Source organism: Candoia aspera, chromosome 3, assembly GCF_035149785.1.
Source record: "Candoia aspera isolate rCanAsp1 chromosome 3, rCanAsp1.hap2, whole genome shotgun sequence".
NCBI lineage: Eukaryota > Metazoa > Chordata > Lepidosauria > Squamata > Boidae > Candoia > Candoia aspera.
Window position 1 is genome coordinate 52,103,217 of NC_086155.1, and position 117,517 is coordinate 52,220,733.

Consider the following 117,517-nt stretch of genomic DNA (forward strand, 5'->3'; position numbering starts at 1 on the left):
GAAACCATTTCTCAGAGCAATGGAAAAATCAGACCAATGTGGACCATTCATTTCACATATATTCAAAAATGTATATAATGAACAGTCAGGCTGAAATTAGAGCTTTAGACTGCAACTGTCATAGAATATTTCTTTTTTCATGATGTACGAGTTATCCCAGATCTGGGATAGGAGACTGGAGAAAAGTTGGCATTCCTGACCCAAGATAAGTCTTACCTCATGATAAATAAAGTTTTCTATCAGAATCATGGTTATTACAGTGCTGGATTTGGATGTGCAAGCCATTTGTTTCTTTACTACATTTATGGCCATCAAGCCTGTGCAGACTTCAGAAGTGACATTAAAGCAGCTGGACCTTCTTCAGGCTCCTACAGAAGCCTGAAAAAGGCTGCTGCTGCTTTAAGGAATCCACTTATTAAGCCTGAAAAAAGTCCAGCTGCTCTAATGAGTAGCAGAGCTGTTGTACTTGCACATGGTTCAAAGCATTGTCTTCTGAATCATTTTCAAATCAGCCCTAATGGTCACCATTTCCTAGGAAGTTGGCGTGAAGAATATGGATCTTGGCTCTTGTTCTTTTTTTGCCCACCAGTGAGTTTTGCACACCAATCAAATATATCTGCTTGTTTCAGCTGTCTGATGATTGACAGTTACCTCTGCAATTTTAGGTACCCACACCATAATCACAACGGTTTTGCACCAATTGATTATGTCCACAGCAGGCAAAAATATTTTGGACATGAGATTTTAACACTAGTGGTGGGCAAAAAGAAACAAAAGCCCAGTTCTTTTCCTACCTTTTACTCTCACAATGATCCTGTAAGTAAATAAATAAGGTTGAGCAATGGAGAACACCATGTTCTCTGTGAATGAGGTACAGATGAAATTGGGATCTGAGCCTAACCTCTACCTGACACAGCCAGTTCTGAGTAAAGGATTAAGTATTGAGGAAAGAGGTCCATCCTTTCTGGACACTGCTTGTTCCATCTTCAGCTTTGTTTAGACAGCAATCCCTATTCAGCTAGATCAGGGTTTCTCAACCAAGGTTCTATGGAGCCCTAGGGTTCCAAGAGAGGTCACTTGGGGTTCCCTGGGAGTTCATGATTTATTTTAAAAATTATTTAAAATTCGGGCAACTTCACATTACAGAAGTTTCATTCTTTATTATTAGTTCAAGATCACTGTTAATGCATATATACAGGTCTACACATGAAAAGCATATAATAATTTTGTGGCCTCTATTTGAGCCTGAATGTGCAGGGGTTCCCTGAGGCCTGAAAAATATTTCAAGGGTTCCTCCAGAGTCAAAAAATCGAGAAAGGCTGAGCTAGAGACTGTGGTACACCTTTAACTGAGAACTGATGGCTCGTCTGATGAGCAGACTTGCCCAGCAACTGCATTTCATGGAGAGGGCTCTAGGCAATGGAGAAGTCCCTTTCTTCTCTGGATGTATTCATTGTCAAGGAAGCAATAGAACCTTTGCAGGGAGATGTTCCTTCTATTCAAGAAGGGAGGTGAGAAAGCAATTTTGCACATGAGTAGTGTACCCTGGAAGGCTGCCAGAAGATGATGATGAGAATCTCCTTTTACCTACTGGTGGTGATATCTGGGTCAAGAAGCCCCAGCTGGTGCTGCTGACAAGTTTGAAAGTTAGTGCAGATTGGCAACTCCTTCCATCCCATAGCTGTCCCCAACCTGCTGGACAGGAATCCAAAGCTTCCCATGATACCACCACAAAACACAACTAAGAGTTGCTTTACCCCTTCTTCCCCATGAGATGGGTATAAATTGTGTAGCAAATGGTGCATGCATGCTTCAGTACCTCTGCACTTCTATATGCACTGTGCCAATGAGAATTGTTCAGAAGTGAGAGGCGCTCTTGTGAGTTGGAGCAGCAGTGCAGTGCCTGGAGGCCCACCTGAGTCTGGCATCCTCCTGCCATGTAGTATGTTCAGGCAACGTGCAGCATGGGAGTGATAGCCAGGAAAAGTTTTAATGACGTGTTTTATTTGATGTTTAATGAAGGCATGATTAATCAGCTAATTTAACTGGGAATGGCAAATTTTAATCTGCAAGGTAGAGAGTTTAAAGACACACTGATTGATATTAAGGCTACTTTAATTTGTAATCCATTGTGGTACTATAATAGCAAAATGAAAAATGAATTATAACAAGGCCTTTTCTTTTAACAATGAGAAGCAGCCTTTCTTTATTAAATGGTTACTTTATCTTAACCATTTTTTTCAGCATCCTAAAAGGTTTGTATGGCATCAAGATTCATTTAAATTTAATTGATTAGTTAAAGGCAGGGAATTAATGAACAAAAGCTTTTTTGGTTTTAATATTGGTTTTATTATAAACATCACAGTGATTGAGTTGGGATTATTGGGGGTAGTACTATGTCTGAATAATGTGGGGAAAGAGATTATAGTACTTATTATCTGCAAATTCAAAGTATCTCATAGATATCACTGAGGTTTACCTCTAAAAAGTTTCAAATTACATTTGGAATTCATTTACTAAGGAGCTTCCATTGAACACAATAGGACTGATTTTTTATTAAATATGCATGAGGTTGCAATTGTCCTAAAATGGGGATAGGGGAATGATGGATTGTCTTAATTGTCCTAACAGTCAGGAATCACGCTGAGACGAGGAGTAGGTCTCTAGTGTTTATTACTGCTACATAAAACAGAATCCTAACAAACTGAAGAAGCGTGGGAAAACCCAGACAGATAAACCCCGAAAGTTAAGGTGGGTCTGATCTGTGTCTCTTTGAATGGCTGCTTAATTCCTCAGTACTATGCATGCGTTTTCCCCCCTGGATAGAGGCCCCCTCCTGCTCGCCATCAGTACTCATGACATCAATGCTGCATTTGAGTAGAAGCCAGGCTCAGATTTGTTTTTAATGCCAGGTTTCAATTGTGAAACATGTTAAATAATATGATAATATTGTTGAGCTCACGAAAACTGCCTTCTCTTGTCTCAGTCAGACATTTGGATTAGATACAACGGTTTTATAGGTGAGGTGTTATATTCAGATCACCCTGCTCTTCATCTGTGCAAGTACAGTCCTTAATGTCAGTGCATGGCATGCATTTGTTTCTCTTTTCTACAAGTAGTCCTCAATTTAATGATGGTAATTGGGGCCGGAATTTCCATTGCTCAGCGGTGTGGTCATAAAGCACAATGTCAAGTGACCATATTGCTTAGTGACAGCAGTTCCGGCAGTCCCAGTTACGGTCATTAAGCAAATCACTGCGGGCCATTAAACAAGGACCTCATGTGACCGCAACTTCTAACTTCCTGCTGGCTTCTGCATTGACTTTGCTTGTGGGAAGCCGGCAGGAAAAGTTGCAAATTGCAATCATGTGACTGCGGGATGCAGTGATGGTTGGAAATCCAGGCCTGTTGCCAAGTGCCCGGATCACGATCATGTGACCACAAGGGCACTGTGACGGCCAGAACTTCAAGGACCAGTCATAAGTATCACTTGCTCAGCACCACCGTAAGTTTGAACAGTTACTGAATGAATGGTTGTCAACCATTCCTTTCACATTTGGTTTTCCTGCATGATCTCTGCCCAAAGATAAAGGTAAATATTATACTAACTGCCAATGGATAACAAAGCCATTATTATCTACCAGGATTTTAAAGCCAATTTTCCCCAGTAATCCTTGCAAGCAATACTCAGATAGCATCACCTGCAAGCAATCACTTATATCCAGTCTAAGTATTTCAAAATGGCCCTAACATTCATGGTGTCTTGAAGATACACAGAAGTATGCTAGATCTTCAACGATTCAGTAATAGAAGATAACAATGAGTGCGCAGACTCAAATGCCTCTGCTCTCCTTGTTAAACACAAACCCATGATGATGAATCCTTAACGCCCAAATATTGTGACTGCAGATGGCACATGCCACTTTACCAGCAAAGTTGAAGGGCTTTTTCTAGTAAGAGATGGGTTACATTATAACTCTGTGGTTGCTCTGCTATATGGGAAGATAAGCAGGAGGACAAAACCAATACCCTTTGGGGGAAGACATGCTGCTATCCAGGAATGTTCCAGCAGTGCTGGATTGTGCCTTTGAAGGTATGAACAAACCCCCCCCCCCCGCTCTTTTCTCAGCATTTGAAAGGGTCTTTGGTTTTTCTGCCACTGCTTATCATGTTCCTGTTTTACAGCCAGCAAAATAGCCAATTAAAAAAAGTTCTATATACCCATCCCAATTTATGCAATGACAAAAGAAGCCTATTCACATTTGGGATCTTTCTATCCTTTTTCAATAAAGCTGCTGTAAATGTAGAGTCTTAATTACTTGACAACATCTGCTTAGCAGTAAATCAATGCACCCATTTAGTAGATTTAGTCAAAGACTGTGGTCCTGGAGGAACACTTTCAAGACACACTTGCCACAGCCACTTATGGGCAAAGCAGCATTAAAAGTCCTCCTGCTCATCCTGGGTTATCCAGAGGCGTAGCATCTTGGAATAGGAATCAGACCATGAGCTTGAAGTCAGCTTTCCCCATTAGAAATTCCAGATGTTTGTGCTGACAGATTCTTTTCATTACTTTTAATGGAGCCCAATTGAAAACAGGAAAAAAAAAACTCTCTTCCCTCTTTCAACAGACTTTTAAAAGAGATTGGAAGTCAAGCTGTTAAGCAAAAGTGCCCTTGGGTTCAGCATAGAAGTTGTGAGTGGGGTAAATCAGACACCTGTCAAACACATACCTTTGATAACTTTTCTGTTTCACAATGAGGTGCTTTGCAATGAAATGGCATTTAATATTTCATTTCCTGCCTCATTACATACAAGCATGTGGCACTTTCCAAGAACAGATCTAGAGAGATCTCTGCCCCAAGAGGCTTGCAGTTTAAAACAAATGCAGGAAACAACAGAGAAAAAATGAAAATGGAGGCATGGGGAATACTGTGTGATTTAGTCTTAATTAATCATCACCTCTTGTTAATTTTTTGTTTGTTGTTTAACCAGGCAAAGCACCAGATCTCCACATCTCAGTGGTGTAGTAACAAAAAGATACAAATATCATCTCCAAGTGTCACAGATAATTGGAAGTAATAAGAGCAACTAGCAATCCCATTGCCCCTCTGCAAGAATTACAAGGAAATTGGGGCTAAATTTCCTAAAAGAGCACATTCTGAACAAGTGCTTTCATATGAAATCACTTTTTTATCTAACCAAACATTGCTGATGTCAAAAGCTAATCAAATTCAGACACAGTTAGTATTTGGATGGGAGACCATCAGGAAATACCAAGAAAATAATATGTGTCTCTGTAATCATCAAGTCATCTAGTTTGGCAGGAGGAGTATTTCACTTTTTCACTGAAAATGGACTGCAACCTCCTCTTAACAATTTATCCTCAAAATCAAGCTCATTCTCAAGGAGCTTTACTTCTAAGCTTGTGTACTTAAGAATGAGCATTTTTAGCCCAATCATATAAAATACATTCAAATGGAATCCTTTTCTTTGAATTTCCTGCTCTCTTGTTTATCTGCTCTATGTTAGATCAATTCCACTATTATAGCATTATTAACTGAAATTGACAAGACCTCTTGGTATAGGTATGGAACACATTGTCTGTTTATTGCTAATGATTATACATGCAATTGTGTACTCTGTGTGTGATCTGGCCAATGCAGTTGCGGCATTGTGCGCATTGGTGATTGAGCAGGTTTGCATGCGTATAAAAGGCCATATATGTGGTTTGCATTATTCTGATTGTCAGATAAAGAATACCTACCCATCTCCTTAAGAGCTCTTGTCTGTCTGACCAGGACTGAAGGCTTTCATCTGATTGGATGCTGTGAACATTGATCATGGATTGATGAATCCATACTGTCCCACTGAGTAATTACAGGCCATTCCAGAGTGTAACATCATCCATCAATGTCCTGATACAGTAAAGGAAAAAAAAAAGCATTCTTGGAAAAAGCTTTTTTTCCCTTGTCCATGTTTTTTCTCTTTTCTTACCCTGGCCAATCTAAATACATTTACTCTTCAATAGTTTTATCCATGCACTAGAATTTGAGTATACTTCTGAGTCTAACATTTAAAAATAGACAGAATGGTTCATGCAGTGATCCACCTAACTTTGAATTCTGTAGTAAGAATGTAAGATGACCCCTGCTGAGTTAGATCAAAGGCTCATTTAGACCAGGATGTTATTTAATGGGCAACTAAATACTAGTAGGAAGTCTGCAGACCTAGGGCATGAGTGCAATGGGACCTGTATATTCATATTCCCCAATCTCTATGATTTAGAGGTACTTGCTGTTTCTGACAATAAACAGCTGTTGTAACTGAACTCCACTTAATTTGTCCAATCTCTCCCAGTTGATAACCATCATTACATTCTATAGAAGCAAATGATATAGATTAATGATGTGGTATGCAAAGTAGTCCTTCCTTGATTCCTGAATCTTTCACCATTCTACTGGATTTTAGTACTATTAGGTAGTAAAACTGTCTACTACCCACTTTTTTTTACCATATGCCTGATTCTATATTCATTATCGTGTTCCCTAGCATATGGTATTCTGATAACTTCAAAAACTTCAAACCTTGATCATCCTGGCCAACTTTTTATGATCCTTCCCTTCTGTTCTGGCTCTAAATATATTCTTTATGAGGTGGAGACTAGAGTTGCACTGAAGGCCGTATAACGTGACCACACTATAGAGTTCTATAAAAGCATTGCAAAGCTGGGAGTTTAATCCGTTGATCCAGGAGTTCCTAAACTTTTTGCCATCACACCTTCCTTTAGTGTAATCTTAATGGGCACTCCTCCCCTAAAAATCAAAATACCAAAATGAACACAAATGGACAATGAAAACCATAGAATGAAACTTTGGGAAAGGTGGGTTTATTGTAACAATGTAACTAACAGGTTCTTCACACCTCCCCTGGATTCTGTCTGCACCTCCCCAAGGGAGGTACACCTCACAGTTTGGAAAGCCTGATGTTAATCTTTCTCTTGATGCCTTTTCCAGAGCAACTGCTCTTTGGGCCAAGATTTCCACCAGGCTATCCCTCCTGCTCCAGTTCCCTTTCCTCATCTGTCAGTGAGACTCAGATTCCATCAGCATGTCTATGAAATGAGGATTTTTTGTTCCAAAGTGACCGGTTTACTGTACAATAAAATGTGAAAAGTTATTCTACCGGTTGGGTGAGAACTTTTCTGAAATGCACGTGAACCACTATCAATAAGGAATTGAGAACTTCTTCAACTAAGACTTTCCAGTCTGAATTAGTTTTGTTAAGGATTTAACCACTTAATTACTGCTTTTCTGTTTGGGTGTTGCTGTTGTTGTTTTAAATTACTAGTTTCCTTAAGTGCCCTACTGACATAAAGGCAAGATATACATTGTAAAACCAGGCACTGGTTTATTTATTTATTCCATTTGTATGGCTCCACCGCTTGTACAATGTGACTTTGTGCAGCTAATATCAGGTTAAAATAATAAAATATGAGTCTAAAAAACCCAGAAATAAAAACATAGCACGTCCAAGGCCAATCTCATTCTAAGCAATATCCCTAAAATAGGCTTACTTAGCACCCTGGCTCAATGAGTAGCATTTATTTATTTGTATTATTTATTTATTTAACTGATTATACGTCTAACTGAGGTTTATCAATAGTTTACAATCAAAAATAAAATCACAATACAAACCAGTCGTACCCAAAACAATTAGAATAGCACTTAAAAACAGAAAACCAACCATTAAACTCAATAGTTAAAGGCATAGTTTTAAAAACTTGTTTAGAATCTTTTTAATCCTGTGCATGAAATGGAAAATATGTTTTATTTTGAGCTTGGAACAAAACAGTCATACCAGAAGCATTGTATTTAACTGTGCCCCATTGGAACAATTCTCAAAATGTCTCCAATGTTCTGGTCACATGTAACAATGGAACTTGAAACAAGTGTCTTGTGACTTGTTTTTCAGACCAAGGTTACAGGAGTAGATGGAGTGGAAATCCCTACTGGCTACTAACAGCCACTAGATTTGACCAAAGGGATTATTTAAAAAAAAAAAAAAAACTTCAAGAAAATTCCCTGTAGAAAACAATAAGAATACAACTCTGGTGTCATCAATAAAAAAACTGAGTTTAAATTAGCTCCTCTTTCCTGGTTATTTCAGTAGAGAGGTATTTTTAGTTTTTTAAAGCCTGGGGTAATCAGATACAAAAAGTACTCTTTATTTCTATAGTATTTTGTTTTAATATATTTTTTAATTGCAGTAAAGCGCTGTGCTTTAAAAAAAAAAATAGAACAGTATTGCCCTACTGAAAAAATAAATAAATTTGTTGCCAGACTTCAGCCATAAATTTTGGCTTTCCAGATACTCAGGGACTTGCTTACAGCAAATGCTCAGATGGATGGACACAGCTAGAAAAGTTACTTCTTTGTAGTCCAGACAGAAGTCATAACATACACAGAAAATCTGCCTCTTGCAGAACCCACAAATCAAACCCTATCTACCTCCCTACTTTCTTCACAGTGTAAATGCAATTACTTTTCTTCCCACAACTTTGAGTAAACAGATATTTGGCCCTTCTCTTCCTGACCTTGAGTTTGGGGAATATCTGCTCAGTGTTTACATAATGGTTCAGTCTAGCCTGAGAATCACTAGATCTCACCTCATCAGCCCCAGCTCTTACAGAAATAAATAAAAATATGTTACTGCCACATTCTTCAACCAATGAACAAATCTAAATATCTCTAAATGTCATCAGGACAAAACAACAATAATAACAAACCTCAGCAACAATATTTCCAACCCAACGTAGAATCTTTACATTTATTATTTCACTTAGAACTCAATAGCTATAAGGCACAAGAAAGTGCATAGAATACATCCCCCAAAGCTCAACAAAGCATCTCAAAACAATACAGAAGCTTTGTATTTTTAAATGCACCCTGAAACTCAAGAGGCCAGAACAGCATGCACACAATGCACATGAACAGCAAAGCTCAACAAAGCAACACTGCATTAATAATCTTTGCATTTTCACAAGTTCATCATCATGAACAACACTTGTCCATGATGCAAAGTACTACAGGTGTACAGACAAACCTTTGGATAACCTGCTAGAAAAATGAAACACAGCATAAGACACATGCCACCTACCCACATAAACCCTGATTTCCCCATATTAAGACTGTTTTTAAAAAATAGCCAAAACTTACCAGGAAGATAGCCAGTCATGCAGCTGCAAGCAGCCTTCTATGCTTAACAGCTTCTCTCCTTTTACTGAGTCCTACATCCCTCCATCCGGTCTAAACCTATACAGTAGCAGCAGGAACAAAGCAGGTTTTGTTCCTATATTGATGAGGCTGGAAAAGGTTTGGAAGAAAGCAGCCAATCCCAAGTCACAAGATAACAGCCCAGCGACAGTGTGTGGAAGAGATCTAACAAATGAAATAACATTGCTTAAAACAGCCAGATTTGGTTCCTGAATTGAAATACATAGCATGTTTCATTCTGACCTTGGAAAAAACCCTCTCAAACATGCATTTTTTGCTTCAGGCTTGAAACACTTGAGATTGTCATTTCAAGGGCAGGGATGTTTTGAAAGGAAAACATTTTGCCTACCCCTTTGTTTTTAAAAAAAACAAATCAAGAGGTTAGATCCTCCACAATGTTCTCTTAGAAGGCTGAAAGGAAGGGTTTCCTTTGAGCATTCTCTGGCCTTCACAAATAAAAGAGGCTCCAGAGTTTGTGAGTGCTGCAGAACATGAAGAGGAAGCTATTCTGGCTTTTGCAAGTGACAAAGGAAAGAGACATGGGGAGCCTTGGCAGACTCAGTACTGCAAAGTTCTTTGAGGTGAATCCACCTTGTTTGCACAGGTTTCCAGTCCCTCCACAGTGGCCAGCCAGCAGCCAAGACGACGCATGGGGTAATATCAGTATCTGCCTCCCATTGCTCATCCATGGCAACATCCCCTTTCTGAATAGAGTTGGTCCCAGTAAGACTTTCCCTCCATGGGTTTTTAAGTCTATCTTTCCATGTGTTTTTCTAATCATTCAACATGACAGTTGCTGTTCCAAATGCAGTCTTGAGGTTGGACTGGCTTTCAGCTGTGCCTTGAGGTAGGCTTTGAATCCAGCAAAGTAATCACATTGTCAGAGTTTGCAGCAGGAGTAGATTGGTGTGTCTGGAAACAATTCAGAAAGTACAACTCTTAGGGGAGACCTCAGCTTGTTTTCTCTCTCGCCATTGCCACTGCATTTGGAGGAAAGATCTTTGGGAATATCCTACAAATATCTGGCAGAGGATGGCTGCTACTTGAATAAGAAAATGTTTGCCTTTTTTTATGCTACTCTTCCTCCTGGTCTACAAAAGAGCCCTAAGCTATCCTCAGTTTTAAAAAATCCTAAAGTAATCAACAGTGAAATAAGCTGTACAAAGCAAGACAACAAAAAACAGCAAAACAGTGTTCATTTAAAATATCTGAAGATGTTCTGTGGGAGATGTAGAAAGAAGAGCACCTTCCCACTGACACCTTTCCTCCACTGAACCTTTTGAAATTATGAAAGAAGAAACAGTTCCTTTTTAAGAGCTTGTGCTATGACCCGTGCTGGAAGTATAGAAAAGCCTAAGAAAAGAGTGACCAAATCCATCAGCAACACTTGATCTCTTGGGCATGCCTACAATAATTATCCACGTGGCATTATTCTGACTGCAATCCGTAATTATTACATGCTTCCATGATCAGGCAGATGTGTGTGAGCCATGCCTGCTTCCTGTCCTATCCCCACCCATCATCATCCCTGGGGCATTCCAGCCAAACTGCCCACATTTCCGTTCCATCTGCACCAAGCCAAGTGCACTGGCTCTGGAGTGGAGTGACCCCCAGCTCCTGGCAGGAGTCCTGCAAATTAATTGCACAGCCTTAATTAAAATTAAGTAATTTTTCATTTGTGGCTGAGCCGGTCCTTCCTGATGATTTATTAGAGCAAGCCACGGGTAAATTAGTCACACTCTGACGGTCGTTTCTGTGTGATGGATGGGGTGGAATGAAGTGAGCACAGCAAAGGAGGGATGCAGGCCACCAGGACATTGCATGGCTGGCCTTTCCCCTTCCAGCAGGCATCTCTTTCTCTCCTACCTCTTGGCTAATATTTGGATGGATCCTGCTTCTAAGGTTGTCTTCTACCACTCTCTACCTCCGAGCAAAAGAACTAAAATCCTGAGGGATTGATACTCTGCTACTATGGTTGTTGCATCCACTTTGGGTACTACTAAGGAAGGGGTTATTTCAGCTCTTAAGGAAGAGACAGTTGTGGGCTGCTCTTCTTTTAGGATAAAAATTACACACACACAGACACACACCCTATTTCTCAACAAAGGTGATAAAACACACCAGTCTGGCTTTTTAAAATAATTTGTAGATAGTTAAATACTTTTTAAATGCTCTTTGACTACAGTATGTTTCATGTGCTGGGTTATTTTTCCTTTGCATTAATTATACACCACCTGGATGACACCTCCCAAAAGCCAAGAAATGCATACCTTTAATAAATAATCAATTTTGTGGCATCAGACAGACCTGTACTAGCAGCATTCAAGTCCTGGCTTGATAACACAACTGATCTGGACAAGATCTAAATTTACTGTTTGCAACCAATTTACAGCAACAGATCTAAAATAATTCACGTATAGATCTTGTACTCTAGTACACATCTAATCTCTACTGGTTTCAGTATTACTCAGGACCAAACTAGATTGATAAGTTATGTGCTATCACATCACTGTCAATTGTTTGTTGTTGTTTATTTGTTTAGTCGCTTCCGACTCTTTGTGACTTCATGGACCAGCCCACGCCAGAGCTTCCTGTCAGTCGTCAACACCCCCAGCTCCCCCAGGGACGAGTCCATCACCTCTAGAATATCATCCATCCATCTTGCCCTTGGTCAGCCCCTCTGCCTTTTGCCCTCCACTCTCCCTAGCATCAGCATCTTCTCCAGGGTGTCCTGTCTTCTCATTATGTGGCCAAAGTATTTCAGTTTTGCCTTTAATATCATTCCCGCAAGTGAGCAGTCTGGCTTTCCTGAAGTATGGACTGGTTTGATCTTCTTGCAGTCCAAGGCACTCTCAGAATTTTCCTCCAACACCACAGTTCCAAAGCATCTATCTTCCTTCTCTCAGCCTTCCTTATGGTCCAGCTCTCGCAGCCATAAGTTACTATGGGGAACACATATACAAAATACCTGTATAGGAAGGATAACAATATCGGGGATAGCTTTGATGGTGTGGTCAGTGAGCTAGAGCCAGACATCCTGAAGAGTGAGGTTGAATGGGCCTTAAGAAGCATTGCTAAGAACAAGGCAGCAGGAGACAATGGCATCCCAGCTGAACTGTTCAAAATCTTGCAAGATGATGCTGTCAAGGTAATGCATGCTATATGCCAGCAAATTTGGAAAACACAGGAATGGCCATCAGATTGGAAAAAATCAACTTATATCCCCATACCAAAAAAGGGAAACACTAAAGAATGTTCAAACTATCGAACAGTGGCACTCATTTCACATGCCAGTAAGGTAATGCTCAAGATCCTGCAAGGTAGACTTCAGCAATTCATGGAGCGAGAATTGCCAGATGTACAAGCTGGGTTTAGAAAAGGCAGAGGAACTAGGGACCAAATTGCCAATATCCGCTGGATAATGGAAAAAGCCAGGGAGTGTCAGAAAAACATTTATTTCTGTTTTATTGACTATTCTAAAGCCTTTGACTGTGTGGACCATAACAAATTGTGGCAAGCTCTTAGTGGTATGGGGATACCAAGTCATCTTGTCTGCCTCCTGAAGAATCTGTATAACGACCAAGTAGCAACAGTAAGAACAGACCACGGAACAACGGACTGGTTTAAGATTGGGAAAGGAGTACGGCAGGGCTGTATACTCTCACCCTACCTATTCAACTTGTACGCAGAACACATCCTGCGACGTGCTGTGCTTGAGGAATCCAAGGCTGGAGTTAAAATTGCTGAAAGAAACATTAACAATCTCAGATATGCAGATGATACCACTTAGATGGCTGAAAGCGAAGAGAAACTGAGGAGCCTTATGATGGTGAAAGAAGAAAGTGCAAAAGCTGGCTTGCAGCTATACCTAAAAAAAAAACAGATTATGGCAACCAGCTTGATTGATAACTGGCAAATAGAGGGAGAAAATGTAGAAGCAGTGAAAGACTTTGTATTTCTAGGTATGAAGATTACTGCAGATGCAGACTGCAGTCAGGAAATCAGAAGACGCTTAATCCTTGGGAGAAGAGCAATGACAAATCTCGATAAAATAGTTAAGAGCAGAGACCTCACACTGACAACAAAGGTCCGCCTAGTTAAAGCAATGGTGTTCCCCGTAGTAACATATGGCTGCGAGAGCTGGACCATAAGGAAGGCTGAGAGAAGGAAGATAGATGCTTTGGAACTGTGGTGTTGGAGGAAAATTCTGAGAGTGCTTTGGACTGTGAGAAGATCAAACCAGTCCATCCTCCAGGAAATAAAGCCAGACTGCTCGCTTGAGGGAATGATATTAAAGGCAAAACTGAAATACTTTGGCCACATCATGAGAAGACAGGACACCCTGGAGAAGGTGCTGATGCTAGGGAGAGTGGAAGGCAAAAGGAAGAGGGGCCGACCAAGGGCAAGGTGGATGGATGATGATATTCTAGAGGTGACGGACTCGTCCCTGGGGGAGCTGGGGGTGTTGACCGATAGGAAGCTCTGGCGTGGGCTGGTCCATGAAGTCACGAAGAGTCGGAAGCGACTAAATGAATAAACAACAGCAAAAGGATCATCTGTACTCAACCTGTCACTTTAGGTCTTCCAGTAATGCACTCATTATCACTATAATTGAGACTATCCACCTTGCTGTTGATCATCGTCTTTTTCTCTTCCATCTTTCCCAGCATTATAGACATTTTCAGAGAGCTAGGTCTGTGTATAATGTGTCCAAAATTATTTGAGCCTGGTCACTTTTGCCTCAAGTGAGAACTCTGGATTGATTTGTTCTGTAATCCATTTGTTTTCTTGGCTATCCATGATATTCTCAGAAGTCTCCAATATCAAAGTACAAAATTGTCAATATTCTTTCTACCCTACTTCTTCAAAATCCAGCTTTTGCTTCCATAAAGTGTCACAGATTCTGATCTTGAAGATAGAGACACATCACAGCAGGTGAATGTGTTTTCCAAGGCCTTCACTGCTACCTGATCAAGTGCTAGTCTGCTGTCTACTCCTTGACTGCTGGTTCTTTTACTGTTCATAGTTGATTCTAAAAGGAAGAAGCTATCTACTGCTTCAGTATCTTCATTGTCAATTTTAAATTTGTTTGTTGTTTGTTGCTATACTTGTTATTAGTTCAGTCTTCTTTATATTTAATCTTGTATTTAATCTTGAGCTTGCAGCTCATTTACATTTTCAGCTATCACTGTAGTGTCATCAGAACTGATGTTTCTTCCTCCAATTTTAAAATGATGCTAATTTCTTCCAGTCCAATCTCCCTCAATATATATATTCAGCAAATAAATTGAATGAATAAGGAGAGAGAATGCAGCCTTGACTTACTCCTTTGCCAACCTGGAGTGAATCTGTTTTACCATGTTCCATCCAAATCGTGGATTCCCGTCCTGTATATAAGCTTCACAGCAGGAAAATGAGCACTTCTGGCATTCCCATTTTTCTAAGGGTATTCTATATGATCAACACAATCAAAAGCCTTTCTATAATCAATGAAGAACGTATTAAATTTGGGAGGATATGCTTTGGCTTTCTTAATTATGCAGTTTGTCTGTTTTATATCCATTCAATTGAGTCCCTGCAGTTTTCTTGGCAAGGTTTTTCAGAAGTGGTTTGCCATTGCCTCCTTTCTAGGGTTGAGAGAAAGTGACTGGCCCAAGGTCACTCAGCTGGCTTTGTGCCTAAGTCAGGACTAGAACTCCTGGTCTCTGGTTTCTAGCCTGATGTCTTAACCACTAAACCAAACTGGCTCTCAATTATGCAGCAATAATGTTTCTTATTCTTGGCCTTTTCTAAAACCAGCTCAAACATCTAGCATCTCCCTTTCCATGTGGGGCTCTCATCTGCATTGAATGATGCTAAGCATTATCTTGCTAGCATGTGAAATTTAAGGATATTATACAATAGTTTGATCACTCTGTTAAGTCTACTTTCTTTGGTATTGGTACATGGACTGATTCCTTTTAGTCTGTTGGCCACTGTGTAATTCTCTAGATTTGCTGGCATAATTTTCTTAGAACCTTTACTGATTCTTCTTCTGTTCCTTGCCATATTTCTGTAGATATTCCATCAATTCCTATAGCCTTCCAACCTGGCAGTGAGTGGCGTGCTGATCTAATTTCATCTTCTAGTACTACAGGTTCTTATAAATAGGGTATATCTTCTAAGGTATCTTGAATGTTGACATCTCTGTTGTACAGAACTTCAATATACTCCTTCCAAGTTTGTCTGATATTCTTTGGATCAATTACTATTAGTCTGTTGGCATCCTTTAGAATATCAATTAAAGGTTGGAACCGCCTCCTGAGTGCAGAGATCTTTTGAAAGACTTGCCTTTTTTGTTGCAGATGCTGGGAAAGCCTTTAGCCCAGGAGAGGTCAAAAAAGTCACACACCAAGCATTTCTATAAAAATAATTTATTTACAGAAAGCAAAAACAAAAGCAAAAACATATTTAAAGGACTTAGCTCTCATTGAGAGCTACCTGGCTTGCTACATGCCGGCAGAGAGAAAAAGAAGAAGTGAAGAAGACAAGTCCGGGCAGGATTCTCCCCTCCCCCAGGCTATTTGCATGAAGCACGTGAGAGGAGACAATCTAATACAACCCCTTCACCTGGCCAAAAATGATTTGATACAATAGCAGTCTTAATCTGTTAGTAGGAAAACCTCAACACTCCCCTTTTTACACTACAGATTAAGATGCAAACCAATCTTCTCTGACTTTATATGTCTTTCCATTCATATTACCATTATCTCCCCTTTGGTTTAACAGAAAGCTACCATTCTTCTTCCTGTGTTTTTCCAAACCTAGGTAATTGGTCACAACTCCAAGGCTTTTTTAATATGAAATGGCTTTTTATGCAGGCTTCAAAATCAAGCCTTTGTTTTTCTGTTGATGTGAATAGCAGCAAATCATCAACATAAATGCACAGATACATACAGCCTTGTTTGTCCTTCATATATACACAGGGATCTGCTTTTCCTTTTTCAAAACCAAAATTCTGCAGTTTTTTTTTTTTTCATCTACTTTTTGGTTCCAGGATCTAGCAGCTTGTTTTAACCCATAGATTGATTTCTGCAGTTCACAGACTAGATTCTCCCCTTTTTCATAGCCAGGGGGTTGCTGCATGTATAATCTGTGGTCTAAATCACCATAGAGAAATGCAGTTTGAATGTCATAGTGGTTAACTGACATTCCCTTGAGTGCAGCAACTTTTAACAGTAATCTAATTGATTCACCTTTAGTAACTGGTGCAAAAGTCTTGTCAAAGTCTAAATCTTTCCTTTGAGTGAACCCTTTTGCAACCAACCTTGCTTTATATTTTTGGATTTTGCCATCAGCATCCCTTTTCAGTTTGAAAACCCACCTACAACCCAGACAGCGTTCATTGGGAGGTAGATTTACCAGTTTCCATGTTTTATTTTCTTTCAAGGATGCTAATTCCTGTTGCATGGCAGAATGCCAATTTTGTGCAATCTCAGGTGGTAAAGCATTCACTTGTTCTAAAGACTCAGGTTCTGTGAATATGTGAAAAGCCTTTACTGTTTCAGCCTGAAAACGTGATGGAGGAACGCCTTTATTACTCCTCTGAGATCTGCGAGGTAATACAGGGCTTAAATTTTGACTCCTATCACTTTCCTGAGAAGCATCTATCTCATCAGACAGATCTTCAGTTTGCTTTTCTGGTTTATTGTCCTCATCAGGCAAAAGATCACCATCAGCAAGTCCTTGCTGTTCTCTTGTGGTGGTCAGTTCAACTGGAGAGCTAGAATTTAATCTCCCCCAGTTTTGTTCAGCAAAAGAAGCGCTTTTGCTAATTATTAATTTCTCTCCCATTATGAACCTGTAGCTCCTCTGGCTTTGTTCATAGCCAACAAAGATGGCTTTCTTTGTTGTGGGGCCTCCTTTCCTTCTCTGCTGTTTTGGAATGTGAACCCATGCAGTGCTACCAAACACTCTAAGATGGCTTACCTTTGGTTTCACACCATAAAACAAATGGAATGGAGTGTCCTGAATCATAGAGTTATACAACCTGTTCTGTACATAACAAGCAGTCGATAAAGCTTCTCCCCAGAACTTAAAACATAACCGTGAATCTTTTAACATGCATTCCATCGCATTTTGCAAGGTTCTGCCCTTTCTTTCAGCAACACCATTTTGCTGAGGGGTGTACGGGTTAGAAAGAATTTGTTCTATCCCCTTTTCCACTAGGAACCTTCTGAATTTGTGAGAAAGGTATGCTCCTCCTCTATCACATTGGAGTGCAGATACAGGCCTAGGGAATTTTCCATTTGCCCATGTCACAAAACCTTTAAATTTCTCAAATGCCTCATCTTTATGTTTTAAGATGTAGATAAATGTGTATCTTGAGAAATCATCAATGATGGTCATTGCATACCTTGCTTGTCCAAGACTTGGAGCAAAAGGACCAATAATATCAGAGTGTACAATTTCCAAAGGTCTAGTTGTAACTCTGTCACTGTGCTTACTCACAGGAGCTTTCAGTGTTTTGCATTCTTTGCAAACTACACAATCTAAGTATTTATCACAGGGTTTTATCTTTAGGTCAGCACACAGCTGTGGCATTTGTGCTATATACTTGATATTAGCATGACCAAATCTCCTGTGCATCAGGTGTACACATTGGTCATGATATGGTGTGTTGCCAACTGTAGCCTTGCAGCTTGGCTTCCTTGCATTTTGCACAATGTACAAGGAGTCTTTTAACATACCAGTAGCACACAATTTCCCATTTTTACGTATCTCACAACCATTTTTCTTAAATGTTATGATATACCCTGTTGCAGCCAATTGTGCCACAGATAAAAGGTTTGATTGTAAATTTGGCACATACAACACACCTTTTACAGTTTCTCCTAAGCAGGATAAATACAAGTCACCTTGTCCCATAATTTTGGTGACAGACCCATCAGCCAAAGATACACTTTGTCTTTCAGTTTTAGACAGTGACACAAAAGAGCTTTTACAATTACATAAATGACAACTGGCCCCAGAATCTAACACCCATACATCAGAATTACCCTTCTCAGCAACCTGTGCAATTTGGGTTGTCTGAAGAGCCTTCTTCTGTGTTGCCCTTGTGTTCTTCTGCTCTGTCTTTCTACTCTTGGGTCTCATGGCACAGTCTCTTTGCAAATGTCCAGCTGAACCACAAGTGAAGCATCGCTGGCTTGCTAGCGCTGTGGCCTCAGGTTCCTTTCCCTTCTTTTCCCTCATTTTCTGGTCTTGCAGCTTTCCAGAAGAGATGGGGGGGGATCTTTCCTCTCTCTTCTCCCATTCAGCGAGTAAGCGCTGTGTAACATACGATGGGGTGAGGTCTGCTTCAGGCATAGCCTCCAGGGTACAAATCAGCGTGTCCCATGTTGCATTTAGTGAGGACAGGAGGATATAGGATTTTGTGAGAGGTGTAAATTCCATTCCTCTCTCCTGCAACTCAACAAACAGCTGCTGAATATAATGCAGGTGCTCAGGAAGGCTTTCTCCTTCTGCAAGGTAGGCTCTGTACAGCTTTTTCGTCAGAGTAACTTTACTCCCTGCTGTTGCCTTTACATATAAGTCTCTCAAAGCGTCCCAAAGTTGCTTTGCAGACTGCATGCCTCGCACGTGGACTAGCTGATTGTCCTCAACTCCCAAGATAATGGTGGCTCTAGCCCGCTCATCCTGTCTCAGCCATTCAGCATTGGGATTTTGGGGGGTTTGCTCACCAATTGGCAGCCAAAGATTCTCTCTGCGAAGATACATTTCCATCTTCAGGGCCCAATTCAAATAGTTGGTCTCTGATAGGCGCTCCAGAGGCATCGCTGAGGGCTGGGAGGTAGCCATGGCTTCTTCCTTCTTTTGCAAGTCACCTCAGCTAGCTTCTAAGTCCTGCAGACCGGCAGTTGCTGGAAAATCTCCAGGTGGCTCCAAAGAAAATCTTCACAGGTCTTTGCTACCTGCCTTTAAATTGTGCATGAGGTGTGGAGCTGACCTCTCTTTTCTCTCTGGGTTTTACTGCGTTGGTTTACTGGGCCCATAACCTGTTGCAGATGCTGGGAAAGCCTTTAGCCCAGGAGAGGTCAAAAAAGTCACACACCAAGCATTTCTATAAAAATAATTTATTTACAGAAAGCAAAAACAAAAGCAAAAACATATTTAAAGGACTTAGCTCTCATTGAGAGCTACCTGGCTTGCTACATGCCGGCAGAGAGAAAAAGAAGAAGTGAAGAAGACAAGTCCGGGCAGGATTCTCCCCTCCCCCAGGCTATTTGCATGAAGCACGTGAGAGGAGACAATCTAATACAACCCCTTCACCTGGCCAAAAATGATTTGATACAATAGCAGTCTTAATCTGTTAGTAGGAAAACCTCAACATTTTTTTCTGTCTGTTTCCATTTTCAGTGTCTTTACAGATGTTGTAATACTGATTCTTGTCTCTGAAATTCTTTGTTAAGTTCCTTCCTGGTACTTTTTTCTTTCTTGTTTCTGGCTTCTCTTCTCCTCTTGGCAATTTCTACTCTTTGTTCTGACATCCAGCAACTTTCTTCTGTTTCTTGGTCTTTGGCAGTCTCTTTTTGCATTCATCCTTAACAAATCCTTCTTTGATTTCATTCCACAGTTCCTCTGGCTCCCTATCAATGAGGTTCAGAACATCAGTGTGATTTCTGATTTTCTCTTTGAAAATGGCAGATATATGCTAAAGATCATATCATGGAAACTGGTTAGCTTTGTTGTTTCACTTTAGCTTGATTTGGAACTTGCACATGAGCAGTTTGTGAACTATTCCATTGTCAGCCTCTGGCCACATCTTTGCTTTATAACTGAGCTCTTCCACCTCCTTGTGCCAATAATATATTGAATTTGATTTCTGTGTCCTCCATCTGGTGATGTCCATATATATAGGCATTGTTCTGGTTGTTTGAAGAGTGTTAGCAATGAAGAAATGATTGGATTGGCAGACACTGGTAAGTGGTTCTCCCACTTCATTTCTCTTTCCTAGAGCATACAGTCCAACTATGTTTCCTCCTTACTACTTCCAATTTTGGCATTTCAGTCTCCGGCCACACACAGCATGTCTTCCTTACATGTTCTGTCACCTTCTGATTGAACTTGACCATAAAACCTGTTAATCTCTTCTTCTTTTCTATCAATGGATGGGACATTAACTTAGATACAATCATATTAAAGGGTTGTCTGCAAAGCCTAATTAATATTATTTGGTCACTGACTGCATTGTATACAAGTACTGTCTTCGCTATTTCCTTTCTGACTGTAAAAGCAATACCATTCCTTCTTTGGGTTTTTGTGTCCCAACTAGTAAATAGTATGACCTTCTGACTGAAAGGATCAAATTCCAACCCATTTCAATTCACTGATACCTAAGATGTTAATGTGTAGTCGATTCATCTAATCTTTCACTGTGTCAAGCTTTCCCATATTTATGCTTTTTCCATTCCATGTTCCCAGTGTAATTCTGTCTTTGCAGCTTCAGATCTGTCTTTTCCTACATGACAACAACAGCAATTAGACATCCTAAATGCTGTAAATCCCAGGCACCTCGTAAGCACCATGATTCTAAATATTTGTTTGCATTTAATGTATGAGGCCCTTTTCAAAACAACGCATAAAACAATAGCCTTGTGAGCTGAAAACATATTGGATTCGCCACTGGGATGGAGGAACAATTTAACCCTCTCTGCCACAGGCGAGGTCTTCAGGCAAATTCCTGCTCTGAAATCTTCTGCTACCTTAGGATGATATTTTAGTTAAGGTCATTTCTGGACAGGAACAACTTAGCCACAGTAATTTATGCATTGTAATCTTACAGCTTGATTATGTAATGCATACTAGATAATGCTGATTTTATACATGATCCAGATCAATATAATCCAGATCAATATAACAGTAGCTATTGCAAAATGTATCTGCTAGGAAGCTGTGTGGTCAGCCTAGCCACAGCTTTGTTACAGTTCTGTACCAGCTGCTAGATAAGATTCTGTATTAACTAATAAGACCCTAAAGCAGGTAATGCCTCGCCCATAGAGACTACCTGACTCCTGCAAACTTTGAAAAAGGATCTCCTGTTTGTGTCACCTTCTTGGATATTCACTGGGCTTCGTTACTGGGGCATCCAGGATGTGGAATACTTTCCGCACATAAAGGAAGCAGGTAACCACCTTCTTTCTCTTTAGGTGCATACCAAAAGTGTTTTTATTTACCCAGGTGGATGACATTTCCTTATAGTCCTGCCTGACTCACGGCCAACTGATTTGTTTGTTTTGTATGTTTTAATATATTTTAAGATTTAAATCTTAAAGCCAGACTGCTCACTTCGGGGAATGATATTAAAGGCAAAACTGAAGTACTTTGGCCACATCATGAGAAGACAGGACAGCCTGGAGAAGATGCTGATGCTAGGGAGAGTGGAGGGCAAAAGGAAGAGGGGCCGACCAAGGGCAAGATGGATGGATGATATTCTAGAGGTGATGGATTCGTCCCTGGGGGAACTGGGAGTGTTGATGACCGACAGGAAGCTCTGGCGTGGGCTGGTCCATGAAGTCACAAAGAGTCGGAAGCGACTGAACGAATAAACAACAACAAGATTTAAATATGTTTTATTTTAAATTATGTAATAATTACTTTAATATTGTGCACTGTCTGGTGCTGCAGTGGATGAAAGGCAGTGTAGAAAGGTTTCAAACAAGTAAGCTGGGGGGAAATATGCCAGAGGTATCAATGGGCAATTTTTTCAAAATATGTATACCACTCCGGGGAATGAAATTTTCTCAGCCTCACATCAGTGGATGAAAATGGTGTATTTTCACTCTGTGGTTGCTATAAGCCCTAGCCCACCACAGATGCAACCACCATTAAAAGACTATTTAGCAACACGTCTGGTTAGGCCTCCACTTCCCCCAGGCATTTATGCCCCAGCAGGAGTGATAGCAATGTCACCACTGGCAGAATGGTCCACTCTGCATAGCACAGAGCTTTGCATTTTAGCATGAGATCCTGTGTCTGCATCCCACACTTCTGCCTTTGTGCTCATGCAGTGAATGTATAGTGTGGGAAGAGCCTGAGCAGATGCACTGCCAGGGCATTTTAATTTTTTAAAAGAAAAAAAAAGTTAATCAGCCTGCAGAATAAATGTAAAAACCGATCTGGGCTAGAGGTAACCTGTACCACACTAACAGAGACAGACAACATGAACAGTGCAAAGAAGGCTTGTGATTAGTAATGAGTGGGAAGTAGAGTGGCTGGCTTTACAGTCCTCTGTCTGAAAGGCTATCAAAAGATACTTCCTATTTTGAGTTATTTTCTTCCAAGAGCTGACCAATCCTTGTCTGTTTGAGGGTGGAGCTCTAAAACGAGGGAGGGAGGGGCCTGAAAGCTGCCCATTGAACATAGCATTTGCTGGCCCTAATGGCATGAAGTACAGTAGGCGTGCAGGCCACGTTCATGGATTAGTGGAGTTCCCCAACTTTATTTCCCTCCACACCCCACCAAGTGTCATCAGCCAGCCAGAAAACACCCACCAATCACTTTCTTTAACTGGGATGGGTCTGGGGAAGAGGAAGAGGTGAGTTTTGACACATGGCTTGGAGTCAAAACTCTCTTTGAGTTTGCACAAGTGTTTTGCTTGGATGGATTCCAAGAGAGTCTGACCATTGGCTGATTTCAAAGGGTTTAGTGCTATTCCAGAAGAACATTAAACCCATGTTCAAAAGCAGCCCAAACAACAGCTCACAAACATGGAGAGGACAGTGCTGTGATGCAACAGACATAGAGGGAATTTTCTCAGTCTTTCTCTTAACTGTGCAGCCTCCCTCAAACTGCTGTCAGGCCGATCCAGGTCTCTGCTGTGGGAATTGGCTCAGGGATCTATGAGTACAAAGAGGAAATCCAGTTCAGAAGAATCAGACTCTTACTGCCCAAACCGGAATGGTCCTGGAGGACAGCCCCCAGGGTATGCTGCACCAACCTAAAGTAGCCCACAGGAGCTGGGTCAGTTCCCTAACATAGGAGTGATCTGACTGTATCAGCAACAGAATGGCTAGTGAAGCATGCCAGATTGTATTGGGTAAGAAGGACAATACTACTTTAAGACTGGAACAGCTAAGGATGACTTACGATTGCCTGAGTATGGACTGGGGACCCGATGAGGGCAACCCCATGAGGCCATAGCACAAAAAAAGAGGCTTCCGGGATATGCCTTTGTCAAGTTTAGGTACAAGTTAGGAAAAACTCCCAGTTTCCCACACCAAGAGCAAGAAGTAGTGTATTTCTACCGAAATCATAGCCATGACTCCAAAATGTGCATCTACACATGTAAATAAACATGTGCAAATTGTTGAGCCATTTTCTCCCCTTTGGCTTGAACACTTCTGGATTTTTGCAATGAGGAATTGTTTACCATCATGGGAAAGCAGCCTTTTTAGCTTAAGCTGGGTTTGAGAAGATATGCTGATTTTGCAGACTTTAGATAATGTAAAGAGTTTACATATAAAGGCAGACTTTTATTGTATTGCAGCAATGAACATTGCTCCCAGAATTCCTGGGCAGCGTAAGAATTCTAGGATTTGTTACTTCATCACATCTGAAGGTCATCAGGTTGAAGGAAGAGTTCAGTAGTACAAATCCTCTGGTTTTCACCTTTCTCCATACCAATCAAGTCTAAACTATACAATCTGTTCCAAACGGTGGCCAAGAAAGAGGGAATGCAGTGTTTTCTGGCTTCTGCAATCCCTTCTTTGCATTATTAAAAATTAATTATTAAAAGTAAATGGTATATTTATGTCATGGCCAATCCTAAACCCAATGAAATAATGAGCTTCGTTCATTGTGGGAAGTGTCACAGAATTTCATTTGTTGTTTCAGAAGGTTGCAGGATCACAGTGTTGAAGAACTCTGCTTTAAAGAATAAGAAACCATTCCTATTCCTAAAAGTTATTACAATCACTGTCCAAGGATGCTCTTTAAGAGGAAAGCTGTGTGGGTGTTCATGTATGGAGACAGAATATCCTCATTTAGATGCTGGGGGATTGAAGCTGCTGGCCCAAGCTCGCTTTCCCAAACGTGCTGCCTACTCTGCACATTGTGCTGCCTGGTACCATCCCCTCCATCTCCCCCCCACCATTTTGATTACAATTCTGCCACTGTAAGCAATGCTGATGAGAGCACAGCACTGTCAGTTGTGAAATATGGCATTAGACAGCTTAATGGCACAGAACTCCTGCAGCACTACTGTTTGAGAAACCCCATTAGCTGACTGATAGAAATGTAAGATTATAAAATAACTATTTATTTTGAGCCTAGTGACACAATTGCAGAGGCAGAGATAGTAGGGGGAAAGGTTGCCCCTTTGAGAAGCAGCACTGGGCAGGCAAAAAGATGGGCCACAGTGAAACTTTCCTCTCTCGGGACACCATTGTGCCTGCTAATGCTGCCTCTAAAACTCACAAGATTTCAGCAGGTGCTGTACTCCGCAGGCATTGCAAAGTGGGGTCAAACACATATATTCTGTAAAATTGCTACTTCCTGGGCCACAGGTTGTGGCTATTCCTCTTAATTCGGGGCTGAGAAACCTCTTGGTGACTGAAGACTTGAACTGACTTTAAATGGGATAAGACCCATGGTTGGTGAATGGGGTGTGCTTGCATGCTTACATTATTTCCCTTTTTTCTGTCTTGGGAGCATACGCTGAAGGTTTTCCTTTTCTCTTAATTGTGTTAATCCTACTCTAGATCTTTCTATCACAGTTCTATTATGTTTCCCACCTAAAAACAAGGGGATTTTCAGCAAACATAGCACCAAAACCCATCCCTGAGATGGAAGCAAGCCATGTGTGTACTTCCTTAGGAATGAGGAATTAATCCTTAGTCCAATGGTAACACTACTAGCTTTCGTCACCAGTCATCAGTCCATCTGCAATGAGCTCATTTCATATTCTGCTCTCTTGTTTTGTCACAGGCAGATGAACTTAAGTTCAGCCCATCCCAACAGACCATGGCTGAGAATCATATTGAGGAATTCCCTATGATTGATGTCCAACAGAGACCTTAAGGTAAAAAGAGCCAGAAGAATCTATGGCTAGTAAATCAATGTTGTATGACAAAGGAGTGGAAGCAGCCTGCTCAGACAGGTGCTACAGGGATAGTAATGAGTGATGTGCAGTCACTGGAGAATGAGAGTAATTATCTGTGTTTTACTGTTCACACATTGCTGCTGGGTTAAAGCCAGGGCATGGATGGCTGTCTTCTGTGAAGTTAATCAGCTGCATGTGGCCCTTATTCCTCCAGCTTGCATAAACTGACACACACTAGCTCAGTCTTCACATTCTGGTGTGGTTTTGGGGTGGTGGAGAGTGTATTCCAAATATAACTTTTCTAAAGGGGCAAAAGGCCACAGTAGCTGAGTATAATTATATGAAAAGAAATGTGCCTTTCTGGATTTTCTGAATGTTTGCAAATCTTTGCTAGTTAATGTTATTGGCTCTTCAAGTGTGTGCATGAATGCAGGCTTGTCCATGTGCCCTTTGATTACCAGGGGCTCATAGGGGAAGCTAAGGAAATAGGACAGAGTCAGATTTAGGCAAGAGAAGTCCAGTCTGAATAGAGCAGGCAAGTCTAGGTGGACAGTTAAGTAGAACCCACTCAAGGGCATCAAGCATAGTATGCTAAATTAAGGTGAAAACCCACTAAAGAACAATCAGGACCAGGGATAGCTCCAAGACCATGCCCAGCATCTAGGAAAAGACTGCTGAAACCATATACAGAAAGCTACCATTTGAATGAAGCAAGCTTCCCCAGGGAGAAGCCAGTTGGATCCCTAAAGGGCCTTCACCTAATTTCAGATTTCTGTGCAACTGGAGAGAGATGATAGCTACCATAAGTTCATTTTAAAAATCAGAAGATAATGGCAAGCCTGAATCATCTAAGCTAGAGGGACTTGAATATGTGACTATCCTTTCCCCAAGGAAAAAATCTCAGCAATATTGTTGTCAAAGTCTTCTGCTACATGATGAAAGGTCTAAAAGCCCGGAGTCATGGCAGTGTGTATGTGAAAGACAGATGTGAATCATTTGACCAGACATGGCTTCTCTTTGAAACTCAAAGTAGCACTCAAATAGGAATCAGATATGGGCATCACAGATCATATGGCTAGAGGTATAATTGTGGCCCTCGGAATAATAAGATATGGGGCAAAGAAAAATCTTAAAATTGCCAAGGATGACAAACACTGATCTAAGGTGACTGCCTGTTTAAAGTAAGACAAATACTGTCCTGTTATCTTGCTACACATCACTGGAATGAACTTTTCACATACATGGTTGGTTGGTGGATCACAGTTGATTCACTTCTGCTTCGCCTCATGTCACATAGGCTCTGCTCATTACGGTTCATGTGGTTTAACAGATACTAGCAGGAGGGACATGCAAGTATTGTGGGTTCCTTGTGGAAGGTTGTAGGCAAGAATAATACACAGACAGATTGCAGTGATTGTTTCTTCAACCATATCTATACCAGAAGTGAGTACAGAAAAATTATTCTAGGGTAACAAGAAGATGTCAAGAAGGAAAATTAATAAGAAAGGAGAATTTTCCCATATAAATGTAATATAAATATTAATGGGGGGCACTATCTGGGTAGAGCACTGCTTCATATCCTTCAGAGTCACCCAGAGTTTTGTTTTACAGCTGTAAATGGCACAATAATGGCTTAGTTCCATTTACAAGTTGTACTGCAAACTCCTCCAGTGTTAAAAAGACAGCCAGTTTGGTGTAGTGGTTAAAGCACCAGGCTAGAAACTGGAAGACCATGAGTTCTAGTCCTGCCTTAGGCATGAAGCCAGCTGGGTGACCCTGGGCCAGTCACTCTCTCTCAGCCCTAGGAAGGAGGCAATGGCAAACCACTTCTGGAAAACCTTGCCAAGAAAATTGCAGGGACTTGTCCAGGCAGTTTCTGAGAATTGGACATGACTGAACGGATTAAAAAAGAAATCCCAGTGAAATCTTGCCATACTAGCTGGCTCCTTTTGAAGTGCTCTTAGAGCTTTTACTATAGGGTAGGGTAGTCATTCTCTTTTGGTGTAAAACAAAAACTACATTTCCTGAATGGAGCCAATAATGTATCATGAACACACCCACTTCTGTAAATTCAGGGTACTTCCCACAAAGAAATAGATTCATTAATTACTTGCCACAAATCAAAGGGAAATGAAACCCATGCTTTATGAAGTAGATCTCAGTTCTATTTGAATCAAACCACAGAAGGAAGAAGTTGCAGGAAAAACAAATCACAGAAGGACAAGACATCTTTGCTTCCCCAAACTAATTTCCACCATCATCTGGTGGTTGGTCCATAGCTATTTGTGATGCACCTTTTCCATGACAGAAAGCCTGGAGAAAGTGATGAGCGTATCTGAAACATTTGACAGCAGAGGGCAAGTTGTAACAAGTAATTAAAGGGAGATTAAAGTTTTACCTAGGATTTTTCAAACTAATTCTTGCCTTTCTCCAAAGATACCTCCTCTGACACACACAGTGGAGAATATTCTGTTATTCTGTTAGCTCTCCAGGCAGTGACATGAGCTGGATGCTACAAAGATGTTCAAACTGGCCTAGCAAATGCTTAACTTCAGCAACCTGCACAATGGAAGTACTATACTCTATGCTGTTCTGACGGCCACTTAATCAAAGCCACCCATCTAAGAGAAATATCAGTGGTGGTGTCACAAATGGATACAGCTGCCCAAATGAATACAGCCAGTAGAAAAATTAGACTTTTAAAGGTGAATTAAACCACTTTTTAAATTGATATACATCAGACTTATTAGAAGAATCATTGGGGGGGGGGGCTAGCAAAGGCATGATAGAGCGCTTCCTTTTTGAAATATTAAATGTTTGTAACTATTCTGTAGGTCATACTGTATCTTACCAAGTTGGCTCGACTAGTGGAAGTTCAAACATTATACTTGGGCTCAGTTCTGAGTTACAACCTCATCCTGTATTGTTTTCCCATTGACTATAATGCAAATTTGTCAAATGTTTGTATATGGTGGGGAGAGAGAAATTTGCATGCAATTTTTAGGCATGGTAATCTCTTCCAGAGAGAATGATGCCTGCCAAATGTCCAATTGTTGTGAAAGCAGTGTGTGTTAATGTATCTTTTCAGGTTGTTCCATTTTAGTTTTTTTTTTTTTAAAGAAAGTCAATAAATGCCTTTGGGGAGCTTTGGAAAGTGAGGCAAGACAAAATTCCCCTTCAGATCTGAAAAAGAGTTTAATATCAATCTGAGAAAAATCATCCCACTATCTGCACCACCAATGAAGTTTCAGAATAATTAACTGAAGGCTGAGCAATGTATTTGAATATTGACCATTGGATTACCATCACATTCACTTTATAAACATTCTTTTCCCATTTGCTTGACAATATGTGCATAAAAAGTACTGCTGCTTCTGTCTGCCTGTTGAATTCTTCATGCCTACCATGTAGGACAGCCATGTTAGTCTATGATGGCAGAAAATCAGGATTGTTCTACGTCAGCCAACATCTTCATGGCTGACCTAGAACAATGCTTTCTCAACTCTTACACCTGAAAGCTCTCCTGTACTTGAGATTCATTGATGACATTTTCATCATCTGGACCCATGGGAATGAATCTCTCATCAAATTGTGTCATGACTTCAACAACTTTCATCCCACAATCATCCTCAGCCTAGACCTATAGAACAAGTCTACTTCCTTAAAGCTGTGGTAAAACTACACAGTGAGTGGACACATAAACACCATGTTATATATATAGGGAACCTACAGATTGCCATGCATACCTATATCCTTCAGCTTCCACCATAATGCACCACTAACTCTATCACCTATAGTCAGGCTCTGTGCTACAAACACATTTGTTCTGACAAATGTGACAGAGATGCTAAACTGAATGAATAAATTCATTCAGGATACTCACCCAGTAAGATCAATAGACAAATCAATAGAGTCAGTTCGATTGTCAGGGCAGACCCTGACAGACCCTGACAAACCATGTCAGACCACAAAAACAGAACACCAGAACACCACTGATTGTCACTCACAGCTCAAATCACTCAAACAGCCCATACTGAACAATGACCCTGCACTTTCTCAGGCACTGGGTAGCAGGCTTATACCTGCATAGACAACAACCCAACCTGGAGCAAATTCTCACAAGCAACAAGAGACAACAGGACAAGTCTTTCAGCCTTCCAGGACACTCTTCTGCAGATCTGATAATGACTATTTTGGAAAAATGAGACTTTAACAGCACCATTGAGCAAGAGATTGCTGAACTCACATGCATAAAAAAGTTTCAGGTTATTTCAAAAGGTTTCAACAAACAAAATGGGGTTTTAGCATATTAGCACATGTTAATTGAGAAGGTACTTACAATCTGTCTCACCTGTAACCCGCATTTGCACAACCAACCTGTCTCCCCCTCCCTTCCCCCCATCTCATCCCAATATAAATCCTACATCGTTCTAACCACTCTATGCATTTGATGAACTGAGCTGCAGTTGATGAAAGTTATGTCTTTTAATAAAATCTGTTAGTTGGAAAAGGTGCCACTAAACTCCTGATTTATTATGCCCACCTAGGGCAGTATCTATTCTAAAGTCTTGCCACACAACCCCTGACATTTGTCCAGGACTTCACAAGCAATGAGTAACAGATTAACACAGTTTTAAGTTGTGGCAAGGCTGAATTAATCTAGAGGAATTCATACTCACTCCAAAATCTCTAATTTCAGTTCTTTAAAAAAAAAAAAAAAATCTTGTCCTCAAAATGAGTTTGAATGTATTAGGCAAGATTGAGTAAAACCTCACCAGAATAAGAGGGTTCTAAACAGCATTTCCCTTGGAAGGGTGCAGGGATTGAATATATTCCCCCAGGTGGTATTATTCCCCCATCATCAGCTATAGAAAAATACTTTTTTTTTTCAGAATAAGAACTATATGCAAAGTGATCTTCTGAGTGCTGAATTTGGAACATGCTGATGTCAGGTTTTGATTCTGCAAGTGGTAAACCAAAGCAATTGTTCAGAGTCCTTGAAATGCACATGGAGAAAAACTTCAGTAGCACTGTGTGTAGCAAAATTACTCATCTTTCCTTCATGTAAAATAAAAAATTTCCTCTGGAGGAGAATTTAACATGTACAATTATATGCTGAAGGCAGCTTGCAAACAGTCCAATCATCCATTTCATGCCACTTGGACTGTGATAGCTGATCACTTAGTGTCTCATGACATTCTGGCGTTGGCCATGAGAGTGAATGGTTTTAGCTCTGCTCTGTTTATACTGTTATTATTCCATCAATAAGAACTGAGGAACTATGCCTACAGAGATGATTTGCTGGGCTGGAAGACAGAGAAGGCAATTTAACACTGGAATTAATCAAACTCCACACAGGAGAAACTCCTTAAGACAGAGCATTACTTCCTTCTCTTCCAAAAGGTGAAATGTAAAAGCAATATGTCTTTCCCACTCCAAGTCCTTTCATCAATGAAAGCAGATCGATCCTTGCAAGAGGAAGACCTCACCCCCACTCCCACTTAAATCTATTAGGAGGAACAGGAATTTAATTACAGGGTACTTTATCAGGAGTTTGAGTTGTGGCATATGAAACACAACAGAAGAGCCATCAAGTGAGATGTCCAGAAATCTCTTGGGTTCTTACTCTAAAGAGAGAAGCTGGGAAGACACAGAAGGAAGAGGGTGAAGAGAGGAAAGTGGCTTTTCCAGAGTTGGGAGCAGGAGTCAGTCACCATACGACACAGCTACCTAGAATGGCATGAATAGCACAGCCTGATCAGATGTGTGCATGTAGTTAAGTACTGTGAAACAAATATTAGAGACTCAAAGGGATGTGTGAAGTCTTCATCATGTACAGGCAGGGCAGATTTTTCCTGGGGATGCTCCAGCCCAGAATTTCTTACAGTGGGAGAAAATTTGTCTAGGTAGCAGTCAACCCTTCAAGGTAGTCCAGACAAGAAACATGCCCAAATGAACTAATCCTACTTTATTGTAAGGTTACAGTAACAGAATCTTGCAAGACTGAAAGCATTTCTCACCTCCTTTAATTTTACTTTCCAGAAAACTAGGGAGGGTCCCTTCTGAGATGCTTCCCATGCCCCTTTTCCTTCTGTGGACTGAGATACCTTTTATATGATGGTTGTCTAGATTGCTGCTCTTTCTCCTGTCTCCCAAGGTCATTCCCACATACCATTACAGTAGCTTACAGGACTTTCAGCTCTGTACTTCAGTGTGTTAGCTTTCTTTTTATGGTGCCCTTGGACCAAGAGTTTTTCAAATGCCAGGTCACTTAAACTAAAACTAAAAGGAGAAAAAAAGCTGCACTGAATTAAATGGTAGGACATTGCCAGTTGGCCTGATCTGCAAATCATTGCCTCTCTATCTTCCATTCATTTTAATACAATTTATTTTCCATGTCATTTCTGAGGTGGGCCTTATCTATATTGTATGTTTTGTTACAAAGCAACTGAGCTGACTTAAACTGGAGTGTTTTATTTTTTAAATCATTTTTTTGGCCCTTCAGTGCATAAATGTGCACAGTGACCACATGAGTTTCTGCATCTGGGTTGCTTAAGTCCATTCAGTCAATGATGATGATGAATTAAACTTGTATGATGCCTGGCTCTCAGTGACTCTGGGCAGCTTGCAATAATCAATCAAAGAAATTTCAATCAAATCAATAAAACATAAAAAAATAAATATAAAAGATGGCAATCACGACAGACCAGATGGAATGAAGCGAGGGGTCTCACTCTCCCTCACCAAAGGCTTGGGTGAAGAGCCAGGTCTTCATGGCTCTTCTAAACAACAGCTGGGTGGGGGGCATCCAGATCTTGGAAGAACCTCATTCCAGAGGGCAGGCGCTGCTACAGAGAAGGTGCGCTTCCAGGGTCCCAAGAAATTACATTGTTTAATGGAAGGAACCCAACGTGTGCCAACCCTGCGGGATCAAATCGGCCAGGCAGATGCTATGGGAGACAGGCAGTCCCTCAAGTTACCACACCTTATGCCATAAATATGCCAGTCAATAGAAAGCATGTGCTGCCACTGTGCAAGATTTAAAGATGACTTGAGCCTCTCTTGTGAAATGGGTGCCCCCTGAGATGATTGTTCCTGAAAAGAAAGGACAAAAAAAGACCACACAGATGATGTTGCAACTGTGCAATTTAGCCAAGATAAACTATTACATTTGCATTACAGAAAAGAGAAGTAGTTTTAACCTCAAAGCCTAAGGCTTTGGAGGTGGGGGTCATGTATATGTTATGACTGTCATATTCTACAAATACAAACATATGGAGTTCTCCTCCCAGAAAGGCATCTGGACATGTCTGGCACCATTTTGCACAGCCAGGTCTACATATCTTCTAACTGTTGTGCCAGCAAGCCAGATGGTCTGAAAAGAGCACTGCTAGGGGCATGCTACATTAATGCTGCAGTGTCTGCATTATTTTTCATATTCTTTCAATTACTATTTGAGGTACTTCTTGATGATAGAGCTCTCAACAGCCAATACGTAGCGGCCGCCTCCTGTATGTCTGTTCTCATTTCTAACTCTGAACAAGAGTGCCCTCTTGAGGGTAGATACATGACATCAAGCAATCATCTTTAGCAAGGAGGAAAATGTTTCTGATAGCCAAATGAGTAGACCATGGGGTACGGGAGTTTCTTTCCTAATTAGGCTTGTTCAGCTGTAGTTGTTTTAACTGTTAGTCAGATATTTTCTCTCTGTATTGTGGTAACACCCCCCCCCCATCTTGTAGCTTTGGGATTCTACGAGGTTATTCAACAGACTGAAAGAAAGGATTGTTATGAAGATATACCCATTGTTATGAGGACCTCCTGTTCCATAAACTGTACAGCTCAGCCTTTTCCAGGTCAGTACCATCTGAATATATTGGATTATAACTTCTCAGACGGCAACTTAACACATTTGGAGGGACTTAGTCTAAAGAAGGCTGCTACTGTTTTTCAAAATACGCACACTCTCATTCTTCCTTTGAGCACTTGTACAGGAAAAGAGGTTGAATCAGAGCTGACTTGCATAGTATTGCCAAAGCTTATACACTCTAACCCCAGAGATAGCACAAAATACTTTTTAAAAGTTTGTTGTGTGCTTTTGAAACTAAGAGAAGGTAGAAAGGTGCAGTTAGATATGAATGAAACTGGCCTGATGGAGTGGAGCTGATGAATAAGTGCATGGAACTGAAGGTGTAGGTATACAAAAGGACTAAAATGCAAATCAGAAAGCACAAACTGGTGCCTTCTAAATTGTAGGTGTGCCTATAAGTTAAATCCCACATACTGTATATTTCTATGGAAGGTGATTTCTTTTTAATGGATTACAGTGGGAGCTTCCCAAGTGAAGTAGGACTTGTAGTCAGACCAATTAATTTCCAAAAAGTTCATGCTGGCTAGGTTCTAATGTTGACAATACACTGGAGTTGCAATGCGCACTGTGTCACACAGACTGTCAATAAGAAGGTTGTTACAACTCATACCATTAGTAGTATAAATCTGGACTTCACCCTCATCTCCCCTCACAGATCAGCAGACATTGCACAATCTGATTCCATGACAGCTATGGGACAGTTTCTGTTGCATTCTTATTATTGGGTAGAATTGGCCCCAGGCTAAATAGTGACCTGCAGGAGGAATATTTTCAGCAGTATATCATCTGCAGTGCAAGGATTTTTTTAAAAATAAATTTGTTATAATGCTTCTACCGTAGTGTTTGTAGTGCTTATTACTCCATATAGTGTTACCTCATACTCCAGTGATTTTTATCAAGAATTAAGAGCATCATATTGGAAAATGAAAGGGATGTGTCAAAACTCATTTGTGAATCTACTTTGGATTTCCATTTCCCAGTTACTTTAGAGAGTCACCAAATGAAGGAATTGGCTTTTCAATATATTGTTATTAATTCAAAAGTTAACATTTCATATCAAAAGCAAATCAAACAGCCTATGGAATTTATATGATTAATTTCTAACCAGATTTCAAACCAATGCAGTTCTAAACTTAGCACAGAAACCAGTTCATAGACACTCCAGATACTTATTATTTGTGGTTCTTCCCAGCCTTATCCATACAACAGAAACTCAGGCCCCTGTGCCTCTTTGAAAGATCATCATACCATCAGTACAGACAACATTTAAAAGATAAGAGATCCTTGTTCCTTTTTCATTACTGTCATGGTATATTGTAGATGTCATGATGGAATCTGGTGATGTCACAAACCATGCCATGAGCCATCTAACGTTTCCTATTTAAGGACCTGTTGAAGGCCAGGGCCCAGGCTGAATCTGGATCCCTGGGAATTCAAGAAGAGGAAATGAAGTATTTAGAGCTGGTAACAACAAGAAACATGGTATCTGCTGCTACAGGAGCTGGGGCTATTTTCCTGGTGGCCAAGACCATCATGGAAGGGATCAAGAGTCCTCGTCATAATCCAGAGCCTCTTCCCTTAGCCAGTGAGTAATATGGGTAGATTCAGGGAGATGTCAATGTATTTTGCTGTTTCAGAAGTGGTTGTGGCCATGCAAAAAGTTATTCATCTATATAGCAGGTTCTGTGAAGCCTTGGTTTAACTGTCAGCTACCAACAAACAACATAGAGGGAACAGTTCTGTGGCTATGCTTCAAATAAGTAATATCTAACTTTGCCGAGCCACATGATTTGTTCATTGCTGCATGGTGCCATGTGGTATGAATCAGACATAAAATGGATTTTTGGATTATTTACCAAAGCTTTGCTCAGTTCAGACCTTCCCCTTAGCTATACTGAAGCTGATGGTTCACTGTCTTAATCACTTATATCAATCTTTCTCAACCTGATTCCCTCCAGATGTATTTAACTATAACCTACCATCCCCAGATAGCTGATGATCAACGGCCATGCTCTCTGGAGTTGCAGTCCAATCCATCTGAATTTTGCCAGATTGGACAGAGAATGTTAATATATATGACCTCTAAAGTGAGCAGTGTGGTTTCTTTTGTAGCACTGATTCTTATACTCTCTGAGGTAACACATTACATTAGGCTATGGTCTAGTTCCTCATAGTTCGTTGACTAAGCCACATTGGTTCAGATCATACATAAAGCAAAGTTATAAATCATGGGTTAGAAACCACTCTGCTTCATGATAAGTAAACATAGCTAATTGTGGTTAATTTAATAAACTGTGATTAAGGCAATCATACTTTAGCATGTTGTGCGAACCCAGCATTGGTTTTATCTTAGTTCTGCCCACCACTCTGAAGGAATCCGCTTCATTCTGCTGCTTATATAGTCCAACATGTTGGGAGGACACCGGGTTGGGGAAAGCTGGTCAAAACATATCACCAATTTTAATGAGTCCCATCTATATGCCATTGGACTCCACTTAAGATTCCTGATCACTTCTTGTTTTTGTCTTCCTGCTACTCTCCTCCCCTTTTCACTCTTAGGACTTGCCTTAGCTCACCAGGGTAAACCTGTGGACGACTCTGGAGAACTCAGGGGACTTTTGCTCTCTCTCAATCCAAAGCTAGATGCTTACTCCAAGAATATGATACTCCATGGAATCACCCGCTGTGTTTATCTACTGGACTCAGAGGTGAGAGTCCAGAATAGCAAAGTGTACAATACGATGGTGGAAGAGCGAGCCAAAGGCAATCAGGTATAAATAAACCAGTCAGGTTTAATTCAAGGAGCCAGGTTCAGGATGAAACTACACCAAATGGTGGCAGACATGCATCTTTAAATATAAATAACTTCCCCAGTTTCAGAACCCTGTTTGTGGGGATTAGACTGCAAAAGAGGAAGGATGACTAGGGGAAGGATTCATCTCTATACATTACAACACAAGCACTAAACCATTTTATTTCTTAAGGATTGTGTCATTTGGCCAACAGTCCTGCATTCAAACCAGCTGGTGCAAAGTGTGATGCAAGTCCCTCAGAGGAATTTTGATTGTTTTAGAAGGTTTATGGTGACACTGCAGTAACTTAAGTGAAACTGGTCAGGTCAGATCCTGAATGGGTGACTGCATGGGAACCCTATTTATACTACCTTGAGTTCCATGGGAGAAAAGGAATGCTTGCTCCCGCATTTAGATATTAACTGTTTTTAAATAATGCAATACATAAATTCGTGAAATCTTGACCCTTAAGGTAGAAGCTAGAGTTAACTGAGGGCTACCAGATCTGGGCTGTAGAGATCTGAGCAACCACTAGATGGCAGCAGGGACCACTGCTTTCACCCATCCGATGGTTGTCCCAATCCTGCAGCCCAGGTCTGGTAGCCCTCACTAATTCTCCCTTTTCTGTGAGAATGCTGCCTTCTCCTACAGTCTTGCTTCTTCTGAAATGGAGTCTACTATTGTGTTGCACATCTTTAACTCAGTTTCTAAGTTAACCATTTTTCCAAATTCGGATAATATGCTGAATCATAAACTAAACAAAAGGGCTGCATTTGCATACCTGTCTCAGCCACAAAAAAATTAACAAAGGTTAAAGTTAGCTAAGTGTGACATTTAGTTTAGCGAATTTAGCAAATTTGGAAAGCACAAGAATGGCCATCAGCTTGGAAAAAATCAACTTATATCCCCATACCAAAAAAGGGAAACACTAAAGAATGTTCAAACTATCGAACAGTGGCACTCATTTCGCATGCCAGTAAGGTAATGCTCAAGATCCTGCAAGGTAGACTTCAGCAGTTCATGGAGCGAGAATTGCCAGATGTACAGGCTGGGTTTAGAAAAGGCAGAGGAACTAGGGACCAAATTGCCAATATCTGCTGGATAATGGAAAAAGCCAAAGTTTCAGAAAAACCTCTATTTCTGTTTTACTGACTATTCTACAGCCTTTGATTGTGTGGACCATAACAAATTGTGGCAAGTTCTCAGTGGTATGGGGATACCAAGTCATCTTGTCTGCCTCCTGAGGAATCTGTGTAATGACCAAGTAGCAACAGTAAGAACAGACCACGGAACGGACTGGTTTAAGATTGGGAAAGGAGTACGGCAGGGCTGTATACTCTCACCCTACCTATTCAACTTGTACGCAGAACACATCATGCAACATGCTGGGCTTGAGGAATCCAAGGCTGGAGTTAAAATTGCTGGAAGAAACATTAACAATCTCAGATATGCAGATGATACCACTTTGATGGCTGAAAGCGAAGAGGAACTGAGGAGCCTTATGATCAAGGTGAAAGAAGAAAGTGCAAAAGCTGGGTTGCAGTTAAACCTCAAAAAAAAACAACAACCCAAGATTATGAAACCAGCTTGATTGATAACTGGCAAATAGAGGGAGAAAACGTAGAGGCAGTGAAAGACTTTGTATTTCTAGTTGCAAAGATTACTGCAGATGCTGACTACAGTCAGGAAATCAGGAGATGTTTAATCTTTGGGAGAAGAGCAATGACAAATCTCGATAAAATAGTTAAGAGCAGAGACATCACAATGACAACAAAGGTCCGCATAGTTAAAGCAATGGTATTCCCCATAGCAATATATGGCTGCGAGAGCTGGACCAGAAGGAAGGCTGAGAGAGGGAAAATAGATGCTTTGGAACTGTGGTGTTGGAGGAAAATTCTGAGAGTGCCTTGGACTGCAAGAAGATCAAACCAGTCCATACTCCAGGAAATAAAGCCACACTGCTCACTTGAGGGAATGATATTAAAGGGAAAACTGAAATACTTTGGCCACATCATGAGAAGACAGGACACCCTGGAGAAGATGCTGATGCTAGGGAAAGTGGAAGGCAAAAGGAAGAGGGGCCGACCAAGGACAAGATGGATAGATGATATTCTAGAAGTGATGGACTCGTCCCTGGGGGAGCTGGGGGTGTTGACGACCGACAGGAAGCTCTGGTGTGGGCTGGTCCATGAAGTCACGAAGAGTCGGAAGCGACTGAACGAATAAACCACAAAGTGTGACATATTGTGCTAATAGAGTTGGCAGGTTTTTAACTGACATGGTTAAGCATGATTAAGCCAAACACAGCAATGTGAACACACATTATTTATTGTTTGCAGCACCAACAGTATAGAATTCCCTATCTCAAGAAATTTCACTGTTATCATACTATCATAATTAAAAATAAGTTTAAGTTGGGAAGCTTCAGACATATCTTCATTAATTTGGTTGGCTCGTCCTTTTCTTACTTACAGGTTTCTGTTTTTTTATAAATCCATCTACTTGATGGAATTTTTTAAAAAAAATCTTACAATAGCTGCTCTGATATGTTTGAGTTTGGAAACCAGAATGGCCAAGAATAAGATAGGGAATAAGAAATAAAGAATTGGTTATTACTTATCCTTTAAAATCAAAGGGTTCATTATTTGAATGTGAAAGGTTAGGAAGTATTAAATGGAAGTGAAGATCTTTTCATATGCTTTCCTTCAATTTAGCCACATGTGCATTCACATACACACTAATTTTGTGATTTTCCAGGCATCTGCATGTTCTTATGAGGATATTAAGCTTGTGGCCTCATTCCTGGATGATTCAGACATGGGTATCAAGATTCAGACACTGCATGCTCTCAAGGCTTTTGCTGGCATCTGGAAGTTTAGAATCAGAATTCAGGTGATCACTTGTGCAGTACTGTATTTCTGTACCAGACACACACATACATCAGGATCAATTCACATGTGCATGACTGTCATTTGATATTACCATCATTGTCATCTGTAAGCTTGCAGCTAAACCTGTGGATTTTCTCCAAAGATAAGCCTGTCCTATGCTAAATGGGGAAGAACTGTGAATGCTGTGGCCCTGGAATTTGATGCATGACTGTGCTTTCAAAATAGTCACTTAAACTATTTATCAATTCATCTGTAGGAACTGCAGGAAGCAGCACTATTTGAGTGTTGTTATCTGAGAGTACCTGTAAGAACCATCCATGAAGAGAAAGAATGCCTTTCCTGCTTCAGTGGTGTAAAGCATAGTCATTTGTCATGGGCATAACAGCAAAAGCATAAAATTAGGAGACACATGATAGTTATGAAAGAAACCAAGGATGTATTTGAAAGCACTGTTTATCCTCCCTCACATGTCTGTTCCCTACCTGTAATGTGATAGCTAACCATAATTAGAGTCTCTGCTTGGTTTGGAAGATTTCCACTTGCTGTTCAGCCCCAGGTTAGATGTGTGCTTCTGCACTATATAATAGGAGAGTGTACAGTTTGCAATGAATTTATTTTAAAGGCATTAAAAATCAAGACAGAGCATTTAGCATAGGAATGGGATGTGTACATTTTTTTTTGCTAAATATGTCTCATAGAAGACTGACTAGAGACCTCAAACACTTCCAAACTAACTAAACTGGCAACAAATGGATTATGTATGGGAAGTTTTGCTCCCCCCACCCCAGCTACTAAATTACATTTTGAACTCCCAGAAAAATGCAGTTGTTTTCCCACAACAAAAGCTCTGTATTGTAGAGGGACATACAAGATATCCTTAGGAAACTGAAAATTGATCAGTGTTCATAATATACTTGAAACACAAATAAAATGTTCACGGACCAATGACTTAACAACAAATAAATTGCTGTTGTGGGGGAGGGGAGGTTGTTTATCTTCCAGAAGAAACTGTCCAGATTTTCAAAGGTGATGTTAGTTGCTGCATAAAGAATAAATGATAGAAAGTTGCATGATTTAATCTGCATAATCAGTAGTTGGGCTTACAGCGAAGTACTCCTCTATCAGAAATTAGTCCCACATGTTAATCCCTCTTCAAGTGAGAAACTTATTTGTCCATTCAGGAGGAAACCTCCCCTTTCAATCAGAGGAATTGATTTCATCTATACAAACCTCACAATTTGCAACTAACAAACCCTTTATTAATTGAGCGCACAAGTACAACTAGAAAAATATTGTAACATCAATAAACCATACTGAAAATGGTGCCCTAAATCTCCTTGGAATCTCGTCCTCTTTCAAATGGATGGGACCGTTAGACTCATCACCTGGTGACAGAAGATTTATTCATGATAAATCCAACTATGATCCCTGGTCACCACAGCAATGGCACCAACAGAATAGATCCACCATAGCTTTATTTCTTGGGACAGGTCCTTAGATGTTTTACAGAACCTTCTGCAAGACTGTGCCACAAAGGAAGTTTGAATGGTAATCTAGTAATGTCTGACAAATACAGATGAGCTAACCCATGTGACTCTTCTACAAATTCCATCAGGACAGCCTTGTTCCCAGTTCTGCCGAAGTAACTGCTCCTTTAACAGAATGAGCCATGATCCTTATAGGGATGTGTCATTACTTGAATGTGCCAGGGTAATGCACTTGCTTATCCACTGGCTAATGATGGAAGGAGAGTCCCACTTTTGTTGACCACCTGCTTTATAGGTGACAATTTTGTTTTCCAAAACCCTAGTGTACATTTGTGTCCTGCAAACATCAAACCTAGGGGCATCTAGAAAGCCTTTGTTGACTGCTCAAGGTGCACTGTGGTTTACCCTGCCCAGCTATTGTCTTTGCAGCTTCCCTCAAGAATTGGAAGCCCTGTAACTTCCTAACTCCCTGAGTATCTTCTGAGTCTGCCGGTTTGTACAGTAAGTTGTTTACTAATGCCATTTGGCTGCGTTTTACACTGTCTGGCTCTGCTTCCTTTCTGGCTCAATGGAGGCACTATTATTGCACATAAGTTGAGAGAGAAATGCTGCTGTTCTTGTCCCTTCAAGGAGCTTCTTGGGTTCTCCAAAGAAGTCAGGCCTTTCCTTTCATCTCCCACCTATGAGGAAGAACAGATGACTTTGTAAGAGGAGTTGCTACTTCCCTCCTGTGGGACATCTCTTCTTCCCTTCTTTTTGTAAACTCATCTTCAGAGGCTGGAGTTGGCAGGATAATACCACAAGGCAAAACCAAGACTGAAAAAAGGTGTTTCCTTCCAAAAGGACAGGAAAGAAGTTCCTTTTCTTGGCTTGCTTCTCACCTGAAATTAAGCCATTCCTGTGTGTCTCTCTGGTGCTCAAGAATGGTTCTATTTATATTTTACCTAACACTCATTTGCAGTACTTGGGGAAGGACTGGAATAGTAAATAACAACAAAGGGATGAAACTATTCCAAGAATGAGATTTACTATAGGACTACTAAGATCCATCAAAATCAACTACCCAAAGTACATTTACACTTTTTCTGGTTTTGGAAAAGAATATCCATTTTTAAAAACTTTAGTTAGCATTGCTAACACTTGAAATAAAATATTACTGTTTTAGTAATTAAACAAAATCTGAAAAAACTGAAAGCACCAGTTCTTATACAAATGGTGTTTGCAATGACATGTAATAGGAATACATAACCTGAGGCTCACTATCACTGCATGCAGCACCCCAAGAGCTCTAAATGTTAGTACCAAATTGTAATTATTAATGTGATCAAAGGGGGAAATTATTAAATGCATGACTTGAGGGTAATCATATTAATTATATTTAATTTAAAGTAAAATGTAAGTGAAAGGAATCCAGTTTTTGTTCTGACCCCACTCACTACTTTTTGAATGCAGCCTCTGGCCAAGCACTTAAAGGCTACCTGTAGTACACCTCTGAAATAAAGGATTTCTGGCCTGATTTGCAAATATAAATGCTTTCTTTTGTGCAGGAGTTTATGCCCAAGATTCTTGAAATGATCACTGAGTTATGGGATACTGATGTACATGTTGCTGGACTGAGATTACTGAATGGATTGCCGTGGCCGAGTCACATGTATGCACTCCTGAAAAAGCTCTTGCCCACATTGATGGACATTCTGCAGACGGGGACCACTTTGGCCCAGGTACAATGGTTCATGGACTGTCCAACATTGCTCTAAACCCAAACTCCTAAATATCATCAGCTTTTTGAGGGCATTATGAAGAAACCATAGTATACCTAAGGACCCTACCTGTATTGATTATATGGTCTCAAAGTATTTTTTTTTCAGGTGCAGATTCTAAAATTCCTTAGCACATTAGCCCAGAAGGAAGATCTGTTATTTGATGTCATGAATTGTCAGGTAAGGATTTCCTCTCTACTCCCACAGGAATGACTGCGTGAGAAAGTAGCAAAATACTTGACAGCAAGAGTAGATTTTGAGGACTTCTTTAATCAAACAGACATAAGCAACTGTATAAGCCTTCCCTAACCTGTATCTTCCAAACATGTTGGGAGTACAATTCCCAGAATTCCTAGACTATCTGGAAATTCTGGGAGTTGCATCCCAGCACTGAGTATGTCAAGTTGCAAAAATCAAAATGCATCCCTGTCATGAGATAATCTCTTGTAGAAGTATCTGAAGTCCGTTATCCTCAAAAGAAGCTGAAATCAATTAGCCAGGAGGACAAGAAACAGTCTCTTAGCCAATGACTATCTTTTTCTTTAAGGCTCACATTGCATTGCATTTCCTTTTTTAAGGTGCATCCAGAATTCCTCAACCTATACCAACCTTCCCAGCTTGGGAGCCTGCTCTTTGAGCTGCTAGTGCTTGTGGAACGACTCTGTGAGGGTCGCCTGACTCCCCACTACCAATCTGGGCACTGGCAATACAATGAGTCGTCCCTTCATGAGGTCCTTTTTGGAGACAATTCCCGGCTAGCTGATTGTCTTCTCTCCCTCATCATTCATCCCGAGGAAGAAGTGCAGATTCAAGCCTGCAGAGTTATCTTGAAACTGCAATTAAATGAGGAGGGGGAAATTGCTGGCACCCAGAACACTGATTCCTCTTTAAGCAAATTCTTCGGTGAAACCAACACTGGTGGCCCCAATGCTGAGTCTATGTATTAGATCCTTGCAGAATTTAACACGGAATTAAATTATCTTAAGCAGAAACATGGAAAGAAAATAATTATTTTGAAAAGATACAACTTTTTCAGGTTGGAAAGTTTATGTAGGAGAAAATCAGGTTGGTATTCCATCCAACAGGCCAAACAATCTCAGAGGGCTTGTGCCAGTATAAGTGGGGAATCTCTTCCTCATTAGTAATACTCCAGAACAGAGCAACAGTGACAGCATGACCTCCAGCATAGAAGCACAATCAGTATATACCAATCACAGACATGTCTTCCTATGCCTGAGAGTCACAGCAAAAGTAAGTATGCTCATGGCAATGAGAAGATGCAAACAACGGATTTCCCTGTCCTACCATTTATACAACATATAACCCACCCGCTAGGATGATGTCCCAGTGCTTTTCAATGCATGAGTTAATGCGGCATAGATTGAGTCAAATGGAGACGGATATGCCGACAAGCGGACCCTGCCATAGCACGGGAATAACGCTAGGAAGAAGAAGAAGATAGGAGCAATTAAAAGTCTTCACACTTTTATCACTTCACACATCATTTCATCCCTGCCCATACATACTTCCCTTGGGCTGAAAAACAGAAATGGAAGAACAAGCAGCATAATACAAGTCCTGAAAACTCCCGTAGTTGGAAGATTGCATACAGAATACACAGGTGAAAACACGAACATCCTGCTTAAAGGCCTGCCCTCTTATAATCACCCAAACTAGTGAGGACAGAAAGTAGAAGGATTATCAGTCCTAAAACAAGGTATTAACAAGACACGTAGCACTCCTCCCTAATAGAATTCCATCCCGAGACTGGCCAAAGTGGACTGGGGGAAGAGATCTTACGTGTTAACTTCTGATAACAAAATAAAATCTTCATGGGGCACAGGATCTTTGATGTTGACCTCTTCAGCAATCAGTATGTACTGAGTGTACCAATTTGGCATACAACTGCCTTCTCTGTGCCTGAACTATCAATGATGATTCTATTTTTGGCCATTTCACCAGCAAAGTTGCATTGGTATGCTGATATTCTAGTGTGGAAGTGCATCAGCTTTGTTTGTGCTCTTCCATACGCCATGCTTTTCTGGAAAGTGTATCTGGAACACTGGAATGCACTTCGAAATGGCTTGTAGTGTCTTGTGTTTTCATGAGCAGCTATTCAGAAATCTTCTAAATACTTTGACAAATCATTTCATTTCAGAGTCCAAATCAAGCAAGGAACTTCCCCAGCTAAAACAGTCAAATCAGATATTTTACATCAGAACATTTATTTCTCAGAGAGAAAATATAGTTTCAGACAGTCAGATTATAGTAGGGAAAATTAGCATTTTTTTTACAAGCATAGAATTTATTACCTCTTATTCCATCTGATATAAACAGTTCTAGAAAGCAAATAAACTCACTTTCTACAATAAATAGAGCCATCTGTGCTTTACAGCAGACTGACAAGTCACGTTTAGGTCCCATATCAACAGCAGGATATTAGCCAATTCAGATCCTTAAATTGTAATTTTTTTAAAAAATGGAAGAAAGTAAAATGCAAGATCTTAAACAGTTAAACATAAATCACAAGTCCACAGCCAGGCTACAATCTGGGAAAATGTATGTTTCTTTAAATTATATTGTATGCATACAAAAGACCCAGCAACACAACTGAGGACTTAAGGAAAGATTAACAATTGGCCTGAATAATTTAGAACAGTAGTTTACAATTATGTACAAAAGTTCCTTCTGTAACCACACTCTTGAGACATTATTAACTGTTTTTTAAAAAAGATTCCTATTCACGTTCTGTATGTTACAGATATTTCCCATATAGTGCGGTTTTATGTTCCAATATATAAGATGTGGTTCCTGAAAAAAAGACCACTTAGAAATGGCAGTGATTTTCCCACAATAACATTTGTTCCACAATCTTTTAATAAGAAAATAACAATAATAAAGTTAAAAAGGAAAAAAAAACACAATGGTTTTCAAATTACAATCTTGCTCTGTACCTTTGGTTTGAAATTCTTAAAAAGAAAACAAATCTTGATAAAATCAAATGTTAAATATGAAATGCGCTGTCAACTTGCAGACTTCAGCTCTTCCTGTTTTTCTAGCGTATGCAAGTTTAAAAAGTAAGTTTCTCCAAGGAGTTGTGCTCTATTTTTAACAGATCCCAATAATGGAAGCTCAGAGAACATGAGAACATTATACTTTCCTTCTGAAACATGAAAGCAAACGCTGAAGTATTTATGGGACAGCCAAGAGTGACTGTAAGGGATTCTGGTGAATAGGATGACAAACGTACCAATTTAATTCTCATTTTCAGGGTAAAGAGGAATCATGATTCTACATGATCGCCCTAGTCCAGAGCTGCATACTTCAATACATATGGCACTCTGTATAAGCAGATACTCACTACGGAAAGCTGGGAAAAGCTGTAAATGTGCAATGAGATGCTTAATGGCCCAAATCCAAATAGGGTGGTGCATATAAGGAAGGGATTTTTATGCATATTCCCTTGTAAATAAACAAGAGACTGCTTCCATCTCTAGTTCTACAGAATGGACAGGATGCCATGGTTTTCTGAGGAAGAGAAGTGAAAAACAAGACAAGGCTTCAGCCACATTGTTCGTGAATTAGGGCAATGGGGCCAAATGTTTCTGAAACCATAAGGGTTGCTTTTTCCTCATTTCACATTAAATCTTCATATCTAGCAACAACATTCTAGCAGCATAGGCATTTGTAAAATAACATTTAAAATACTATTTTACCAGTTTTCAGAAGTGTACGAACCTGAAATTGAAAGGTAAAAATCACAGAAAATATCTCCCAAGTGGTTTCTTCATATTTAAAGCTCTGTGAAATGTGACCACGAGAGAAAATCAGGAAAGGGCCATCACCCCAAAATATTCTTTCTTTTTTATTGTAATTTCTAACATAAAAACATATACAAATTTAGACAGAGATTTCTACACAGGGTTGCAAATATAATTGCATGGGGGAGGGGGACCAGTGTTTTTCAAAAATAACTTGAAAATATATGGTGGATATTATTGAACATTTGGCACGTGAGAGTCATCAAAAGGACCCTCAATTCATAACAGAAGTGATAAGCTCCACAACTTCTTCAGGACGAGCTGAAGGTTAAAAACCCAAGAGGCTGGCAGGGCTTCCTGTCCAACCAGAGAATCATCTAAGATTCTGCCAAGGCTACAGCATCATAGTGCAGCTGTCCCTGACATTTTCTCACTAGTCAAGCTACTACATCACTTCTTTCCCTGCCAGGTCCTTTGGGAGACATGTTCAGAAAGAAACTAGGCAGACTTTTTGGCACATATCAAGTATGTAACACGAACTTTTCCTATTGTTGGAAATACTGTGTCTCTACTAAGAATGCAAAGATGGCAATTACACCTTCCTCTAGGCAGGAGAATCCCATATTCTTCAGGGCATAGTCGATCCACTTTGCCTATAGATGCGGACATTATTTCCTACAGGATGGGTAGAGCAGATTTCCTACAGGTAATTTGGTGTAACAAAAGGATGCTCTCCCCGAACTCGGCTCATATGAATCATTGCACGGTCATATGCAACCTGGACAGACTTGCGGATACTGGTTTTCCGTCCTTCCATCATCTTGAGTTTATCCACAGTGTCATCTACTCCAAGAGGAAGAACTTTTTCTCGTGGAAGCCACTGCCTGCAGTACAGAGAGAGAGAGAGAGAGAGAGAGAGAGAGACGTTATTATGGAGAGAATGAGGAAATGTACTTCCAACTACCATGAGCATTACAAATTGTACAAATTGACCCATTCTATTAATTTTAATTCTTCAAGATTCACTAATGCCTGATAAATAGTGTTAGTACATGTATACCTTCTAGCAAAAAGAAGCTATGTAATGGCTCTGCTTAGTGCACTTACAAACAGAAGACATGTTTATTAATCACTACAAGAACAAAGAATTCTTGGCCTGCTACTCTGTTACACAGTCTGAAACTTCCCCCAATCATCAGCATGCTTAAGAGCTTGTTACGTTAATTAAAATAAATACTTGATACTCTAGTCTAAACAAAAGAAGCTATTCCCCTTTATTTGCTTATTTTACTTACCATGTCCTCTTGTTGTCAAAGAAAAGGACAAGGAAAAGTTTTTCTCCAGTCTCAGCTTGCTTCTGCTCACCTAATTTTAGCACTTCCAGAGGGGGGACAGGGATTGGGACTCCATTGTGAAGGAGGCCCTCTTGTGGCATCTCAGGATCAATGATCTAAAAGCAGAGAGCAAAACACAGTGGAGACTTATTAGAAGTCACAGAATTTCAGCTCAAAGATACAGCCCTTTGGTGTGAAGTCTGAAGATGCTTGAAACAAGAAGCTTCAATGGTAACACAGGCATTTTGTTTCAGCAGCTAAGAGAATCTTAAATGTCTTCACAAATTAGACCAGCCTTTAGTTATTGCCTAAAGGGATGAAATGTATTTCTTAAAGGACATACTTCAAAAGCCTTGGTGCCACCATGAAAAGCAGGCTAAACCTGATAACCTCTCTGTTGTATCTCAAAACATAAACTGGATTTCTTTCTTTTTGGTTGAAACATTTTGCTGCTTGTCCAAGCAGCTTCTTCAGTCTGGGCAAAGGTTGGTAAGGGGACCCCATATATATCTTCCAGGGTGACTGGATTGTCCCTACACCTGAATGGCTTGTTAATTGTGCCATGGAGGTGTAGATTGTCATTGGGATGTCTTACTCCTAAATCCCTTGTTCATTCCCAAGTGGATCGTTAAGAGTGGCCTTCCTGGTAAACTTGTGAAATGGTCTTAATCTTCCTGGGGACTGATGAAAGGACAGCATGAAAAATGGGGGACAAGTTGTGTCTGAGGCCTCCGCCTCTATTGAGGGAAGGATTTTCCACTTTGGCATGAATGGATTCCTTAGCCCCTCTCTCAAACCACCTATCTTCTCTGTCCAAAATGTAAACATTGTTGTCCTCAAAGGAGTGTCCTTTTTCTTTTAGATGAAGGTAAATTGCTGATTCTGGTCCTGTGGTGTTGCTCCTCCTGTGTTGGGCTCTTATGTAAAGGCAGTTTGGTTTCTCCAATGTAGAGCTCAGAGCACTCCTCACTGCACTGGATTGCATATACTACACTGCTCATCTTATGTTTCGGTGTTGGATTTTCAGGGTGTACAAGTCTCTGTCTCAGTGTGTTGGTGGGTTTGAAAAATACAGGTATGTGGTGTTTTCCAAATATCTGTTTTTATCCTTTCCAACACACCAGCCATGTAAGGAATGACCAGGTTCTTCCGTTGACTCTGGGTCTCAGCCCTGTCTGCCATTGTTTTGGGATTAGGGGTAGACTTAGATTTAATGAAGGCCCAATTTGGATACCCACAGGCCTTCAGAGCTGTCCTCAGGTGCTGGTTTTCTTTCTTTTTGGCATCCATGGAGGTGGGGATGGTTTGACACAGACCAATACCTGATGTTTGACTCTCACCATCCACTGCAGCACAAACTAGGAGTCATCAGCACATTACTTCACAGGGCAGAAACTATCCCCACCTCCATGGATGCCAAAAAGAAAGAAATCCAGTTGCCACGACTCAACCTATGGACAATTCCACCTGGATGACTGAGACTCTTCATCAACTCAAACCATAAAGGTGTTTACTGAAACTGTTGTATAAAATGTAATTCTCACGCATACACACACACACAAGAAGCCCTTATATATATAATTTTGTTGTAGCTGTTTGCTTTATTTTTTCATTTTCTTGTTGGGTTTTCTTTTTCTATCCCTTCTTTTCCTTTCCTCTGGTTAAATAAAGGCAAAATAAAATAATAATTTAAAAATGAACATTTTTAAGAAAAAGATTTTAAATAGTCAGTTCATATGGAACAAGACAGACTTTTATATACCTTGAATCTAGTATCTAAGATTTCTGAGGTTAAATCAAGGATTTTAATGGGAACTCACTCAAAAGTATTAGCATTTATTAAGTATTAGTATTAAGACATGGAATGAAGTTAAAAAAGACATGTTAAGATGGGAGAAACTACAATCATCATTACTGGGGAGAATTCCTGTGATACAAATGAATGTCTTACTTAGAATAATGTTTTTGTTTCAGACAATACCTGTTTTGACAATTGATGCATCATTTAAACAGTGGCAAAAGGATGTATCTAAGTTTGTGTGGCAGGGGAAAAAAACCACGTTAAATATAAAGCGTTACAAGATGCAAAGGAAAGAGGATTGGGTTAACCTGAAATTGTATTTTGCAGCTTGCTGTCTGGTTTGAATGAAAGAGTGGGTGCTGCTGAGAAACAGAAGGCTTTTGGAGTTAGAAGGACATGACCTGAGACTCGGGTGGCACAGTTATTTGTAGTACGATAAAGTCAAGGTTAATGTGGATTTTAAAAATCATTATGTTAGACATGCCATATTGAGAATATGGGATAAAGACAAACCCAGGTTGTGTCCCAAAACACCTCTGTCGCTCTCAGCACAAGAAGTATTTTATAGATGAGAAATAATAGGCAAACACAAATGGCTAACTTATCATGAGATATAATTTTGTCATGGGGAATACAAAATAAAATCAAGAGAACAACTGGTGGCAGAAGGATATAGTTGCCAATGGTTTTCTTATTTACAGTTATCAGAGAAATTTAAAGGAGACAAAAGAGTTTATGGTATTGAACGTTGTAAGACTGACTTTGAAATAGAATTGTGTACAAATGATGAACATGTAATTGCTAAAAAGTATAAACATTTATTGACATTTGAAACAGAAGAACAAGTGAAAGAATGTATGATAAAGTGGACTAAAATTTTTGGTTACAGGTAGTCCTTGACTTATGACCACAATTGGGACTGGAATTTCTGTCACTAAGAGATGCAGTCATACAGCATGTCACATGACTGTGTCGCTTAGCAATGGCAATCCCGGCAATCCCCATTCCCATTGTTAAGAGAATCCTACCAGTTGTTAGCTAAGGACTCACCCCAATCCAAGCCATTCTGGGTGTGGTCCCTCCCAGCCCTGAACCTCAGTAAGGTAAGGGACTGCCTCCAACTCCCCCCACTCGCCTATTCTTGGTGCGCCACAGCTCTGGAGCTGCAGAGTCTAAGTCGCAGCTGCCCCTGGAAGCCTCAGACACCTCAGCCCAGTCCCAGCTGCAGTTGCCATCCTGCACTCCAAGGCCCTTGTGGCTCTGTGCTCCACCTCCCCAGCTGACCTTCGCCATCTTCTTGCTCCCACTGCAGATGAGATGTGACTACCCTGGCCCTTCTCAAGGCAGCTGCTGGCCATGTGAAGCCATCTTCTCTAGGTCTCGTGAGGAAACCACTGTGCAACCTGGGGAAGAAAGCCTTGTGCGGCCAGCGGCTGCCTCGTGAAGGGCCAGGCTGGGCACACCTCGTCAGCAGTGGGAGCAAGAAGATGGCGGTCAGCTGGGAAGGTGGAGCACATGGCAGCAGGAGGTCAAAAAGGCATAGATGGAGGAGATAGGTGGGTAGGTGAGTTGACATGCCCTTGCAGTCATAAGTGCAGATGGGCTGCCAAGCACCCGAATTCGATCGTTGGGGTGCTACAATGGCTGTAACTTTGGGGACCAGTCATAAGTCCCTTCATTCAGTGCCGCCATAACTTTGAACAGTCACTTAACAAATGGTTGTCAGTTGAGGGCTACCTGTATAATATACAGATTGAACAATGGGAAAATATGTGGTTGAAAGAATTGAAATTTACGTTGTGTTATAATCTTAAAGAGAAATTTTATAAAATGATGTACCATTGGTATATGACACCAGAGAAATTGTCTAGAACATATAAAGGCACTTTAAATTTATGTTGGAAATGTGAACAACAAGAAGGGACATTTTATCATGTTTGGTGTATGTGTAAAAAAGCTAGAAAATTTTGGATTCAAATACATACACTGATTCAGAGAATTTTAAAGATTAATAAACAATTGAGACCAGAAGTCTTCCTCTTTGGACTGATGGACAAACAGAAAAAAGTCATGGAACTCTGTTTTTGTATATGATGATAGCAGCAAGATCACTATATGCACAAAGATGGAAAGATTTGGCAATACCTACAATGGAATATCTACAATACCTACAATGGAGGAATGGTTGGTGAAGATGATAGAACTTGCTAAAATGGCCAAAGTGAGTTTTTTTATCAAAGGAAAGGCCGTATCTACATTTATTGCTTACTGGAAACCCCTTATGGACTGTTTGCATAAAAGTCAGAAGAAAAATGAACTTATGATTTATGGTTTCGATGATTAGACAGGATAGATTATAGAAAGAAGAGAGTCATGATATAACTTTAGAGAATTTATAAATTTATAATTGTACTCATAACTACTGTAAAGAAGATCGGAAGCCACGTCTTTGTATTTTATTTTATTTTCTATTTTTCATTTTCATTTTCTTTTTTCTTGCACTTTTAGCTTTTTCTTTTATTTCTTTTTCTTTTTCCTTCCTTACTTTATATTAGCTTGTATTAATTTTTACCTTCGTCTTTAAAACTTTTAATAAAATTATTTTTTAAAAATCTAAAGTATTAGCACTATATGTTCCTAGTATTTCTTCTCAGTCAGCAGTTACACTGTAGATATTATATAATGTTACATCATCATCTATTGTCAGACTCCCCGATCAAATGTATGTTTATCAGACTCGCATCCATCTTCATGAAACCCATGTCAGCAGACTGCGAGTCACCAGCAGGGAGGGGGACTTTGACTGGAATGTGAATTATTTTGTTTGGGTTAGATACCTCTGCCCAAGGTTAATGGTCAGCATACTGTTCAAGCTATCTGCTGGTATGGGGAGGTGCATGCCTTTGAGGGCAGTAATGGGGGGAATTAGAAGTTTGTGTCATGAGCACTGATGGTGAGCAGGAGGGGGGCCCTATCCAAGGAGGAAAACGCATGTGTAGTAGTGAGGAGTTGAGCAGCCATTCAAAGAGACACAGAACAGACCCGCCTTGACTTTTGGGGTTTATCTGTATGGGGTTTCTCACGCTTCTTCAGTTTGTTAGGATTTTCTGTCTAATGTAGCAGTAATAAAACACTAGAGACTTATTCCTCGTCTCAGCATGGTTCCTGACTGTTAGGACAGTTTGTGTGATTTTGAACTGCAGAATTGCCCGGGAAATGCCATTAGCAACTTTTACCTTGTATCAAACACTTCGCTTCATTAAACAGTTAAATGAGCAAAAGTGTCATGTTCATCGTTCCAATGGTTTGAATACATCGTAACGTTTCACATGTCACTCTCCTGTTCCGTGTCTGTCATTTGCGGGGAGGGGAATTTCAGCCGTGCCAGGCTGTAATCTCCTTGCTGTTCTGCAGGAATGTATGTTTGGGTTATGACATGTCTTCAAGGTTACTTTCCCAGGCCGATGTGTGACGGTTGCCAACACCTGGGAGGGGGTGGTTGCTATGGTGGGGCGAGGGGCGGGATTGGGTTTGAAGCAAGGGTTTTAAGTTTGTATTTGGCGCGCTTTTGCTCATTCTCAGCTTTCTCTGTATTTGCATACTATTCCTTTAATAAATCAGTTATCTTTAAGCCCGAGCTTGTGAGACTGAGTATTTGGGTTTAGGCAATCGTTACATAAAGCTGAGAATCATAATGAAATTTTCCGCTAGCCCCCATCCAAGCCTTTGGTGAAGGGGAGAGCTAGCGATGACTTTAGCAATGGATGGACGAATCGGGGCCCAACAGCGCTCCAGCGGGGACGGCGTGGCGGAAGCTCGGTCGGGGCTAGCTCATGCCACCTGGAGACCCCAATACCCCACGTTTCCGGAGGTGGAATTCGCTGATCGGCGGGTCAGGCCGCAACGGGCAGAGTCGCGGGGGAGCGACCTCAGCGCGGTGGCCGGTAGCGATGTTCCGGAGTCGGGGATGGGTTTGGAGGTGGAGAGCGGTGCCCCGGTGTGGTCCCCGGAGTGGCTGGCATCCTTGATGGCCCAGGCTGGGACGCGGCGTGGCTGCATGGTTCCGGCGAAGGAGGGCGGCACGTCGGCATTTTCGTTGGAGTGGTGGGTGTTCCTGCTGACCGAAGCCGAGCTGCGGTGCGAGCGCTCGGAGGCGCAGCGGGACTGGATGAGGAACTTCCTGTGGCTGGAGATGGCGCTGCTCCACGGGATGCAAGCGCGGCAGGAGAGAGCCATCGTTCCTGCCTGTGTCAGCGCCAAGAAGGGTGCGGCCTCGAGGGGCCTGGGCTGCGTGGAGAGCGGCGGCGGTCGGGCGGGATGCAGCGGAGAGGCCGAGGTGAGACAGCCCGCCTTGGGGCCCGAGGAAGAAGGCGACGCATTCATCGCACTGAGGGCGGAGGAGGTGGACCCACCGAGCGAGGCTGGCGATCAGCGAGAAATCCTGGATTTCGGGCGAGATAGGGGTGGGTTTCAGGGCTTTGTTTGCTGGAAGCATGTCCCTCCGGACTGAGTGGAGGGGCGGGGCTCTGTGGTTTGCTTTAGCATTCTCATGCTGTTTAGCCTTTTGCATTTATATGCTGTTTAACCACTGTAACCTGTTCCTTGCGTTTTGTCATGATCGCAATGTTCAATGCTAATATCTGCATCGTGAAAATTTTCATGCCAATGCTTAGATCTTGTGTAGAGATGAATGGGAGCGTTTCACATGTGGATTCTTTGATGCGTGTCTTCCTATGTATAGGTGCTGATGCGTGTCCCACACTGTAAAATCACTTAGCCCGTCTTTATTCTGCCTAGCCGCATGAACTTGCTGCTTAGTTTAGTTTCTTTAAGGGGGGCGATATGTCATGTTCATCGTTCCAATGGTTTGAATACATCGTAACGTTTCACATGTCACTCTCCTGTTCCGTGTCTGTCATTTGCGGGGAGGGGAATTTCAGCCGTGCCAGGCTGTAATCTCCTTGCTGTTCTGCAGGAATGTATGTTTGGGTTATGACATGTCTTCAAGGTTACTTTCCCAGGCCGATGTGTGACGGTTGCCAACACCTGGGAGGGGGTGGTTGCTATGGTGGGGCGAGGGGCGGGATTGGGTTTGAAGCAAGGGTTTTAAGTTTGTATTTGGCGCGCTTTTGCTCATTCTCAGCTTTCTCTGTATTTGCATACTATTCCTTTAATAAATCAGTTATCTTTAAGCCCGAGCTTGTGAGACTGAGTATTTGGGTTTAGGCAATCGTTACAAAAAGTCTCTGGAATGTCATTGAGTGAATCCTCAAGCATTCTGGTCGTTACATAAAGTTGCGAATCCTTCACCTAGAGACTCTACCTGGTGATTTAATACCCAGTTGGGAGTTGAGGAAAATGTCCAAGAAACTGAGGCCGCGGGCCAAGGAGTCCTCACCCTCAGAAGACACTGACAAAACCATCCTCTACGCGAAAGTAGTAGAGGAGGAGCTGATAGAAGATGCTGGGAGTGATGTGGTCGAAGAGAGCGTGGAGGCTGCGATAGGCTATGCCGCTGAGCTGGAGAGTGTGCTCATTACCCTGGATCTGGTCCAAGAACCCCAGACGCCAGAGACAAAGGGGCCATGCCCAGAGTCGGGACTGGTTGCAACAGCCGTCGGAGGGTGAGAAGTGGGGATTCCCCAGCCCATCAAGGCCCAGATGAGGGTCCTGAGTCCCAGCTCCCAGGGGTCCAGGAGTGAGAAGGATGCTACCCCACAAAAGGTTTGGAAACAAGAATGTCTGCTATGGAAGAGACGATGCAGCACATGTCGAAGGCAATCGACTACTTGGTGTCCCAACAAGATGAAGGGTCGGCCACACACTCCAGGAAAACCTCGCCTGACCAAAGCGGGGGGCACCGACCCGCAACACTGCCCAGACTACCCCCCTTGCCACCTAAGGCCCACAGAAATGGAGGGCATTCAGTGACCTGGGATGATCCAGGAGCCAAACCCATAGCTCCAGCCCCCGAGGAGCGTGCCCAATGATCTCCAAGTTAAATTTAACAGAGAACTTCAGCAATTGTCATTCTTCATGACGAATGTGTCAATCTATATGTGGGAGTGTGGGGGCTCCTTCCCGACTGAGTATGCCAAGTTGAGCCAAGTGGGGGCTAAGCTGAGGGCTGCTGCAGCCATGGCCCCCGAACTACATAGTCTGAAGGAATTTATGTGGACCATGAGAGAGAGGTTTGAGGACCCACTAGATAAGCTCAGAGCAAAGACCGTGTTGCAGCAGCTGAGACAAGGGGAGAAACGCGTAGCACAGTATGCCATGGAGTTTAAGGCTCTGGCAGGTAAAATACTAGACTGATCCAAAGCTACTAAAGTGGATTACTTTAAAGGGGGGCTACAACCCAAAATCCTACAATAGGCCCTCTGCCGAGGCGATCCACCCACATTGAGATAGTGGATCTGTTTGGCAGGAGAGGTGGAAAATACTCAGTATCAGTTCCACAGACAGCTGCGAGCCCAAGCTGCCAGCAGAAATACTGTGGCCCCCAGCCAGATGTCCTTGGCCCCGAGGAAATCATTCAGATCCAGGGAGGAAGTTAAGGACAAAGGCTGAAAGAGGGGGAGCTGCTATTAAGTGTGGGAAAGACACCCATCGAGCTTCGGAGTGCCCACGCGGAGGAGTTGGGGCAGTGGAGAAATCTGGCGGAAAACCAGCCAAGTCCCCCCCAAGCGAAGCGCAAAGGCTCAGCAGCAGCTGCGGTGGCACGCAAGGAACCAGTGGCTGAAATCCCTGAGGACTGTGGAAGAGACTCTGAGGAGGAATTCCCACAGCCGGAGGGAAATGAGGCACACCTGTTCTGAATCGCACCAATGAACAGGTGGAGAATCCTGGGCGCAAAACTCCCTCCTCTGAGGAAGAGGATGACGGAGACCCAATGGTGAGTGATGACTGTTCCATTTTACTTATTCAAGTTGAGCTAAAAAACCTAAGAACCCAGCACAAGGCTAATTTAACTGCTATGTTAGATTCTGGATGCACCAAATGCTTAATCCACCCAGCTCTCATTAATACCCTGAATCTTAAAGTGAAGAAACTCAACCTATAGTTTTTACCCAGATGGGTGGAACTGTGGCTCATGGGGGGCCCATAGAGTTCCATATCGAAACTGTTGCCATGTGCATAGAGGGCTGCAAAGAGACTTTGCAATTCATAGTGGCCCCTATAGCCAATTATTAGATTATTCTGGGTCTTCCTTGGTTGAAAAGCAGGAAACCACAAGTGCAATGGAAGACTGGTGGCTTAAAATTCACCGATGGGGCTTATGCTACTGCAGAGCAGGAGGTTAAGCATCCCCCAAGCCAGTTTGCTGGAATTCTAATTAGGCAATTCCAGACACTAGCCACCGAAGCGGAATCTTTGATCCCCAGTCAGTATCGAGATTTTTCTGATGTTTTCGATGAGAGGGAATCAGATCAGTTGCCTCCCTACAGAAAAACTGACTGTGCCATTGAAATTGACCCTAAAGCCAAATTGCCAAAGCTGAAAATGTATGCCATGTCAGAAATGGAAAAGAACGTGTTGAGAGTTCATAGATAAGAAGCTGGCCAGGGGCTCATTGAACCAGCCAACAAACCAATGGCTGCCCCTGTGTTATTCAGAGCAAAAAAAGATGGCACCCTGAGGCTCTGCACCAATTACAGGGGCCTCAACTCCATTACTGTAACCAATCAGTACCCTCTCCCCCTGATGAAGGACATGCTGTCGCCTCTGGCAAAAGGAAGGATTTTCACTAAATTAGACCTGTGAGAGGCTTGTTTTAGCATCTGGATTAGGGAGGGAGATGAATGGAAAACTGCCTTCAACTGCCCCTTGGATTCTTATCAGTACAAAGTTCTCCCCTTTGGATTGGCTGGGGCTTCAGGCGACTTTATGTAGTACATCAATTAAGTTTTACATAACCACCTGTACAAAGGTGTCTTAGTGTATTTGGACAATATCCTAATCCATACCGAAACAGAGGAGGAGCATGTCTGCCTTGTTAGGCAAGTGCTGCAAAAGCTGAGGAATGCCCAGCTGTATGCTAAACTGTCAAAGTGTGAATTCCACAAAACCCAATTGGACTACTTGGGATACCGTATTTCCACCAAGGGAGTGGAAATGGACCTGTATAAAATCCAGGACATCCTAGAGTGGGAACCCCCGCGAACCAGGCACCAACTTCAACGTTTCCTAGGGTTCGCCAATTTCTACCGCCAATATATCCCCCAATTTGCGCAAATTGCCTTGCCACTGACTGATTTATTGAAGACGAGAGGGAAGGGAGAAACGCACAAGGTAACCACACCCAGCGCATGCTTAGACTCCTGAGTGCCAAGCCACTTTTGAAAACCTAAAAGCCCTTTTTACAGCTGAGCCCATTTTAACAAACCCCGATCCAGAACTCCCATTTATCATACAAGCAGATGCGTCTGATCAGGCCATAGGGGCTGTATTAATTCAGAAAGATTTGAACCAGGTCCCTTGACCCTGTGCCTATTTGTCCTGCAAATTCACCGAGGCAGAAAAGCACTGGCACATTTGGGAAAAGGAGGCATTCGCTGTAAAGACAGCGCTCACGAATTGGCAACACCTTCTGGAAGGCACCAAACATCCTTTTGAAGTGTGGACTGATAAAAATCAACAGGCACTGTTCACCCCTAGAAAATTAAATGGCAAACAATTGCTCTAGGCTCAATTTTTCAGTCACTTTAATTTTACCTTAAATTTCTTCCCCGGCAAGAAGAATTTCTTGGCAGATGCCCTTTTGCATCCACCCCAACATAATAGCAAACAAACTGAGGTGGTAGACACTGTTTTCTCTGAAAAACAATTGGGTCTGGCTTGCGTAACACGCAGACAAGCAGCAGCTCCAAAAGTGAAAGTACAATCAGACTTAAAAGAGGAACTGCTCCAGGCACTTGCAAACAATCCCGGGCTACAATGTAACAAAGCCAATTTAACAGAACAAAATGAGGTGTGGTATTGCAATGAGAAACTTTACGTTCCAGAAAATCCGCACCCAAAAATCTTGCAGCAATCCCATGACAGCAAAACCGCTGGTCACTTTGTCTTTACCAAAAGCCTGTATTTAGTGCAGCGTCAATTCTGGTGGCCCACCTTAAGAACTGATGTAAAAAATTATATCCTCACTTGTCCTGTCTGTGCACAAGCTAAATGCAAGGGTGGCAAGCTGCAAGGATTGCTTCAACTGGTGGCTTCCCCAGCTGTCCCATGGAAAGAAATTGCAACGGACTTTAGAGCTGACAGCGCTCACGAACTGGCGACACCTTCTGGAAGGCACCAGAGTTTATAGCAAACACAGTAACCAATATTGTGCACACGAGAGGAGTCTAACTCAGAAAAATAAAAAAATGGTAATTCATCTTGTAAACATTAACTCACAATATGCTAAGTTAACAAGAACCACAGGTTAATTATTAACAATTTAATTTACCATTTATTATTTAAACTCGATAAGTTTTGATCAGAGCAACATTAGCTATGTATCTAATGGAAACTTAAGAATATTCAGCTACATTACTTTTAAATTAAAGAAAAATGTGGACCATGTTCAGTCTTACACAACTAATATTTGCACTAATATCTGTATCAAGCATAGCAAACTGAAGGCTGAAAATTCAAATCTAGCCCAGATAATCTTAAAATCTTTAGAAGTTGTTTGGTGTTTTAAGGTGTACTATTTTGCCTTTTAGTATGAAGTAAACATTAAAATGCTGAGTGAGACTGTTCTCATGCACAGTTCTTCAACAGACTAACTTCTTACTCCCAGAAGGAGGACTGCAGGCTCAGGTACATACCAGGGCTGGGTAAGAAGGATAGCCACGGCATTTTGCCCACACAAGCTCCAGAGGTTCTAGGTCAGCATGTTCCTCAAACGGCATCAGCAAGTTTCTTCCTAAGAAGTTACAGTAACAGCCAATTTAGAATTATGTTGTGCTATGCCAAATTATCAACTTTTTCCTTGGCAGTAATTACAGTTCCACAGGTGAAGATCCAATGTTATGGAAGCATATACTGCATCTGAAGTTAGGTCTAACATGGTAAGTAAAAATAGCTATAATAAAACAAAAATAAATAAAAATAGTATATTAGGTAAAGAAGATAATAACTTATGAATTACCCTACCACTTTCTTCTTGTAAGTTGATAAAAGGAATCTCTAATAATGGATTTGGTATAAAAAAATATATTGAATATTAGGCACAACAATCCTATTATGTTATTACGACAAAACTGATGTATGTTCCTACTATGCCAGCAGAACAACTGCCCTATTTAAACTGTTCTCAGTCTTCTAGAAGGAAAACAACACAAGATACAAATCTACAGCTAGCACTGAAATGACTGATAAAGCAACTGTGTCCTTGCATACATGATCAGTGTTTTTACCCACCAATTTGGAACTACACTGGTGACAATGTTCACATGCTGTCCAAATTATTAATTAATTAATTAATTAATTAAACTTGTATGTCACCCAACTTTCATATAGACAGAACCAATGAACTTATGACAGGATATTATAATCTATTCAAGTTTGGACCAAATTCTGTCAGTCACTGTGGTATTCTCACAACCATTATTTAAGAAGCACAACACAGAGGAAGGGAGAAAAAAAGACAGAAGTTCAGCACTCAGGACAGCTCTCCAACTGAGACAGGAGTTCAAGGACAGTTACAGACACTTGCAGACAGCTGCAGCTGACTCACTCTGTAGGTCCTGCAATCAAGAAGCAGCAGATAAACCTTTACAGAGGGAATCAGGAAATCTATGTTTCACTTTCATAAACATGTCAGGTGCCCAAGAAAGGCAGAACCAAAGACTCAAAATGTAAACACCATATATGAGTTCTTTAATTATTCAGAATTATGATTATTATCAATTTTAATTTATTGGCTGCCCAACTCCAATAGATATTTTGCATACCCTCTATGTCCATGTCATTTTTCAAGTATTCTATGGGGATAATTGATGCAGGCATGCATATCATGGTGGTACTGAATAAGACAGTATTTCTGCTAAAGCCTACAACTTTTCAGCTAGAAGATTTTCAGTGAAGGACAGTTCTCCAGCCAAGATCCATTATGGAAAAGTAAGCATGGGAAACTTCTGTAATGAAAGAAATTCCCCAAAATTGGTTGAAGGCACTTGAAGAAACAAGAACTGTTTCTGCTAAGTCCAGAACGTCCTAATTCTATAGTATGGAAAAGCATTTTGTACTGTGCATAAATTGTATAAATTAAGATTTTAAATGTGTTTACTCAGCATTCCCAAATATATCCTGTTCCCCAAAGGAATTGTATTCCATATTGTATTCTAATAATGAAATGTGGAATAGCAAAACATATGGAGTAAGGAGATTTGGAAGAATGAAAACTACTGGCTGAAGCTATGGCTCTTGAGATCCTTCCTCATGATATCATATGCCCTCTATGAAAAAGTACTGCTTTTTTGCTGGAGCAATGATAGCTTCTCCCTCATCGCCTACTGTCTTTCTGAGCTCACTCACATCTTCATCCTCATGACTAAGGCTGAGAAGGACAAGGAATTAAAAAATGAATCCTAATACCTGTTCAGAGAAATAGATTCTACCACTTGCTAAATTTCGAAGCTAAAGTTGCATTCTGACATCAACAGGTTTAAAGAATAAGCTGACAAACTGATCTTATGACTATTTATTCAGAAGCAAACACTACTGAATATGGTAGTACTTAACTCCACAGAAATATACAAAGAACTGCAGACTTATTCTCCTTTGACACAATCAACATGAAAAATAGCACCTATATCTTAGTAATACTAATTACATGTGCACATTGTATTAAAAATACATAGCCTTCTCACCTGAGTTGCTATATGCCAAATCTTTATTTACACCATCCAGAAAAGGGACTCGTACAAGGGCAGGCTTTCCTCGGCTACGTTTGCGTGGTGGCAGACTACCATGAAAAAAAAAGGAATTATGACAAGAAAGTTAGATGATAAATAATGTTTGGTACTTAGCTTCAATTCAGTTCATGTGATGTCATGAACTAAAGGAAACTAAGGAGCCAAACCACAAAGGAGCATTATTTTCTGGGACTGTCACCACACTAGTGTGAAAGCAGTTTCTCTGGGCCTGATATGCAATTTCAGCATCCTTATCCAGCAGAGCACAAGACCTTTACATGATATGGATGTCTGCAGAGCAACTGAAGCCACACTAAGGAAAACAAGCACAAAATCATTGCTGAATGTTATGTCTTTAAAATGATGAGGGTTATTAGCTGCCTCCAGGAATTGAATCAGATGTATAGGAGGAATGAGGAAGCAAGCTAACTCAAGGAGGCTGCACATTGCTGGGAAAGTTGAAGGAAGGCTGTAACAAAGTAAGAGTTAGCAGAGCTAATGTGGCTCTACAATTTCTAGGGCAAAAGTTTGGTTTTGTCCTAGAAGGATTTAGATGTTTACTGGACAAGGCAGACCAAGACTGTTCTTTTTACTGGAAACTTTTCTAAAAGTTGAATTGGAATTTATTCTTGACCTTACAGCACCCATATATCTTGGAATCATCAGGTATGTTAACTACTAAAATACTGGTGCAAAAGGAAGGAGGAGAGGGAAAACAAATATGCTATAAGGCAGGGGTTCCTAAACTTTTTGTCATCACACCTCCCTTTAGTGTAATCTTAATGTAACACACCTCCCCTAAAAATCCAAACACCAAAATGGACACAAATGAACAATGAAAACAATATAATTAAACTTTGGGAAAAGTGGATTTATTGTAACTCAAAGGTTCTTCACACCTCTCCTGGACTCTGTCTGCACCTCCCCAAGGGAGGTACACCTCACCGTCTGGGAAATCCTGCTATAAGGTAAGAATATACTGCAAATATGAGTATCACAAGCACTACTGTAATGTAAATTGCCCAAAATGTAAGGCAGGAACAATCACCATGAAATCTGCAAAACCTACTACATATATAGCCACAAATACATCCACTACAATACAATGGCTACTGATGAGGATGCAAGTGAAATATAATAAAATTAAGCAAAACACTGAAAAATTAATAGAATTATAATTATTGGGTGTGACCACCCAAAAGGGGTCTTACCTGCAGATATCAAATGAAAGACCACTGCCAAGTCCAGAGCTACATTCTGAGTCAGATCCACTTTCTATATGCTTCCTGAAGCCATTGGTCACAGCTGCTGAGAAGACAGGTGAGAAGACAAAGTCTAGTTACACATAATATTCTTAAATATATATATATACACACACAAACACACACACTACAGCTAATAAGGTTAGATGAGCATGGTCAGTTACATTCAGAATGCATTTAAGATTTAAGGCAACAATTGGCATAACCTTCCAAATGTTTATGCACAGTGACAGCCCAGAGGTTGGTACCTGCTAATGTTTTTTATTCTAGAGATCTGGTTTTGCAGTAAAATGTACTTAATCCAGCTGTTTGGCAGCCTGAGAAAAGTTTAGGAAGAGTGCAGTGTTTCACTGTCACAACATCATTATGCACAAGGAGGCTCAGGTGTATGCAGAGCAGAGCTTATGATGTTGCTTTAGCCTTTCAAACTTGAGCCAGATCCTCCAGAGTCTAGTGAGCCCTGAATCTCACTTATAATGCCACTGCATTGAACCTATAAAGCTTTATGCAGGTAACACAATACATTGTGTTATGTGGAGTCCTTGGTGTTCTCTTTGATTGCTACATTGTGTTAATCCAAATCCAGTAACCGTGGGACAGAAAAGTGAAATACAGATAGTCCTCAACTTAAGACGGCAATTGGGACCAGAATTTCCATCGCTAAGTGATGTGGTCATAAAATGCGACTGTATCACTTAAGGACGGCAATCCCTGAAGTCCCAGTTGTGGTCGTTAACTGAATCCCATGGTCATTAGGTGAGGCGACTTCCTACTGGCTTCCCACAACCAAAGCCAGTGGGGAAGCTGGCAGGATGTTTCAAGTCCCAGGCCGCAGGCTGGTAAGTGGCTGCTGCCAGGTAGGGGAGATAGTGAGGGGGTGGATGGGGGTGTGGGGAAGGATCAGGGAGGGTGCATGAGAGATGAGGTGTGGAGACAGTGCACAAGGGTGTGTGTGTGAGAAGCACTGCACAGGTCAGAAAGGATGTGAGGGGGTTTGTGAGAGGCACTGTGTGGGTTGGGGAGGGTGCGCAAGAGGTGCCACACGAGTCAGGGTATATTGTGGGTCAGGGAGAGCGTGCAGGGGTGAGTGGCCCACATGGTGCAAGAACAGAGGGGCTGAGGGAGGGTGTATGGGTGTGGGAGACTTATCCCAGTGACTTGCAATCTTCCCTGCAGTCTTCCCCTTTGAGTTTCTGGGGAAGCTGGCAGGGAAGGTTGCAAATAGTGACCACGTGACTGCGGAGCGCTTGGCAACCCAGCGGAAGTGCAAACTGGCTGCCAAGCACCCAGATTGTGATCACAAGACCATGGGGGACTGGTCGTAAATCTCCTTTTTCAGCACCGTCGTAACTTCGAACTGTCTCTAACAAATGGTCTCAAGTCAAGGACTACCTGTATATGTAAGAATCCACTTATTAGATTATGCACAACAGACCCTGGGGAAAATGCGAGCAATTTTAACTTCCAGTTCTAATTACAATGCAAAATTTGAGTTTGAAGCCCTATGGAGGTATTTATCAAAGTAATTTTTCTAGAGACAATCTCATTAATAGAATCCTAGATTCCTTTGATACTCTCAGACGGTATTTTTCCAGATAAAGTTAAGAGGATAACACTTGTATTTTTATATGCACATTTTGCTTTTTTCTTTATTTCCCAAAAATAATGAAAGAGCAAATTACTTCCAAATTATCCCTTCACACTAATGGAATTTACTCAAAATACATGTTCATCAGGCTTTCAACTAAAAATGTGTATTTTTTCAGCATAAAAGCTACTTCAAGGTAATTTTATCTTCTTTCTTGTGCATTATTACAGAAACAGAAGAAGCTCAAGTAGAATAAAACTGGTAATTCAATATAGTACTTTTCAGGGATATTCAAATGATTATATTCTGCAAACTTATGCAAGTGCCCTGATCCCAAGGAGAATCCTGCATGTACTCTAATAAAGCTGGAACATTTGTATGCATATGAATATTTACTGCCCTTCTGTAAACATCTCCTAGGGCAAGAAGTGTTAAACATTATAGTGTCTTTAATCATATTTTCTATGTATCAAATGTTATGTTGGGCACAGATAACTGAAAGAGAATGAAACACATAGCATGCAAACCTAATATTATAGGGATTATAGATGATCTCTAACACAATGAGATTACAGACCACTAGTTTTTAGTATGATTATATGAACATATTCAGAAATAAATATAGTCCATATTGAATTGTGTAGTTGGCATTCTACTTCTATATTTATTTTGGTTTTACCTGAATATAACTATCCCATAAAAGTAATACTGTGTGTCAGTAATGTCCCTCATAGTTGACATGATTAATTTTGAAATGCTCTTCATTCCAGCCATTATCCCATGATTCTTCAACTAATAACTCTTTTCCCTATCCTTTTTAAAGTGTTGTTTTAAATTGTGATTATCATCATATCCATTCACACATGAATCCCCTAGATACCTTGTTACTTTTCTTCTGAGAATATTTGTTTCTGTCCTTACTTAATCCCTAGAGATTCTTATGCATTTGTATTATAACAAAGTGCTACTTTTCTCCCCATTGTCATTTTCTTTATGATGATTATTGATTCTAAAGAAACAAATGTATAACTATCTTGTGTATATTCACTAACACTTGGTATAAAAAACAGAGTTGCTTGGGGAATCCCCTTATGTCCCATCATTGTAAATTTTATTCCCATTTTCAGTGTCCTTGGTTGAATAGGGATTATTCTGTAAGAACCAAGCTCAAAAGTGAAGATATGTTTACACCCTTTTCATGTCTTAAAGTTTCTCTTCCTCTATATGCACATTCTTCTAGAACCAAGAATATCACTATTACTATTCTTGGTTCTAGAAGAATGTACATATAGAGGAAGAGAAACTTTAAGACATGAAAAGGGTGTAAACATTTTCACTTCGTGGTCATAGTAAACAGCTAAATGAAACCACTGAATCAGCATTCAGGATGAGAAAAGGTTGGATTCCATGGGTGACAGAGAATGTGAAATAATGGTCAAAGACATAACAACAAACTTGGCCCCCAATTTAAATGTTCCTCTAAGCATACATGAATTACATTAGCCTCAAGAGGGCTCCTTATGGAAATCTTATTATTTAAAAAAACAGGTTCAGATCACCCCCTCAAAAACACAAGGATGAATCCATTCCATTTTGTAAAGTATTACCACTGTCAGTAATACACTATTTGATCTTATTTTCTGCCAATTAGTCTTCATTCTTTTTCTTAACAAATATGTCCTTATATTATGAGAAGAAAAGCAAAAAACTCCCCTTGATTCGCTATATAATTTTCTAAGCAGGGACGAAGAGATAACAAAAAGAATGGAGTCTAAGGGGAAAAAATCTGAACGGAAAGACCTTTCAGCAGAATATTAGAAACTTTTGGTAATCCCTGAGCTGTCACACAAATGCCTCAAATGGGAAAAATAACTGCTGCACTTCTTAGTCAAACTAGAATATGAAACTAGCCTGAGACAGTTTACTATATTTAACAATAGCTGCTATGTAAACTTAGCACATCAAGCTGACTTCATCTGGGCTCAGAAGCTAAGCAGGGTTAGGCTTGCTTAGAAATTTAGACAGGAGTCTGCAGGTGATACCAGAGCTACTGTACATTGGATGGAAAGCTGAATAACACCTCAGAAAAAGCAATGGCAAACCAGTTCCATGCTGTTGACCAGAAAATCACATGGACGTGAAGCATCAGGACTCTATCTAGTGCATACAGACTCCATGCAGAATTGAGGCACACTTCAAGGAATTACATTTAGTTTATAATATACACAATACAGGTACTATACATATGTCCTATAGAAGAGAGGGGTTGAACTGTGGAGTCCTTGGTGCTCTCTGAGCTTGGTGTTTGCTTGCAGACATTTCATTAGCCAACTAGGTAACATCATCAGTGCTAGTGAGGGTGGGGTTTGCTCCCTGTTTATACAGTAGCTTGCCCTGTGTTGGTGGGTGGGTGGTTTTCTCCTTGGTAGTTCCTTGATTAGGGTATTGTTTTCTGCTTGATTCTTTGCTGGTGTTAATCCCTGCTTATCTGGGTGTTGGCTGCTGGAGAGGATTTTTTTTTGTTTCCAACTTAGCTTTTTTATTGTCCCTTTTGAATGGTGTGTAAATGTGGTTTATTTCTATGTGTCTATTGATAGCTGATTGATCTGAATGCCAAAGCTTTCAGGAACTCCCTAGCATTTTTGGATTTAGCTTGGTCTAGGATGCTCAGTTTCCCAGTTGAAACTATGCTTGAGTCTGTCCATGTGCTGTGAAATTAAGAAGTTTTCATTGCGTCTTCTGACTGCTAGTTGGTGTTCATGGATGTGCTCTGCTAGTCTTCTGTCTGTCTGTTCTATATAGAAGCTGTTACAGCCCTTACACTGTATGTTGTAAATGGCTCCTGTTTTTTCTTCTTGGCTCCTGGGTCTTTTGGGTTACTGAAGATGTTGGGAAAGCTTTAGTTGGTTTGTGTGCTACAGTGATGCTGTGTGGTTGTAACAGTCTGTTGGTTGTTTCTGAGATGTTTTTGATGTGTGGTAGTGCTATCCTTTTCATAGCTTGTGTTGGTTGTGCTGTAGTGGGTTGAGGGGTCGGCACTTTTTGATAAAGTTGCGTGGGTATCCATTTTGTTTGGAAGATGTTGTATAGGTGGCCTGTTTCCTTTTTCTGGTGTTCTGGGTTGCTGCAGTGCATTTGTACTCATCTGAATAATGTTCTTATAAGGCTGCTCTGGTAGGAGGTTGCATTGTTACTTTGGTAATCACTTAGTGTGGGTTGTTTTTTGATAGAGTTGCATTTTTAATTTGCCGTTGTTTCCTCTGATGAGGATATCCAGGAAGGGTAGTGTGTTGTTGTTTTCTTCTTCCCTTGTGAATTTTATTCCTTTGAAGATGTTGTTGATTGTGTCACGTGTCTTCTCTAGTTGTTCCTTTTTTATAATGGTGATGTCATGAGTAAGGATGGCGAGCAGGGGGCTCCCATCCAGACTGTCAAGCGCATGCGTAGCACTGAGGAATTGTTCAGCCATTCAAAGAGACACAGATCGGGACCACCTTAACCCTTGGGGGTTATATGTCTGGGTTTTTCCCACGCTTCTTCAGTTTGTTAGGATTCCTGTTAAGTACTAGTAATAAATATTAGAGACCAGTTCCTCGTCTCAGTGTGTTTCCTGGTTGTTAGGACAGGTGTTGTCTACATACTGGATCCATACTTTTGGTTGTATGTGTGGGAATGCTATAGTTTCTAGGCATTACAGTCTCTGCTACGAATCCTGAGTGGTGATCCCATGGGTGTTCCTCTGATTTGTTGGTATATTTGTCCATCAAACTGAAAGTAGGTAGTGAGGCAGAGGTTGACAAAGTCCATGATTCTAGATATTTCAATCTTAGTGTATTTGGCTAGATCGGGTGTGTTGTTTAGTACTGCTGCCATGGATTCTTTTGCTAGTTCCGGATCTATGGGCATAAAGAGTGCTGTGACATTGAATGAAACCATAATTTCATCTTCTATTTTTAGGTCTTTGATCTTCTGGAGGCACTGTAGTGGGGAGTTGATAGAATAGTTGCTCCCCTCTGTGAGATATCAAAGCTTTTTTGTAAGTTCTTTGACTATGTTGTAAGTTGGGGTTCCTGGTAACAATACAATTGGACAAAGAAGTATGTTGGGCTTGTGTATTTTGGGGAGTCCACAGAAGCATGGCAGGACAGGTCCACTGCTTTTCATCTGCCACTGTTCTTCTTTGGTGATTTGACCTTTCTTGGTTAGGTCATTGAGGGTTCTCTTGACCAGGTTGTCCAGTTTCTGTATTGGGTTGGTGTTTACTGGAATGTAGGTTTCTTTGTCCTCCAGTAATCCTTTGGCTTTTTGTGTGTATTGTGTTCTGCCCATGATAACTGTGGTTCGGCCTTTGTATATAAACAGGAAGCAAACCCCACACTCACTCGCACTAATAGTTGGGTAATGAAATGTTTGCAAGCAAACAACCAAGCTCAGAGAGCACCAAGGACTCCATAAGTGTGTCCATGTAGACAACATGGCTTCTTTTGTATAAACACAATATTCTTTCTTCTATCCAGTTAAAATCCCTGAATATAAGATTGCCCTCACCTTTGTTTTGTGCAAAATTCATACAGTAAGGAAGCAAATTAATTTTTTTCAGTGGTGAAAAGACCACATTCTGTTCTGGGGAAATGGTAATTTGAAGTGCTACATTCTGTGGGATTTTTTTCACTGGAATTCATGTTTTGATATTTATGGGATATCTTTGAATATAATATGATAAGCCTCTGGAATAAGACTATACAAATGTATAAAGCATGCATGCAGGCAGGCACATACACACATTCCTGATTATGTGTGAGCAAGTCATTGTTGACTCTTACCAACCACATAGATTTTGTTCATGAGGATCTGTCCCTAACCTCGTCCTTCAACTCTTCCAATGGTGTACTCATTGCTACTATAACTATACCCTCAATAACCATAACACAGAACAGTAACAGTCAGAATGCCTTGGGATACATCTAAATGGGAGATTTCACCTGCTTCTAGTTTCTCAAACTTGCTGTTCCCCAAAAATGCTGAGATTTTAACTCACACAATTCTCATATAGCATGACTCCTGGGCAAGGTTGGAGAAGACTGATCCATGACTTTAAAATTATTTGCTGCTACTTAAGATGTTGCATGTAATAGCCCCTGTCAGTTATATACTATGTAAGAGAACATGTGTCTTTGGTGGTGCAATTTATTAAAATTATTGATATATTTTTGCCCTTTTAGACAAACTTTTCAGGGCAACTTTTGTTATTCATAGGATCATTCTCTGAGGTATTCCTTGGAGCACATAGGTAAAAATACCGGTTTGGTAATGGTTATCCATTTCCAAAGCATTTCCAAAACTGATCATGAAGGAAGAGCCTCTGTTTGTTTCATAAAGTAATCCAAAAAAAATATGGATAATTTGGTTCTCTCTTTTTCAAATATTGAAATAATGTAAAAATTACTCATCTTGAAAGAAAAAATGAGGAATTCTGACAAAGGCAAGTAATTTCCCCTCTCACTATTGGTTTGCTTTTATGAAGCCTCCTTCAGTAATGAGTTAGAGTTGGTTCACAAATCAGTATTCACTATGTGATGACTGCAGGATCAAACGTAAACTGCCATGTGTGAATAAGCCATCAGAGATCACACATCACTGGAAGAACTTTATCTCTTCAATTAAGTTTTTTCAGGGGAGCCAGATCACAAACTCACTTGTGAGTCATCATGTGAGCCCTGAATTCAGAGACACATTCAGAGAAATGCTGGATCCTGCTGTTTAGTGTTTCAGATCTTATAAATAAGTTAAGTTCTAATACTGTTGCATTCTTCCAGGCACCATCAAATTTAGGTTAGGTACATTATTTTGTCCTATTCTAAAAGCAGTGGAGAAGATTCTGGTGTAAGCTTTTCATATCAAGTTTTCACTGAAAAAAAATCTCAGTAGCATCAGGGCTCATTCCATATGAAAGAGTTATAAAAAGTAATATACATAATGCCGTTCCCCCAACCAAAAACCATGAGAAGAGGACTAGGCAATTTAACTGAAGGCCGAAGGGGAAGCATTTTCTTGTGTAAAGATAAAAACACACACACCCTTTCTATCTCAAACTATCAAATATTCTAAACCCTCCTTAAAAACAGCCTAGCAGCAGAATAAATAATAATAATAATAACCCAATCAATTACAAATTAAAAGGCCAGCATATCTTCCAAAACTCAGGCTAATCTTCTGTTTGTGAGCCCATGGCTTCCTCTCATCCTGAATAATATGGTTTTAATTGTTAATTTTATTGTAAACCATCCAGGGTCCCCATTTTGGGGGAGATGGACAGTGATAAAAATTGGAAAAATAAATAAAATAAACAAACACTACAGCCTGGTGTGAAGAGTCCTATGACAGACACTACACAGAACCCAGTTACCAAAGTGACTTGAGGAAATGCTGGACGCTATGGAGATACGGAGATTTCCTGCCAGCCAGCAAGCAGTGCAAGTATTAGATACCCCTACTCTAGAAATCTCTGACTTTCCAAAACATCAGAGGAATGAAAGCTCAGGGGAGTCACCTGTCACTCCTGCCTGCCTGGGGGATTTCTCGCCATCACTCTCGCTGTAGCTCCCACTCTGTGGCCGTTTCCGAGATGGCTGCTCACCCTCTATGCTGGAGGGGGAGAGCTGCCCACTTTGGCTGTGGTCCTCTCCATTCTCAAGGGAACAGTCCAGACCTCTTTGCAGTTTCACCCCGTTCTTGGCTTTTTTAAAAAGGACAGATGTCCGCCTGCCCACTCCACTAAACGGGGGGCTGGCAGAGGTGCCCGTAGCCTGAAGGGCCAATCCATTCAGGCCGTTGTCGCTGAGCAAGCGCTGGAAGGCGTGGCTCTCCCTCTGCAGCGTCTTCTTATCAAAGAGCTCACCCTCGGACTTCAGCCGTTTATGCAGTCTGTTCAAGGACTTGCTTTCACTAATGGGTTTGAGAGTTGGAGGGTCCTGCAGAGAGTCCAGCTCCGATAGGGAGGGTGCAGGTCCTGTGGGCTCCAGGGTAGGGGGAAGTGGGGGCTTGGTGTCATCTGCTAAAGAGAAAAAGAATCTGCTTGAACATTTTAGAAAGTATTCCCCAAAGTAGGATCACAGGTTTCTGCTTTCTTCTATGAATGTAAATACATCAATTAAATAACTACTTTTTGTCTTATGTATGGCATTCCAAGTATGGGGGAATAAGGGAGAGAGAATCTTAGCTAAGTCTTCAGAAGGAACTATTCTGACTCTCACAAGAGCCAGAAAATATGTCTGTCATTTATCCCATGCCGTTATTGAGGATGGAAACCCTATGCAAATTTTCTTAATCCCCCAAACACATTAAATTTAGAAGGATTTACTTCTGAGTAAATACGCTGAAAACACTAAGCTGCATGAAGCTTATTTCCCCATCCTTTACTCATTTTTTCAGATCCTAATACTTTTCAAGCAATTTGATCTCTACATGATTCCCTACATAAGAGTAGGAAATATGGATAGTCTAGAGGTTAAATAAGGAGAATTTCAAATGCAGTTCAAGTCTCCTTAAAGGGATGAAATCCTATTTTGTGTACATTGAAAGCAGCCACTTATGTATTTTTTGTTTCAAAGACAAAACAAAACAAAACTGCTACTGTTCCTTACACAGTCACCAAAACATTCAGAACAATCCAGATCTCAGACTTCTTCCTATTGAGCTTCTCTTGTTCTCTAACAAGATTATGTCTGAACATTTGGTTCAAACTCATAACAGAATGAAATCACACTTGCATTCCATTCCCGTTTAGGTTCTGCTTCCATCCAAGCATTCAGTCTAAGCTAAATTATTCCCTCCATGTCCTAAACCATATGGTCCTCAACACTGATGACGAGGGCAGAAAGGGAACACAACAAATGACGAAACATGCATGATGGTGTCATCACACAAAGACAACATACCTACTTGTGCCAGATACTAGGACACAAATATATAAGGACATTTGCATGATGAAGCCATTGCACACATGTGATTTTAGCATCTTTCCCATGCTGCGATTGACCACACTCATGGAAGAAGAAATTACTCAAGAATTTCCTATCAAAATCAGAGAATGGTGATTGAAAAATACCATACCAAATATTTTATTCCTCCATTTAGTATAATGAGAATATCCCACTTCTAAATGTTATTATAATAAAATCATCTCAAAACACTGCTGGAAGATAGCAACATTCTGTAGTTGCTTCACTAACAGTTAAACAAAATTTAGCTCCCATTTAGCTGACCATAAGTGTATAATTTCTGGGAAAAAATGTGTGGAGGAGACAACTCTTCAAGGTAGACCTCTTCAAAATAGTTCTTCAAAGTATCCCTAAAATAGAAATTAGAGCTGATGAAAGCCATCCCCAGGTTTTTCATCTGCTACCCTATTTTTAAACTGGACTACAGAACAGCTGTTTCACATCTTCTGTTCCTACAATTAGAGTGCTGTTTGAATAACAACTCTCTCTACAGTTATTGCTCCCTTGCAGAGAACTGTAGAAGCCTAAACATCTGATGTGCGATAAAATACTAAAAGTCTACATTTAGAAGAGTACATTCATTTTTATATCCCAGGATTCCAAGGAAAATAAATAAATAAATAAATAAATAAAGCAAGTTATGAAGCAAAAAGTAAAAATGAAGACACATGGAATGAACTCAACTTTTTAATTAAACAAAAAACCTATAAAATACCCTTTTCACTTCCAGGCTTAGTTTTTAGGAAAAGCAAGGAAAGAGGATGTTTCTCTGTCATTTTCTTTTCCAGCATGACATTTACATACCAATTATAATCAGTGGAAAGCAAGTGTTATATCCGAAAAATATTTTGCTACTAGCCATGAACAAAATGGAAGTGGAAATGGCAGTGGGCATAAAATTCTGAGTAGATATGAATAGGGCTATACTGTAAAATCCCTTTTAACATTATATCCTAATTGGGTGTTGTCTTTTTGGGTTTTTTTGTGTTATTTCAGGAGCCCTCAAAAGCAGGCATGCATTTGTCTCTCTCCTTTCACAACAGTCATGAAAAGGGTAGGAAGAGAGGTAGGAACTTATTCTGCAAGTTTGGAATTGGCTGCACTCCTGAACTGGGAAAATGCTGTACTGGAACACAAATGACACAGTGCAAGAAGGAAAGAAGCTATAGGTCAGCAGCATAAGCAGTCACCATCTCCGAGACACAAGTTAGGGAAATAGTGAAACCGCTCCATTGCTTCAGAATGGACACTGGACTGCATGCCTACAAAAAAGGTAGACAAAACTTTGTCATATCATAGCTGGATTGCTGAGGATTTTTTTTCTGAAACCCTGGATGTGAAAATAATTTATAATTAGCTTAGATAAATGCAACTTTTTGCTGAGGAATACTAGAATGAACTGAGAAAGGATACTCTAGTATGTACGAATAGATCAAACCAGTGATAGGTAGATACAAGGCAACTTTTCTAAATTAACGGATGCCTGAATGCTTTTGTTGCAGAAAGAGGACACAAAAATACTCTAACTGAACAGATCAGTTGATAACATATTGTGCAGTTTCAGGGCAAACAAACAACAAAAAATCCACATGAATTGCCTTTTGACCTTTCCCTGTTAAGAGCAGTTGATGGTATCTTTTAACATGCAGACATATATTAAGGCTACAATCAAAACCAATCTGTGAATAAATTATACAAACTCAACAGAAAACTTTGGGTAGATATGAATAGGGTTATATTATAAAATCTCTTAAAATTATATCCTACTTGTTTTTTTTCCCCAAGGGTAAAGAGGAACTAACTACTACCACAAAAAAAGGAAGAATGGGCTGTTGCACAATGCACAGTACTAAGAATTGTCCACAGTTCATGCTGAATTGACTAATGACTATTAGTTGTACTGTATTAATGATATTGAACTTCAGCTAAGCTATTTTCAAGGGAAGGAAAGCAAACAATGTGAACAGCTCTTTTTTGTGTTACTGCCATGACATTCTGTGTAAAACCCTGAACAGCCCACCCCATGCCACAATCAACCCTGCCTGCTTTTCTACATACAGCATTTCCCATTTTCACTCTCTCTCAAAACATAAGAATGATGACTTCACATCTTTTCTTTGAGAGAGAACAATCAAGTTAGTAATACACTGTCAACTGATGTCACTTGAAAAAAAAGTAATCTCTTGTTCAAAAACAGATTAAGAGTCCTGCTAGCTGAAATCACTTATGGCTGGATTTATACATCACTTTAAGCCATGATTCATTTTAATGATGGTTTATTGAACAAGTTATGGTATTCTGACTCATTCAAAAATCCTAAACCATTGTGTACATAAATCACAATGTTTGGGTTTATATATTACACCTAGCCAAAATAAAACCCACTTTGCTTCCCACTGACCATAGGACCAGAGTCCAAGATTCCTTGAATTCACTTATTTACTATTATTTGGAGAATCTGTATATAGTTTACTTTAAAATCTCATGGTATAATATTCACAGTTCATTGTTACAAGTAAGAACAAGTAGCAACAGCCTTCTTAGTCATAGAATAATAGACAGGAAGAGAACATTTAGGCCATCATGCATAACACCCTACTCAGTGCAGGAGTCCAAATTAAAGCATCCTCAACAGCTGTCCTAACAGCCAGGAACCACACTGAGACAAGGAATAGGTCTCTAGTGTTTATTACTGCTACATTAGACAGAAAATCCTAACAAACTGAAGAAGTGTGGGAAAAACCCAGACAGATAAACCCCAAAGGTTAAGGCGGGTCTGATCTGTGTCTCTTTGAATGGCTGCTTAACTCCTCAGTACTACGCATGCATTTTCCCCCCTGGATAGAGGCCCCCTCCTGCTCACCATCAGTACTCATGACAACAGCTGTCTGTTTAACCCAGCCTTTCTCAACCTTTTGACCCTGGAGGAACCCTTGAAATATTTTTCAGCCTCAGGGAACCCCTGCTCATTCAGGCTCAAATATAGGCCACAAGTTACAAAATTATTATATTTGTTTCATGTGTAGGCCTATATAAGTGTATTAACAGTGTTCTTAAACTAAAAATAAAGAATGAGACTTACCTCTTTAATGTGAAGTTGCCCGAATTTGAAATAATTTTTTAAATGAATTGTGATCTCCCAGGGAACCCCTGGTGACCTCTCATGGAACCCTAGGGTTCCACGGAACCCTGGTTGAGGGTTTAACCTATGCCTGCACATACCCAGTGAAAGTCAGCCTACTAGCTCCCTTGTTATCTGGTTCTGCTGTCAAACTGCTTTTAATGTTAGAATGTTTTTTTCTTCTTTTTTTCTCTCTTTTTCTTTTCTTTTCTATTTCTATTGCTTTCTCTTTCTTTCCCTTTTCCCTCTTTTCTCTTTTTCTCTTTTGCCTATCTATAAGTAATGGTATTGTAATGTGCTATTGTTTATATGTAAATCTATGTTCAAATTTTTTATCTAATAAAACTAATAAATTTGCAAGTGAAAAAAAGAACATTTTTTTTCTAATATTCAGTTGGAATTGCCTTCCCATAATTTAAATCCACTACTGTGTGTGATGTTCAGCATTCTGGGACAATAGGAAACTGGCCTTTTTGGGTCCATGATGGTTTCTGAGCTTGCTTTTCTTCTTGCAGATGTTTAATTACCAGGCTAGGTAATATCATCAATGCATGGGGGAGTGAAGTCTTCTTGCTATTTATATACAGTCTCGATTGCGGTATTCTTTCTTCCCCAATTGCTCTTTGAATTGGGTATAGCTCCTTCCTTGATTGTTCCTATTTATCTGGTTCTAGTTCCTGCTTATCTGAGTGTTGGTTAATAGGTGTGTGTTGTGCAATTAATCATATTACAACCTGCACAACCTATAAAAAGGATAGTTCTACCACTCATCAAAAACATTTTAGAAATTACCACCAGGTTTTTATTTATTTATTTATTACTCAAATTTAGCCACCGCCCATCTTTCCCAGAAGAGGGACTCTGGGCGGTACTATAACTTGTTGGCATTACAGTAGCTCCTAAACGAACAATACCTATCCAAAGCATCCTAAGCAAACACAAAGACCCAACAGCCAAAGAAGACAAAACACATCAAGTTACAACATACAATGCAAGGTTGCTGCTACATAGGACAAACTGGCAGTACACAACCATGAAAATCAATTGACAGTCAGAAGACATGAGGAAAATTCTTTAATTTCACTACACACTGACAAGTTCAAACACAATTTCAATTGGGAAACTATAGAGGTTTTAGGCCAAGCCAGATCAGAAAATGCAAGAGAATGCCTAGAAGCTTGGCACTCTGACAGATCAGCCATTAACAGACCACAATAAACTTTTCAAAAAAGGGAACAAAAAAGGTCAAGAAAAGAGGCAAACAGCTCTAAGCACATCCTTCCTCATTGCACACCTATTAACCAACACCCAGATAAGTAGGAACCTGCACCAGATAAACAGGAACAATCAAGGAAGAAACAATACCCCACTCAAACAGCAATCAAAAAAGAACCAACACCCCATTGCTTGGAGTGGACAACCTAACATATATAAATAGCCAGCACACTTCGCTACCCCGTGCACTGATGATTTAACCCAGCCTGGTAATGAAATGTCTGCAAGAAGCAAATGCAAGCTCAGAGAACACCTAGAGCCCAACAACTCAACTCTCAGCTACATATACTCTCCACCAGAAAACAGGTCTCAACCTTCTTTCCTGTGATGTCCTTTCAGATACTTGAAGAGTGCTAGCGTATCTGCCCACAATCTTCTTTTCTCAAGGCTAAACATACTCGGTTACCTCAGTGTCTCCCCTTTATAGCTATTTAGTTCCTCTGAATCTTTTTGAACTGTGGTGCTCAGAACTGGACACAACACCTGAGATGGAATCTGAATAAGGCATAATGACTAAAAGCCAGCTATTACTTCCCTTGCTGTATTTCTATTAATTAACGAAGGCTAAAACTGCATTTCCCTTTTCTGTAGCCCCTCCCTCCCTTCCTTCCCAAAAGAACTAGCTAATACTTCCAGGATAGGCAACAGCATACAGAATGTTCCAGCCTAGTATTTTCTATAGATGCCGCAGAGATTTCAATATAAGTACAGATTCTGGGCTGCAGCCAAACAGATTCAAGTCTGGCAAATCTGATTACCCTCTGCCATTTTCTCCCAAACTCACCAATTTATCATGACATAGAATTTGGACTGTACACTGTGAAAAATATCACGAATACTAAAGACGTCTCTGAGTCAATTTTCAAATAATGTTGGGATGCGTTGTTAAAAGCAACCATTACACTGAGAGTTCGGCTAACAGACTCATGCAGGGTTAATGTGCAGAGATTCCTGGGGGTGTTCTCACTTATCCAACCCATCCCAGCACAGACTCAATCCCTTTCCTTGCTGATCTAGTGAAAACTCGTGAAATCTCTCACCTTTCTCCCTATCTTCATCACCTTGCAGCACTTTTTCCAGACCTTCTTCCCAGGGAGCTGGTTCTCCATTTGGCATGGCTTTATTCTGCTGCTGAGCCAGCTTTTGCCTCACAGAGTTGATTTCCCGTCTCAAGAGTCGAATGCGGCGAGTTCGGGCCCCACTTGACCTCATGGTGCTCACCATGTCCAGCTTTTCCAGTAATTCCTTCAGTTGTACTTCCAGGGAAAGATGAGCTCGGTTCTCAGCGACAAGAATATTGTCAACTGCAATCAGATATATTGTGGTATGAACTGTCAGTCAAGAAAGTTCTCTGCACCTCAGTGATTCAAGCCACACCTATCCACCATTCTTACCAGGCTTTATACCACGTTATGAACTTCATACCACAAGCAGGAAATTCATCACTTAAATCTGGATTAAACTAAACATTCTTATATGGGACATTGTTTCTAAGATGGTTTTCTGAATTGCTATACATTTTTATACACATGTAGTTTTCTTTATTACACTAGAAATATCTCAGAAACTTACCATCCTCCCAAGAAAAACGATAAAAATCTTCTGTCTTTGGCGATTCAGGCAAATGAATCCCCACTTGGGGGTCAAAGCCAATATTCTCAGCTTGCCGCCGTGCATGGCGTAATATTGCCCCTCCAAGGTCTCTGAGTCGGACAGCTGCTCGATGGAAAATTGTGTCTTTAGAATTATACCTCATGCAGTTGGCAAGGATAAGGTTAAAATCTTCTTCAAATTCATCCAGTGTTTGGTATTGGTGGGACTCCAGCTTCTTTCTCATGGTAGAAAAATCCATTGGCTTGGAAATGAATTCCAGGTAATCTGGAACCTAAACATATAAAACCTGTACAATTACAAAAATCATTTACTAGCCAACCAGGGTATACCCATCATAAGCAGTCTGTATGTCCTCTCAATTGGCACTGGGTTTGAACATAAACACAGAGGAATACCACTTAGTTAATTACACTCCCTTCAGCATTTGGCAAACAGAATTATCTTGCTAAGAGGCAATAGCCAGTTTCCATAAAGACAGTGCTCTAGTTGGGACAGTTCAGCAGCTCTTTGCATAAGTAGTTTACTCTCCAGAAATGCTTTATTTTATGAAACAGAAATATGAGATAATCAAGTAACAAAACTTTATTGTTTCCAGTTGTATTATTATATGGTCCAAGAGCTGGCAGGTTTTTTTCAGATACTGGGCACTAAAAAATGCTTTCATTGGATGATAAAAAAGCAAAAACATTGCGTTATTTATCTCTGTAAAAGTGGCAGAAACCTTGCAAGAGCAACACATTTTGTGAAATTTCAGCATTTGCAACCCACAAACATAGAATATTGCAAGGTTATTTTTAATTTGTGGGTCCTGAGGAAGCTTTCTTGGATTGTCCAAATGATATAGTGCTCCCAGGTGCTGCATTGCCAAACCCTGATGTAGCCATTCCTCCACACCAGGGCTTCTCAATCTTGGCAACTTTAAGATGCGTGGACTTCAACTCTCAGAATTCCCCAGCCAGCCATGTTGAAGTCCACACATCTTAAAGTTGCCAAGGTTGAGAACCACTGCTCTAAACAGAGCCTTCAGATCAGTCCTAACCACATATCTAGGTACTTGCCTCACTCAGGTTTACAGGATCTGAAAAGATCTGGGCTGGATCCTTTTCCTGCAGTAGATCCAGTGTTGTGCGCAAAAGCACATTGAAAGGTGTAAGCTGTAACTCCATAGCAGCTTGCTGGACCTTTACCTGAAATCAGAATAACAACTCAGAAAAAATAAATATTTCTTTTTCATATATAATTAATCTACAAGGCTCTCTCACCTATCTTATAACACTGTAAAAATGGACCATAAACTAATTACAATAAGTTATCCAATGTATGAATTTGCCTGCATAGTACATAGGAGCATATTTTCAGAAAGGGAAGTTTCACTCTGCTCAACTTATTTCATACTTCAGAACAAAACAGTGATTAAAGTATAAAACAGCAAACTAAAGCAGATAGTTGGCTGTAAAATGGCATTTTATATAACTGTGAAATCTATAAATATGGCTTTGTTGAAACCCTTAACTTAAATTAAATGGTTAACATATAACTCTGCCTCTCCATCTTTATGCAGATCCTACTGCTGTCCAAGATTAGATAAATGATAACTGGAGAAAGGGCTATATCATGCCCTCTCTAGGGAAGCTCACCTGGAGAGTCTGCTATCCTTGTAGCACCAAACAAAACATTTATATTTCCCCAAACAGTTCAGTAATATGTTATAACTGATTTTAGATTAATGATGTAGTTCTACAGGATTTGCCTGGTTTCCTAGATTTAGTTTCTGGGTTTTATCTTTGTTTTTACAACTTTTGTTATGTTATTAGTTATGTTATTAGATGATACACCACATAGAGCAAAATCTGGAGATACTACCTCTTTGGACAAAGTAAGTGAGTATTGCAAGATACCTAAGCATTTTTTTTAATAACACAATTTCCAACCCATTTCTAGATTTGTCTTTGGTTGCAAACCTATGGACACTTATTGGGGTGTAAGCCACACTGCATAAAGTGATGTTTGATTCTGAATAAATGTGCTTAGGACTAGAAACTAACATAGCAAAAATTAATATATTCTCCTTTCTGGCTCTAATCAACAGTATGAAATACTATTCATCCTTCAATGGCAGTAAAAATCTGTAATGCATAATGCAAGTTTCAAAAGCGACTAATATATAGAAACAGTGCTAAAGCACTATCAAGTCATGCTTCTATTTACCTGTTCACGTTTGAGTTTCTCACGTTTACGAATTAATTCAATGAGCAGCCGTGCTCTTTCTAGATCATGCCGAAGTTTCTGCCAATATTTAAGTTCTTCTTTCACTGCACTAGTCTTCTCATCCTGCTCCTTCTGTGGAAATAACGTTTCATTGCTGCAGATTGTATTGTTACTTCAGATCTCTCAGTTTTCTCTTTCACTCTACGATAATTCACAGTTAGGGTCTACCTAACACAGTATCTAGTTCTTAACTACAAAGATTTAATCCAAGTGAATCTTAAGTCTTGGGGCCAGGTTACTTATGTGACTACCTCTCCCTGGTTGTCTCTACCCGTCTCATCCAGTCTGGTAGGAGGGGCACGCTCTGGGTCCTGTCTGTTACAGAGTGTTGGCCAGCAGGGCCCAAGGGGAGAACCTTTTCTGTTGTGCCACCTGCCCTCTGGAAAATCATCCCTCTGGAGATTAGATCAGCCCTGTCCCCACTGGCCTTTTGTAGAGCTTTGAAGACATGGCTCTGTGCTCGAGCCTGGGGCCTAAGAGGTGGGACAGAACCCATTTCTCAGTTGTGCTGAATGTATGATCATTGCTTTTATAATTTTTCTGGCTGCTGTGCGTTTTATGGTTTTTGTATATGTTTTATCATGTTTAATACTGTTAGCCACCGAGAGTCATATATTTGAGATGGGCGGCCACATACTTTCACTAAATAAATAAATCTGGGTAGACCAAAAAGGTACATGGCATGCTACACTCAGTGGCAGTAAGTTAAGTAGCTGCACTTAAAAAATTAAGGTTGGAAAAAAAAATCATCAGTACTGACAGTATCTACAATAAAATCACCTATGAAGTTCTATAAAGGAAAGGAAGATTTAATGATTAATAGTCACAATCTAAGTATTTAATATCCACAATGAATAAAAACATTGCCCTGTAGGATGAGTTAATCCTATTTCCAGGCTTGAGGAATATTTTCATGAACATGACAAATCTCATCTTGGCTTTGCCTCTTTTCCATATTATGTAATATGAAATATTGATGTCACATATCCATAACCGTTAGTAAAGTTACTGTGCAATGGAAGGATCCACTAAGAGAAGATGTAATAGTTTCATTACTACTATTCATTCAACTTTTCAAAATTAATTTATTCTAGCAATAGCTATTCCAAAAAGGATAATTTTCATCTAATTCTTTCCTGAACAGTTTCCCATACAGTTTATCAAACATTTCTCCCTCATGCTACTCCAGGATGCACTATAATGACGAGACGTTCTTATACCAGTTCTGCATTTCTTTGGGACTGTAAGTGAGAATGTAGCCTCCGTATCAGTGGTACACCATTTCTTGACTGACGCTTCAACAGCCAATAATTGTGCAGCCTCTGCATGAACTGATTCTTTCTCTGGAAGGTGAGTCCACTGCAGATTTTATTCAGCCTAGGGAAAATAATAGCATCAAAAGAGCTTATCCGTTAGTAAATCCAATTTCAGACTTTGCAAATCCATATGAGGCATGGTAACTCCTCTACTTTAGCAATATGGACCACTGCCTAATTCTCTACTCACATGAGTATTAAGTACAAACTATACAGTATCTCAGGTTCATTAGAGGATTTTCAGCTGGAAAATTAATGCCATTAGACACAGTTATACCGATCCAATTAAGCAGCAGTAATAGTAAAATGGGCAATACCCACCCACCAAATGAGCTCAAATGAACAAAATTTACTTCATAGTTTTAATTAACCAAAGCAATTTAGTATTTCAAGAACTTTCCTACAATATGAACTTCAGGAAAACAAGCTCAGCTGTTGGCTGAGGCTATAATCAAGCACGTAGTTAAGTTGCCTCATCCATCCAGAAGTCTGCTTAAAGAAGTCTTTCCTCATTCCCCTCCCACATGGCCACTACCACCAACCACCCTGTAGGAATGATCCCTGGAGAGAGAGAAAGGGAGGGAGGCAGCCAGGCAGGCTAGACTTTTTCCTCCCCCTGCCCCAGGCTATTTGGAAGGGACCCCTAGAAGTTTATTCATTTGCTTGTTTCAAATATTATTTATTTTCATCTGCCTCTTTTTATTTCTTGTAAGCCAGTTTGGAAGGATTGTTTATTCTAAAAGGCAGGATATAAATAATTGAAAAATGTACACAAATTTTGAATATGTTCTGCTGAGATGAAAAGAGAAACCTGGACAGAAATACTAGGCTAGTTCATGGATCTGCACAGAAACGATGGTTGAACAGCTACACCACTCACCGGTAAGAAGGGATCTGTGTAACCATTAGCAAAGGTGCAGAAGCACTGCTTTCCTTTTTCACCTTCTGCTTCAAATTCACTTTGTTTTTATTTTTGGGACTGACCCCCTCCACTGCCTCATTCTTTAAAATGTCCTCCTCTCCTTCATGAACAGTAGTTGCATGTCCTTTTTTCACTGTGCCAGGAGGGGAATGTGCCTCACAGTAAGCAGTTTTGCGCACAGTAAATGTAGTGCCATTGAGACTGGTCTCCCTCATGGGCTCAATCTTCATGAAGAGGCCAGCTCTCTGGGCACAGGTAACATGGAAAGCAGTGTAACAGTTCATTTTGTGACACTGGATAGCTGCTCCCATGCCCTTCTGCTTGCAGATGTAGCAAGTTAGTTTCCAGCGAGCAGGTGGGATATTTTCTATTCCTTCAATGGGTTCCAGAAACACAGTGTTTGCAAAACAGACTTCTGGGATCCAAATGGCACAAACAACATGGGCCCATTGACCATCACTGGTCTGTTTGAATGCTCCACCTTTGTTTGGGCACAAGACACAATCAACAGGGTGGGAAGGGGACTGTAGACAGCAGCGACAAAGCCATTGTCCCTCAGGGATGTAGGGAACTCCATAGCATTCCTGGTGCACAGCCAAGTTGCAAATGTCACAAAATAAAATGACATTGCTGTTATGACATTCATCATCCATGCAAACACAACAAACAGCATCCTCATCTATCATAGTCTGCTGGGCTCCATTGTTACGGCTCTCCAAATATGATTCTTTCTCCAACTGATCCAGTAGCAATTCAAAAGTCTCTGCAGAAATTGACCCATACCCATCATTCTTCCTTTTCTCATTGATCATGTCAAGCCAGGCCAAATCCTCCTCATCCATATCATACTCCACTTCAGCATCAACATCCTCAGGTGGTTTCTCAATATACTGATAGTAAGCTGAAGACAGGGGTGGAGCATCCGGCTGGCTGAAAGAGTCAATCATGCGAAAGCTGGGCTGTGGTAGATGAAAAGATGCCCCAGAAGCATGTTTGGTGCACGTCTCTTTTTTTTTGCCTTTACACTGATTTTTCTTGGATTTTGAAGGAAAAAGTGGCTGTTCACTGTTTTCTTTGTTACTGTTGCATTCTGTGATGTCCTGGGCAGTTAGCTCATCCTCGGTGATGATCTTTAGAGGATCATAAATGCTGATGCGATGGAGTCGGCCATCAATATCAACTTCCACTATTCGTTGAGCCTGGGCATATGTTAGAGTCTCCCGGGTGGGTGAGCATTTCAAACTGTACGGTGAGGGAGAACGTCTTCCTTCTAGAGTCTGCCGGGACCTCCTTCGAGGTTTCCTCATAGCAGCAAGTTAGAAAATCTATAGGATAGTCAAACAGAAAATAGTTTGAACACCAATATATTCAAGCAAGAGTGCGTAGCTTCAGTACATGGAGTCTAACTCACTAGCTGATAAATTGCTTGGAGTGACTTCTAGTTGATGGGACTTAGAAACAACATCTCACTTGTTTACTTGGTTGTAGCTGTTAAAAACTATACTAAAAATGGCTTCTAACAAAAAATAATACATTGAGCTCACAAATCACACTAAATAGCAGTTTAGTTAACCATAACTTATTGAATAAAACACAACTGGCCTGTCCTAACTTAGAGCGAAGAACCACGCTGAAACGGTGTCTTGGTCTCTAGTGTTTATTGAACTACTCTAGTAGATAGAAAATCCTGCCAAACTGAAAGACCATGGGAAACCCACACAGATAAACCCAAAACTCAAGGCGGGTCTGCTCTGAGTTCCTTTGAAGGAAAGTTCAAAGCCTCTAAACTACGCATGCATTTTTCCCCCTGGATAGGGGCCCCCTCCTGCTCACCAGCAGTATTCATGACATGGCCAAATTTTAACAATATATATATTAAGCTATAAACCAAGGGACTCTAATCTTTTTAGACTCCACTTTGTTGTTTGTTTGTTTGTTTAGAAAACCTATATGGCCGCTTATCTTTACGTGATAATCCTAGGTGGCTCACAAATGACATCCAATAAAAACAGAATAAATATGACCAACCAAACCTCACAACACCCTATATCCCAATCACAGTGCCACAATATCCAACCAACTCTACAATTACTCTTTTGTTTGGTGGACTCACTTCTATCCTAGCCCAATGCCTGGGTGAAAAACCAGGTCTTCACAGCCCTACAGGATTTTCACAATGTCACAGGAGCCAAAATTATTAACATATATAAAATAAAGCTGGCTAACATCTCAGGAGATTTCATGCAAGAAATCTTGCAAGATTATCTATATTGTTTAAGTGGTTAGTGAGCCCCACAGTAATGGGATTCACGTAATAGGCTACTTCAAAGCCAAGCAAACCAAATTATGATTTTAACACAATGTGCGATTCAGGCAATAAACAGGTTTTATTTAATAATACTGTATATCATCTCACTTCCTCCAAAAACGGTCTCTCCTGACATTTTTGTAATATTCCTGAAGTTTCTGTAATATTATTTGTAATATCGCAATATTTTTGAAGTGTTTGTAATGCTATTAAATATGAAATTCATTTAAATTGAAACAATTAGTTGAAAGACATTTAACACATTAAGGCTGTCAATCCTTCAAAGCAGATACTATGCCAACTCATTTGCAAATAAATGAGAATGACTAAACTATAGGAGCAGCCTTTACATAATATTCAGAGGGGTGTGGCTACATCTTAGACATCAGAAATAGAGTTTATTTGCTATACTGGAGAGCACAGCTAACTATTTTACCCTAAAGGGCCATTAATACTAATCATCGTTAGATTAAAACATATTTTGATCTTCAAACCATCGTTCCTGAGGCTGGCTTGTTTAAGGTACCCATAGTTATTATAATGATGCTGCCTATTCTGGGTAACAAAAAAAGTTGCAGCTGCAAAGTGGAAAGAAGAATTAATCCCATCTGTGGAGGAATGGATACTTAAATCCCTAAATTTGGCACAAATGGCAAAACTGACAGACCAACTAAACAATAAAAATATGGAAGATTTTCAAAAGGACTGGACACCTTTTTTCAAATATGTGGAATGGACTCAAAAAGTTAATATGAATATATAGTATATAAATAGCAAATTACTTAATTGTTTAATCTCTTATTAGAATTAATGAAGGCAATTTAGAGAATTAAGGAAAAAAAATAACAACACGCTAGGATACTAAGCTGTACCGTCTAGAAAGTTGGAAACCCTAATCTTTCTATCTATCTATTTATTTATTTATTTTTCATCTTATCCCCTCCCCCCTTTTATTTTATACACACACACACACACACACACACACATACATACACACACACACACACCCTTTTTTCTTTCTTTTTCCCTCTCTTCTTCTTTTTTCTTTTTCTTCTCTCTTTTCTTTTTTATATTGTAAGATATTATTGTTTGTATGTAATTCTATGTTTATTAAATAAATTAATAAAGATTTCATGAAAAAAAAGGAACTAGAAAAACCTTTAGAAACTAATTGCCAAGGCAAGTACTAAAACAGCGATGGTGAATACTAATACTAATAATTATTGTTATTGCCCCTTCACGCAAAGTTGGTTCCTGGAGAAGCCGCTTGTAATTTAAGCAAAGGGGTGTGCCTTGGCATGAAGGAATGCCTTTGAGTGAAGGGGCGCGCTAAGCAATTTGCAAGGGGCTTCTCCAGGAACCGGCTTTGCGTTAATGGTCAATAACAATAATTTTAAAAAAATAAATATGTAAATAATTGTTTCTCTTTTGTTCAGGGGGGGACATGCCAGCAGAGTCAAGTTAGGCATTTTCCAAATTTTTGACACGCTGAGCCCAAAAGGTTCACCATCACTGTACTAAAACATGAATACAGACACCTAGGAATTTTCCCCCCAGCTTCTTAAAGGGTTCTGCTTCAACAAATATTATCCTGGATTTTTAAAAAATCAGTTTTGCAACAGGCTATTATTAACAGAGAAACTGAAATATTTTGGCCATAACTTATAACATCTGAACTTAATGAGACGGTCCTCTGAGGGAAAAAGTTTGCCGAACTGTCTATAAAATCTTTATTTTTCATTTTTATAACAACATATAATCACAAGATTGCTTCACTAGACTAAACATAAAATGCTAAGCATAAAAGGAATCCTGAAAGACAAAGAAAGTACCCACTACTACTTGATTGTATCCAGGTACAGTACTGTTATCAAAAATGAGCTTTATGCATATATTAGCAGATATCCTTTTTAGGAACTTTTTTATCCTGCATATAGCAGCAGTGGCACATATACCGTTTGTTTAGGCAGAAAACCAGTATGTGAAACTATGCCTGATAGAGATTTCCTAGAAAATTTTGAACTGCAACATTTTCTGCTGCTTTAAATCAAATGAGATCCAATTTCACATTACTGACTTCTATTTAAATTATCATTTTTACTTCCATTTAATAAAGTAAAAAGCATTCTACTCTATAGCATATAAAGATTTCAGACATTTCTTCTGTAGCTAAAAGTAGCTGAACTGATTCGGAAATATCTGAATATGATGTGATTTCCACAGCAAGCTGCAGAATGACAGCTCAATGTCATAGGGCACCTTTTATCACTTAGATGGATATACCAACAAAGATCTGACCTGGACAGAGACAGCTTAGCTCAAAACAGAGTGAAAAGGTGAAAGGTGAAAGGTCCCCTGTGCAAGCACCGAGTCATGTCTGACCCTTTGGGGGGACACCGCTTTCGTGACAATTTCTTGGCAGACTATGGTGGTTTGCCACTGCCTTCCCCAGTCGTCACCTTCCCCAGCAAGCTGGGTACTCATTTTACCAACCTCGGAATGTTGGAAGGCTGAGTCGACCTGAGCCGGCTACCCGAGAATCCAGCTTCCGCTGGGATCAAACTCGGGTCGTGGGGAGCGTTTTGGTTGCAATACTGCTGCCTACCACCCTGCACCACGAGGCTTGCTAGGTGAGTTGGGCTGAGGGAGAGTGACTGGCCCACAGTCACCCAGCAGGCTTTCATGCCTAAGGCAGGACTAGAACTCTCAGTCTCCTGGTTTCTAGCCTGTTGCCTTAACCTCTAGACCAAACTGGCTCTCCAAAACAGAGTAATTGTTTGCCATTATGTTACCTAACTGCTTTGTGCTCTTCAACAGCTTCCAGTTGTTTCTAGAACCAATTCAAATACCTGGTATTAAAAGTACTACCAAAGTTAGGTGAAATTATCAAAAAGATCCTCTGAGATTCTTAAATTATCTTCAGAATCTCTCTCAGAATGCTTCGACCAAATGAAAACAGGGCAAAATATAATCAGGAGATAGCCTTTCAGTGATAACATCTCAGGAGAATACTCTTCTTAAAGAACTCATCTGCACTTATATTATGATCCCATTAGTGCCAAACAATTACCATTTCTCTCTCTCATCCCTCAGGTTCTTTTGTCCATTAGTTTTTAAACACAATGCTAATGTTTTTTAGATCTTTGCATTTCCTTAGTGCTCTGCTGTTCGTCTTGTTTTTATTCTTGTGAGGAACGTGGGTTCAAATATCCCAGTAGCAAGAAATTATCTCTCTGGAATCAGTTAGATCTCAGTAAAGTATTTCGTTTATTGAAAGATACAGTATCTTCCATCGCCCTCTGCATCTAAAGACTCAAGTAAGTAGGTGACACTTTTGGTCTAGTGGTTAAGGTTCTGGGCTAGAAACCAGGAGTCTGTGAGTTCTAGTCCCACCTTAACCATGAAAGCCGGCTGTATGACCTTGGGCCAGTCACTCTCTCTCAGCCTATCTCGTGCAATGTAAACTAGCCTCCTCATGGTGCACCCTGTGCAACGTGACTTGTCATGGCTAAATAGTCTACACATCTTGCTGCTGGAACTCACAAGGATTTCCCAGCAAGAAAAGCAGCATGAACACCAAACCGCTACGCCATATGATAAAAAAAAACTAGCCACAGCATTCTGGTGTCAACTTGCTGAGTCTGTGAAGTTTCTAATTCTTGCTGGCTCCATGATGTTTCCAGCTCTCACTCACATCAATCAAGTCTCCCCCCCTCTCTCCTTTACAAGCCATGACAGAGGAAAAGGCCCAGAAGGGGGTTTTATGTCTTCTGGGGCCAAACCGCTGACAATTCTGCAGCTTCGTGTGTGTTTTTGTTAGGTTTTATCTGTATTCTTATCAATTTCTATTTTATGAACTATCTAGAAAACTCCAGGTCTTTGATGGTATTTAATGTAATACATTAAAAGGATATCCAGCTTTTGTTTAATAAATAAAATATAGGTTTTTTTCCATTTCTTGGCCAAGAAATATCAAAAAGCTATCATGTAACTCCTTAAATTCACTGATAATATAACCCATCTTTCAGTAGTTCAGGCAACTACACAGATAACTGCTTCAAGAACAGAATGTAAGGCAATCAATATTATTTAACTGCATGTCATGGAACTCAAAGCATTACCACAATTTCAAAATAATCTTATGAAATAGATTTGGATTAGCAATAACAACTTGCTCAAAGTTACATAGTACCTAATTCTCATATTCAAGCCTAATACTTTTGAGTCAATACACAGTAATACTCTACGTAGAGAGAAATAAGGTAATGGCAACCCACCCCAGTATTCTTGCCGTGAAAACTAAATGGATCAGTACAACCAGAGATATGTCGGTATACCATTTGAAGATGAGACCCCCAGGTCGGAAGATGGTCAAAATGCTACTGGGGAGGAACAGAGGATGAGTTCAACTAGCCCCAGAAGTGATGACGCAGCTAGTTCAAAGCCGAAAGGACGGCTAGCAGCTGACGGTGTTGGTGGTGAACGGTGAATTGAATGTTCTAAGGATCAACGCACCATTGGAACCTGGAATGTAAGATCTATGAGCCAGGGCAAATTGGATGTGGTTGTTGGTGAGATGTCAAGATTAAAGATGGACATTTTGGGTGTCAGTGAACTGAAATGGACTGGAATGGGCCACTTCACATCAAATGACCACCAGATCTACTACTGTGGACAAGAGGACCACAGAAGAAATGGAGTAGCCTTCATAATTAATCGTAAAGTGGCTAAAGCAGTGCTTGGATACAATCCAAAAAACGATAGAATGAGCTCAATTCGAATTCAGGGCAAGCCATCTAACATCACAGTGATCCAAATATATGCCCCAACCGCAGATGCTGAAGAAGCTGAAGTAGAGCAGTTCTATGAGGATCTGCAGCACCTACTGGACAACACGCCTAAAAGAGATGTTATTTTCATCACGGGAGACTGGAATGCTAAGGTGGGCAGTCAAATGACACCTGGAATTACAGGTAAGCATGGCCTGGGAGAACAAAACGAAGCAGGACATAGGCTGATAGAATTTTGCCAAGACAACACACTCTGCATAACAAACACTCTCTTCCAACAACCTAAGAGACGGCTTTATACATGAACTTCACCAGATGGACAACACCGAAATCAGATTGACTACATCCTTTGCAGCCAAAGGTGGCGGGCATCTATACAGTCGGTAAAAACAAGACCTGGAGCTGACTGTAGTTCCGATCACGAACTTCTTCTTGCACAATTTAGGATCAGACTAAAGAGATTAGGGAAGATCCACAGATCAGCTAGATATGAGCTCACTAATATTCCTAATGTCATGTTCACCATTCCAATGTTTCCAGTACATTGTAACGTTTTGCTTGTCATTTGGCTGATGCGTGTTTCATCTGGAAGGGGAGGAGGATTCCATCTCGTGGGATTGTTATATGTTAGTAGCTGGATTGGAATGTGTTTGGGTTATCTCGTGTGTTCAAGGTTCCTTTCCCAGGACATCAGCAGAAACGGTTACCAGCACCTGGGGGGGGGGGGGAGTTTGCAACGGCAGGGCAAGGGGAGGGATTATGTTTGAGCCGAGGGTTTTTAGTGTATATTTGGCACGCTTTTGCTCATTCTCAGCTTTCTCTGTATTTGCATACTATTCTTTAATAAATCAGATATCATTAAGTTCCTGCTTGTGAGTCTGAGTCTATTAGAGTAGGCAATCATTACATAAAGCTGAGAATCCAAAAAATTTTCCGTTAGCCCCTTTCCAGATTTATTTTGTGAGGGAGAAGTGCTAGCGATGAGCAAACCACGGAAAGCGAGGAATCAAGCGAGGGGGAACCCGACTCCACAGTGATAAGAACGGAGAAAGTCCCTCCTCGAGAGCTTTCAGAAGTTTGAGAGGGGTCGAGCTCCAGCCTAGGAGAAGAGGAGGTTGGAGGTAAAAGAGCCCCTGAACCGACCGGTGAGTCGCCAGGCGAGCTGATCACCTGGGATGAAACACAGGGATCCCTACCAGGGACGTCCAAAACGTCTTGGAAGCAGCGATACCCGATGTCCCCAACCGTGGTGAGGCAGGAGGGAAAGGAGGATTCCCAAACCCCTGATCGTATAAAACTAGTGGAGGCCAAATTGGAGTCACTAGAATTTATGTTTTGGAAAATGTCCATGGACTGGGGTCCCCGGGAGAGGAGGAGAGAGGAGTCTAGTAATAGGCATTTGACTCCTTCTTTGCCCCCACCTTCCCCGGAGGAAAGGAGTAGGACCCGGCACAGAGAGGAAGCAAGAGCGCCAAGGGTGAGAATTTCAAGGTCCCCTCCTTGAGAGCGGAGATCCCTGGGAGCTAAAAGGAAGCCCAACCGCCCAGCTGTGGTGAAGGGACCGCCCAGAGTGAGGGGTTAAGGACCTTACCATTAAATTTGATGGAGATCCAACTAAGCTATCGTTCTTCCTTACCAATGCAGGGAGTTATATGGATGAATGGGAGCAGTATTTTCGTTCAGAAAGAGCCAAGATTAATGCCATTGCCACTAAGCTCAAGGGGCGGGCTGCCGATTGGTATGTGCAGTTATGTCAATCGGATGCCCCTGAGCTGGAGGAGTTCGAAGAATTCCTGTGGGCATTGAAACTACACTTTGAAGACCCGTTAGCTAAAGAAAGAGCAAAACGGGCGCTGAGGGAGCTGTGCCAGGGGCCACGATCGGTGGCAGACTACACTCTGGAATTTAAGGCTCTGGCTGGGAAGGTTGAGGATTGGTCCCAATCCACATTAATAGAACTTTTTAAGGACGGTCTGAATACCGAGGTCCTGAGGTCGTCGCTTGGCAGGGATGACCCAGATACCCTGTATGAATGGATACAGCTGGCAGGGAAGGCTGAGCATGCCCATGAGACCTTCGCTCACAGGAAGGTGATGAGATATGCTGGGCTCAGCAAGGTTTCCCGCACTGCTGCGCCCACTGGAAAGTCCAGTCAACGTGCCTGGGAAGAGGAGAGGGAGCGCCGCTATGTGAAAGGGCAATGCCTCCGATGTGGGAAGGAAGGTCACCGAGCGGCGGCGTGCCCGAAGGGAAAGACCGATGATCATTCGGGGAAGCTGTCGGGGAAATCTCCCTCTCTACCCAGGAAAATGAAGGCAGCCATGGCTGAAACTGAAGTGGAGGAGGTTCCTTACTTCAGGGCCGAGGGGGAGCCCGATCTACTCCAGCCGGCGGGAAACGCCAGCCACCTGCTTTAAAGAGCGCCTGTGGGCAGGTGGTGGAGGATGGGCATGAACATATCTCGGTGAGTGCCTACTATCCCACACTGACCGTTAAAGTGAAGTTAGGCTCCCGCACAAGAACCGTTGAAGTTTGGGCATTGATCAATTCAGGGTGTTCGCATTGCTTGATGCACCCTGACGTGGTGGCTGCTTTGGAGTTACCCAGCTTTCCACTGCAACGTCCCATGATTTTCGCCCAGCTGGATGGTTCTACAGCGGGGGGGAACCAGTCACCCATTTCATGGGAATGGTGGCGTTGCAAATGGGCAGCCACCGTGAGGGGCTGCCATTTGTGGTGGTGCCTGTGGGGCATCCCTTAGTCATTCTGGGGATTCCTTGGTTGGTCCAACAAAACCCATATATAAATTGGGTGCACAGGACTTTGACTTTTGGGGATGGTTTCTATCAAGCCCCTGGGAAGGACGACGCTCCGGAGGCTGCAGTGGGGAGGGCGGCGGCAGCAACCCTGCATTTCGCTGTCACCCCACTGGAGGGCTTGCCGGAGCAATACCAAAGCTTTGCGGATGTGTTTGGTGAGAAAGAAGTGGACCAACTTCCACCCCATCAAAAAACTGACTGTGCGATAGAGTTGGTCCCCGACGCTCAACTGCCCAAACCAAAAATCTATGCCATGACACAAAAGGAACCGGCGGCGTTGAGGGAGTTTGTGGACAAAAACTTGGCCAGGGTTTTATTGAACCAGCAAATTCGCCGGTGGGCGCCCCCGTCTTGTTTCGAGCGAAGAAGGATGGGACATTGAGACTTTGTACAGATTACCGCGGATTAAATGCAGTCTCGATATTAAACAAATATCCTCTGCCATTAATAAAACACATGTTAGCACATCTGGCTAAGGGGAAAATCTTCTCTAAGCTGGATTTGCAGGAAACCTATTTCCATATCCGCATACGGGAGGGGGATGAATGGAAGGCTGCTTTCAATTGTCCCCTGGGTTCTTTTCAGTACAAAGTTTTGCATTTTGGGTTGGCGGGGGCACCAGGGGTGTTCATGCAATTGATCAATGAAGTGTTACATGAACATTTGTTCAAGGGTGTACTGGTCTATTTGGATGATGTTTTGATTTATACTGAAACGGAGGAGGAACATGAGCACTTGGTGAATCAGGTGCTTAGCAAACTGAGAAAGGCTGAGCTTTATGCTAAACTTTCTAAGTGTGAATTTCATCAGACTCAGCTTGACTACCTGGGGTACAGGATCTCTGACAAGGGCATTGAAATGGATCCTGCGAAGATTCAAGCTATTTTGGGGTGGGAGCGCCCGCGTACCCGCAGGCAGCTCCAAAGTTTTCTTGGATTTTCCAACTATTACTGCCAATTCATCCAGGGGTTCACAGAAATTGCATTGCCTCTCACTGATTTGTTACGTACAAAGGGGTTGAGGGACACATGCAAGGTGAAGAACCCGGGGGCATTGCTCAACTGGACATTTGAATGCCAGTTGGCTTTCGACAAACTTAAAAGCCTGTTCACTGCTGAACCCATTCTTCAACACCCTGATCCCACTAAACCCTTTGTGGTTCAAGTGGATGCTTCCGATTTCTCAATTGGAATGCTCTTGCTGCAAGCGGATGCTGATGACCGCCTGAAGCCCTGTGCGTATCTGTCCCAGAAATTTTCCGAGACGGAAAGGCGATGGCATGTTTGGGAGAAAGAAGCTTTTGCAGTCAAGGCTGCTTTGGAGGCATGGCGCCACCTCTTAGAGGGGGCTAAATGTCCTTTTGAAGTTTGGACTGACCATAAAAATTTGGAAGCGCTCAGCATGCCCCGTAAGCTCAGTCCTAAGCAGATCTGCTGGGCTCAATTTTTCAGTCGCTTTGACTTTAAGTTGAAGTTCATTCTGGGCAAGAAAAACTTCCTGGCTGATGCGCTTTCCTGCCTGCCCCAGGATTCGGTCCAAGCACCTGACGTTGTGGGTACAGTGTGGACAGCGCCCCAATTGGGGTTGCAAGCTGTCACACGCAGTCAGACTCGTGCACAGCTGCCCCCAGCTTCGGTTTCACCGGCTGGGGGAAGGACGCCAATTCCCTCGCAATTGCAACAACAGTTTCTGCTAGAGCTGAAATCTGACACTTGGTTGCAAGCGAATAGAGACAATGTTACATTTGACAGAGGCTTAGCTTGGAAGCAAAACCGCCTCTATGTCCCTGACAGTTTGCGAAGGAAAATTTTGATTAGGTCTCATGATGATAAAGTGGCTGGTCATTTTGGGTTTGTCAAAACCTTGCATCTGGTATGCCGCCAATTTTGGTGGCCCACATTGAGACGTGATGTAAAAAGTTATGTTGCTTCTTGTCCTGTCTGTGCTATGTCAAAACGGAAGGGGGGCAAACCACAAGGGCTGCTGCAGCGGTGGCCAGCCCCTCCTGTCCTTGGGAGGAAGTTTCCATGGATTTGTGGATTTGCCTCCTAGTCAGAGAAAGACTGTGATTTGGGTGGTAAAGGACTACTTTTCTAAGCAAGCCCATTTCATTCCATGTGCTTCCATTCCGTCTGCGCAGCAATTGGCCCGCCTTTTTCTAATCCACATCTACCGGATTCACGGGAGCCCCTCCCGCTTGATCACGGACCACGGAACACAGTTCACTTCCCAATTTTGGAGGGCATTTTTAAAGCTGGTGGGCACCAAGCAGGCGTCCACTGCGTCGCATCCGGAGACTGACGGATCTACGGAGGCTCTTAATTTGACCCTGGAGCAATTTTTGCGGGCATTTGTCAACTATCAGCAGGACAATTGGGTTGATCTGCTACCGTTTGCTGAGGTGGCTTATAACAACGCCGTCCATCAGAGCACGGGGCACACCCCTTTCCATACGGTGTTTGGCCGGGACTTTGTTCCCATTCCTGAGTTGCCTCAACCCTCCACACAGCCCTGCTCCGATTCTGATTGGGCTGCTCAACTGGCTGATTCATGGCCAGTGATTCAACAGGTGTTGGCTGATGCCCAATCTGCCTATAAACTGCATGCCAATAAGCGACGAGCCCATCAACCTGCTTTTAAAGTTGGTGATAAGGTCTACCTTTCCACTAAGTTCATTAAGTCCCCTCAGCCCTCAAAGAAGTTGGCTCCTAAGTTTGTTGGACCTTTTCCCATTGTGGGAGTTGTTAACCCTGTCACGTTTAGACTCGATTTGCCACACAATCTGAAACGTTTCCATCCTGTTTTTCATTGCAGCTTACTCAAGCCTGTCAACCACTCAGATCGCTGGCATCCACAACCGCCACCTCCTGCTCCAATCATGATTGACGGACAACAACATTTTGAGGTGAAGGAGGTCCTTGATTCTCGCCGACTACGTGGCACTCTGCAGTACCTTATTCGCTGGAAGCACTTTCCCCACCCTGAGTGGGTGTCTGCCCGTGATGTACAATCTCCTCTTTTGGTTCGCCGCTTTCATCTAGCTTATCCTCTCAAACCTGCTCCTTAATGTTTTTTGGGGGGTGGTATGTCATGTTCACCATTCCAATGTTTCCAGTACATCATAACGTTTCGCATGTCATTTGGCTGATGCATGTTTCGTCTGGAAGGGGAGGAGGATTCCATCTTGTGGGATTGTTATATGTTAGTAGCTGGATTGGAATGTGTTTGGTTTATCTCGTGTGTTCAAGGTTCCTTTCCCAGGACATCAGCAGAAACGGTTACCAGCACCTGGGGGGGGGGGGGGAGTTTGCAATGGCAGGGCAAGGGGAGGGTTTACATTTGAGCTGAGGGTTTTTAGTTTGTATTTGGCACGCTTTTGCTCATTCTCAGCTTTCTCTGTATTTGCATACTATTCTTTAATAAATCAGATATCATTAAGTTCCTGCTTGTGAGTCTGAGTCTATTAGAGTAGGCAATCATTACACCTAAGGAATATGCAGTAGAGGTGAAGAATAGATTTAAGGGACTGGATTTAGTAGATAGGGTCCTGGAAGAACTATGGACAGAAGTTTGCAACATTGTTCAGGAAGCGGCAACAAAATACATCCCAAAGAAAGAGAAAACCAAGAAGGCAAAATAGCTGTCTGCTGAGACACTAGAAGTAGCCCAAGAAAGAAGGAAAGCAAAAGGCAACAGTGATAGGGGGAGATATGCCCAATTAAATGCAACATTCCAGAGGTTAGCTAGAAGAGATACGGAATTATTTTTAAGCAAGCAATGCACGGAAGTGGAAGAAGACAATAGAATAGGAAGGACAAGAGACCTCTTCCAGAAAATTAGAAACATCGGAGGTAAATTCCAGGCCAAAATGGGTATGATCAAAAACAAAGATGGCAAGGACCTAACAGAAGAAGAAGAGATCAAGAAAAGGTGGCAAGAATATATGGAAGACCTGTATAGGAAGGACAACAATATCGAGGATAGCTTTGACAGTGTGGTCAGTGAGCTAGAGCCAGATATCCTGAAGAGTGAGGTTGAATGGGCCTTAAGAAGCATTGCTAATAACAAGGCAGCAGGAGACGACGGCATCCCAGCTGAACTGTTCAAAACCTTGCGAGATGATGCTGTCAAGGTAATGCATGCTATATGCCACCAAATTTAGAAACACAAGAATGGCCATCAGATTGGAAAAAATCAACTTATACCCCAAACCAAAAAAGGGAAACACTAAAGAATGTTCAAACTATCGAACAGTGGCACTCATTTCACATGCCAGTAAGGCAATGCTCAAGATCCTGCAAGGTAGACTTCAGCAATTCATGGAGTGAGAATTGCCAGATGTACAAGCTGGGTTTAGAAAAGGCAGAGGAACTAGGGACCAAATTGCCAATATCCGCTGGATAATGGAAAAAGCCAGGGAGTTTCAGAAAAACATTTATTTCTGTTTTATTGACTATTCTAAAGCCTTTGACTGTGTGGACCATAACAAACTGTGGCAAGTTCTTAGCGGTATGGGGATACCAAGTCATCTTGTATGCCTCCTGAAGAATCTGTATAACAACCAAGTAGCAACAGTAAGAACAGACCACGGAACAATGGACTGGTTTAAGATTGGGAAAGGAGTACGGCAGGGCTGTATACTCTCACCCTACCTATTCAACTTGTACGCAGAACACATCATGCGACATGCTGGGCTTGTGGAATCCAAGGCTGGAGTTAAAATCGCTGGAAGAAACATTAACAATCTCAGATATGCAGATGATACCACTTTGATGGCTGAAAGTGAAGAGGAACTGAGGAGCCTTATGATGAAGGTGAAAGAAGAAAGTGCAAAAGCTGGCTTGCAGCTATACCTCAAAAAAACCAAGATTATGGCAACCAGCTTGATTGATAACTGGCAAATAGAGGGAGAAAATGTAGAAGCAGTGAAAGACTTCGTATTTCTAGGTGCGAAGATTACTGCAGATGCTGACTGCAGTCAGAAATCAGAAGACGTTTAATCCTTGGGAGAAGAGCAATGACAAATCTTGATAAAATAGTTAAGAGTAGAGACATCACACTGACAACAAAGGTCCGCATAGTTAAAGCAATGGTGTTCCCCGTAGTAACATATGGCTGCGAGAGCTGGACCATAAGGAAGGCTGAGAGAAGGAAGATCGATGCTTTTGAACTGTGGTGTTGGAGGAAAATTCTGAGAGTGCCTTGGACTGCAAGAAGATCAAACCGGTCCATACTCCAGGAAATAAAGCCAGACTGCTCACTTGAGGGAATGATATTAAAGGCAAAACTGAAATACTTTGGCCACATAATGAGAAGATAGGACACCCTGGAGAAGATGCTGATGCTAGGGAAAGTGGAAGGCAAAAGGAAGAGGGGCTGACCAAGGGCAAGATGGATAGATGATATTCTAGAGGTGATGGACTCGTCCCTGGGGGAGCTGGGGGTGTTGACGACCGACAGGAAGCTCTGGCGTGGGCTGGTCCATGAAGTCACGAAGAGTCGGAAGCAACTAAACGAATAAACAACAACAACGACAATAATCAGTTCTCACTATTAAGTATAGTTGTAATACTTCGTTGGATAACGATGGGAAAGAAATTGCATTCAATTGTTGCCCTCCCCCACCCCCACCCCCAATTTAGGAAATGACCTTCCTAGAGAGGCTAACCTGGCACTGTGAGTTGTATTTTCAGCAGGAGCAAATACAAATATTTGCTTAGGATCTCTAGCATGGAAAAACTGATCAAGTTTTATCCACTCAGATGAACTGTGTTACTTTTTCTTTGCTATTGCTCTTTGTTTTAATGTGAATTATTTATATAGTCCTGCAGGTCACCCTGACCGTAATACGAAAGAATGACCTAAAATCTGTTCAGTAAACAATAAATGGGCAGATAAGTTCATAAATATCAAATTACAATAGTTATTTATAGTACACTCTTTATACTCCATGCTCAGATCTATGGGGTATAGCTCACCTACATTACTCAATAGAAGACAATGCTAAGTTACTGAACGGAATCAAATGATGATGTTGCTGAGAATGCTACGTTTGAATTTCTTGATCAAACAAGCAAACAGAGGAAATAGGAGATTAGCAAGGGAGATCAAGGCACTTTTCTTTCTTTCTCTTCTTCCAATCTAAGCTAGTAATCAGGCAACTTCCAGGGAAAGGGGCAGGGCGTGGGTGGAGGCTTCAAGCAAGACAGACAGAGAGGGAAGCGTAGTTGTACTCTGCAAGGTGTGTGCAATGTTTGTCTTCTGACCTCAACTGGACCTAAACTATACTTGGTGCAAGTACAGATTTGTGTTTTTATTGGAAAAGAAAGGGAAGGGGATTGAGAAAAGAGTTTCTTACACCTGGTAAAAGATGAGCCAGATGATACTACTGTTAAATGGAGTTACAGTTGGCTGAAGGACAGTACCCAAAGAGTGCTCCTTAATGACTTGTGGGGATGGAAGTAGTGAGTGGAATGTCGCAAGGTTCTGTCCTGGACTCTGGGCTGCTCCTCATTTTTATCGATCAATTGGATGAGTGAGTTGAGGGATGCTTATCCAGTTTGCAGATGACAGAAAATTGGGGATGATAGCTAATACTTCAGTGAAACAAGATCCAAAAAATATAGATAGGCTTGAGCACTGAGCTGAAATGAATAGTATAGAATGCAAGAGGAGAAATGTAAAGTTCTGAATCTGGATAGGAAAAATGAAAAGAACAAGTACAGAATGTGGTAGACCTGGCTTGGCAATAATACTTGTGAAAAGGATCTGGTGTTCCTCTGGACCACAAATTAAACATGTACCAGGAGTATGATGCAACTGCTAAAAAAACAAATACTACAGTATCTTGGCATGCACTAACAGGAGCACAAGTCCACATCATTGTCCTTCAAAAAGGACAGTGACAAATTGGAGCAAGTTCAGAGGAAGGATACCAAGACGGTGAAAGGTCTGGAAACCAAGTCCTATAAGGAACAGTTAAAGGATCTGGGTATGTTTAACCTACAGAAAAGATTGAGAGAAAATATGACAGCAGTCTGTTTGTTTCATCTGGAGGCCACCCAACTCAAGTATTACTCTGGGTGATTTACAATTTAAAAGCAGAAAAACAAGAGGAAGAATCTGAAGCATCCAGACAACCACATTCCAAAGAAGAGGAAGAGGAAGAAGAAGAGGAAGAAGAGGAGGAGAGGCAGCAGCGGGAGCCCACCAATGGGATAGGCTCCACAGCTACCCTACCCCAAGGCTTGGGAGAACAGAGGTTGGAGCTGTCCAACATTCCAGAGGGCTACAACAGAACTGTCACCCAGACTTCCGCTGGGGACATGGGAGACTGACCAGCTGTGCCCGCAGTCTTAGCAGGCAGAACTGACAATGCAGCATTTTTTTTCGGACTCAGGCAGGTTTTCCTGAAGCCCAGGAGTGTTCTCCAGATAAAGGAAAACACCTGGAATCACCCCATCTGTCCTTCAGACAGCTGCCTGCAGCCAGAAGATTGAAAACAGTGTTTCGTGTTTGACTGGTAAGAGCTACAGCTGGGAGGTGGGGCTGTCATCATTTTCCAACCCGTGCTGTAGCCTTAAAGGGACACTAAGACCAGCCACCCCATTTCTAAATCACCAAATTTATATATATATTTTAAGTATGCATACCCAAAAAGAGGCTTTCTACAATGAGGAGAAGCCGGCTCTCTTGATGCTTATTGTTATTTGGGGGATTACTTAAAAAAAAAAATTAAGTTTTGGAATTCATTTTCCTTCCAAATATAAAGGAGGATTGAGAGTAAACAATTGTCTTCCTGTTATTATTTTTCTATTAAATTTGAAGATATTAGCATTTTCCTACATGTTGAATCAGCTGATTCGAACCTTCAGCTTTCTGTTTCTACATTCCCTTGGGAATTGTCTGCTTATCTCACTTTTGCTTGTGTAAATACACTCCAGAACTCTTCCATATCTTCGACTTTCGCTAGTTAAGCTCCTGGGGGTGCCATAATCTACTGCATGAGACATGGAGGATTTTAAACAGATTTTTTCTGACTCCTACCAAGCTTTTATACAAGACATTCAGGACATCATGGAAAATATGAGGTCTAAAATGTGTCATCTGGTTGGGCACGTAGTGGATGAAACTGAGGAATTCAACAGTGATGGAAATGTTTCTTCTAACAATGAAATCGGGATTTCTGTTGAGATGCTAGATGAAGATTGGATAGTGAAGTTGAAGAAATTTAAGGGAAAGAGGGATCTGCAAACTATAAGTGAAATTGACTTTCTGGTGAAATGCCATGAAAAAGAAGGGGTCATTATGTATGGGAGTTTTTCTGAACAGAAGTTGGAATTTTTGAGGGGGGCAATTGGGCTGTTTGATTTTTTCAAGAGAAAACTTCTGTGCACATTGTGGGGATTTGTAAATGCTCTGGTTTATTTTGGAGTGGGATAAAGATTAAAGAATGTTTACCTGGATTGCTTTTAGGGTTTGATTGATGTTATTTGCTTTTAAGGAGTTGGATTAAGATAATTAGGGTATAAAAAATGTTTATTTGGATGGTTTTAAGGATTTGATTTAAGGTTACTGTTTTGAATTGTTTTTCTTTTTGGGGTTTATTGAAATAAGATTATTAAAACTGTTGTACTATTAAATATAATGGCAGACAATTTATGTGCTTTTTAATTTTAGTTTTATTACAGTAGAAATATATAAAATAGTAGTAGGAAGGGAATAATTAAATATGTATCATCTTTTGGGAGAGAAGTTGTTTAGGAGGTTTACATGATTTTTTTACCTTTATTTTAATATAAGGGGAGGGAGTAACTGTACTTAGTGATTTTTATAATGTGCTAAAGTATTTATAGAAATAATGTGGTTTTGGTTTAATATAGAGTAAGAGATTGATTATGAAAAATTTTTGTATATCCTTGGTGTTAAAAGTCAGAAGTCACATCTTTAGGTAATGTTGAAAAAAATTATCTTGTGTTTTCACACCCTTTTAGTTCTTTTTTCTTTTTTTGTAGTTTTTTGTAGCTTTTATCTTTCTCTTGAAACTTAGTAAAATTCTTTAAAAAAAAGAGCTGTCACCCAAAGAGGTAGTGGAATTATTTTCTATTGCCCCAGAGAGCAGGACCAGAGCCAATGGGTTAAAACTACAAGGAAGGACTTCCAGGCTACACCTCAGGATAAATCTCCCAGTTACATGAGCTGACAGATAGTGGAATAGGCTGCCACATGAAGTGGTGAGTTATCTTTTGCTGGAATTCTTCAGAGACTGAATATTCATCCATCAGAGATGCTGTAGTGGATCCTGTACAGAGCAGAGGATATATAACCTCTAAGGTCCCTTCAAACCCTATGATTCTCTGAACATGCTAAAATCTTGGTTGATCATTTTGCTAGACTTGTTCATGTTGTATAGAATTAATTTTGAATTTAAAAGCACAGTGATGATGCTCCAAAAACTACAAAATGCACAGGTGGGCATATCTTTACTAAGAACAACTAATATGTCACAAAATAATGTGCAAGTTTTCCCATACTCCAACACTCCGAGAGAAAACAGCCAAAGTACATAAATTAGACCATGAGGTCTGCATTTAAACATTGATGGGTTACACAAGCCAATGTGGAATTTGTAGCTACTATAATATGTGAAGCCAGCAAACTGTGATTTATTAAGCCAAGTACAGATGATAAATCACAGCTGAGTACAGCTTCAGCTTCAAAATGAAGACTGCAAGAGTATGAATTTGTATATGCTAGGTGTTGTAGGTATCAGGTTCTGTACAAGATTCTGAAAGATGGAGAAATGCCTGATCCTGTTTCTAGGGAGAAAAAAACCATCCAGCCATTAGTCAAGTAGTTTAGTTTTTGAATCATAAACATAATGATTGTTCCTAAAAAGTAGCATTTATGAGAAACCGATATTGTATTCTGCTTTTCTGAAGGGGGGGGGAGGTTTCAAGCAAGAGAAGCTTCAAAGATTCCAAAGCAATTACATCTTTTCCCTTTAACATTTCTCCCTTCCAATAGAAGAGAATATATGTAGCTCAGGGTTGAACTGTGGCATCCTTGGTGCTCCCTGAGCTTGGTTGTTTGCTTGCAGACATTTCTGCAAGCAAACAAACATCTGCAAGCAAGCTCAGACACCAAAGACTCCACATTTCTTCCTTCATTCCTGCCGTGACCACTGGGTGTATTTATGAAGGGATGTAAGAACTATCCAAGAATTGATGCACAAAAGTCTATCAAGAAGCTGAATTAATTCAAAGGTATCCAATTATATGAATCAAACTGATTCCATGATTTAATTAGGCAGTTTGATCATACTGAAGCTTCACAGAGTCCTAATGTTCTTACAGCACTATATTCCAGAGCCTGATGAAATGAGCACAGCTGGGTGGGGAATTCCTGGAGTTGAAGTCCACACATCTTAAAGTTGCAAAGGTTGAGAAACACTGCTTCAAGGTGTTACAAGATTCTTTATTGTTTATACAGAAGATACAGAGAAGGAAAGAATCCTTGAAAGTTTCTGTTACAGAAGGAAAAGAGGTTTGTTTGTTTTTAAGGATGGAAAGCAAATGAGAGTAAGAAAAGAGAAAGCATAAAGGGATGGAGGAGGGGAAAGGCATTAGGTAAGAGCAGCCATTTCCCATCAGGTGATTTCCTGGGAGTTGTAGCCCTCATGGTACCAGATTGTGAAAGACTGACTAAAAGCAATTTCTTGTTCAGGAAAAATCTTTATTCAGTCAAGTAAAGGTTTACAAAATAGTTACCAACCATTTATTTTCTAAGGCCTCTTCATCAGAGAAAAAAGTTAAAGCTCTGTAAAAAGAGGGAGTGCAAAAACCATGGATGATGTTCAAGCCATTTCTTTATCAAGTTATAATCTCAGAAAGCATTCACAGTCTACAGTAATGCATGCAGGCCTCATAATATACAGAAGTGTTATTAACTTGAACCAAGGACACTACCATAATTTGCTGGGTACAAACAACTAATTGTCTTCCTCTCTCTCACACACACAAGCATTTTTGGAAATATAAAATCAGGAAGTTAAGAGCAAAACTACTCAGGAATGATTCCAGACTACACCCTTATGTACCGCTGATGCACTGCTTTCTACAGTTAGCAGAATAAAGTACTATATACAGTATCATCTTAATTTAGCACTGTATTTTCCATCAGCAATGTCCTTCATATCAAAGACCATCCTCACAAGTAAGTCCAATTTAGAGCCAAGATTCTGGAATTCAAAATGTATTGCCTCCAAATTCTGCCTTTTATTGCTTCCTGTAGACCTTAGCTGAGGAATTCATGATGAAAACAATGGCAGCTGCCCCTTGACTAGCCTTTTAACTGTCTCTTTTTTGTGAAAGCGGGGTTTTCTCCATGGCTGCAACATGAGGAAAAGTTTTAAACTCCCCTTCTCCATGTACTACAACCTCATAATACAAGAGTGTTCAGGTGGCCTACCATAGCTATTAATTAATTATTTAACATTAAATCTAATCATGCATTTCAGATCTTCTCAGGCTTGAATCCTCTAGTTGTACAGGAGGAAATCTAGAAGATGCTAGGTTGGAAAACTGATTAATTCAATGACACATCTGTTCTGGGCTTCTACTGTACGTGTATAGCACAAAATCATTTGCTGCATGATGTGCAAGCCCACCCATTCTTGTTTAGTGTTGTATGAGTCATGCCATAATGTCTTGCTCAATAAAACATGGTTAAAATCATGGCTTAGCACTATGTGTGAATGCAGCTTTAGATTGATCCCTATGGTGAATTCTGAAATCTGGTTTAATTTTTTCTTCTGCACTTTGGATATGACTGTTCATAAAACACATTAAAGATGGGAGTGGTTTAGATAGGGTCTTGCAGTGGAGTGAATGGTTCAGAGAAGATAGGGAGCCAATGTATTTTTGCCTCTTTGGGGGCTTAGTGGGTGTTTATTTCCTCTCATATCATGCCTAAAATCTATATAACATTTCATTATGAAGTAGTACAGGCTTAATGGAGTTATAGAAGTTTATATATTTCTACTTCTTCTCTGTCACCCCATATTGTTTATCTCACTTAAATATTTCCAGATATGGAGGGAAAATAGTTAGGAAAGCTTCATCTACTTAACTATGTAAATACTACAGATTAAGGACCAGTAAAAACATGTGCAAACTTAATAACGTGAAAAACAAAAAAGTGAGGATATACAAATAATGAATATATTAATAAAACAGATACTTTATGTTGCAATGATATATTGGTTTATAGCTGAATATCTAACACTTTTCACTTAATAAGCAATCTACTAAGTGAAAAGCTTTCAAGTAGTTTTATCAGCCCCCTAGCTACCCTGCCAGATTTTAATTGATATGACAATATTTGCTAATGCCACTTTTGCCGAGTACTACTTGAAATAGTTTTCAAACACTATGAGAGGCAGATGTATTTCACACATTGTTACATTTCCTTTGGGATTCAATAAAAATGGCCACCCTCAGATGCATAAGAACAACATTAATCTTACAATAATGCCTAAATACATATGCAGGAGTCAGCTGACAAAATACACCTTCAGTTCCTTAAGCAATTGTCAAGGGAATGGGCCCACCTCAAAGAATGTAGAAGTTAGACATCCCAAGCTTAAGAAATTGACTGCAAAGACTTCTTTCCTACTGTTATAGGACAAACTGGCTATACTGTAGTACAGCCTTTCTCAACCTTTTGACCCTGGAGGAACCCTTAAAATATTTTTCAGGCCTCAGGGAACCCCTGCACATTCAGGCTCAAATATAGGACAGAAGTTACAATATTATTATATTTGTTTCATGGGTAGGCCTATATATATGCATTAACAGGGTTCTTAAACTAAAAATGAAGAAAGAAACCTCTTTAATGTGAAGTTGCCCTCATTTGAAATAATTTTTTAAATAAATTATGATCTCCCAGGGAACCTCTAGTGACCTCTCACAGAACCCAGGGATTCCACAGAACCCTGGTTGAGAAATCCTGCTGTAGAACATAGATACCACCCAATTTTGTACTTGCTTTTTAACATTCAATTTTTCCTATGTATGCTAACTCAGTACCTATAAGTATTTTTTAAAAAAATAAAAGATTCACAAACACAAACTAAAGGTTTAAATGGGTTTTTTTTTCTGGAAACCTCTTCTATGACATTATGTCACCATTTTTAATACTTTAGTCATATTATAGCAAAGAATGTTGTAAATAAAGTACATCCTACTCAGACCATAGCCAGGACCATAAACCTGTAACCTCTAGATATTATTAATCTACTATTTATATGTATTTGTATTTGTATATACAGACATCCATACCATTGGCCATAATGCTACTGAAAATCAACAGTTTGGAAGATCACAGGTTCCCCACCCAACTGTACAACTTGCATATTAGCAGCACTGGCAAATGACCACAGGGTTGAACTTCAATTGATCACCATGTTCTCTGCTTGTTAGCCACCACCATCCAACATTAATACCTCTCACCACACTGTTAAAACTCAATTTTATTTTGCACATCTGTTTGCTTTTAACATAGTATTTTCACAAGGGCTTTCATTCTACTTTCTATATACCTTGAAACTGTACTGCTATCATAGATGTGCCAAATCCTGCCTCACATTTGCTGCAGGAATAACAATGAATGCTCTGTCCAGACTGGGACAAAACTGTACACATACTGTGTTTGCACAATATGCTAAGCATAAGAAAGAGTAAAGAAAGAAAGCAAACACTGACATCTCACACTAGAAAAACTACCTTTTGGGATTTATGAAAACCAGAATTTGAAACAAATACTTTTCGGTTCTAGATACTGCAAATCTAAAATAGCAGTGGGTTTAAATGGCATGCTAAGCTTTTAAGCTTTATAACTCAGGCACAAAGGCTGGATGTGGGGGGTTAAGACAGCAGCATGTGCATCCTTGTTAAGGCTTAACTGGTTATGTGAGCACAGCCATAGAAACAGGACTGAGGTTGAACTTACTTTATTAGCAAGAAGGAAATGGGCAGGTGAGGGAGGAAACAGAGGCTTAGGCTCTAGAGATCCCAGAAAACCTGCCATTCCTGGTGTTTAGTTACTGAAGCATTGGGACCTGGTAACATATAGGAACAACAAAGGAAGGGGTGAAAGTGGGTAATTGATTTGAACTAATCAGTCAAATATGTAACGGATATGCCATGATTTGTTTAATCCACAGTTGACTATAGCCATGCCTGCCTTACCCACTACAATAACTGAGTTTGCACAACAGACTAAGCCAAAACAAAGGAAAACATTTTTGGATTTAGAATGATGTATCAATCCAGCCAATGAATTAGACATTAAGTTTGTACTTCTATAACAGGAATCTTCTGCACCAGACAAAACCAAATAAAACATTGCATGCATAGATTTATTAAAAGAATTGTGTTTATGCACTATGTTCCACTCTTTTTGTTTTTAAAATGCATTATACTCCACAAGAAATCAATTGAACACTGATAAGTACACTCAGTGGCAGGGTTTTCTTGCCCCAAAATGAACAAACTACTTCAAAGAGGGGGGCTCACTTCTATGTTTTCATGTCTCAAGAAAATGATACTGTTGCCATATTTAACAGGCTGGATGGTCATTCTTTGAGGATCCTGGAGTGCTACATTCCTGCAGAGGGTTGATCTAGACCTGTGTTTCTCAACCTCAGCTATTTTAAGATGTGTGGACTTCAGCTCCCAGAATCCCCCAGCCAGCATGCTGGCTGGGAAACTGGGAGTTGAAGTTCACACATCTTAAAAGTGGCTGAGGTTGAGAAACACTGGTCTAGATGATCTCTAAGGTATATCCCAACCCCCGCTTTCTACAATTCTATAGAAGACTTGGAAGTAAGCCAAAACTGACATTTACTTACTCCCATTCGACTGGCCATTTGCATTCAAGGTAATGCATGAAAGCTTAATTTTCAGTGATCTTTTCCAAGACTCATGTAACCCTATACCCACAATATGGAAGGGCAGCCATGAATTCCGCCACGGCGTTCTCAATTCCTTCAACACAGTACTGACTCGCTATCAACAAGCTGACATCAGCAGCACTAAGTGTGTAACGCTGTTTAGTAACGTTTGGCTGTAGACACGCCAGTAATATACCTAGAAAAAGCTGTCTTGGTCGAATCCTGCGTGCGTCGAGCAGAGTTTGGATTCTCGCGCGAACCTTTACCGAAGGATGCATTGCACAACATCAAATATCGAATCTCAGCAAAAATCCCCCAGGCCTCTCAACGGAAATACTTTCCCAAGGGAACGAGCTTAACTGTGTCACAATTGAGGGTCTTGTCACGTGACAGAAAATGCAATAATTTTTATCTCTTTGATCTCGCAAACGCCAACCGCCTCACTTCCTTCCACAGCGTAAAGAGGCAAAGTAAACGGACGGGGGGAGGGGGAAAACTAGGGCTGAATATAAATCTACCGACGTCTACAAGCCCCTCTGGGGGGAAATCCCTCGACTAATTGCATAGCGGGTAAAGGAATCATCCGTAGCCGTGCTTGGATTGGAAAGCGGAGCTGTCCATCATCCGTCAATGGAATCAATTCCCCAGGTTGGAAACAGGAGCGACGTGTCCCTGCCTAGACCAATGATGAAAGGGAAGGTGGGCGTGGCCAATGATGTCCCGGTTTTGAGGGCAAACAAGATGGCGGGGATCGGTTTCCCTCTTCCCCCGCGTTCTCAGTTGCTCTCCCTTCTCCCTCAAACTCGGTATAAGGCGTTGTGGAAGGATCCCCGCCCCACATCTCGGAGGGCTCCAGGCCTTTCTAGTTCTGTTACCCGCTCCCGCCCAAGCCGGTCACCTTCACGCGATCCTGGGGTCCAGGAGGGAGGGAAGGGGAAGGTTACGACTGCGGCGGCAAGGGGGGGGGGTCTTGACTCTACTTGCCTGGGCCGCCTCCTTGTTCTCCTCCGCGGGGCCCCTGGTTTTCCGCGGGGCGCTCGGGCTTGCACCGTCGGCAGGGGTGGAGGGGGCACAAGATGTCGGCTCAGCCCGTGTCTCCTCAGCGCCGCCCCCTCATGCCCGCGACTCCCAGCCCGCTCGGCCCCGCTGCCTCTTGCCTCAGTGCCTCCGCCGCGGCTTCGGCTCCTGTTGCGGGGTGGGGGGAGGGAGTGAGGGAAGACAAGATGGAGGCGGCGGCGGCAGGAGCGCAGCCGGCCAAACGATGGAGAGGAAAAGGGGGGAGGGAAGGAGGCGGCAAGGGAGGGGGCTGCAGCCGCGCTCGGCTCTCTTTCTCGCCCCCCCGACAAGGACCGCCCCCCCGCTTTTCCTCCCTGGACACAAATCTTGAAGGCCTGGGAGCAGCGGTGTGCGGGGAGTGGGGGGGGGGGTGACCGAGATAGGCTAATGAGTCCTGCGTGGTGGCGGGTAGACCTTCAGGGCTGGTGCTGTCGGACGCGCTCTGTGGCCTTAGGAGCGGGGGAGCCTTGAAACTGGCTGCCTTGGAGGCCGGTTTGGGGACTAAGTTAAATTCTGGCGACACGCGGGGAAAACTGCTGGGAATCATTCTGAGGGAGCGACTGAAGGGCTTGTTCACACCTGATCTATTTCCTACAGGGAAAGTCACTTCGGTATAAGAATGTGTGAATCCCATATGTAGTTTGGAGCATGTGTGGAGACCGTGCCCAGCAAAATGATAAGTGTCTGAATATGGCCTGGTGAACTACGTGTGATTTTAACGTCGTGTGCAACACTGTAATAAAATGAGCCTGTTTCTCATAAATATGAAGACCTGAGTCTGAGCCAGCCTCTCAACCTGCTGTTCTCTAAGGGTGTTCCCTCTGATCTCCAGATGCAATCACTGCAATTGTAATCCAATACATGTTGGAAAGCACCAGGTTGGAGGTGGCTGTCCCAGATTGTACCGTTCAGGTAAAGGTCAATAGGAAAGATGTGTATTGCTATGCTGTTTAGATTAAAAATTTTCATTTGATTTGTGAGATTTTGGCTTTATGTCACATAGGTTGTACAGAACTTTTTTCTCATTGCTGATTCTGTTATAACTGCAATAAATAAATTGCAGCCATATGCTACTACAAGTATTCCAAATACTGTATGAGTTAGCTGGTGGCATAAAAGAAATCAGACAGTATAAGCTGTGTGATTCATATGAAAAAAGGCATACTACATTGCATTATAATATTCAAATTGAAGGCTAAACTACTGTGTTTAGAACAGAAATAGTTGATTTTTGGCACACTTCAAGCCTGCCCCATATAACATAGTGAACCCAGCAGAGTATACTCTTAAACATAATCTTTTGTATACCTAAACTCCAAGAGATGCTAATGCATTCTTAATAAAGTACTTGCTAATATCAATTTAATGAGGTGTTGCACTTTATTTCAAAAGAGACAAGAAAAGACTCAAGTTTGCTCACTACATGAGAAGCATATTAAAAGATTGTAGTATTTTCTCTGTATATAAAATATACTAATCTGATAGATGATACCAGCAATGGCTAGTGAGGCCAAAAAAGGGGGGGCACTTAATTAGGTAGAAAAGAGCCAAGGATAATTGAGTGCAGTATCACAACAAGCAGAGTAAATTCAGGAAGCGAATACTTCTAAGAACATAAGTACAAAGTGGGGGTATGAGCCAAACAGTACAATAAAATACATTTACAAAAACAACCTATTACACAGAAAAAGGCAAACTAATGCAAGTGATACCAAATTCATGAATGCTAAGTGGGAGGGAGAGGAAGAACTCTGGACACCCATTCTTAGTTCTTATTAGCAAACTACTGCATAAGAAAAAAGCAAATTGAAGTTATATGGTTTGCCCACTAACATGTTTATACCTTTATTACAGGCATGGTTATAATCAGTCACATGAAACTACTCATGTTATTACAGAATACAGATTCAAAATGAGAATGCACTGCCTTAAAAGCCAGTTGCTGTTATAGGCTTGCAAATATTTTTAGTCGGGCCTCAGTAAAACAGACGTGGATACCCAGTTATCCAGGAATTGCAATTTAGTAATTCAACTTGTAAATATTTTAGATTTTCTCTAGTATTTTAATATATGCATTTATATTCTGATTAAATTTGCTCTATCTTAACCTCTAATTTGTTTTAAATGTTCCATTTCTTATGAGCTTTGTATTTTTTATGAAATGCATACAATTTGATAAAAGTTACTTTTAAAACTAAAAACAAGTACCTTTTACATCATTGCTATATTCCTTTCCCCCTCACATATGTATTTCTTTGCTAGAATTATATCCCACCTTTTGTACAAGAGCTTAAGGTAGTCTACATAGCGTTCTCTCCTGTTTTTCCCCCAGCAATTACCTTCTGAGGTAGGTTGGGCTGAGAGCCAGTGTTGTTTATTCGTTCAGTCGCTTCTGACTCTTCGTGACTTCATGGACCAGCCCACGCCAGAGCTTCCTGTCGGTCGTCAACACCCCCAGCTCCCCCAGGGACAAGTCCGTCACCTCTAGAATATCATCTATCCATCTTGCCCTTGGTTGGCCCCCCTTGCTTTTGCCTTCCACTCTCCCTAGCATCAGCATCTTCTCCAGGGTGTCCTGTCTTCTCATTATGTGGCCAAGGTATTTCAGTTTTGCCTTTAATATCATTCCCTCAAGTGAGCAGTCTGGCTTTATTTCCTGGAGGATGGACTGGTTTGATCTTCTTGCAGTCCAAGGCACTCTCAGAATTTTCCTCCAACACCACAGTTCGAAAGCATCTATCTTCCTTCCATCCTTATGGTCCAGCTCTCGCAGCCATATGTTACTACGGGGAATACCATTGCTTTAACTATGCGGACCTTTGTTGTCAGTGTGATGTCTCTGCTCTTGACTATTTTATTGAGATTTGTCATTGCTCTTCTCCCAAGGATTAAGCGAGTCAGCATCTGCAGTAATCTTTGCAACTAGAAATACAAAGTCTTTCATTGCCTCTACGTTTTCTCCCTCTATTTGCCAGTTATCAATCAAGCTGGTTGCCATAATCTTGGTTTTTTTGAGGTTTAGCTGCAAGCCAGCGTTTGCACTTTCTTCTTTCACCTTCATCATAAGGCTCCTCAGTTCCTCTTCGCTTTCAGCCATCAAAGTGGTATCATCTGCATATCTGAGATTGTTAATGTTTCTTCCAGCAATTTTAACCCCAGCCTTGGATTCCTCAAGCACAGCATGTCGCATGATGTGTTCTGCATACAAGTTGAATAGGTAGGGTGAGAGTATACAACCCTGCCGTACTCCTTTCCCAATCTTAAACCAGTCCGTTCCATGGCCTGTTCTTACTGTTGCTACTTGGTTGTTATACAGATTCCTCAGGAGGCAGACAGGTTAAGTTGGTATCCCCATACCGCTAAGAACTTACCACAATTTGTTATGGTCCACACAGTCAAAGGCTTTAGAATAGTCAATAAAACAGAAATAGATGTTTTTCTGAAACTCCCTGGCTTTTTCCATTGTCGAGCGGATATTGGCAATTTGGTCCCTAGTTCCTCTGCCTTTTCTAAACCCAGCTTGTACATCTGGCAGTTCTCGCTCCATGAATTGCTGAAGTCTACCTTCCAGGATCTTGAGCATTACCTTACTGGCATGTGAAATGAGTGCCACTGTTCGATAGTTTGAACATTCTTTAGTGTTTCCCTTTTTTGGTATGGCGATATAAGTTGATTTTTTTCCAGTCTGATGGCCATTCTTGTGTTTTCCAAATTTGCTGGCATATAGCATGCATTACCTTGACAGCATCATCTTGCAAGATTTTGAACAATTCAGCTGGGATATCATCGTCTCCTGCTGCCTTGTTATTAGCGATGCTTCTTAAGGCCCATTCAACCTCACTCTTCAGGATCTCTGGCTCTAGCTCACTGACCACACCATCAAAGCTATCCCTGATATTGTTGTCCTTCCTATACAGGTCTTCCATATATTCTTGCCACCTTTTCTTGATCTCTTCTTCTGTTAGGGCCTTGCCATCTTTGTTTTTGATCATACCCATTTTTGCCTGGAATTTACCTCCGATGTTTCTAATTTTCTGGAAGAGGTCTCTTGTCCTTCCTATTCTATTGTCTTCTTCCACTTCCGCACATTGCTTGTTTAAAAATAATTCGTTATCTCTTCTAGCTAACCTCTGGAATTTTGCATTTAATTGGGCATATCTCCCCCTATCATTGTTGCCTTTTGCTTTCCTTCTTTCTTGGGCTACTTCTTGTCCCAACAGAGAGACACACACTGAGACGAGGAGTAGTTCCCTAGTGTTTATTACTGCTACATAACAGAATCCTAACAAACTGAATAAGCGTGGGAAAAACCCAGACATATAAACCCCAAAGGCTAAGGCGGGCCTGATCTGTGTCTCTTTGAATGGCTGCTTAATTCTTCAATACTACGCATGCGTTTTCCACCCTGGATGGGAGCCCCTTCCTGCTCGCCATCCTTACTCGTGACATCTCTAGTGTCTAAGCAGACGGCCATTTGGTCTTCTTGGTTTTATCTTTCTTTAGGATGTATTTTGTTGCCGCCTGCTGAACAATGTTGCAAACTTCTGTCCATAGTTCTTCCAGGACCCTATCTACTAAGTCCAGTCCCTTAAATCTATTCTTCACCTCCACTGCATATTCCTTAGGAATATTAGTGAGCTCTTATCTAGCTGATCTGTGGGTCTTCCCTAATCTCTTTAGTCTGATCCTAAATGTGCAATAAGAAGTTCGTGATCTGAACTACAGTCAGCTCCAGGTCTTGTTTTTACCGACTGTATAGATGCCCACCACCTTTGGCTGCAAAGGATGTAGTCAATCTGATTTCGGTGTGGTCCATCTGATGAAGTCCATGTATAAAGCTGTCTCTTAGGTTGTTGGAAGAGAGTGTTTGTTATGCAGAGTGAGTTGTTTTGGCAAAATTCTATCAGCCTATGTCCTGCTTCGTTTTGTTCTCCCAGGCCATGCTTACCTGTAATTCTAGGTGTCATTTGACTGCCCACCTTAGCATTCCAGTCTCCCGTGATGAAAATAACATCTCTTTTAGGCGTGTTGTCCAGTAGGTGCTGCAGATCCTCATAGAACTGCTCTACTTCAGCTTCTTCAGCATCTGTGGTTGGGGCATATATTTTGGATCACTGTGATGTTAGATGGCTTGCCCTGAATTTGAACTGAGATCATTCTATTGTTTTTTGGATTGTATCCAAGCACTGCTTTAGCCACTTTACTATTAATTATGAAGGCTACTCCATTTCTTCTGTGGTCCTCTTGTCCACAGTAGTAGATCTGGTGGTCATCTGATGTGAAGTGGCCCATTCCAGTCCATTTCAGTTCACTGATGCCCAAAATGTCCATCTTTAAACTTGACATCTCACCAATAACCACATCCAATTTGCCCTGGCTCATAGATCTTACATTCCAGGTTCCAATGGTGTGTTGATCCTTAGAACATCAGATTCGCCGTTCACCACCAGCACCGTCGGCCGCTAGCCGTCCTTTCGGCTTTGAGCTAGCTGCGTCATCACGTCTGGGGCTAGTTGAACTCATCCTCTGTTCCTCCCCAGTAGCATTTTGACCATCTTCTGACCTGGGGGTCTCATCTTCCGATGGTATACTGACATATCTCTGGTTGTACTGATCCATTTAGTTTTCACGGCAAGAATACTGGGGTGGGTTGCCATTACCTTCCCCAGGGATCGCATTTAGTCTGACCTCTCTGTCATGACCTTCCCGTCTTGGGTGGCCCTTCACAGTTTAGCTCATGGCATCATTGAGATGCTCAAGCTCCAGCACCATGACAAGGTAACGATCCTTTGCTGAAGGAGAGCCAGTGACTTCCTCTAAATCAATCAATGAGCTTCGGTGGCTGAGAGTTGGACATATATCTCCCCATTTCCAGTTGAAAACCTTTATCACTACACCAGAGTTAGAGAACAGCTTTGGAAAGACCTGCTCCCAATGTTCTGAAACAAATTTGGAAGTACATGTTAAGAAAATGTTCCACTGATACAGTGGCACTGTTGGATCAAACACAATTCAAGTTTCCTTGGTAGCAGCTAACATGGTTAATATTTATGTACTATCTATTAACAAAGGTTTGATAATCTTTTTACACAGACATTCCTATTGAACTAAAGTAAAACTGAAGTTATGTATCAAACAAAAAGGATCATTTTGAGTCCCAAATACAGAGTAAAACTCATGTAAGAAGTGAGGTAAAAGAAACAGTTCATAGAGATATTTCCAAATAAATTCTGGAGAGAAAAGTGTCATTTCCAAAATAAGGATTGGTTTGCATCTGAAATATTTGTACTGCCAAGATGACAAAAAAATTGTTTTGTGAAGAGTATAATGAATGCACCTGTCTTAAGTCCTGCTGCCTCACGGTGGTAGTGGTGGTGGTGAGTGTCCTTGAGAAAGATGAGCAAAGAACACCAGGTGTGTACACCATGAATATAAATTCCTAGCAAGATCATCAAAGATATGATGGACATCCCAGTTTCCCAGCTAAAGCAAACAGACAGCTGTATCAGGCAGCAGTGATATAAGAAGATGCTTGAGGTGATGGTGATTTTAATGACAATGGCAAAGGCATCATTTCATATTGCATGGAAGAAAGCAATGGTAAACTGCTACAGTATCTAACCAGGAAAATCATGGAGATAAATAGTATATATAACATGCTACTGAGGAAGAGCTGAGGCTCTTTCAGAGTACTAATAGTGTTTGTGATGTGGCTAGATGAAAGCCTTTGGAACATCTAGTTGTTGGTGTTGGCTTGTCATGCAGGAAAAGAAAATCCAAAGCTGCAGAGACAGAATTACAGTGGGAACGTGGAATGTAAGAAGCAAAAACATGGGAAAGTTCAACACAATGAAAGATGAAGTGAATTGACTACATACTGACATCTTAGGCGTAGAAAATGGAGTGGAATTGGACATTCCAGTTTACTATTCAGGACACAAAAATCAAGCAGCAGTGTTGCTTTAATAGTCAGAAGGGCTATAGCAAAAACGGTATTTGGGTACAATGCAATCAGTGGCTGAATAATATCGGACTTCACAGACAACCCTTTAACATGATGGTTATCTAAGCTTTTGTTCTAACCACTGATGTAGAAGAGGAGGTTGATGAGTTTTATGGTCAAGTTGGAAATAGGAGGAAAACAGTTGAAAACATTATTGGCCGAAGAAACAGAAGTGGAGCACAAGAAAAACTTACCAGTTTCTGCCAATCCAATGATTTCATTGTTAACACAGTCTTCAAATAATCAAGGCGATACCTATATAAATATGTGTTATCAAATGGAGTATATAAAAATCAAATTGACTGTACAGAAATCAAATTGGCCTCTACAAGGAGGTATAAAAACACTGAAGATGGTATCAGGAATGGAAAAACAAGTCTTCCAAAAGATCTCTGAACTCAAAAGGAGATTCCAACCTTGAATTGATATGCTAAAGGATACCACTGGACAGGTAGTAAGACTTAGCTCTCTGGAGAAGTCTGTAATGCTGGGAAAGGGAAGAAGACAACTGTGAGATTCCAGCCAGCCTCTGACTCAGAAAATGAAACTCTTTCTGAGTCTGGTGGGGAAATAGAAACTTACCAGGCTGAAACCAGGAAAGCAAAATCCAGAGATGAGTCAGCAGCGCAGGAAGAGTCACAGATACTGATTGGCCAGTCTTTGGAGGAGTTGAATCCTGCAATCAGCATGCGCCAAAGATGAGCAGAAAAGTGCGCAAAGGAAAAGGCAGCCCAATTGGCTGCAGAAGGGAATAGGTGCACAAAGGATCGGCATAAAAGGCAGACATGCGAAGAGCAAGCTGCCAAAGACAACTGATCCTTCAAGCTTGCAGCTCCTGCAGAAGGGTCCTTACCCACATCAGAAACAGCGTCTGTTACCGAAGAGGAATCAGCACCAGTGTATTCCATCAGAGAGGACCTGAATCCTGCTTCTGCTGCCACCGAGGATCTCCTCCTCACTGGACCCAGCAACCTCAGTCTCGCGTCCAGCCTTGGTCTTCTGCATTCACCTTGTGCATGTTGCAGGTGCACTTCCAGTCTTGCTTCAAGTTTCCTGCCGTGTTCAAAGTCTCCAGTCCAGTCTTGTCATGCTTCAAGTCTGCAGCCTTGCCTCAAGTCTTCAGTTCAGCCTCACCACGCTTTTAGTTTCCAGCCTTGTCTAAAGTCTCCAGTACAGCTTCGCCATGCCTTCAATCTCCAGCAGGGCTGCAACTAGGGTCTTTGGACCCCCAGGGCAAACATGGATTCCGCACCCATTTTGGTGTCCCCCCCAGCATGGTGCCCAGGGGACATGCCCTGCAACCTTGCCAGTTTCCTTGTTGCTGCCCAGTTGGTCTTGATCGAAACCAGTTACTTCTTGATTCTAAGGACTTACTTATTGTAAATAGTTATTTAATAAGTATTTTTGATATTAAATCTGTCTGGCCACCTTAGTCGGATCAGGACAACAACCATCAGCAAAGTGGATGGATTCAATTACAGTGGCAAGGAGTGCAGGTTTGGAAGACCTGAAGGGCAGAATGGGAAATAGATCATCCTGGATATGTTCTACCTATGTAGTTGCTAAGAGTCAACACTTACTTAATGGCACATAAGATAAAACTAATACATTAACTGCTCAATTTGAATATTTGGTGCTCTGACTGTATTTGGGAATCAGGTCTTTGTAGCAGCACAAGATGAATGTTCCTAAAGTTTTGCTGATTTTCTGTATCAGTACAGAAAACTTGACAAATGCAGAAAGTTGAATGCTACTGAATTTCAATGCTTGTTTCCAGGAGTTGTTCCTGGAAGTTGTACCTGGAAGGTAAAGGATTTCTGAGGCAGCCCCATTTGTACATTGAGACTATTTGCAATTATTGTAACATCTCAATGCTGAATTTTTTTATTATTATTATTATTTCTAAAAGTGTCAAAATGGTTTTTAAAAAATTATGTGTATTACAGACCATTGATAAAATAGACACTGGAAGGAGAAATTAAGAGAAAAATTGCAAGATTTTGACATTGGAAGGATTCTGTGCTAGTGATAATAGAACAACGAGAATCATAAAATGTTTTGGAAGTGTGACATTTTTAATGGAACTTTCCACATTTCCACATAAGGATGTGGGGTGAGGGGATTTTTTTTTTGATTACAGGACATTCTGCAGCTTGATTTTCATTTTCTTTCTTAGCATTTCAGATTGGCAGAAGTGAAGATAAACATGGATTATCTTTAAAGTGCTTCTGAAAATTACAGTAGTGTGGAAGTACCCTTTGCTT

General features: G+C 41.0%; 2 protein-coding genes across 6 annotated transcripts; one reads left to right on the top strand and one right to left on the bottom strand.

The window, feature by feature from the left end:
• Positions 1–21,323: 21,323 nt before the first annotated feature.
• On the top strand, positions 21,324–43,137 carry LOC134493262 (armadillo repeat-containing protein 12-like). Its single transcript, XM_063297670.1, has 8 exons — positions 21,324–21,440; positions 25,242–25,335; positions 34,613–34,811; positions 35,786–35,934; positions 38,776–38,910; positions 41,944–42,117; positions 42,265–42,336; positions 42,735–43,137. The coding sequence occupies exons 2-8, from the start codon at positions 25,315–25,317 to the stop codon at positions 43,101–43,103; spliced, it is 1,119 nt and encodes a 372-aa protein (XP_063153740.1). The 5' UTR covers positions 21,324–21,440; positions 25,242–25,314; the 3' UTR covers positions 43,104–43,137.
• A 1,225-nt stretch (positions 43,138–44,362) lies between these two features.
• On the bottom strand, positions 44,363–83,645 carry BRPF3 (bromodomain and PHD finger containing 3). Of its 5 annotated transcripts, none has more exons than XM_063297666.1 (12): positions 82,283–83,645; positions 81,307–81,463; positions 80,027–80,158; positions 78,877–79,005; positions 77,777–78,089; positions 77,245–77,508; positions 70,359–70,859; positions 62,170–62,266; positions 60,914–61,008; positions 58,868–58,965; positions 47,213–47,367; positions 44,363–46,801 (listed from the first exon to the last, which is right to left on the bottom strand). In XM_063297666.1, the coding sequence occupies exons 1-12, from the start codon at positions 83,629–83,631 to the stop codon at positions 46,618–46,620; spliced, it is 3,474 nt and encodes a 1,157-aa protein (XP_063153736.1). In that variant the 5' UTR covers positions 83,632–83,645; the 3' UTR covers positions 44,363–46,617. The 5 variants fall into 5 exon arrangements, with proteins under 5 accessions (XP_063153736.1, XP_063153737.1, XP_063153735.1 ...); XM_063297667.1 differs by having other exon boundaries at positions 62,170–62,263; positions 70,359–70,862; XM_063297665.1 differs by having other exon boundaries at positions 70,359–70,862.
• Between the last annotated feature and the right edge of the window lie 33,872 nt (positions 83,646–117,517).

Excerpts from the sequence above, each read along its gene's own strand:
- LOC134493262 (XM_063297670.1), top strand. The coding sequence starts at position 25,315 with ATGTCCAACAGAGACCTTAAG. Across the intron at positions 25,336-34,612 it reads TGTCCAACAGAGACCTTAAG|GACCTGTTGAAGGCCAGGGC; the intron begins GTAAAAAGAGCC and ends TTCCTATTTAAG. Across the intron at positions 42,118-42,264 it reads CGGGGACCACTTTGGCCCAG|GTGCAGATTCTAAAATTCCT; the intron begins GTACAATGGTTC and ends TTTTTTTTTCAG.
- BRPF3 (XM_063297665.1), bottom strand. The coding sequence starts at position 83,631 with ATGAGGAAACCTCGAAGGAGGTCCCGGCAGACTCTAGAAGGAAGACGT. Across the intron at positions 47,368-58,867 it reads ATCCTTCTTACCCAGCCCTG|ATCATTGATCCTGAGATGCC; the intron begins GTATGTACCTGA and ends CTCTGCTTTTAG. Across the intron at positions 46,802-47,212 it reads TTTGACAACAAGAGGACATG|GCAGTGGCTTCCACGAGAAA; the intron begins GTAAGTAAAATA and ends TCTGTACTGCAG.